At 46.4% G+C, this 121896-nt stretch overlaps 1 protein-coding gene and 1 pseudogene across 5 annotated transcripts; both read left to right on the forward strand.

Moving 5' to 3' along the window:
- Nucleotides 1-33552: 33552 nt before the first annotated feature.
- On the forward strand, nucleotides 33553-109789 carry NEIL1 (nei like DNA glycosylase 1). Of its 5 annotated transcripts, none has more exons than XM_063926299.1 (11): nucleotides 33553-33656; nucleotides 34765-34895; nucleotides 36103-36526; nucleotides 37108-37227; nucleotides 71321-71384; nucleotides 78116-78215; nucleotides 78377-78501; nucleotides 78600-78627; nucleotides 79585-79640; nucleotides 108815-109220; nucleotides 109588-109789. In XM_063926299.1, exons 3-11 carry the CDS (start codon nucleotides 36105-36107, stop codon nucleotides 109614-109616), a joined length of 1350 nt encoding a protein of 449 aa, XP_063782369.1. In that variant the 5' UTR covers nucleotides 33553-33656; nucleotides 34765-34895; nucleotides 36103-36104; the 3' UTR covers nucleotides 109617-109789. The 5 variants fall into 5 exon arrangements, with proteins under 5 accessions (XP_063782369.1, XP_063782373.1, XP_063782371.1 ...); XM_063926303.1 differs by having other exon boundaries at nucleotides 34765-34841; XM_063926301.1 differs by lacking the exon at nucleotides 33553-33656 and adding an exon at nucleotides 33681-33703.
- Nucleotides 62689-62809, forward strand: LOC134936968 (5S ribosomal RNA; annotated as a pseudogene).
- Nucleotides 109790-121896: the final 12107 nt, after the last annotated feature.

Consider the following 121896-nt stretch of genomic DNA (forward strand, 5'->3'; position numbering starts at 1 on the left):
TGCGATTCATGAAGGTGCGGAAAGCTCTGCTTTCCGCTTCTCCATGGAGTTCAGGTTCGCCATCTCAGGACAGCGTAACCTGAACTGTAGTGCGGAGACATCAGGGAAGCTCAATGCTTCCCTGATCGCTGCTCGGCACCTCGCACTGGCTCCGCCCCCCGACCTCCCAGCAACCACTGCGGCCTGCCGGGAGGTCAACACCCTGCGCATGCGCAAAGGGACCCGCCGCTGTACCCCGCGCATCGCTGGGAAGGACCGCTGGAGAAGACCTCACCGCAGGAGCCCTAGACACCGCAGCGCATCGTCGGAAGGGTAAGTATACATAAATTGCTACTTATCATAGCTATACATCGCATCGAAGCAATGCGATGTATAGTGATAAGTAGCAATTCTGTTTTCGTTTTCTGTATGAATAGACCCCTATGTATGATTTTTTAGAGATTATTAGTGTAAGCCACTAGTGGGCCTACCACTAAAGGAGGCTTAGTGTGTGGCGCACTCTTTTTGAAATGATTGTTCTATATTAAAATATTTTAGACTTTTATTTCCATATTTAAAAATAGGCACCATGAACAGGCATCGTATCTAATCTGATAGCCTGAAAGTGCAGAGAAGAATTTGTAAGATATATGTGTAAAATTGTTACTGAATATATTTTGCCTGTGGAGTTAGGCCATCAAAGTGATGCCAATTTCCAATAAATGTATTGTCTAGGCAAAAAAAGGGGGGTTTGTGCAATTTAGTAAATGAAATATTATTGGGATTAATCAGTGCTTTATTAGCTACTGTTGAGCTCTCTTGAGAGACTGTGCTATAAAAGTGATCCCTGTAATATTACTAACTTAAGCACCCTCCAATAGAGGGAAATATATCCCCACACAGATAACCCGTAATTATTTCCCAAGGATAGTACTACTTGTATTTATATCATGGAGTAAAAAAGGAAAACAAAAAGGAAGGAGAAGGAGAGAGCATTGAAAATATTATAAAGGTTTTGTAACATATATGCACCCTTTACACCAGTCTACTGTTCAAGACTGCAGTAACAGTGTTAATGTAATTTGATACAGATTTGCATCCACCATTCCGCAACAGTGTATGGCTAACAAGACAGCCCGTACTGGAGACCAGATAATGAATACACTGTCTCGAGTATTTGTGTCAGGAAAAAAGCCTATTATTGACTGATATAAAGTGAACAGCCAAAGGCTCCTCTTTCTGCAGTTCGGGTGCCAGTGATTTCAGAGCATGAGTAAAAATAAGAATTTACTTACCGATAATTCTATTTCTCATAGTCCGTAGTGGATGCTGGGGACTCCGAAAGGACCATGGGGGATAGCGGCTCCGCAGGAGACTGGGCACAAAAGTAAAAGCTTTAGGACTACCTGGTGTGCACTGGCCCCTCCCCCTATGACCCTCCTCCAAGCCTCAGTTAGGATACTGTGCCCGGACGAGCGTACACAATAAGGAAGGATTTTGAATCCCGGGTAAGACTCATACCAGCCACACCAATCACACCGTACAACTTGTGATTTGAACCCAGTTAACAGCATGATAACAGAGGAGCCTCTGAAAAGATGGCTCACAACAATAATAACCCGATTTTTGTAACAATAACTATGTACAAGTATTGCAGACAATCCGCACTTGGGATGGGCGCCCAGCATCCACTACGGACTATGAGAAATAGAATTATCGGTAAGTAAATTCTTATTTTCTCTAACGTCCTAGTGGATGCTGGGGACTCCGAAAGGACCATGGGGATTATACCAAAGCTCCCAAACGGGCGGGAGAGTGCGGATGACTCTGCAGCACCGAATGAGAGAACTCCAGGTCCTCCTCAGCCAGGGTATCAAATTTGTAGAATTTTGCAAACGTATTTGCCTCCACCAAGTAGCTGCTCGGCAAAGTTGTAAAGCCGAGACCCCTCGGGCAGCCGCCCAAGATGAGCCCACTTTCCGTGTGGAATGGGCTTTTACAGATTTTGGCTGTGGCAGGCCTGCCACAGAATGTGCAAGCTGAATTGTACTACAAATCCAACGAGCAATCGTCTGCTTAGAAGCAGGAGCACCCAGCTTGTTGGGTGCATACAGGATAAACAGCGAGTCAGATTTTCTGACTTCAGCCGTCCTGGAAACATATATTTTCAGGGCCCTGACTACGTCCAGCAACTTGGAATCCTCCAAGTCCCTAGTAGCCGCAGGCACCACAATAGGCTGGTTTAAGTGAAATGCTGAAACCACCTTCGGGAGAAATTGAGGACGAGTCCTCAATTCTGCCCTGTCCGTATGAAAAATTAGGTAAGGGCTTTTATAGGATAAAGCCGCCAATTCTGATACACGCCTGGCTGAAGCCAGGGCTAACAGCATTACCACTTTCCATGTGAGATATTTTAAGTCCACAGTGGTGAGTGGTTCAAACCAATGTGATTTTAGGAATCCCAAAACTACATTGAGATCCCAAGGTGCCACTGGAGGCACAAAAGGAGGCTGTATATGCAGTACCCCCTTGACAAACGTCTGAACTTCAGGAACTGAAGCTAGTTCTTTTTGGAAGAATATTGACAGGGCCGAAATTTGAACCTTAATGGACCCTAATTTGAGGCCCATAGACAGTCCTGTTTGCAGGAAATGCAGGAATCGACCCAGTTGAAATTCCTCTGTAGGGGCCTTCCTGGCCTCACACCACGCAACATATTTACGCCAAATACGGTGATAATGTTGCACAGTTACATCCTTCCTGGCTTTGATCAGGGTAGGGATGACTTCATCTGGAATGCCTTTTTCCTTCAGAATCCGGCGTTCAACCGCCATGCCGTCAAACGCAGCCGCGGTAAGTCTTGGAACAGACAAGGTCCCTGCTGAAGCAGGTCCTTTCTTAGAGGTAGAGGCCACGGGTCCTCCGTGAGCATCTCTTGAAGTTCCGGGTACCAAGTCCTTCTTGGCCAATCCGGAGCCACGAGTATAGTCCTTACTCCTCTCCTTCTTATGATTCTCAGTACTTTGGGTATGAGAGGCAGAGGAGGGAACCCATACACTGACTGGTACACCCACGGTGTTACCAGAGCGTCCACAGCTATTGCCTGAGGGTCCCTTGACCTGGCGCAATATCTGTCTAGTTTTTTGTTGAGGCGGGACGCCATCATGTCCACCTTTGGTTTTTCCCAACGGTTCACAATCATGTGGAAGACTTCTGGGTGAAGTCCCCACTCCCCCGGGTGAAGATCGTGTCTGCTGAGGAAGTCTGCTTCCCAGTTGTCCACTCCCGGAATGAACACTGCTGACAGTGCTATCACATGATTTTCCGCCCAGCGAAGAATCCTTGCAACTTCCGTCATTGCCCTCCTGCTTCTTGTGCCGCCCTGTCTGTTTACGTGGGCGACTGCCGTGATGTTGTCCGACTGGATCAACACCGGCTGACCCTGAAGCAGAGGCCTTGCCTGACTTAGGGCATTGTAAATGGCCCTTAGTTCCAGGATATTTATGTGAAGTGACGTTTCCATGCTTGACCACAAGCCCTGGAAATTTTTTCCCTGTGTGACTGCTCCCCAGCCTCTCAGGCTGGCATCCGTGGTCACCAGGACCCAATCCTGAATGCCGAATCTGCGGCCCTCTAGGAGATGAGCACTCTGTAACCACCACAGGAGAGACACCCTTGTCCTTGGAGACAGGGTTATCCGCTGATGCATTTGAAGATGCGATCCGGACCATTTGTCCAGCGGATCCCACTGAAAAGTTCTTGCGTGGAATCTGCCGAATGGAATCGCTTCGTAAGAAGCCACCATCTTTCCCAGGACCCTTGTGCATTGATGCACTGACACTTGTCCTGGTTTTAGGAGGTTCCTGACTAGGTCGGATAACTCCCTGGCTTTCTCCTCCGGGAGAAACACCTTTTTCTGTACTGTGTCCAGAATCATCCCTAGGAACAGCAGACGTGTCGTCGGAATCAGCTGCGATTTTGGAATATTTAGAATCCATCCGTGCTGTCGTAGTACTACTTGAGATAGTGCTACTCCGACCTCTAACTGTTCTCTGGACCTTGCCCTTATCAGGAGATCGTCCAAGTAAGGGATAATTAAGACGCCTTTTCTTCGAAGAAGAATCATCATTTCGGCCATTACCTTGGTAAAGACCCGGGGTGCCGTGGACAATCCAAACGGCAGCGTCTGAAACTGATAGTGACAGTTCTGTACCACAAACCTGAGGTACCCTTGGTGAGAAGGGCAAATTGGGACATGGAGGTAAGCATCCTTGATGTCCAGAGACACCATATAGTCCCCTTCTTCCAGGTTAGCTATCACTGCTCTGAGTGACTCCATCTTGAACTTGAACCTTTTTATGTAAGTGTTCAAGGATTTCAGATTTAAAATGGGTCTCACCGAGCCGTCCGGCTTCGGTACCACAAACAGCGTGGAATAATACCCCTTTCCCTGTTGTAGGAGGGGTACCTTGATTATCACCTGCTGGGAATACAGCTTGTGAATGGCTTCCAATACCGCCTCCCTGTCGGGGGGAGACGTTGGTAAAGCAGACTTCAGGAACCGGTGAGGGGGAGACGTCTCGAATTCCAATTTGTACCCCTGAGATACTACCTGCAGGATCCAGGGGTCCACTTGCGAGTGAGCCCACTGTGCGCTGAAATTCTTGAGACGGGCCCCCACCGTGCCTGAGTCCGCTTGTAAGGCCCCAGCGTCATGCTGAGGACTTGGCAGAAGCGGGGGAGCGCTTCTGTTCGTGGGAAGAGGCTGTCTGCTGCAGTCTTTTTCCCCTTCCTCTGCCCCGGGGCAGATATGAGTGGCCTTTTGCCCGCTTGCCCTTGTGGGGACGAAAGGACTGAGCCTGAAAAGACGGTATCTTTTTCTGCTGAAAGGTGACCTGGGGTAAAAAGGTGGATTTCCCAGCCGTTGCCGTGGCCACCAGGTCCGATAGACCGACCCCAAATAACTCCTCCCCTTTATACGGCAATACTTCCATATGCCGTTTGGAATCCGCATCACCTGACCACTGTCGCGTCCATAACCCTCTTCTGGCAGAAATGGACATCGCACTTACTCTTGATGCCAGAGTGCAAATATCCCTCTGTGCATCACGCATATATAGAAATGCATCCTTTAAATGCTCTATAGTCAATAATATATTGTCCCTGTCCAGGGTATCAATATTTTCAGTCAGGGAATCCGACCAAGCCACCCCAGCACTGCACATCCAGGCTGAGGCGATTGCTGGTCGCAGTATAATACCAGTATGTGTGTATATACTTTTTAGGATATTTTCCAGCTTCCTATCAGCTGGTTCCTTGAGGGCGGCCGTATCAGGAGACGGTAACGCCACTTGTTTTGATAAGCGTGTGAGCGCCTTATCTACCCTAGGGGGTGTTTCCCAACGCGCCCTAACCTCTGGCGGGAAAGGGTATAATGCCAATAATTTTTTAGAAATTAGCAGTTTTTTATCGGGGGAAACCCACGCTTCATCACACACCTCATTTAATTCATCTGATTCAGGAAAAACTACGGGTAGTTTTTTCACACCCCACATAATACCCTTTTTTGTGGTACTTGTAGTATCAGAAATGTTCAAAACCTCCTTCATTGCCGTGATCATGTAACGTGTGGCCCTACTGGAAAATACGTTTGTTTCCTCACCATCGACACTGGAGTCAGTGTCCGTGTCAGTGTCTGTATCGACCTGAGGTAACGGGCGTTTTATAGCCCCTGACGGTGTTTGAGACGCCTGTACAGGTATTAACTGATTTGCCGGCTGTCTCATGTCGTCAACAGTCTTTTGTAAAGTGCTGACACTATCACGTAATTCTTTCCATAAGACCATCCAGTCAGGTGTCGACTCCCTAGGGGGTGACATCACTAACACAGGCAATTGCTCCGCCTCCACACCATTTTCCTCCTCATACATGTCGACACAACGTACCGACACACAGCACACACACAGGGAATGCTCTGATAGAGGACAGGACCCCACTAGCCCTTTGGGGAGACAGAGGGAGAGTTTGCCAGCACACACCAGAGCACTATATATATATATAGGGATAACCTTATATAAGTGTTTTTCCCTGATATAGCTGCTGTATATATTTATCTGCCAAATTAGTGCCCCCCCCTCTCTTGTTTTACCCTGTTTCTGTAGTGCAGGACTGCAGGGGAGAGTCAGGGAGCCTTCCTCCAACAGAGCTGTGAGGAAAAAATGGCGCCAGTGTGCTGAGGAGATAGGCTCCGCCCCCTTCTCGGCGGCCTTTCTCCCGCTTTTTTATGGAAAAATTGGCAGGGGTTAAATGCATCCATATAGCCCAGGAGCTATATGTGATGTATTTTTTGCCAAAAAAGGTATTTTTATTGCGTCTCAGGGCGCCCCCCCCCAGCGCCCTGCACCCTCAGTGACCGGAGTGTGAAGTGTGCTGAGAGCAATGGCGCACAGCTGCGGTGCTGTGCGCTACCTTATTGAAGACAGGACGTCTTCTGCCGCCGATTTTCCGGACCTCTTCAGACTTCTGGCTCTGTAAGGGGGCCGGCGGCGCGGCTCTGGGACCCATCCATGGCTGGGCCTGTGATCGTCCCTCTGGAGCTAATGTCCAGTAGCCTAAGAAGCCCAATCCACTCTGCACGCAGGTGAGTTCGCTTCTTCTCCCCTTAGTCCCTCGGTGCAGTGAGCCTGTTGCCAGCAGGTCTCACTGAAAATAAAAAACCTAAAACTAAAACTTTTTTCCAAGCAGCTCAGGAGAGCCACCTAGACTGCACCCTTCTCGTTCGGGCACAAAAATCTAACTGAGGCTTGGAGGAGGGTCATAGGGGGAGGGGCCAGTGCACACCAGGAAGTCCTAAAGCTTTTACTTTTGTGCCCAGTCTCCTGCGGAGCCGCTATCCCCCATGGTCCTTTCGGAGTCCCCAGCATCCACTAGGACGTTCGAGAAATGTAGATATTCATATTGAATCCTGGCAAAGGAAGGGTTAACATAGCAAATACAACCTATCAATTTGCTCTAGTGATATCGTAACAGTCCTTCTGTAGAAAAATATCTCCCTGGTATGAGAGATTTTTAACAAATATTATAAAGTTGAAATCACTCTCTGGTTCATAATTAAGGCTAACTGTCGGCACATTAAGTTAATTCATTTCTGTTCTGAGTGATGACATGACCCATTTTGTGCAGGCACTATCAATTAGAAGAGATGGGCTTATGATAATTATGCTCTATAAAGATAAATTATTTGCAAGGTAGCTGTAAATTGGTATCATTTGATTGGTATTCCCACGCAGATCTATATACGCTTGTTAAGATAAATGCATCTATAACATTTTATTACCAAGATACAGACACTAAGGATGAAAAAGAGTCCCAGGTGTGTGCAAACAGATTCCCTTTCTGCTTTTGTCCCATGTGCCCTTTTGGGCAGTGAATGGGAACAATGAGAGCAGGGAAGAGCCGTCCACCTGGGGCTGAAAGGAAAGAGCAGTGCGGGCTGCTTCTACTGTCCACGCTTAGCATCCCCCTCCCCTGTTACCTAGGAGCATTGCAGGGGGGTCCACAGATATTAAGCAGTGGATGAGAGGGCAGCCCTGAGTACCTGATCAATGCCACGTGGTGTGCCCGTTGGAAGGCGTGAGATCTTCCAATGGATTGGGCAGAAGGGAGGGTCGGGTGGGATTCCCGCACCTCCGTGTGCTATCTCTGCCCTTGTTCAATGCAGGGTAAGTTGTCAGTGTCCCAGTGCCGCTGTGGACAAAGTCTCCGTGTCCATGAGCTGCTGCGGGAGCCGGACGCCGGGTCGAGTGCTTCCCGTACCCAGTGTTTGATGCGCGCCCGCGTCACGCTTACTGCAGGGTAAAGTCTCAGTATCCTAGTGCCGCTGCGGGTAGAGTCTCTGTGTCCTAGAGCCGCTGCGGGAGATGGGCGCCGGGTCGGGTGATTCCCGTACCTCCGTATTGAGTGCGCGTCCACGTCCCGCTATTCAGTGGATGACGTACGTTTCACAATAAGCTTGTTCACATCCGTAGCGTCAAGGGGGCTGGTGTCTCGTTTAAAGCTGGAGCTATAAGTGTTATAATTGACTGATTGAGTAATCAAATTAGGATGATAGCTACTAGTCTGGAAGAGAATTGCTCATTCTCTGTCAATCAAGCATTAAGAGGAAAAAAAGAGATTTTAGAAGGTATTAGACTGAAAGTCTATCAGGAGCTGGGTCATTTATATAGGCTATCTCGACCCTTAAGTCAATGACATAGTATGCAATTAATATGCAGCTGATTGATGAGTAATATATATAAATAAAAATATAAATAACTGAAAGAGCAGTAAAACATGCACACATTTATATGTAGGCAGTACAAAGTAGTAATGCCTATGCTATGAAGATATATACTTCCAATAGAGCAATAATATTTTGATCTTTATAAAAATAATAAGAATTTACTCACCAGTAATTCTATTTCTCGTAGTCTGTAGTGGATGCTGGGAACTCCGTAAGGACCATGGGGAATAGACGGGCTCCGCAGGAGACTGGGCACTCTAAAAGAAAGATTAGGTACTATCTGGTGTGCACTGGCTCCTCCCTCTATGCCCCTCCTCCAGACCTCAGTTAGGGAAACTGTGCCCGGAAGAGCTGACACAACAAGGAAAGGATTTGAAATCCAGGGTAAGACTCATACCAGCCACACCAATCACCCTGTACAACTTGTGATAACCATACCCAGTTAACAGTATGAACAACAACTGAGCCTCCTTGTACGGATGGCTCATAACAATAACCCTTTAGTGAAGCAATAACTATATACATGTATTGCAGAGAGTCCGCACTTGGGACGGGCGCCCAGCATCCACTACGGACTACGAGAAATAGAATTACCGGTGAGTAAATTCTTATTTTCTCTGACGTCCTAGTGGATGCTGGGAACTCCGTAAGGACCATGGGGATTATACCAAAGCTCCCAAACGGGCGGGAGAGTGCGGATGACTCTGCAGCACCGAATGAGCAAACTCAAGGTCCTCCTCAGCCAGGGTATCAAACTTGTAGAATTTTGCAAATGTGTTTGAACCCGACCAAGTAGCAGCTCGGCGAAGCTGCAATGCCGAGACCCCTCGGGCAGCCGCCCAAGAAGAGCCCACCTTCCTTGTGGAATAGGCTTTTACTAATTTTGGATGCGGCAATCCAGCCGCAGAATGAGCCTGCTGAATCGTGTTACAGATCCAGCGAGCAATAGTTTGCTTTGAAGCAGGAGCACCCTGCTTGTTGGGTGCATGCAGGATAAATAGCGAGTCAGTTTTCCTGACTCCAGCCGTCCTGGAAACATAAATTTTCAAAGCCCGGACTACGTCCAGCAACTTGGAATCCTCCAAGTCCCGAGTAGCCGCAGGCACCACAATAGGTTGGTTCAAATGAAACGCTGATACCACCTTTGGGAGAAATTGGGGACGAGTCCTCAATTCTGCCCTGTCCATATGGAAGATCAGATACGGGCTTTTACATGACAAAGCCGCCAATTCTGACACACGCCTAGCTGAAGCTAAGGCCAACAGCATGACCACCTTCCACGTGAGATACTTTAGCTCCACGGTCCTAAGTGGCTCAAACCAGTGTGATTTCAGGAAATCTAACACAACGGTAAGATCCCAAGGTGCCACTGGAGGCACAAAAGGGGGCTGAATATGCAGCACTCCCTTAACAAACGTCTGAACTTCAGGCAGTGAAGCCAGTTCTTTTTGAAAGAAAATAGATAGGGCCGAAATCTGGACCTTTATGGACCCCAATTTTAGGCCCATAGTCACCCCTGACTGTAGGAAGTGCAGAAATCAACCCAGCTGGAATTCCTCTGTTGGGGCCTTCCTGGCCTCACACCAAGCGACATATTTCCGCCATATGCGGTGATAATGCTTTGCTGTCACATCCTTCCTAGCTTTTATCAGCGTAGGAATCACTTCATCTGGAATGCCCTTTTCCGTTAGGATCTGGCGTTCAACCGCCATGCTGTCAAATGCAGCCGCGGTAAGTCTTGGAACAGACAGGGCCCCTGCTGTAACAGGTCCTGTCTGAGAGGCAGAGGCCATGGGTCCTCTGAGATCATTTCTTGTAGTTCTGGGTACCAAGTTCTTCTTGGCCAATCCGGAACGATGAGTATAGTTCTTACTCGTCTCTTTCTTACTATCCTCAGTACCTTGGGTATGAGAGGAAGAGAAGGGAACACATAAACCGACTGGTACACCCACGGTGTCACTAGTGCGTCCACAGCTATCGCCTGAGGGTCCCTTGACCTGGCGCAATATTTTTTTAGCTTTTTGTTGAGGCGGGACGCCATCATGTCCACCCGTGGCAGTTCCTAGCGATTTACAATCTGTGTGAAGACTTCTTGATGAAGTCCCCAATCTCCCGGGTGGAGGTCGTGCCTGCTGAGGAAGTCTGCTTCCCAGTTGTCCACTCCCGGAATGAACACTGCTGACAGTGCTAGCACGTGATTCTCCGCCCATCGAAGAATCCTTGTGGCTTCTGCCATTGCCATCCTGCTTCTCGTGGCGCCCTGGTGGTTTACATGGGCGACCGCCGTGATGTTGTCTGATTGAATCAGTATTGGGTGGTTTTGAAGCAGGGGCTCTGCTTGACTCAGGGCGTTGTAAATGGCCCTTAGTTCCAGTATATTTATGTGTAGGGAAGTCTCCAGACTTGACCACTGTCCTTGGAAGTTTCTTCCCTGAGTGACTGCCCCCCCATCCTCGGAGGCTTGCATCCGTGGTCACCAGGACCCAGTCCTGTATGCCGAACCTGCGGCCCTCGAGAAGATGAGCACTCTGCAGCCACCACAGCAGAGACACCCTGGCCCTTGGGGACAGCGTGATCAACTGATGCATCTGGAGATGCGTTTCGGACCATTTGTCCAACAGATCCCACTGAAAGATCCTTGCATGGAACCTGCCGAAGGGAATTGCTTCGTAAGAAGCCACCATCTTTCCCAGGACTCACGTGCAGAGATGCACCGACACCTGTTTTGGTTTCAGGAGGTCCCTGACCAGAGATGACAATTCCTGGGCCTTCTCCACCGGGAGAAACACCTTCTTCTGTTCTGTGTCCAGAATCATGCCCAGGAAAAGCAGACGCGTCGCAGGAATCAGCTGCGACTTTGGGATATTCAGAATCCAGCCATGCTGTTGCAACACTTCCTGAGAGAGTGCTACGCTGACCAACAACTGATCCCTGGACCTCGCCTTTATGAGGAGATAGTCCAAGTACGGGATAATTATAACTCCCTTCTTCCGAAGGAGTATCATCATTTCGGCCATTACCTTGGTAAATATTCTCGGTGCCGTGGAGAGACCAAACGGCAACGTCTGGAATTGGTAATGACAGTCCTGTACCACAAACCTGAGGTATTCCTGGTGAGGTGGGTAAATGGGGACATGCAAGTAAGCATCCTTGATGTCCAGCGACACCATAAAATCCCCCTCTTCCAGGCTTGCAATAACCGCCCTGAGCGATTCCATTTTGAACTTGAACTTCTTTATATAAGTGTTCAAGGATTTTAAATTCAGAATGGGTCTCACCGAACCGTCCGGTTTCGGTACCACAAACATTGTGGAATAGTAACCCCTGCCCTGTTGAAGGAGGGGACCTTAATTATCACATGCTAGAGGTACAGCTTGTGAATTGCCGCCAGTACTACCTCCCTTTCCCTGGGAGCAGCTGGCAAGGCTGATTTGAGGTAACGGCGAGGGGGAGTCGCCTCGAACTCCAGCTTGTATCCCTGAGATACAATTTGTACAGCCCAGAGATCCACTTGTGAGCGAACCCACTGGTTGCTGAAGTTTCGGAGACGCGCCACCACCGCACCTGGCTCCGCCTGTGGAGCCCCAACGTCATGCGGTGGACTTAGTGGAAGCAGGGGAGGATTTTTGTTCCTGGGAACTGGCTGCCTGGTGCAGCTTCTTTCCTCTACCCTTGCCTCTGGCCAGAAAGGATGCTCCTCTGACCCGCTTGCCTTTCTGAGGCCGAAAGGACTGCACTTGATAATACGGTGCTTTCTTAGGCTGTGAGGGAACCTGAGGTAAAAAAGTCGACTTCCCAGCAGTTGCTGTGGATACGAGGTCCGAGACACCGTCCCCAAACAATTCCTCACCCTTATAAGGCAAAACCTCCATGTGTTTTTTAGAATCAGCATCACCTGTCCACTGCCGAGTCCATAATACTCTCCTGGCAGAAATGGACATTGCATTAATTCTAGATGCCAGCAGGCAAATGTCCCTCTGGGCATCCCGCATATATAAGACGACGTCTTTTATATGTTCGATGGTTAGCAAAACAGTATCCCTGTCGAGGGAATCAATGTTGTCTGACAGGGTATCAGTCCATGCTGCTGCAGCGCTACACATCCAGGCTGAAGCAATAGCAGGTCTCAGTAGAGTACCAGAGTGTGTATACACAGACTTCAGGATAGCTTCCTGCTTTCTATCCGCAGGCTCCTTTAGGGCGGCCGTATCCTGAGACGGCAGTGCCACCCTTCTAGATAAGCGTGTCAGCGCCTTGTCCACCCTAGGGGATGTTTCCCAACGTAACCTATCCGTTGGCGGGAAAGGGTACGCCATCAGTAACCTCTTAGAAATCACTAGTTTCTTATCAGGGGAACTCCACGCTTCTTCACACAAATCATTTAATTCATCAGATGGGGGAAAAGTCACTGGCTGCTTTTTCTCCCCAAACATAATACCCCTCTTGGTGGTAACCGGGTTAATATCAGAAATGTGCAATACATCTTTCATTGCAGTAATCATGCATCGGATGGCTTTTGTAGACTGTACATTTGTCTCATCCTCATCTACACTGGAGTCAGACTCCGTGTCGACATCTGTGTCTACCATCTGAGCTAGCGGGCGTTTATGAGCCCCTTACAGCTTCTGAGTCGCCTGGGCAGGCGCGAGCTGAGACCCCGGCTGTCCCAAGGCTGCTGCGTCATCGAACCTTTTATGTAAGGAGTTGACACTGTCGGTTAAGACCTTCCACATATCCATCCAATCAGGTGTCGGCCCCGTCGGGGGCGACACCACACTTATCTGCCCCTGCTCCGCCTCCACGTAAACCTACTCATCAAACATGTCGACACAGCCGTACCGACACACCGCACACACACAGGGAATGCTCAGACTGAGGACCGGACCCCTCAAAGTCCTTTGGGGAGACAGAGAGAGAGTATGCCACCACACACCACAGCGCTATATAACACAGGGATTTACCCTATAAAAAGTGATTTACCCAATAGCTGCTTAAATATCTTATTTGCGCCTAAATTTATGTGCCCCCCTCTCTTTTTTACACTTCTTGTATCAGGATACTGCAGGGGAGAGCCTGGGGAGCTGCTTCCAGCGGAGCTGTGAAGGGAAAATGGCGCTGGTGTGCTGAGGAAGAAGGCCCCCGCCCCCTCAGCGGCGGGCTTCTGTCCCGCGTTTTATGTAACTTAATGGCGGGGGTTTTTACACATATACAGTTTCCAGACTGTATTATGTGTATTTTATGCCAAAAGGTATTATAATTGCTGCCCAGGGCGCCCCCCAGCGCCCTGCACCCTACAGTGACCGGAGTGTGTGGTGTGCTGTGGGAGCAATGGCGCACAGGTGCGGTGCTGTGCGCTACCTTAATGAAGACAGGAGTCTTCTGCCGCCGATTTCATAGCTTCTCTTCTGTCTTCTGGCTCTGCAAGGGGGACGGCGGCGCGGCTCCGGGAACGGACGATCGTGGTCAGGCCCTGTGTTCGAACCCTCTGGAGCTAATGGTGTCCAGTAGCCTAAGAAGCACAAGCTAGCTGCAAGCAGGTAGGTTTGCTTCTCTCCCCTCAGTCCCACGTAGCAGTGAGTCTGTTGCCAGCAGATCTCACTGAAAATAAAAAACCTAACAGTAAGATTTTACTCACCGGTAAATCTATTTCTCGTAGTCCGTAGTGGATGCTGGGGACTCCGTAAGGACCATGGGGAATAGCGGCTCCGCAGGAGACTGGGCACAGCTAAGAAAGATTTAGGACTACCTGGTGTGCACTGGCTACTCCCACTATGACCCTCCTCCAGACTTCAGTAAGGATACTGTGCCCGGAAGAGCTGACACAATAAGGAAGGATTTTGAATCCCGGGTAAGACTCAGACCAGCCACACCAATCACACCGTATAACTTGTGATAATATACCCAGTTAACAGTATGAACACAACAGAGCCTCTCAAAAGATGGCTCAACAATAACCCTTGTAGTTAACAATAACTATATACAAGTATTGCAGACAGTCCGCACTTGGGACGGGCGCCCAGCATCCACTACGGACTACGAGAAATAGATTTACCGGTGAGTAAAATCTTATTTTCTCTGACGTCCTAGTGGATGCTGGGGACTCCGTAAGGACCATGGGGATTATACCAAAGCTCCCAAACGGGCGGGAGAGTGCAGATGACTCTGCAGCACCGAATGAGAGAACTCAAGGTCCTCCTCAGCCAGGGTATCAAATTTGTAGAATTTTGCAAACGTGTTTGCCCCTGACCAAGTAGCAGCTCGGCAAAGTTGTAAAGCCGAGACCCTTCGGGCAGCCGCCCAAGAAGCGCCCACTTTCCTCGTGGAATGGGCTTTTACAGATTTAGGCTGCGGCAGGCCAGCCACAGAATGTGCAAGCTGAATTGTGCTACAAATCCAGCGAGCAATAGTCTGCTTTGAAGCAGGAGCACCCATCTTGTTTGGTGCATACAGGATAAATAGCGAGTCAGTCTTCCTGACTCCAGCCGTCCTGGAAACATAAATTTTCATGGCCCTGGCTACGTCCAGTAACTTGGAGTCCTCCAAGTCCCTAGTAGCCGCAGGCACCACGATAGGTTGGTTCAAGTGAAAAGCTGATACCACCTTAGGAAGAAACTAGGGACGAGTCCTCAATTCTGCCCTATCCATATGGAAAATCAAATAGGGGCTTTTACATGACAAAGCCGCCAATTCTGACACACGCCTTGCCGAAGCCAAGGCCAAAAGCATGACCACTTTCCACGTGAGATATTTTAAATCCACGGTTTTGAGTGGCTCAAACCAATGTGACTTTAGGAAACCCAACACCACGTTGAGGTCCCACGGTGCCACTGGAGGCACAAAAGGAGGCTGAATATGCAGCACTCCCTTGACAAATGTCTGAACTTCAGGTAGTGAAGCCAGTTCTTTTTGGAAGAAAATCGACAGAGCCGAAATCTGGACCTTAATGGAACCCAGTTTTAGGCCTATAGTCACCCCTGACTGTAGGAAGTGCAGAAATCGACCTAGCTGGAATTCCTCCGTTGGGGCCTTCCTGGCCTCACACCACGCAACATATTTTCGCCATATGCGGTGATAATGTTGTACGGTTACATCTTTTCTAGCTTTAATAAGCGTAGGAATGACTTCCTCCGGAATACCCTTTTCTTTTAGGATCCGGTGTTCAACCGCCATGCCGTCAAACGCAGCCGCGGTAAGTCTTGGAACAGACAGGGCCCCTGCAGCAGCAGGTCCTGTCTGAGCGGCAGAGGCCATGGGTCCTCTGAGATCATTTATTGAAGTTCCGGGTACCAAGCTCTTCTTGGCCAATCCGGAACAATGAGTATAGTTCTTACTCCTCTTCTCCTTATTATCCTCAGTACCTTGGGTATGAGAGGAAGAGGAGGGAACACATAAACCGACCGGTACACCCACGGTGTCACTAGAGCGTCCACAGCTATCGCCTGAGGGTCTCTTGACCTGGCGCAATATTTTTCTAGCTTTTTGTTTAAGCGGGACGCCATCATGTCCACCTGTGGCTTTTCCCAACGGTTTACAATCAGTTGGAAGACTTCTGGATGAAGTCCCCACTCTCCCGGGTGGAGGTCGTGCCTGCTGAGGAAGTCTGCTTCCCAGTTGTCCACTCCCGGAATGAACACTGCTGACAGTGCTAACACGTGATTTTCCGCCCATCGGAGAATCCTTGTGGCTTCTGCCATCGCCGTCCTGCTTCTTGTGCCGCCCTGTCGATTTACATGGGCGACAGCCGTGATGTTGTCTGACTGGATCAGAACCGGCTGGTTTTGAAGCAGGGGCTTTGCTTGACTTAGGGCATTGTAAATGGCCCTCAGTTCCAGAACATTTATGTGTAGGGAAGTCTCCTGACTTGACCAAAGTCCTTGGAAGTTTCTTCCCCATGTGACTGCCCCCCAGCCCCGAAGGCTGGCATCCGTGGTCACCAGGACCCAGTCCTGTATGCCGAATCTGCGGCCCTCTCTGAGATGAGCACTCTGCAGCCACCACAGCAGAGACACCCTGGTCCTTGGAGACAGGGTTATCAACCGATGCATTTGAAGATGCGATCCGGACCATTGGTCCAACAGGTCCCACTGAAAGGTTCTGGCATGGAACCTGCCGAATGGAATCGCTTCGTAGGAAGCTACCATCTTTCCCAGGACTCGCGTGCAATGATGCACCGACACCTGTTTTTGTTTCAGGAGGCCTCTCACTAGAGACGACAGCTCCTTGGCTTTCTCCTCTGGGAGAAACACTTTTTTCTGGACTGTGTCCAGAATCATCCCCAGGAACAGTAGATGTGTTGCCTGAACCAGCTGAGACTTTGGAATATTCAGAATCCAACCGTGCTGGTGTAGCATCTCCTGAGATAATGCTACGCCGACCAACAACTGCTCTCTGGACCTTGCCCTTATCAGGAGATCGTCCAAGTATGGGACAATTAAAACTCCCTTTTTCCGAAGGAGTATCATCATTTCGGCCATTACCTTGGTAAATACCCTTGGTGCCGTGGACAGGCCGAACGGCAACGTCTGGAATTGGTAATGACAATCCTGTACCACAAATCTGAGGTACTCCTGGTGAGGATGGTAAATGGGGACATGCAGGTAAGCATCCTTGATGTCCAGAGATACCATGTAATCTCCCTCTTCCAGGCTTGCAATAACCGCCCTGAGCGATTCCATCTTGAACTTGAATTTTCTTAAATATGTGTTCAAGGATTTCAAATTTAAAATGGGTCTCACCGAACCGTCCGGTTTCGGTACCACAAACATTGTGGAATAGTAACCCCGTCCTTGTTGAAGTAGGGGCACCTTGACTATCACCTGCTGGGAATACAGCTTGTGAATTGCCTCTAACACAGCCTCCCTTTCTGAAGGGGTCGTTGGTAAGGCAGATTTGAGGAAACGGCGGGGGGGGGGGATGTCTCGAATTCCAGCCTGTACCCCTGAGATACCACTTGAAGGATCCAGGGATCTACCTGTGAGCGAGCCCACTGATTGCTGAAGTTTTTGAGACGGCCCCCCACCGTACCTGGCTCCGCCTGCTGAGCCCCAGCGTCATGCGGCGGACTTAGCAGAAGAAGCGGGGGAGGACTTTTGTTCCTGGGAAGTGGCTGTATGCTGCAGCTTTTTTCCCCTACCTCTGCCTCTGGGCAGAAAGGACGCGCCTCTACCCCGTCTGCTCTTTTGGGGGCGAAAGGACTGTACCTCATAATACGGCGCTCTCTTTGGTTGTGAGGGGACATGTGGCAAAAACGCTGACTTCCCAGCTGTTGCTGTGGACACTAAGGGGGATATTCAATTTGGTCCGAAGAGACATCGGGAGTAAAAACCCCCGATGTTTCTTCAGGTGCTGCGGTCGGGCTATTTAATTTGCTCGGCCAGTAACAAGTCCTCTTACACCCGAAAACACACAGGTTCAGTGAAACCTGTGTGTTTTCGGGTGAAACAGCCCCGTTTTCGGTTGAAAACGGGGCTGTTATCGGGCATTTTGCTTCGCCTGCCGGAGGCAGGTGAAGCAAAACCCCCGATAAGCCGCGGCACGCGCCGTCTTATCGGGGCCAATTAAATAGCCCCCACCGGCCGATACTTATCACCCGGCACCCCGGGCCAAATTGAATATCCCCCTAAGTCTGAAAGACCATCCCCGAACAACTCCTCACCCTTATAAGGCAAAACTTCCATGTGCCTTTTGGAATCTGCATCACCTGTCCACTGCCGGGTCCATAACCCTCTCCTGGCACAAATGGACAGTGCACTTATTTTTGATGCCAGCCGGCAAATATCCCTCTGTGCATCTCTTATGTAAAAGACAGCGTCTTTAATATGCTCTACGTTTAGCAATATAGTGTCCCTGTCTAGGGTGTCAATGTTTTCTGACAGGGAGTCTGACCATGCAGCTGCAGCACTGCACATCCATGCTGAGGCAATAGCTGGTCTCAGTATAATACCAGTGTGTGTATATATAGCTTTTTGGAGAGCCTCCTGCTTTCTGTCAGCAGGTTCCTTTAGGGCGGCCGTATCCTGGGACGGCAGTGCCACCTTTTTTGATAAGCGCGTAAGTGCTTTATCCACCCTAGGGGGTGTTTCCCAACGTGACCTATCCTCTGGCGGGAAAGGGTACGCCATTAGTAATTTTTTTGAAATTACGATTTTTTTATCGGGGGAAGCCCACGCTAGTTCACACACTTCATTCAATTCTTCAGAAGGGGTAAAAACTACTGGTAGTTTTTTCTCCCCAAACATAATACCCTTTTTTGTGGTACCTGGGGTCACCTCAGAAATGTGTAAAACATTTTTCATTGCCTCAATCATATAATGAGTGGCCCTATTGGACATTACATTAGTCTCTTCGTCGTCGACACTGGTATCAGTATCCGTGTCGACATCTGAGGTAGCGGGCGTTTTAGAGCCCCTGATGACTTTTGAGACGTCTGGGCAGGCACGGGCTGAGAAGCCGGCTGCCCCGCATTTGGCATGTCGTCAAATTTTTTATGTAAGGAGTCGACACTTTCGCGTAATTCCTTCCACAAGTCCATCCACTCCGGTGTCTGCCCCGCAGGGGGTGACAACACATTTATAGGCACCTGCTCCTCCTCCACATAAGTCTCCTCATCAAACATATCGACACAGCCGTACCGACACACCGCGCACACACACAGGGAATGCTCTGACAGAAGACAGGACCCCACAAAGCCCTTTGGGGAGACAGAGAGAGAGTATGCCAGCACACACCAGAGCGCTATATAAATCAGGGATTAACTAAATTATATCCCTTTATAGCTGCTATATGTATATTGCGCCTAAATTTAGTGCCCCCCCCCCCCCTCTCTTTTTTACCCTTTTCTGTAGTGTAGACTGCAGGGGAGAGCCAGGGAGCTTCCTTCCAGCGGAGCTGTGAGGGAGAAATGGTGCCAGTGTGCTGAGGGAGATAGCTCCGCCCCTTTTTTGGCGGACTTTTCTCTCGCTTTTTTATGGATTCTGGCAGGGGTATTTATCACATATATAGCCTCTGGGGCTATATATTGTGATATATTTGCCAGCCAAGGTGTATTTATTGCTTCTCAGGGCGCCCCCCCCCAGCGCCCTGCACCCTCAGTGACCGGAGTGTGAAGTGTGTATGAGGAGCAATGGCGCACAGCTGCAGTGCTGTGCGCTACCTTGGTGAAGACTGATGTCTTCTGCCGCCGATTTTCCGGTTTCTTCTTGCTTCTGGCTCTGTAAGGGGGACGGCGGCGCGGCTCCGGGACCGAACACCAATGGCCGGTTCCATCCGGTCGATCCCTCTGGAGCTAATGGTGTCCAGTAGCCTAAGAAGCCCAAGCTACCACCAGTTAGGTAGGTTCGCTTCTTCTCCCCTTAGTCCCTCGCTGCAGTGAGTCTGTTGCCAGCAGATCTCACTGTAAAATAAAAAACCTAAAATATACTTTCTCTCTAGGAGCTCAGGAGAGCCCCTAGTGTGCATCCAGCTCAGCCGGGCACAGGATTCTAACTGAAGTCTGGAGGAGGGTCATAGTGGGAGGAGCCAGTGCACACCAGGTAGTCCTAAATCTTTCTTAGCTGTGCCCAGTCTCCTGCGGAGCCGCTTTTCCCCATGGTCCTTACGGAGTGCCCAGCATCCACTAGGACGTCAGAGAAAAATACTTTCTTTTCTAGCAAGCTCAGGAGAGCCCACTAGGAGCACCCAGCTCTGGCCGGGCACAGATTCTAACTGAGGTCTGGAGGAGGGGCATAGAGGGAGGAGCCAGTGCACACCAGATAGTACCTAATCTTTCTTTTAGAGTGCCCAGTCTCCTGCGGAGCCCGTCTATTCCCCATGGTCCTTACGGAGTTCCCAGCATCCACTAGGACGTCAGAGAAATAGGAATAACAGTAGAGAAAAAAATATATAAATAAAAATACCAATATAAAATTCATGTATGTGTGTCTATTGGATGAGAGAGAGGCGCACAGAAAGGCTGAAGATTTGATTATAATGGAAATCCACCCATTTAGGATAATCATTCAGAATAGTGGGGCAGGCTGGTAAATTCGTTAATCCAATCGCCCTGTGATTAGACCTGTAAATAAAGCCTATAAGCCCTATGTACATTAATTTAGGTAAGCGCGCCATGTGTGTAATACAGTATGATAGGATGATTACAGATTTTATTTATATATAATATAATGTGGTGTGTACAAGCTCCTGTGATGTATCTATGATGTAGTGATTACGTATTGTGGTTGTGTGGGTGTCGGTGGGGGTACAGTCAGTGTTTCTATTCGCAAGGAAATTACGGTAACTGATTGTATTAAAATCAGATTGATTAATGAGAAATAAAACTGGTGAAAGAAGAAAAATATAGAGACAGAACATCCCTGATATAACACTGTGAATATTTATTGTTAATAGAAATAGGTGTAAATAGTGATATTAATAATAATGATTATAATGAATATAATGATAACATTGATAGTAAAATGTAGTGATATGACTAGGGAAAAAAAATATATATATGAGGAGAATAATAAAGTGAATTAATTATTGGTGACTGGGAGTCCAAAAGGAAGGGAGTATATAGGTAAGAAATATATTAGTGAGTAAGATATGAGAAAGTGTCTGGTAATATTAAACCAATGATAACAAACCATATGAGTTATATAATAAAATGTTAAATAGTGATCAAGGATCATTAGAATAACTATACACAATAACATGTAAAGAAAGAGGAAATAATAAGGAGTTCTTAAGTATTAAAGTATATCCTTAGATGCGGAATTATGTTGTAATCTTGTTATATTGGTATTCGTCCTTCAAATTAAAATTGTCTCATCAAAATTAGTATTCTCTCATCACTAGGAGATATAACATTTATACACGGCAAATATAATGTAGAGCATATTCATTCAAACTAATAGTCTGGACAGATATAATGTGAATGTATAAATAACATGATATTTAGATGATAATTAATTCTAACTATAAAGTACGTTAGTGTGCGTGGAACATTTATCGCATGTATTGCACAGTTGTTGCATAAATAGCAGGTATATCCATAGAGTCATTGATAAGGGTCCAATCAGCATATTGATAGAAAAGAGAAGGAAAACGGGTAACAAAGATCCTATGGGCAAGGAGGGCACAAAAACCAGGTAATGTGTTGAGTAGATGAATGAATTTCTGAGCCATAATGTGTAAAGCCATAAAAAACTGAGAAATTACTGAGGAATGGATAGAATGGAGTTCAGGTAGGGAGAAAGACCCCAAAATTGATGTTTTCATTTAGGCCTCTTGGTGCCATTGTGTTCAGTTTAAAAATCCACTTGCTTTCCAATTTTTGCAGTTCTCTAGAAGTGTCTCCTCCTCTTATACCCATCCGTAGTCTCTCAAGACAAAAGAACCTCAATCCTTGAGAAGACTTTGAATGTCTTCGTTGGAAGTGCCTTGCAACAGATGTAATTCTCCTAAATCGCATGGAGTCTGCTTCAACGTTCCTAATATTGCCCAAATGCTCCATTATGCGTATTTTGACCATTCTGGTGGTCATACCAACGTATAGCATTTTACATGGGCATTGGATACAGTAAATTACATTATTCGTTTGGCAATTAGAGAACTCCTTCATTTGTAGCCCCTCTCCATCCCTATCCTTGATGTCAGGTCTTGTTTCAACATATGCACAGGCAGCACATGATCCACACGGATAAGTGCCTTTGATCCTATCTTCTCGTTTCGGTAACCGGCAAAAATGGCTTCTAACCAATTTGTCTCCAATATTGGGTGATTTCTTCCAACTCATCGATACAGTTGGGCCGAGATTATCGGCCAGATCAGAGTCATTGAGTAATAAGGGCCAATGTTTGTTAATAATCCCCCTGATTTCTTTCCACTCTTGGCAAAAATCACCCACAAACCAAATTGCTGGTTTCGCTGAGGAGTCTTTCAATTGTTTTGATCTTCTGCTCTCTTGGAAGATGATGGACTGCCTGTTAGTGTTGAGAAGACTTCAGTCCATCATCATCAATTGAAAGACTCCTCAGCGAAACCAGCAATTTGGTTTGTGGGTGATTTTTGCCGAGAGTGGAAAGAAATCAGGGGGATTATTAACAAACATTGGCCCTTATTACTCAATGACTCTGATCTGGCCGATAATCTCGGCCCAACTGTATCGATGAGTTGGAAGAAATCACCCAATATTGGAGACAAATTGGTTAGAAGCCATTTTTGCCGGTTACCGAAACGAAAAGATAGGATCAAGGCACTTATCCGTGTGGATCATGTGCTGCCTGTGCATATGTTGAAACAAGACCTGACATCAAGGATAGGGATGGAGAGGGGCTACAAATGAAGGAGTTCTCTAATTGCCAAACGAAAAATGTCATTTACTGTATCCAATGCCCATGTAAAATGCTATACGTGGGTATGACCACCAGAATGGTCAAAATACGCATAATGGAGCATTTGGGCAATATTAGGAACGTTGAAGCAGACTCCATGCGATTTAGGAGAATTACCTCTGTTGCAAGGCACTTCCAACGAAGACATTCAAAGTCTTCTCAAGGATTGAGGTTCTTTTGTCTTGAGAGACTACGGATGGGTATAAGAGGAGGAGACACTTCTAGAGAACTGCAAAAATTGGAAAGCAAGTGGATTTTTAAACTGAACACAATGGCACCAAGAGGCCTAAACGAAAACATCAATTTTGGGGTCTTTCTCCCTACCTGAACTCCATTCTATCCTTTCCTCAGTAATTTATCAGTTTTTCATGGCTTTACACATTATGGCTCAGAAATTCATTCATCTACTCAACACATTACCTGGTTTTTGTGCCCTCCTTGCCCATAGGATCTTTGATACCCGTTTTCCTTCTCTTTTCTATCAATATGCTGATTGGACCCTTATCAATGACTCTATGGATATACCTGCTATTTATGCAACAACTGTGCAATACATGCGATAAATGTTCCACGCACACTAACGTACTTTATAGTTAGAATTAATTATCATCTAAATATCATGTTATTTATACATTCACATTATATCTGTCCAGACTATTAGTTTGAATGAATATGCTCTACATTATATTTGCCGTGTATAAATGTTATATCTCCTAGTGATGAGAGAATACTAATTTTGATGAGACAATTTTAATTTGAAGGACGAATACCAATATAACAAGATTACAACATAATTCCGCATCTAAGGATATACTTTAATACTTAAGAACTCCTTATTATTTCCTCTTTTTTTACATGTTATTGTGTATAGTTATTCTAATGATCCTTGATCACTATTTAACATTTTATCATATAACTCATATGGTTTGTTATCATTGGTTTAATATTACCAGACACTTTCTCATATCTTACTCACTAATATATTTCTTACCTATATACTCCCTTCCTTTTGGACTCCCAGTCACCAATAATTAATTCACTTTATTATTCTCCTCATATATATATTTTTTTTCCCTAGTCATATCACTACATTTTACTATCAATGTTATCATTATTTCTCTGACGTCCTAAGTGGATGCTGGGGACTCCGTCAGGACCATGGGGATTAGCGGCTCCGCAGGAGACAGGGCACAAAACTAAAGCTTTAGGATCAGGTGGTGTGTACTGGCTCCTCCCCCTATGACCCTCCTCCAAGCCTCAGTTAGGTTTTTGTGCCCGTCCGAGCAGGGTGCAATCTAGGTGGCTCTCTTAAGGAGCTGCTTAGAAAAAGTTTTTAGGTTTCTTATTTTCAGTGAGTCCTGCTGGCAACAGGCTCACTGCATCGAGGGACTTAGGGGAGAGAAGTTCAACTCACCTGCGTGCAGGATGGATTGGCTTCTTAGGCTACTGGACACCATTAGCTCCAGAGGGAGTCGGAACACAGGTCTCACCCTGGGGTTCGTCCCGGAGCCGCGCCGCCGACCCCCCTTGCAGATGCTGAAGATTGAAGGTCCAGAAACCGGCGGCAGAAGGCTTTTCAGTCTTCATGAAGGTAGCGCACAGCACTGCAGCTGTGCGCCATTGTTGTCACACACTTCACACCAACGGTCACGGAGGGTGCAGGGCGTTGCTGGGGGCGCCCTGGGCAGCAATGTATAATACCTTATTCTGGCTAAAAATACATCACATATAGCCCCTGGAGGCTATATGGATGTATTTAACCCCTGCCAGGTCTCAGAAAAACGGGAGAAGAAGCCCGCCGAAAAGGGGGCGGGGCCTATTCTCCTCAGCACACAGCGCCATTTTCCCTCACAGAAAGGCTGGTGGGAAGGCTCCCAGGCTCTCCCCTGCACTGCACTACAGAAACAGGGTTAAAACAGAGAGGGGGGGCACTTATTTGGCGATATGTATATATATATTAAAATGCTATAAGGGAAAAACACTTATATAAAGGTTGGCCCTGTATAATATAGCGTTTTTGGTGTGTGCTGGCAAACTCTCCCTCTGTCTCCCCAAAGGGCTAGTGGGGTCCTGTCCTCTATCAGAGCATTCCCTGTGTGTGTGCTGTGTGTCGGTACTTGTGTGTCGACATGTATGAGGACGATGTTGGTGAGGAGGCGGAGCAATTGCCGGTAATGGTGATGTCACTCTCTAGGGAGTCGACACCGGAATGGATGGCTTATTTAAGGAATTACGTGATAATGTCAACACGCTGCAAGGTCGGTTGACGACATGAGACGGCCGGCAAACCAATTAGTACCTGTCCAGGCGTCTAAAACACCGTCAGGGGCGTTAAAACGTCCTTTTACCTCAGTCGGTCGACACAGACACGGACACTGACTCCAGTGTCGACGGTGAAGAAACAAACGTATTTTCCTTTAGGGCCACACGTTACTTGTTAAGGGCAATGAAGGAGATGTTACATATTTCTGATACTACAAGTACCACAAAAAAGGGTATTATGTGGAGTGTGAAAAAAACTACATGTGGTTTTTCCTGAATCAGATAAATTAAATGAAGTGTGTGATGATGCGTGGGTTTCCCCCGATAGAAAATTATTGGCGGTATACCCTTTCCCGCCAGAAGTTATGGCGCGTTGGGAAACACACCTTAGGGTGGATAAGGCGCTCACACACTTATAAAAACAAGTGGCGTTACCGTCTCCAGATACGGACGCCCTCAAGGAGCCAACTGATAGGAGGTTGGAAAATATCCTAAAAAGTATATACACACATACGGGTGTTATACTGCGACCAGCGATCGCCTCAGCCTGGATGGGCAGCGCTGGGGTGGCTTGGTCGGATTCCCTGACTGGAAATATTGATACCCTTGACAGGGACAGTATTTTATTGACTATAGAGCATTTAAAAGATGCATTTCTATATATGCGAAACTCTGGCATCAAGAGTAAGTGCGATGTCCATATCTGCCAGACGATGTTTATGGACACGACAGTGGTCAGGTGATGCAGATTCCAAACGGCACATGGAAGTATTGCCGTATAAAGGGGAGGAGTTATTTGGGGTCGGTCCATCGGACCTGGTGGCCACGGCAACAGCTAGAAAATCCACCTTTTTTACCCCAAGTCACATCTCAGCAGAAAAAGACATAGTCTTTTCAGCCTCAGTCCTTTCGTCCCCATAATATCTGCCCAGGGATAGAGGTAAGGGAAGAAGACTGCAGCAGGCAGCCCATTCCCAGGAACAGAAGCCTTCCACCGCTTCTGCCAAGTCCTCAGCATGACGCTGGGGCCGTACAAACAGGTGCGGTGGGGGGTCGTCTCAAGAGTTTTCAGCACGCAGTGGGCTCACTCGCAAGTGGACCCCTGGATCCTACAAGTAGTATCCCAGGGGTACAGATTGGAAATTCGAGACGTCTCCCCCTCGCAGGTTCCTGAAGTTTGCTTTACCAACGTCTACCTCCGACAGGGAGGCAGTATTGGAAACAATTCACAAGCTGTATTCCCAGCAGGTGATAATCAAAGTACCCCTCCTACAACAAGTAAAGGGGTATTATTCCACACTATATTGTGGTACTGAAGCCAGACGGCTCGGTGAGACCTATTCTAAATGGAGTCACTCAGAGCAGTGATAGCGAACCAGGAAGAAGGGGACTATATGGTGTCCCTGGACATCAAGGATGCTTACCTCCATGTCCAAATTTGCCCTTCTCACAAAGGGTACCTCAGGTTCGTGGTACAAAACTGTCACTATCAGTTTCAGACGCTGCCGTTTGGATTGTCCACGGCACCCCGGGTCTTTACCAAGGTAATGGCCGAAATGATGATTCTTCTTCAAAGAAAAGGCGTCTTAATTATCCCTTACTTGGACGATCTCCTGATAAGGGCAAGGTCCAGAGAACAGTTGGAGGTCTGAGTAGCACTATCTCAAGTAGTTCTACGACAGCACGGGTGGATTCTAAATATTCCAAAATCGCAGCTGTCTCCGACGACACGTCTGCTGTCCCTAGGGATGATTCTGGACACAGTCCAGAAAAAGGTGTTTCTCCCGGAGGAGAAAGCCAGGGAGTTATCCGAGCTAGTCAGGAACCTCCAAAAACCAGGAAAAGTGTCAGTGCATCATTGCACAAGGGTCCTGGGAAAAATGGTGGCTTCTTACGAAGCGATTCCATTCGGCAGATTTCACGCAAGAACTTTTCAGTGGGATCTGCTGGACAAATGGTCCGGATCGCATCTTCAGATGCCTCAGCGGATAACCATGTCTCCAAGGACAAGGGTGTCTCTTCTGTGGTGGTGGCTGCAGAGTGCTCATCTACTAAAGTGCCACAGTTATGCATTCAGGACTGGGTCCTGGTGACCACGGATTCCAGCTTGAAAGGCTGGGGAGCAGTCACACAAGGAAAAAATTTCCAGGGAGTGTGATCAAGTCTGGGGACTTCTCTCCGCATAAATATACTGGAGCTAAGAGCAATTTACAATGCTCTAAGCTTAGCAAGACCTCTGCTTCAAGGTCAGCCGGTATTGATCCAGTGGGACAACATCACGGCAGTTGCCCACGTAAACAGACAGGGCGGCACAAGAAGCAGGAGGACAATGGCAGAAACTGCAAGGATTCTTCGCTGGGAGGAAAATCATGTGATAGCACTGTCAGCAGTTTTCATTCCGGGAGTGGACAACTGGGAAGCAGACTTCCTCAGCACGACCTCCACCCGGGAGAGTGGGGACTTCATCGAGAAGTTGTTTCCACATGATTGTGCACCGTTGGGAAAGACCAAAGGTGGACATGATGGCGTCCCGCCTGAACAAAAAACTGGACAGGTATTGCGCCAGGTCAAGAGACCCTCAGGAAATAGCTGTGGACGTTCTGGTAACACCATGGGTGTACCAGTCGGTGTATGTGTTCCCTCCTCTGCTTCTCATACCAAAGGTACTGAGAATTATAAGACGTAGAGGAGTAAGAACTATACTCGTGGCTCCGGATGGACCAAGAAGGACTTGGTACCCGGAACTTCATGAGATGCTCACAGAGGACTCAGGGCCTCTGCCGATAAGAAGGGACTTGCTTCAGCAAGTACCATGTCTGTTCCAAGACTTACCGCGGGTGCGTTTGACGGCATGGCGGTTGAACGCCGGATCCTAAGGGAAAAAAAGGCATTCCGGAAGAGGTCATTCCTACCCTGGTCAAAGCCAGGAAGGAGGTGACCGCACAACATTATCACCACATGTGGCGAAAATATGTTGCGTGGTGTGAGGCCAGGAAGGCCCTACGAAGAAATTTCAACTCGGTCGATTCCTGCATTTCCTGCAAACAGGAGTGTCTATGGGCCTCAAATTGGGGTCCATTAAGGTTCAAATTTCGGCCCTGTCGATTTTCTTCCAGAAAGAATTGGCTTCAGTTCCTGAAGTCCAGAAATTTGACAAGGGAGTACTGCATATACAACCCCCTTTTGTGCCTCCAGTGGCACTGTGGGATCTCAACGTAGTCCTGGGATTCCTCAAATCACGTTGGTTTAAACCGCTCAAATCTGTGGATTTGAAATATCTCACATGGAAAGTGACCATGATGTTGGCCCTGGCCTCGGCCAGGCGAGTGTCAGAATTGGCGGCTTTGTCTCACAAAAGCCCATATCTGATTGTCCATTCGGACAGGGCAGAGCTGCGGACTCGTCCCCAGTTTCTCCCTAAGGTGGTGTCAGCGTTTCATCTGAACCAGCTTATTGTGGTACCTGCGGCTACTAGAGACTTGGAGGACTCCAAGTTGCTAGATGTTGTCAGGGCCCTGAAAATATAGATTTCCAGGACGGCTGGAGTCAGGAAAACTGACTTGCTGTTATCCTGTATGCACCCAAAAAACTGGGTGCTCTTGCTTCTAAGCAGACGATTGCTAGTTGAATGTGTAGTACAATTCAGCTTGCACATTCTGTGGCAGGACTGCCACAGCCAAAATATATAAATGCCCATTCCACAAGGAAGGTGGGCTCATCTTGGGCGACTGCCCGAGGGGTCTCGGCTTTACAACTTTGCCGAGCTGCTACTTGGTCAGGGGCACACCCTGGCTGAGGAGGACCTGGAGTTCTCTCACTCGGTGCTGCAGAGTCATCCGCACTCTCCCGCCCGTTTGGGAGCTTTGGTATAATCCCCATGGTCCTGACGGAGTCCCCAGCATCCACTTAGGACGTCAGAGAAAATAAGATTTTACTTACCGATAAATCTATTTCTCGTAGTCCGTAGTGGATGCTGGGCGCCCATCCCAAGTGCGGATTGTCTGCAATACTTGTACATAGTTATTGTTACAAAAAAATCGGGTTGTTATTGTTGTGAGCCGTCTGTTCAGAGGCTCCTACGTTTGTCATACTGTTAACTGGGTTTAGATCACAAGTTATACGGTGTGATTGGTGTGGCTGGTATGAGTCTTACCCGGGATTCAATATCCTTCCTTATTGTGTACGCTCGTCCGGGCACAGTATCCTAACTGAGGCTTGGAGGAGGGTCATAGGGGGAGGAGCCAGTACACACCACCTGATCCTAAAGCTTTAGTTTTGTGCCCTGTCTCCTGCGGAGCCGCTAATCCCCATGGTCCTGACGGAGTCCCCAGCATCCACTATGGACTACGAGAAATAGATTCATCGGTAAGTAAAATCTTATTATTCATTATAATCATTATTATTAATATCACTATTTACACCTATTTCTATTAACAATAAATATTCACAGTGTTATATCAGGGATGTTCTGTCTCTATATTTTTCTTCTTTCACCAGTTTTATTTCTCATTAATCAATCTGATTTTAATACAATCAGTTACCGTAATTTCCTTGCGAATAGAAACACTGACTGTACCCCCACCGACACCCACACAACCATAATACGTAATCACTACATCATAGATACATCACAGGAGCTTGTACACACCACATTATATTATATATAAATAAAATCTGTAATCATCCTATCATACTGTATTACACACATGGCGCGCTTACCTAAATTAATGTACATAGGGCTTATAGGCTTTATTTACAGGTCTAATCACAGGGCGATTGGATTAACGAATTTACCAGCCTGCCCCACTATTCTGAATGATTATCCTAAATGGATGGATTTCCATTATAATCAAATCTTCAGCCTTTCTGTGCGCCTCTCTCTCATCCAATAGACACATATACAGGTTGAGTATCCCTTATCCAAAATGCTTGGGACCAGAGGTATTTTGGATATCGGATTTTTCCGTATTTTGGAATAATTGCATTCCATAAAGAGATTTCATGGCGATGGGACCTAAGTCTAAGCACAGAATGCATTTATGTCACATATATACCTTATACACACAGCCTGAAGGTCATTTTAGCCAATATTTGTTATAACTTTGTGCATTAAACAAAGTGTGTGTACATTCACACAATTCATTTATATTTCATATACACCTTATACACACAGCCTGAAGGTCATTTAATACAATATTTTTAATAACTTTGTGTATTAAACATAGTTTATGTACATTGAGCCATCAAAAAACAAAGGTTTCACTATCTCAGTCTCACTCAAAAAAGTCCGTATTTCGGAATATTCCGTATTTCGGAATATTTGGATATGGGATACTCAACCTGTACATGAATTTTATATCGGTATTTTTATTTATATATTTTTTTTCTCTACTGTTATTCCTATATTTTTATAAAGATCAAAATATTATTGCTCTATTGGAAGTATATATCTTCATAGCATAGGCATTACTACTTTGTACTGCCTACATATAAATGTGTGCATGTTTTACTGCTCTTTCAGTAATTTATATTTTTATTTATATATATCACTCATCAATCAGCTGCATATTAATTGCATACTATGTCATTGACTTAAGGGTCGAGATAGCCTATATAAATGACCCAGCTCCTGATAGACTTTCAGTCTAATACCTTCTAAAATCTCTTTTTTCCTCTTAATGCTTGATTGACAGAGAATGAGCAATTCTCTTCCAGACTAGTAGCTATCATCCTAATTTGATTACTCAATCAGTCAATTATAACACTTATAGCTCCAGCTTTAAACGAGACACCAGCCCCCTTGACGCTACGGATGTGAACAAGCTTATTGTGAAACGTACGTCATCCACTGAATAGCGGGACGTGGACGCGCACTCAATACGGAGGTACGGGAATCACCCGACCCGGCGCCCATCTCCCGCAGCGGCTCTAGGACACAGAGACTCTACCCGCAGCGGCACTAGGATACTGAGACTTTACCCTGCAGTAAGCGTGACGCGGGCGCGCATCAAACACTGGGCACGGGAAGCACTCGACCCGGCGTCCGGCTCCCGCAGCAGCTCATGGACACGGAGACTTTGTCCGCAGCGGCACTGGGACACTGACAACTTACCCTGCATTGAACAAGGGCAGAGATAGCACACGGAGGTGCGGGAATCCCACCCACCCTCCCTTCTGCCCAATCCATTGGAAGATCTCACGCCTTCCAACGGGCACACCACGTGGCATTGATCAGGTACTCAGGGCTGCCCTCTCATCCACTGCTTAATATCTGTGGACCCCCCTGCAATGCTCCTAGGTAACAGGGGAGGGGGATGCTAAGCGTGGACAGTAGAAGCAACCCGCACTGCTCTTTCCTTTCAGCCCCAGGTGGACGGCTCTTGCCTGCTCTCATTGTTCCCATTCACTGCCCAAAAGGGCACATGGGACAAAAGCAGAAAGGGAATCTGTTTCCACACACCTGGGACTCTTTTTCATCCTTAGTGTCTGTATCTTGGTAATAAAATGTTATAGATGCATTTATCTTAACAAGCGTATATAGATCTGCGTGGGAATACCAATCAAATGATACCAATTTACAGCTACCTTGCAAATAATTTATCTTTATATAGCATAATTATCATAAGCCCATCTCTTCTAATTGATAGTGCCTGCACAAAATGGGTCATGTCATCACTCAGAACAGAAATTAATTAACTTAATGTGCCGACAGTTAGCCTTAATTATAAACCAGAGAGTGATTTCAACTTTATAATACTTGTTAAAAATCTCTTATACCTAGGAGATATTTTTCTACAGAAGGACTGTTACGATATCACTAGAGCAAATTGATAGGTTGTATTTGCTATGTTAACCCTTCCTTTGCCAGGATTTAATATGAATATCTACATTTTACTCATGCTCTGAAATCACTGGCACACGAACGGCAGAAAGAGGAGCCTTTGGGCTAAAACACACTACACGGTTGTTGCCGGCCGGGAAAAAGCCGGACGGCTTTTTCCCGTGCCGGCATTGTAGTTAACAGTGTGAGGGGTAGGGTCCCTTCACACTGCACGGCCCCGGCCCGGCTGCCGGGTTGCAGCCGGGTCTCACCACTGGAGGGTCCGGCGGCCGTGCGGCCGCCGGGCCGTCTTTGGAGCCAGTGAACCGTGTGTGTGTGAAGGGGAGCTTTCACACACAACGGTTTCTTCTGCAGCCGTGTCTGATGCTGCGCATGCGCACAGCATCACACACGGCTAAAAGCCGTCCTGTGTGACAGACACTGCCGGTTTCTCCCGGATGGCAAAAAGCCGGACAAAGTTTGTCCGGCTTTTTGCCATCCGGGAAAAACCGGAGTGTGTGTTACAGCCCTTTGGCTGTTCACTTTATATCAGTCAATAATAGGCTTTTTTCCTGACACAAATACTCGAGACAGTGTATTCATTATCTGGTCTCCAGTACGGGCTGTCTTGTTAGCCATACACTGTTGCGGAATGGTGGATGCAAATCTGTATCAAATTACATTAACACTGTTACTGCAGTCTTGAACAGTAGACTGGTGTAAAGGGTGCATATATGTTACAAAACCTTTATAATATTTTCAATGCTCTCTCCTTCTCCTTCCTTTTTGTTTTCCTTTTTTACTCCCTGGTATAAATACAAGTAGTACTATCCTTGGGAAATAATTACGGGTTATCTGTGTGGGGATATATTTCCCTCTTTTGGAGGGTGCTTAAGTTAGTGATATTACAGGGATCACTTTTATAGCACAGTCTCTCAAGAGAGCTCAACAGTAGCTAATAAAGCACTGATTAATCCCAATAATATTTCATTTACTAAATTGCACAAACCCCCCTTTTTTTGCCTAGACAATAAATTTATTGGAAATTGGCATCACTTTGATGGCCTAACTCCACAGGCAAAATATATTCAGTAACAATTTTACACATATATCTTACAAATTCTTCTCTGCACTTTCAGGCTATCAGATTAGATACGATGCCTGTTCATGGTGCCTATTTTTAAATATGGAAATAAAAGTCTAAAATATTTTAATATAGAACAATCATTTCAAAAAGAGTGCGCCACACACTAAGCCTCCTTTAGTGGTAGGCCCACTAGTGGCTTACACTAATAATCTCTAAAAAAAAATACTGTAATTTAGCTTAGTGGCGCACCTCCAACCTTCATTGATTTTCATAAGGGCCCCTTTTTGGCCCTGACTCTAATTCTTTTTTTAAATGGTTGGTTTTCCCATTGATACCCTTTAATTAACTCTTATTTACCTGTGCACTGTCTTTTGGACCTTGTGTCCCCTCTTTAGAAAACCCTATGTATGATTGCCATCACCTGTGGTGAAACACCGTTCTTATCAATTACCTAGCTCACCACAGGTGATGGCAATCATACATTACCAGGAAAATCCAGGAACAGAGCATTTTCTCCCTCATGGAGAGGGTCAGGTAGGCAAGTATGATGTAGTATGAAATTTTATTGTGCAGTCAAAATAAAGACATAACCGAGAAAGATGTGTAAAACTTACCTTGCTCACAGAAATAAAAGGCAGGTGACAACTACAGTAGCATATGTTACTCTTTTGCACTATGTGTAAAATCAAATTACTTCGTACAAATAACTACATATTCCAGCATGCACAGCGGCAGTACTGTGGCACACCCGCATCATAATAAACCAATGGGAGAATTAACGTGTAAAACGGAAGGATTACTAAAAGAAAACAGCGGCGAGCGAGTTATCTGCGAGATAGAGCCTGCACGGGACAGCTGGTAACGGCACTCATCTATAGAGTGGGCAATACGCGTGCTGTACCTGTGTGAGGGCGTTGTGTGTGCGGGACGGGGTTGGGTCTGTGTGCGGGACAGGGGAGGGGGAGAGCTGCTTACATAAACAGCATAACCCAATACAGCCTGCTGTGAATAACATCCGTGCAGCATACACGCGGAGGTCTAATATTAATATATACGTGTTTTCTCATTATACTATTAGGAGGATCTTCATATAAATGATAGTAGCATAAAAATGCTGTCAGGTCACGTGTGTTCCCAAACTGGTGAGGTGCAGGCTGGGGTTGTCACATGTTTCTAAAATGTAATTTTTGCAATAAACGTGATTATACAGTGTGGGGCTACAGACTATGATTATACAGTGTGGGGCTACAGACTATGATTATACAGTGTGGGGCTACTAACTTTATATGTGATTAGACAGTGTGGGCCTATTAACTCTCGTCATTTTCAGTTATGCTATAGCTATAATGTGCACCATTCATACACCTCACAGGATCTTCCTCCGTGAGATGTCTGGGCATGCTAAAGGATTGCAATTATTGTAACTAGTAGTACAGTAATACTTGCCTGACTTTTGCCCCCTTTAAAACATAACGTCCTTCTACTGCCAAGTTCACACCCACTAGCACTCTCTCTCTCTCTCTCTCTCTCTCGTGTTCAGGATGAAGTTTATAAAAGGTTATACAACTCAAACTGCTTGTTTTAGATTACACATGCCAATGATTTTGCAGTGGTTACTTACACTACTAAATGTAGACCTATTTTATTTTATTATTTTAAACAACATCTCATCAATATAATGATCTTTTACATGCAGTTACCCAATCAGTGCTGCCATATTCAGCTGGAAGAGAGCTGTGAGAGAATCCTAAACTGTACAGCTCCACATTCTGCCACAGTACAATTAGCTGATTATAATTCATTTGTTTAATATGCCACCTTTTTTTGTCAATGTGATATAATGTTGGAGAAAGTTCATGCTGTGCTATTACCCAATTAAAAAAAATAAAGATTTTAAATAGTTGTAAGATTTCTGTACTAGTGCATGCCCTTTTTATACTGATATATTTTTGTATCTAATTTGCAGGACAGGTGATACTGTATGCGAAGCGCTCACTCTATTACAGGTCTATTATAGTGACAAGTGTACCGCCTAGGCTACAGGTGAATCTGCCATTTTCTCCCTCTTCTGCTGGCATTACTACAGTACTGCTTTGGGTAGGTAGAAGGGTTAGCTGTAAAACCTAGCCATTTATCTGATGATTTAAAATCTGTAATTGCTACATCTTATTCCACATGTTCTGAAACTCGGTCCTCAGGACCCCACACAGTGCATGTTTTCTAGGTCTCCTCACAGAATCGCAAGTGAAATAACTAGCTCTACCTGTGGACCTTTTAAAATGTATCAGTAAGTAATGAATACATTGGGATAAATTTAATAAGATGGGAGTTTTATTTGGTTGTTATGGGCAACATCCCATCTCAATCAGATTCCAGGTATTATATTCTAGATAGAAGGTGCTAGATAAATGAGAAGTAGAATATGATTGGTTGCTATGGGCAACATCCCATCTTAAATAGAACTCCCATTTTAGTAATTTACCCCATTGGGCACTTGTTAGGAGACCTAGAAAATATGAACTGTGTGGGGTCCTGAGGACTGAGAATGGTATGGTGACGCATGTTTTAGATCCTGACCAATATGTTATGAACTCCATCATGGAGGATACGGAGAGGACTGGAGTTTTTCTTGGGGCGTGTGTACTTTGACAAACAATAAAATAACAACCAGTCAGACTCTAACTCCTTTTTTTGCAGAATGTGATGATATCAGTGGGATGTATCATCTGGCACCTGCAGGGACAGCGGTTCTGAAAGGAGCCCATCCCTGCTATGTGCAGAGTGTGGTGCTTGAGCTGCAGCGCCTGTGCAGTCCCCGCTATCCACACATGCACTGCCTCCATTTCTGGTGAGGGTTTCCGGGGGAACCCTATGCCAGCTGCATATGTGACGTTCAACCCATGGGTAGCTGTGGGGCCAACCTGCGGAATGCTTTGCATCCCTCATAGAAACCTATGGGGGATGTGACTGCAGGCAGGATTGGAGGGATCGCAGCAGGTATTGGATATATCGGGGGGTACTTAATATTTGCAGATAACCCACCGAAAATGGATATTGTCGGGGAAATAGCCGCAAATGTCGTTTGATAAATGGGCACTTTAAGTACATATGCCCCCTATTTCTTAACTTGCCTATTCATATGTTAGTGCTTGATCTTAATCTACTCTGTGAAATATGGATTGTTTAAGCAATTTTCTCTGTGTATAGCTACTGAACAAACCTAAAACACATGATTGTTTGAGCAAGAATCATCGCATTATACCTTATAGGTCCAGAGTACATTTTTGTTCCCACCTCTTTTCAGAAATGCCAGAGGGACCAGAACTCCATCTTTCCAGTCTCTTTGTTAACAGAGTATGTGCTGGGCAAATCTTTGGGGGCAAGGTGGAGAAATCAGCGGTTAGCAAAAATGCAGAGGTACCATTCAGCTGCCCAGAGTACACCATCAGCGCAGTGTCTCGAGGAAAAGAGGTGAAACTGATCCTCACCCCGCTGTCAGATACGGCACAAGTCGCCCATGTTGTCGTCAGATTTGGCATGTCCGGAAGCTTCAGGTTCACCACAGAGGGCGAAATGCATAAACATGCTCACCTGCGCTTCTACACCAAACATTTTCCTCGGCAAGTTCTCTGCTTTGTGGACCCACGTCGCTTTGGAACCTGGGCATATAATGCCCCGTGGCAGCCAGATCGTGGGCCATGTGTGATGATGGAATATGAAAAGTTCAGGTGCATAATATTTAGTATTATTGGGACACTAACCTGTGTTGTTATTAAATTGATATAAAATAAATTGGAATTTATGTTGCCATAAAAAAAAAGCAATAACTATTTTCCTTCATTGCCAGCCATGCTTTTACAGGTATATTTTTCTACAGACACACATCACTGTAAAAGCGATAGGACCTGTAATGAGCACAATAGCATTTTATGCACCTACAAACTTAGTCCAATAATAATATTTGGGAATAAAATGATGGATATTGAAAAACAAATCTCACAATGGAAAAATATAGTCTGCTGCATTTAAGCAAAGTGGTCTCCCGGAGAAATTCAGAGCTAGAAAAGATAGACAGTATTCTCATATTTACATTGCTGTACACAATCTAGCAAAAAACAAATTAGAGGAGCAACCACAGTCCAGGTTTTAAGGAGCACAGGTGACTTATCCGAGAGATCCGTAAAACCTGGACTGTAATGGTGGAGTTAGGGAAACTCTGGATTGTCTATTTAAATTGTTTACTCCATTTGCATGACCGACTGACTGATTTCTGATTACTTTTGTCTGATCTTTTTAACTTTAACTCCAGAGAGAGAGTTTTGAGTAACTTGTCGGACAAGGCATTTGACAAACCAATCTGTGAAGCTTTGCTGAACCAGAAGTACTTCAATGGCATTGGCAACTACCTGCGAGCCGAGATCCTATTTCGGTGAGAAAATGTTAAATATATATGTTTGTACCCACCACAAAGAGCATTGTTTGTCCTTGGTGTCCTTTTTTTAAGTAGGAAAAAATCTATATTGCCATCATAGCCTATTCCAACTTTAAAATTGATAAATGTGAGAACTGTACCTCCTTATGAGTGTCATGTACTGCATTATTTATTAACAGTTTCTTATATAGCGCAGCAAATTATCCGATTATATCCCCACTGTACAGTCCGCACATATCCTCCATATATTTTCTCTTTCTTCACTTTCCCTTCTTTCTGACCAGGGTTCATCATTGCTGTGATGTGATATCATGCAACCCACCTAGAACCTTTGCAATCCGGTGGACAAATATGCAATAGATAATGCCTTTCCTTGTGCATCAATGCCTATTTCCCTATAGATTGTAAGCTTGCGAGCAGGGCCTTCCTACCTCTGACTGTTTATTACCCAGTTTTGTTATATCATTGTGTCCAATTGTAAAGCGCAACGGAATTTGCTGCGCTATATAAGAAACTGTTAATAAATAAATAATAAATTCCGTTGCGCTTTACAATTGGAAATAGCAATGATATAACAAAACAATGATATAACAAAACTGGGTAATAACAAACAGTCATAAATGACCACTTGGGTCATCTATCGTCTCCAATATGGGTGTAATTTGAATTATGTAGGTAGGGCTACAAGGAAATACACATTCTGAGGAAGCCGCCGATCGGACTGGAAGGCGGGGAAACGCGTCAATTTTCTATATGTTACTAGCCGGCTTCTAATCTATTCCCCCACGTTGAACAGCAGATTGGGGCGGCTGGCACCCTTTACCCGCTATAATATTGGAAGCAGTAGTGGTGCTCTGTAACACAGTCTGTGTACAGCGTGCAGCCGAACACCGAAAGCAGGGAAGTGCTTATTGCCACACACGGAAAGCAGGAGAGCGGCCAGTGCTGTGACGACACCACAAGCAGGAGCAATATTGTTTCTGCACAGACCACCAGCGACTGTGGGGAGGAGAACACCCCCATCCTTTGCATCTACCTTGATATACTGAATAGTGGCAGAAACATTGGTGAGTCACTATAACTATAAATTTGACTATCTAATAAGGCACTTTTATCTTTCCTCTGGATATGTCCGCATTAAAGGAATAGCAACCACCGGCCGGGAGGACTTTTCATAATTGTACAAGACTGTGCTTGGGTATTAAGGATAACATCCAAACAAATACCGATTTCCTGCTCTTTGGAAACTTGAAGGTTCTAAAAATTACTACCTCAGTATTATTGGGAATTTCCCTAAATGTGCTTCTACAAGTGGGGTTAATTTTAATTTTAATTAATCGATTTATTTTAATTTATTTACCGGACGGTAATTCACTTACTGTAAAATATTGAGTGTTTTATTTTCTCTAACGTCCTAAGTGGATGCTGGGGACTCCGTAAGGACCATGGGGATTAGCGGCTCCGCAGGAGACTGGGCACAACTAAAGAAAGCTAAAGGACTACCTGGTGTGCACTGGCTCCTCCCACTAAGACCCTCCTCCAGACCTCAGTTAGATTCTTGTGCCCGGCTGAGCTGGATGCACACTAGGGGCTCTCCTGAGCTCCTAGAAAGAAAGTATATTTAGGTTTTTTATTTTACAGCGAGATCTGCTGGCAACAGACTCACTGCAGCGAGGGACTAAGGGGAGAAGAAGCGAACCTACCTAACAGGTGGTAGTTTGGGCTTCTTAGGCTACTGGACACCATTAGCTCCAGAGGGATCGACCGCAGGACCCGACCTTGGTGTTCGTTCCCGGAGCCGCGCCGCCGTCCCCCTTACAGAGCCAGAAGCGTGAAGAGTCCGGAAAATCGGTGGCAGAAGACTTCGGTCTTCACCAAGGTAGCGCACAGCACTGCAGCTGTGCGCCATTGCTCCTCATGTACACCTCACACTCCGGTCACTGATGGGTGCAGGGCGCTGGGGGGGGCACCCTGAGGGCAATATATGACACCTTGGCTGGCAAATCTACATCATATATAGTCCTAGAGGCTATATAGATGTAAAATTAGTAAATTACCCCTGCCAGTATTCCAGAAAAAGCGGGAGAAAGTCAGTTGAAAAAGGGGCGGGGCTTCTCCCTCAGCACACTGGCGCCATTTTCTCTTCACAGTGCAGCTGGAAGACAGCTCCCCAGGCTCTCCCCTGTAGTTTTCAGGCTCAAAGGGTTAAAAAGAGAGGGGGGGCACTAAATTTAGGCGCAATATATGTATACAAGCAGCTATTTGGGGAAAAATCACTCAGTTATAGTGTTAATCCCTGCATTATATAGCGCTCTGGTGTGTGCTGGCATACTCTCTCTCGGTCTCCCCAAAGGACTTTGTGGGGTCCTGTCCTCAGTCAGAGCATTCCCTGTGTGTGTGCGGTGTGTCGGTACGGCTGTGTCGACATGTTGGATGAGGAAGGTTACGTAAGGCGGAGCAGAGGCCGATAAATGGGATGTCGCCCCCTGTGGGGCCGACACCAGAGTGGATGGATAGGTGGAAGGTATTAACCGACAGTGTCAACTCCTTACATAAAAGGCTGGATGACGTAACAGCTGTGGGACAGCCGGCTTCTCAGCCCGCGCCTGCCCAGGCGTCTCAAAGGCCATCAGGGGCTCAAAAAACGCCCGTTACCTCAGATGGCAGACACAGATGTCGACACGGAGTCTGACTCCAGTGTCGACGAGGTTGAGACATATACACAATCCACTAGGAACATCCGTTACATGATCTCGGCAATGAAAAATGTGTTACGCATTTTCTGACATGAACCCAAGTACCACATAAAAGGGGTTTTATTTTTGGGGAGAAAAAGCAGCCAGTGTTTTGTTCCCCCATCAGATGAATGAATGAAGTGTGTAAAGAAGCGTGGTTTCCTCCGATAAGAAACTGGTAATTTCTAAAAAGTTACTGATGGCGTACCCTTTCCCACCAGAGGATAGGTCACGTTGGGAGATATCCCTTAGGGTGGATAAGGCGCTCACACGTTTGTCAAAAGGTGGCACTGCCGTCTTGGGATACGGCCACCTTGAAGGAACCTGCTGATAAAAAGCAGGAGGCGATCCTGAAGTCTGTATTTACACACTCAGGTTATATACTGAAACCTGCAATTGCCTCAGCATAAATAGTGCTGCTGCAGCGTGGTCTGATAACCTGTCAGATAATATTAATACGCTAAGACAGGGATAATATTTTGCTAACATTGAGCATATTTAAGACGTTGTCTTATATATAAAGGATGCACAGAGGGATATTTGCCGGCTGGCATCCAGAATTAATGCAATGTCCATTCTGCCAGGAGGGTATTAGAAACCCGGCAGTGGACAGGTGATGCTGCCTGTAAAAGGCACATGGAGTTTCTGCCTTATAAGGGTGAGGAATTGTTTGGGGATGGTCTCTGGGACCTCGTATCCACAGCAACAGCTGGGAATAAAACAATTTTACCTCAGGTTTCCTCACAGCCTAAGAAAGCACCGTATTTTTAGGTACAGTCCTTTCGGCTTCAGAAAAGCAAGCGGGTCAAGGGCGCTTCCTTTCTGCACAGAGACAAGGGAAGAAGGATAAAAGCTGCACCAGCAGCCAGTTCCCAGGATCAAAAATCTTCCCCCGCTTCCTCTGAGTCCACCGCATGACGCTGGGGCTCGACAGGTGCGGTAGGGGCGCGTCTCGGGAACTTCAGGGACCAGTGGGCTTGCCCACAGGTGGATCTCTAGGTTCTGCAAATAGTATCACAGAGATACAGGCTGGAGTTCGAGGCGACTCCCCCTCGCCGTTACCTCACATCAGCCTTGCCTGCTGCCCTCGGAGAAAGGTAGTACTGGCGGCAATTCACAAGCTGTACTTCCAGCAGGTGAAATCAAGGTACCCCTCCTTCAACAAGGCCGGGGTTACTATTCCAAAATGTTGTGGTACCGAAACCAGACGGTTCGGTGAGACCCATTCTAAAATGGAAAGCCTTGAACACTTATATACGAAGGTTCAAGTTCAAAATGGAATCGCTCAGGGCGATTATTGCAAGCCTGGAGAATTTCATGGTATCACTGGACATCAAGGATGATTACCTGCATGTCCCTATTTACCCTCTTCACCAGGAGTACCTCAATATTGTGGTACAGGATTGTCATTACCAATTCCAGACGTTGCCGTTGGTCTGTCCCCGGCACCGAGGTATTTACAAAGGTAATGGCCGAAATAATTATCCCGTACTTGGACGATCTCCTTATAAAGGCGAGGTCCAGGGAGCAGTTGTTCGTCGGAGTAGCACTATCTCGGGAAGTGCTACAACAGCACGGCTGGTTTCTGAATATTCCAAAGTCGCAGCTGGTTCCTACGACGCGTCTACTGTTCCTGGGTATGGTTCTGGACACAGAACAGGATAAAAAGGTTTTCTCCCGGAGGAGAAGTCCAAGGAGTTGTTGTCTCTAGACAGAGACCTCCTAATACGTATACAGGTGTCGGTGCATCAATGCACGCGAGCCCTGGGAAAGATGGTAGCTTCTTACGAAGAAATTCCATTCGCCAAGTCCCATGCAAGGATTTTCCAGTGGGATCTGTTGGACAAGTGGTCCGGGTCGCATCTTCAGATGCATCGGCGGATAACCCTGTCTCCAAGGGTCAGGGTGTCGCTGATGTGGTGGCTGCAGAGTGCTCATCTTCTAGGGGGCCGCAGATTCGGCATACAGGACTGGGTCCTGGTGACAACGGATGCCAGCCTTCGAGGCTGGGGGGCAGTCACACAGGGAAGGAACTTCCAAGGCTATGGAAAAGTCAGGAGACTTCCCTACACATAAATACTCTGTAACTGAGGGCCATTTACAATGCCTTAAGTCAGGCTAGACCCCTGCTTCAACACCGGCCGGTGCTGATCCAGTCAGACAACATCACGGCGGTCGCTCATGTAAACCGACAGGGCGGCACAAGAAGCAGGATGGCGAAGGCAGAAGCCACAAGGATTCTCCGATGGGCGGAAAATCATGTGTTAGCACTGTCAGCAGTGTTCATTCCCGGAGTGGACAACTGAGAAGCAGACTTTCTCAGAAGACACGACCTCCACCCGGGAGAGTGGGGACTTCATCCAGAAGTCTTCCAAATGATTGTACACCGTTGGGAAAGGCCACAGGTGGACATGATGGCGTCCCGCCTCAACTAAAAGTTACAAAGATATTGCGCCAGGTCAAGGACCCTCAGGCGATAGCTGTGGACGCTCTGGTAACACCGTGGGTGTACCAGTCGGTGTATGTGTTCCCTTCTCTGCCTCTCTTACCCAGGGTAATGAGAATAATAAGAAGGAGAGGAGTAAGAAATATACTCATTGTTCCGGGTTGGCCAAGAAGAGCTTGGTAACCAGAACTCCAAGAAATGATCTCAGAGGACCTATGGCCTCTGCCGCTCAGACAGGACCTGCTGCAGCAGGGGGCCTGTCTGTTCCAAGACGTACCGCGGCTGCGTTGACGGCATGACGGTTGAACGCCGGATCCTGAAGGAAAAGGGAATTCCGGAGGAAGTTATCCCTACGCTATTTAAAGCTAGGAAAGAAGTGAACGCAAACCATTATCACCGCATATGGCGAAAATATGTTGCGTACTGTGAGGCCAGGAAGGCCCCAAAGGAGAAATTTAAGCTAGGTCGATTTCTGCACTTCCTACAGTCAGAGGTGACTATGGGCCTAAAATTGGGTTCCATTAAGGTCCAGATTTCGGCTCTATCGATTTTCTTCCAAAATTGAACTGGCTTCACTGCCTGAAGTTCAGACTTTTGTTAAGGGAGTGCTGCATAGTCAGCCCCCGTTTGTGCCTCCAGTGGCACCATGGGATCTCAACGTGGTGTTGGATTTCCTGAAGTCGCATTGGGTTGAGCCACTTAAATCCGTGGAGCTATAATACCTGACGTGGAAAGTGGTCATTCTGTGGGCCTTGGCATCGGCCAGGCGTGTATCAGAATTGGCGGCTTTGTCATACAAAAGCCTTTATCTGTTTTTTATATGGATAAGGCGGAATTGAGGACTCGTTCCCAATTCCTTCCTAAGGTGGTATCAGTTTTTCATGTAAACCAACCTATTGTGGTGCCTGCGGCTACTTGGGACTTGGAGGATTCCAAGTTACTGGATGTAGTCAGGGCCCTGAAAAGTATGTTTCCAGGACAGCTGGAGTCAGGAAAACTGACTCGCTATTTCTCCTGTATGCACCCAACAAGCTGGGTGCTCCTGCTTCTAAGCAGACGGTTGCTCGCTGGATCTGTAGCACGATTCAACTTGCACATTCTGCGGCTGGACTGCCGCACCCTGAATCTGTAAAAGCCCATTCCACGAGGAAGGGGCTCTTCTTGGGCGGCTGCCCGAGGGGTCTCGGCTTTACAATTTTGCCGAGCTGTTACTTGGTCGGGTTCAAACACTTTTGCAAGAGTCTACAAGTTTGATACCCTGGCTGAGGAGGACCTAGAGTTTGCTCATTCGGTGCTGCAGAGTCATCCGCACTCTCCCGCCCGTTTGGGAGCTTTGGTATAATCCCCATGGTCCTTACGGAGTCCCCAGCATCCACTTAGGACGTTAGAGAAAATAAGATTTTACTCACCGGTAAATCTATTTCTCGTAGTCCGTAGTGGATGCTGGGCGCCCATCCCAAGTGCGGATTGTCTGCAAAACTTGTATATAGTTATTGCCTAACTAAAGGGTTATTGTTGAGCCATCTGTTGAGAGGCTCAGTTGTTATCATACTGTTAACTGGGTATAGTATCACGAGTTATATGGTGTGATTGGTGTGGCTGTCTTACCCGGGATTCAAAATCCTTCCTTATTGTGTCAGCTCTTCCGGGCACAGTATCCTAACTGAGGTCTGGAGGAGGGTCTTAGTGAGAGGAGCCAGTGCACACCAGGTAGTCCTAAAGCTTTCTTTAGTTGTGCCCAGTCTCCTGCGGAGCCGCTAATCCCCATGGTCCTTACGGAGTCCCCAGCATCCACTACGGACTACGAGAAATAGATTTACCGGTGAGTAAAATCTTATTTATGTATGATACAATAGAATTACTAAATAAATAACATTTTAAATACCAGCGCTTCTTTTTTTCTCCACTAAAGGAGAATTTTTGATTCAGGACTACAAGGAGCTTGAAACTTAGATTCATGGAACACCGTAGAAACATTGTTAATGGTAATGCTAAGCATAGTGTCTCCAGACACTTTACGAAAATTCACAATAAAAATCGGAGTCTCTGACCATCCTAGGTTTAGAACATATTAAGAAAACTCAGAGGGGGCGAGAGGTTTATGAAATTGTGTAAGCAAGAAATCTTCTGGACTTTCCAATTGGATTCATTATATCCCAGTGGCCTTAGTGAGGCATTGGAACTGAATGCTATTTTGTGATCTACATATCTCTAGAGTTCGGAATGAAGGTATAAGATCTTGCTCTTGTAGTTGGGGTATAAATATATTTATTTTTTCTTTTATTAAAACAACAAAGGGTCATGTGTGTGTGTGTGTGTGTGTGTTATTATATATAAACACACACACACACACACTTGGACAGAGGCTCGACACTCCCGGAGACATTTAGAGCTTGGTCCGGTGCCCTCAAACCTGCATAGCAGCAGTGTATAGAAGTCCTCCAAAGCTGCACTCAGGACATAATCACACTAACAACAAAGTGGATATCAACGTTTCAAACCTTTAATGGTTTGTCATCAGGATACATAATGAAATAACAACAAGTGACTTACCTAAATACCCGCCACCAACACGTGTGGAGCCCGCTCATTGGCGCCGCATGCAGCTTCCGGAGTTTGGCGCCCGGCTATGACGTCATCACACGTCCGTGTGATCGTTGCCATGGTGATGTAAACACCCAAGTGACAGCACACACTGCACATCCTGTTTTTAGTGTGTGCTGACACTTGGGTGTTTACATCGCCATGGCAACAATCACACGGACGTGTGATGACGTCATAGGCGGGCGCCGAGCGCTCTCTCTCTCTCTCTCTATATATATATATATATATATAATATAATGTGTTGTAGGCTCACCATTCTTGTGCATTTGTAATTTGGGCTACACTTAAGCTATTGGTTAATAATCAGTGTATATAGAACTACTTAATACCTCATGACATAATAATGCTGTGACTCTCTGTTAATTAGTTCTGGTCTAAAATAAGATCTTCTGTAATGTACTCTTATGTTTTATCCCTTTCTTTATCTCTGTAGAATCAGTCATTTCTCTGGCTGGGTCCACAGGTTATCCACAGGATAACATTGGGATATGCCGGAGCGACAGCGGAAATGGCACCAAGCGGTCACGAGCTTTCTGGCCTCCCAGGATGCATCAGGGCTTCACCATATAATCCCGCCAACTGACTCAGTCAAATCAGTTTTTTGTTTGGTGCGGCAGGAGCCGGACCATGGTCAAAGGGCTGCTGTTAATAAAGCAGCCTGAAGCTTTTATTATGTTATTTTTATAGTCTTACTATGTTTTTTGAGTGACTTTTCTTAACAGCGTCTTAAACGCATATTAGAAAGAGTCGCTCCAACAACTCCCCACCGGGTCACAACAACGCTTATCTTCGCGGTAAAGTGCTGTCTCGACGGGCGTCTGTGTCGGATGTTCTAGCAGGTCCAGCAGTTATAACCAGGCTGTGGCCGGAGCATGGGGGGAAGGCAAGTCTATGGATTTCCTCTTACTAGGGGGGTCCGGACACGGGTGGTATTCATGTGACCGCCGGTCAGCTGACCGACAGTCACATGACCTCCTCCACCAGCCCGACGGGTCACTGTCCCGATGGTCGGCATGCCGACCAACAGGGACTATTTCCACTCGTGGGTGTCCACGACGCCCATAGAGTGGGAATAGAACTTGTAGCGACCGCAGGTCGCCACCGAGCCCGCAGCGTGGCGAGCGCAGCGAGCCCGCAAGGGGCTTGCTGCACTCGCCCCTCCCCGCCGGGATCCCGGCGTCGGTATGCTGCCGGGATCCCGACGTCGGGAAGCTGACCAGCGGTCAGGAGACCGCCGGTCAGCCGTACTACACCCCCGGACACAGCTACACTGCTTTTGGTTTAGACTACAAACAGTGTGTTGATGCGCCAAACACTCTCTGGTGCGACAGCACTACGCTCTAGGGATCATAGGCGCCAGGACTAGGTTGAGGCCGCGATCCTTAAAGTTTAAGTCAACGGGGGGAATCAGACGCTCTCCTGGCCGCCCCTCCCCCAAGTTCATGACCAGTTTCCGCGCGTCTCCCGTCCATGAACTGAATGACCTCACTTCCGTCTCAGACGCTACTACAAGGGTACTCGGTCGCAGCTTAGACGCTGCGGTTGTGTACACTAGAGATTGCTGGACCGAGTCGCAGGCCTTAGCGTCTGCATACACGTGGCATTTCACTGAGCATCCGTGTCCGTTAGTGAGCGTCCGTGTCTTGCATCAGTTATCAGAACGGCAGTGTACACCAGTAGCGTCTGAATCCACTCAGCGTCTTGCGAGCGTATTTGTTGGATATGGAAGTGTGGTGAGTCTCCCTGTATCCCGCTCTATGGAGGAAGGGTATACAGTACTAAAAATTCTCTCTACTTGTTAGTATGAATTGTTAATTTCTCTAACGTCCTAGTGGATGCTGGGGACTCCGTAAGGACCATGGGGGAATAGCGGCTCCGCAGGAGACTGGGCACAACTATAAAGAAAGCTTTAGACTACTGGTGTGCACTGGCTCCTCCCACTATGACCCCTTTCCAGACCTCAGTTAGTATCTTGTGCCCGGCTGAGCTGGATGCACACTAGGGGCTCTCCTGAGCTCCTAGAAAGAAAGTATATTTAGGTTTTTTATTTTACAGTGAGATCTGCTGGCAACAGACTCACTGCAGCGAGGGACTAAGGGGAGAAGAAGCGAACCTACCTAACAGGTGGTAGTTTGGGCTTCTTAGGCTACTGGACACCATTAGCTCCAGAGGGATCGACCGCAGGACCCGACCTTGGTGTTCGTTCCCGGAGCCGCGCCGCCGTCCCCCTTACAGAGCCAGAAGCGTGAAGAGGTCCGGAAAATCGGCGGCAGAAGACTTCGGTCTTCACCAAGGTAGCGCACAGCACTGCAGCTGTGCGCCATTGCTCCTCATGTACACCTCACACTCCGGTCACTGATGGGTGCAGGGCGCTGGGGGGGGCACCCTGAGGGCAATATATGACACCTTGGCTGGCAAATCTACATCATATATAGTCCTAGAGGCTATATAGATGTAAAAATACCCCTGCCAGTATTCCAGAAAAAGCGGGAGAAGTCCGTCGGAAAAGGGGCGGGGCCATCTCCCTCAGCACACTGGCGCCATTTTTCCCTCACAGCTCCGCTGGAAGGAAGCTCCCTGGCTCTCCCCTGCAGTCTGCAAGCTACAGAAGGGTAAAAAAGAGAGGGGGGGCACTAAATTTAGGCGCAGGATATATATATATATATATATATAAAAAGCAGCTATAAGGGAAAACACTCATTTATAGTGGGATCCCTGTGTTATATAGCGCTCTGGTGTGTGCTGGCATACTCTTTCTCTGTCTCCCCAAAGGGCTTTGTGGGGTCCTGTCCTCGGTCAGAGCATTCCCTGTGTGTTTGCGGTGTGTCGGTACGGCTGTGTCGACATGTTTGAGGAGGCTTATGTGGAGGCGGAGCAGATGCCTGTAAATGTGATGTCACCCCCTGCGGGGTCGACACCTGAGTGGATGGTGCTGTGGAAGGAATTACACGACAGTGTCGACTCCTTGCATAAAAGGTTTGACGACATACCAAATGTGGGACAGCCGGCTTCTCAGCCTGTGCCTGCCCAGGCGTCTCAAAAGCCATCAGGGGCTCTAAAACGCCCGCTACCTCAGATGGCAGACACAGATGTCGACACGGATACTGACTCCAGTGTCGACGACGATGAGACTAATGTAACTTCCAGTAGGGCCACACGTTACATGATTGAGGCAATGAAAAATGTGTTGCACATTTCTGATGTTACCCCCGGTACCACAAAAAAGGGTATTATGTTTGGAGAGAAAAAACTACCAGTAGCTTTTCCTCCATCTGAGGAGTTAAATGAAGTGTGTGAAGAAGCGTGGGCTTCCCCTGAGAAGAAGCTGGTAATTTCTAAGAGGTTACTAATGGCGTACCCTTTCCCGCCAGAGGATAGGTCACGTTGGGAAACATCCCCTAGAGTGGATAAAGCGCTCACACGCTTGTCAAAGAAGGTGGCACTACCGTCTCCGGATACGGCCGCCCTGAAGGAATCTGCTGATAGGAAGCAGGAGGCTATCCTGAAATCTATATATACACACAGGTGTTATACTGAGACCAGCTATTGCTTCAGCATGGATGTGCAGTGCTGCAGCTGCATGGTCAGATTCCCTGTCAGAAAATATTGATACCCTAGACAGGGACACTATATTGCTAACCATAGAACATATAAAAGACGCACTTTTATACATGAGGGATGCACAGAGGAATATTTGCCGGCTGGCATCCAAAATTAGTGCAATGTCCATTTCTGCCAGGAGAGGGTTATGGACTCGGCAGTGGACAGGTGATGCAGATTCCAAAAGGCACATGGAAGTTCTGCCTTATAAGGGTGAGGAGTTGTTCGGGGATGGTCTCTCGGACCTCGTTTCCACAGCAACAGCTGGGAAGTCTACATTTTTACCCCATGTTCCCTCACAGCCAAAGAAAGCCCTGTATTATCAGGTACAGTCCTTTAGGCCCAATAGGGGCTAGCGGGTTAAAGGCGCGTCCTTTCTGCCCAGAGGCAGAGGTAGGGGGAAAAAGCTGCAGCATACAGCCAGTTCCCAGTAGCAAAAGTCCTCCCCCGCTTCCTCTAAGTCCACAGCATGACGCTGGGGCTCCACAGGCGGAGCCAGGTACGGTGGTGGCCCATCTCAAATATTTCAGCAATCAGTGGGCTCGCTCACGGGTGGATCCCTGGATTTTTCAGATAGTATCTCAGGGGTACAAGCTGGAATTCGAGACGTCTCCCCCCCGCCGTTTCCTCAAATCTGCCTTGCCAACCACTCCCTCAGGCAGGGAGGCAGTGTTACAGGCAATTCACAAGCTGTATTCACAACAGGTGATAGTAAAGGTACCCCTACTTCAACAAGGACGGGGTTACTATTCCACAATGTTTGTGGTACCGAAACCGGATGGTTCGGTGAGACCCATTTTAAATTTGAAATCCTTGAACACATATATAAAAAAATTCAAGTTCAAGATGGAATCGCTCAGGGCGGTTATTGCAAGCCTGGACGAGGGGGATTACATGGTATCACTGGACATCAAGGATGCTTACCTGCATGTCCCCATTTACCATCCTCACCAGGAGTACCTCAGATTTGTGGTACAGGATTGTCATTACCAATTCCAGACGTTGCTGTTCGGTCTATCCACGGCTCCGAGGGTCTTTACCAAGGTAATGGCCGAAATGATGATACTCCTTCGAAAGAAGGGAGTTTTAATTATCCCGTACTTGGACGATCTCCTGATAAAGGCGAGGTCCAGAGAGCAGTTGTTGGTCGGGGTAGCACTATCTCGGGAGGTGCTACAACAGCACGGCTGGATTCTAAACATTCCAAAGTCACAGCTGGTCCCTACGACACGTCTACTGTTCCTGGGGATGGTTCTGGACACAGAACAGAAAAAAGTGTTTCTCCCGGAGGAGAAGGCCAAGGAGCTGTCATCTCTAGTCAGAGGCCTCCTAAAACCGAAACAGGTGTCGGTGCATCACTGCACGCGGATCCTGGGAAAGATGGTAGCTTCCTACGAAGCGATTCCATTCGGCAGGTTTCATGCAAGAACCTTTCAGTGGGACCTGTTGGACAAGTGGTCCGGATCGCATCTTCAGATGCATCGGCTGATAACCCTGTCTCCAAGGACAAGGGTGTCTCTGCTGTGGTGGCTGCAGAGTGCTCATCTTCAAGAGGGCCGCAGATTTGGCATACAGGACTGGGTCCTGGTGACCACGGATGCCAGCCTTCGAGGCTGGGGGGCAGTCACACAGGGAAAAAACTTCCAAGGACTATGGTCAAGTCAGGAGACTTCCCTGCACATAAATATTCTGGAACTGAAGGCCATTTACAATGCCCTAAGTCAGGCAAAACCCCTGCTTCAAAACCAGCCGGTACTGATCCAGTCAGACAACATCACGGCGGTCGCCCATGTAAATCGACAGGGCGGCACGAGAAGCAGGACGGCAATGGCAGAAGCCACAAGGATTCTCCGATGGGCGGAAAATCACGTGTTAGCACTGTCAGCAGTGTTCATTCCGGGAGTGGACAACTGGGAAGCAGACTTCCTCAGCAGGCACGACCTCCACCCGGGAGAGTGGGGACTTCATCCAGAAGTCTTTCAAATGATTGTAAACCGTTGGAAAAGGCCACAGGTGGACATGATGGCGTCCCGCCTAAACAAAAAGCTAGAAAAGTATTGCGCCAGGTCGAGAGACCCGCAGGCGATAGCTGTGGACGCTCTAGTGACACCGTGGGTGTGCCGGTCGGTTTATGTGTTCCCTCCTCTTCCTCTCATACCAAAGGTACTGAGGATAATAAGGAGAAGAGGAGTAAGAACTATACTCATTGTTCCGGATTGGCCAAGAAGAGCTTGGTACCTGGAACTTCAAGAAAAGATGTCAGAGGACCCATGGCCTCTACCGCTCAGACAAGACCTGCTGCAGCAGGGGCCCTGTCTGTTCCAAGACTTACCGCGGCTGCGTTTGACGGCATGGCGGTTGAACACTGGATCCTGAAGGAAAAGGGCATTCCGGAGGAAGTCATTCCTACGCTGATTAAAGCTAGGAAAGAAGTAACCGCAAACCATTATCACCGCATATGGCGAAAATATGTTGCGTGGTGTGAGGCCAGGAAGGCCCCAATGGAGGAATTTCAGCTGGGCCGTTTCCTGCACTTCCTACAGTCAGGGGTAACTATGGGCCTTAAATTGGGTTCCATTAAGGTCCAGATTTCGGCTCTATCTATTTTCTTCCAGAGAGAACTGGCTTCACTACCTGAAGTTCAGACTTTTGTTAAGGGAGTGCTGCATATTCAGCCCCCTTTTGTGCCTCCAGTGGCACCTTGGGATCTCAACGTCGTGTTGGATTTCCTAAAGTCACATTGGTTTGAGCCACTGAAAACCGTGGATTTGAAATATCTCACGTGGAAAGTGGTCATGTTGTTGGCCTTGGCTTCGGCCAGGCGTGTATCAGAATTGGCGGCTTTGTCATGTAAAAGCCCTTATCTGATTTTCCATATGGATAGGGCAGAATTGAGGACTCGTCCCCAGTTTCTCCCCAAAGTGGTATCCGCTTTTCATCTGAACCAACCTATCGTGGTGCCTGCGGCTACAAATGACTTGGAGGCTTCCAAGTTGTTGGACATAGTCAGGGCCCTGAAAATCTATGTTTCCAGGACAGCTGGAGTCAGAAAGACTGACTCGCTCTTTATCCTGTATGCGCCCAACAAGTTGGGTGCACCTGCTTCAAAGCAGACTATTGCTCGCTGGATCTGTAGTACGATTCAGCTTGCACATTCTGCGACTGGACTGCCGCATCCTAAATCGGTGAAAGCCCATTCCACGAGGAAGGTGGGCTCTTCTTGGGCGGCTGCCCGAGGGGTCTCGGCTCTTCAACTTTGCCGAGCAGCTACTTGGTCGGGGTCAAACACGTTTGCTAAATTCTACAAGTTTGACACCCTGGCTGAGGAGGACCTAGAGTTTGCCCATTCGGTGCTGCAGAGTCATCCGCACTCTCCCGCCCGTTTGGGAGCTTTGGTATAATCCCCATGGTCCTTACGGAGTCCCCAGCATCCACTAGGTCGTTAGAGAAAATAAGAATTTACTCACCGGTAATTCTATTTCTCGTAGTCCGTAGTGGATGCTGGGCGCCCATCCCAAGTGCGGATTGTCAGCAATACTTGTATATAGTTATTGCTTAACTAAAGGGTTATTGTTGAGCCATCTGTTGAGAGGCTCAGTTGTTATCATACTGTTAACTGGGTATTGTATCACGAGTTATACGGTGTGATTGGTGTGGCTGGTATGAGTCTTACCCGGGATTCAAAATCCTTCCTTATTGTGTCAGCTCTTCATAGTGGGAGGAGCCAGTGCACATCAGTAGTCTAAAGCTTTCTTTATAGTTGTGCCCAGTCTCCTGCGGAGCCGCTATTCCCCATGGTCCTTACGGAGTCCCCAGCATCCACTACGGACTACGAGAAATAGAATTACTGGTGAGTAAATTCTTATTTTTAGTACATATTGCATATGAGACCTGTATATTACTGTTGTTTCTGCATGTTATGTTTGAAAAAAAAACAGTTAAAAACAGAAGTACAATTTTCCTACTTACTTGTAAGTTGTTATGGTGGTTGTATTCTCATATGACAATGTTTAATGCCTTAACGTGACTGACTGCTAGTATGTGTGCTGACCTTTTTTATGTCCACAGTCCTGTTCTGAACCTCAATTCAGGTGCACGGTTGTGGTCAGATTGATCTCGCTTCTATATATAGGTGATTTTCAGTCACAAATTGTGTAGTCATAAACAGAATATTACCATGTCTGTGAGCGGCAAAAGTGACGCGAATTTATCAGGCACTCCTACATCCCTAACATGTTTATCTTGTAAAACAGGGTTAATTGGTATAGGCCAGTTGGTCACTTATGAGGGTTTGTGTGCGAACTGTTTTGCTTTTCAGAAAAGTAAAAAACAGGAATTGGTTCAACAACCAGCAGAGCCACCATGGAGTATGTTCGCACAGACTTTATCTTCAATAGCGGACAGGTTAACTCCGGCAGTACCACCCCAGGGGTTAGGTTACACTATTAACCCATACATGCAGCTCCCTTCCTACGGCTTGGTTCCAGTAGCCTCTACAAGTAACCAAGGGACAGGTAAGACTAAGACAGATACGTCTATGTGGCAGACTACACAAGATGATACAACAGATGATGATACAGTATATTCAAATACTCCGTATGATGATCAGTCGCAAAGTTTTAGTTCAGAGGATGTAGCTGAACTTAACGATGCTGTGAAGGCTGTTCTCTCTTTGAAAGAATCAGCCAAAACAGTGTAAAAATCTAAATCACCTGTGTTTAAACGAACAAAGATAGTTAAAACTGAATTCACAGCGTCAGATGAGCTGACGGAAATGATGGAAGAATCTTGGGCGGCGCCCAGTAAAAAGTATGAGATTCCGAAAAAATGGGATTCTTATTATCCATTTCCAGCTGCGGATTGTTTGAAAAATAAGATTTTACTCACCGGTAAATCTATTTCTCGTAGTCCGTAGTGGATGCTGGGAACTCCGTAAGGACCATGGGGAATAGCGGCTCCGCAGGAGACTGGGCACAACTAAAGAAAGCTTTAGGACTACCTGGTGTGCACTGGCTCCTCCCACTATGACCCTCCTCCAGACCTCAGTTAGGATACTGTGCCCGGAAGAGCTGACACAATAAGGAAAGGATTTGGAATCCCGGGTAAGACTCATACCAGCCACACCAATCACACCGTATAACTCGTGATATTATACCCAGTTAACAGTGTGAAATATAACTGAGCCTCAGTAACAGATGGCTCATAACAATAACCCTTTAGTTAGGCAATAACTATATACAAGTATTGCAGACAATCCGCACTTGGGACGGGCGCCCAGCATCCAGTACGGACTACGAGAAATAGATTTACCGGTGAGTAAATCTTATTTTCTCTGACGTCCTAGTGGATACTGGGAACTCCGTAAGGACCATGGGGATTATACCAGAGCTCCCAAACGGGCGGGAGAGTGCGGATGACTCTGCAGCACCGAATGAGCAAACTCAAGGTCCTCCTCAGCCAGGGTATCAAACTTGTAGACTTTTGCAAAAATGTTTGAACCCGACCAAGTAACCGCTCGGCAAAGTTGTAAAGCCGAGACCCCTCGGGCAGCCGCCCAAGAAGAACCCACTTTCCTCGTGGAATGGGCTTTTACAGATTTAGGGTGCGGCAATCCAGCCGCAGAATGTGCAAGTTGAATCGTGCTACAGATCCAGCGAGCAATAGTCTGCTTAGAAGCAGGAGCACCCAGCTTGTTGGGTGCATACAGGATAAATAGCGAGTCAGTTTTCCTGACTCCAGCCGTCCTGGAAACATATATTTTCAGGGCCCTGACTACGTCCAGTAACTTGGAGTCCTCCAAGTCCCACGTAGCCGCAGGCACCACAATAGGTTGGTTCATATGAAAAGCTGATACCACCTTAGGAAGGAATTGGGAACGAGTCCTCAATTCTGCCCTATCCATATGAAAATCAGATAAGGGCTTTTGCATGACAAAACCGCCAACTCTGATACACGCCTGGCCGACGCCAAGGCCAACAGCATGACCACTTTCCACGTGAGGTATTTTAGCTCTACGGATTTAAGTGGCTCAACCCAATGCGACTTCAGGAAATCCAACACCACGTTGAGATCCCACGGTGCCACTAGAGGCACAAACGGGGGCTGAATATGCAGCACTCCCTTAACAAAAGTCTGAACTTCAGGCAGTGAAGCCAGTTCTTTTTGTACAGAGCCGAAATCTGGACCTTAATGGAACCCAATTTTAGGCCCGTAGTCACTCCTGACTGTAGGAAGTGCAGAAATCGACCCAGTTGAAATTCCTCCGTTGGGGCCTTCCTGGCCTCACACCAAGCAACATATTTTTGCCATATGCGGTGTTTTTCGATCACATCTTTCCTAGCCTCAATCAGCGTAGGAATGACTTTCTCCTTTAGGATCCGGTGTTCAACCGCCATGCCGTCAAACACAGCCATGGTAAGTCTTGGAACAGGCAGGGCCCCTGCTGCAGCAGGTCCTGTCTGAACGGCAGAGGCCATGGGTCCTCTGAGATCATTTCTTGAAGTTCTGGGTACCAAGCTCTTCTTGGCCAATCCGGAACCACGAGTATAGTTCTTACTCCTCTCCGTCTTAGTATTCTCAGTACCTTGGGTATGAGAGGCAAAGGAAGGAACACATACACCGACTGGTACACCCACGGTGTTACCAGAGCGTCCACAGCTATCGCCTGAGGGTCCCTTGACCTGGCGCAATATTTTTTTAGCTTTTTGTTGAGGCGGGACGCTATCACGTCCACCTGTGGCCTTTCCCAATGGTGTACACTCATTTTGAAGACTTCTGGATGAAGTCCCCACTCTCCCGGGTGGAGGTCGTGCCTGCTGAGAAAGTCTGCTTCCCAGTTGTCCACTCCGGGAATGAACACTGCTGACAGTGCTAACCCATGATTTTCCGCCCATCGGAAAATCCTTGTGGCTTCTGCCATCACCATCCTGCTTCTTGTGCCGCCCTGCTGGTTTACATGGGCGACCGCCGTGATGTTGTCTGACTGGATCAGCACCGGCTGGTGTTGAAGCAGGGGTCTAGCCTGACTTAGGGCATTGTGAATGGCCCTTAGTCCCAGAATATTTATGTGTAGGGAAGTCTCCTGACTTGACCATAGTCCTTGGAAGTTTCTTCCCTGTGTGACTGCCCCCCCAGCCTCGAAGGCTGGCATCCGTGGTCACCAGGACCCAGTCCTGTATGCCGAATCTGCGGCCCTCTAGAAGATGAGCACTCTGCAGCCACCACAACAGCGACACCCTGGCCTTTGGAGACAGGGTTATCAGCCGATGCATCTGAAGATGCGACCCGGACCACTTGTCCAACAGATCCCACTGGAAGAACCTTGCATGGAACCTGCCGAATGGAATTTCTTCGTAAGAAGCTACCATCTTTCCCAGGACTCGCGTGCATTGATGCACCGACACCTGTATTTGTATTAGGAGGTCTCTGACTAGAGATGACAACTCCTTGGCCTTCTCCTCCGGGAGAAACCCTCTTTCCTGTTCTGTGTCCAGAACCATACCCAGGAACAGTAGACACGTCGTAGGAACCAGCTGCGACTTTGGATTATTCAGAATCCAGCCGCGCTGTTGTAGCACTTCCCGAGATAGTGCTACTCCGACGAACAACTGCTCCCTGGACCTCGCCTTTATAAGGAGATCGTCCAAGTACGGGATAATTAGAACTCCCTTTTTTTGAAGGAGTATCATCATTTCGGCCATTACCTTGGTAAATACCCTCGGTGCCGGGGACAGACCGACGGCAACGTCTGGAATTGGTAATGACAGTCCTGTACCACAATTTTGAGGTACTCCTGGTGAGGAGGGTAAATGGGGACATGCAGGTAAGCATCCTTGATGTCCAGTGATACCATGTAATCCCCTTCGTACAGGCTTGCAATAACCGCCCTGAGCGATTCCATTTTGAACTTGAACCTTCGTATATAAGTGTTCAAGGATTTCAATTTTAGAATGGGTCTCACCGAACCGTCTGGTTTCGGTACCACCAAGATTGTGGAATAGTAACCCCGGCTTTGTTGAAGGAGGGGTACCTTGATTATCACCTGCTGGAAGTACAGCTTGTGAATTGCCGCCAGTACTACCTCTCCTCGAGGGCAGCAGGCAAGGCTGATTTGAGGTAACGGCGAGGGGGAGTCGCCTTGAACTCCAGCTTGTATCCCTGTGATACTACTTGCAGAACCCAGGTATCCACCTGTGAGCGAGCCCACTGGTCGCTGAAGTTCCCGAGACGCGCCCCCACCGCACCTGGCTCCACCTGTGGAGCCCCAGCGTCATGCGGTGGACTCAGAGGAAGCGGGGGAAGATTTTTGATCCTGGGAACTGGCTGTCTGGTGCAGCTTTTTCCCTCTTCCCTTGTCTCTGTGCAGAAAGGAAGCGCCTTTGACCCGCTTGCTTTTCTGAAGCCGATAGGACTGTACCTTATAATACGGTGCTTTCTTAGGCTGTGAGGAAACTTGAGGTAAATTTTTTCCTTCCCAGCTGTTGCTGTGGATATGAGGTCCCAGAGACCTTCTCAAACAATTCCTCACCCTTATAAGGCAGAATCTTCATGTGCCTTCTAAAGTTAGCATCGCCTGTCCACTGCCGGGTCCCTAATACCCTCCTGGCAGAATGGACATTGCATTAATTCTGGATGCCAGCCGGCAAATATCCCTCTGTGCATCCCTCATATATAAGACGACGTCTTTAATATGCTCTATGGTTAGCAAATAGTATCCCTGTCCTAACAGGGTAATAGACCACGCTGCAGCAGCACTATCCATGCTGAGGCAATTGCAGGTCTCAGTATAGTACCTGAGTGTGTATATACAGACTTCAGGATAGCCTCCTGCTTTTTATCCGCAGGCTCCTTCAAAGTGGCCGTATTCTAAGACGGCAGTGCCACCTTTTTTGACAAACGTGTGAGCGCCTTATCCACCCTAGGGGATATCTCCCAACGTGACCTATCCTCTGGCGGGAAAGGGTACGCCATCAGTAACTTTTTAGAAATTACCAGTTTCTTATCGGGGGAACCCACGCTTCTTCACACACTTCATTCACTCATCTGATGGGGGAACAAAACACTGTCTGCTTTTTCTCCCCAAACATAAAACCCCTTTTTTTTTTTTTTTTTTTTTTTTGGTACCTGGGTTAATGTCAGAAATGTGTAACACATTTTTCATTGCCGAGATCATGCAACGGATGTTCCTAGTGGATTGTGTATATGTCTCAACCTCGTCGACACTGGAGTCAGACTCCGTGTCGACATCTGTGTCAGCCATCTGAGGTAGCGGGCGTTTTTGAGCCCCTGATGGCCTTTGAGACGCCTGGGCAGGCGCGGGTTGAGAAGCCGGCTGTCCCACAGCTGTTACGTCATCCAGCCTTTTATGTAAGGAGTTGACACTGTCGGTTAATACCTTCCACCTATCCATCCACTCTGGTGTCGGCCCCACAGTGGGCGACATCACATTTATCGGCATCTGCTCCGCCTCCACATAAGCCTCCTCATCAACCATGTCGACACAGCCGTACCGACACACCGCACACACACAGGGAATGCTCTGACTGAGGACAGGACCCCACAAAGTCCTTTGGGGAGACAGAGAGAGAGTATGCCAGCACACACCAGAGCGCTATATAATGCAGGGATTCACACTACCCACAGTGATTTTCCCTTATAGTTGCTATATACACAGATTTGCGCCTAAATTTAGTGCCCCCCCTCTCTTTTTAACCCTTTGAGCCTGAAAACTACAGGGGAGAGCCTGGGGAGCTGTCTTCCAGCTGCACTGTGAAGAGAAAATGGCGCCAGTGTGCTGAGGGAGATAGCCCCGCCCCTTTTTCGGCTGACTTTTCTCCCGCTTTTTTATGGATTCTGGCAGGGGTATTTTACACATATATAGCCTCTAGGACTATATATTGTGCTTATTTTGCCAGACAAGGTGTTAATATTGCTGCTCAGGGCGCACCCCCCCCCCCCCAGCGCCCTGCACCCATCAGTGACCGGAGTGTGAGGTGTGCATGAGGAGCAATGGCGCAGAGCTGCAGTGCTGTGCGCTACCTTGTTGAAGACCGAAGTCTTCTGCCGCCGATTTTCAGGACCATCTTCATGCTTCTGGCTGTGTAAGGGGGACGGCGGCGCGGCTCTGGGACCGGACGATCGAGGTCGGGTCCTGTGTTCGATCCCTCTGGAGCTAATGGTGTCCAGTAGCCTAAGAAGCCCAAACTAGCTGCAAGCAGGTAGGTTCGCTTCTTCTCCCCTTAGTCCCTCGTAGCAGTGAGTCTGTTGCCAGCAGATCTCACTGAAAATAAAAAACCTAAAATATACTTTCTTTTCTAGGAGCTCAGGTGTGCATCCAGCTCAGCCGGGCACAAGATTCTAACTGAGGTCTGGAGGAGGGTCATAGTGGGAGGAGCCAGTGCACACCAGGTAGTCCTAAAGCTTTCTTTAGTTGTGCCCAGTCTCGCTATTCCCCATGGTCCTTACGAAGTTCCCAGCATCCACTAGGACGTCAGAGAAAGAGAAGTTCCTCCGAAAGTAGATGCACATGTACTGCGACTTGTGCATAAATCTGCTTTACCACTGTCATGGTGGGAGAGAGAATTCGTCTTTAAAGATACCAATGATGATTTCACATCTAACATCATCATGTGGATGAGATATATAGACGATATCTTTATGATATGGGAAGGGGACCTACAACTATTACATCAGTTCATAGAGCGTCTCAACGACAACAATCTTAATCTTCGTCTAACTCATAACATCAGCCAGACGGAGTTACCATTTTTGGACCTAATGATATACAAGGACTCAGAGGGAATGATCGCCACAAGTCTGTACCGCAAAACTACTGCGACTAATACCCTGCTACATCAGACAAGTTCACATTTTCATCCCACCATAGAAAATATACCAAAAGGGGAATTCCTGCGTCTTCGCAGGAATTGCTCAGATGATCACAACTTTAAAAAACAGAGTACAGAGCTGGCCCAACGACTACGTGAAAGAGGGTACAGTAATACCGCTATAAAAAAAGCCTCACGGAATGCACAAATTGTCCCTAGGGATGACATTATCTTCAAGAAGAAAGAGACAGCACAGAACACAAATACTATTAGATTTGTGGGCAACTATTGCCATGAATGGAGGGAGATAAGTGAAGCGATACAAAAACATTGGCATGTATTACATGCTGACTCAGACTTATCAGAAAAACTTGGTCCACGTGTTTCCATGAGTTGGCGGAGGTCCAGAAATTTAAAAGACCAACTGGTACAAAGTCATTTCCAAAGAATACCCACAAAGAAAATCATCACAACAGGAACATATCCCTGTGGGAAATGCAAAGCCTGCAGACACATTGAAATAGTGAAGGAAGTAAAAGATAAATACGGGACAGAATTCAAGATCAATGATTATATGAATTGTCTAACTGAAGGTGTCATCTACTGCATCAAATGTAGCTGTGACAAGAAATATGTGGGTATGACCACTCGCCCACTGAAACAACGTGTTCTAGAACACATTGGGACTATACGTAATGCCACCTCTGATAAAAGAAAGATGAAACCACTCACTACGGTAGCACGCCATTTCTACCAACACCATGATAATAGATGGGAGGATCTGAGGGTCTTCGGACTTGAAAAAATCAAACTCGGAATACGTGGTGGAAGTCTGACAGATATCCTATTGAAGACAGAATGTGAGTGGATCTTCAAACTAGGCACTATCCACCCTTTTGGCATGAATGAAAACATCAACTATGGAGTTTTCTTAAATTAAAACAGTAATTCCTCTGTCCTGAATTTTTTCTGCCCCCTCCCCCCTAATCTTAATCAATTTTTCATTTACCACTTATCATGAAATGTTAAGTTTATTGCACAATATTGATAGTAAATATGATATATTCTGTATTTCCTATGAATCAGATTTTAAAATACAACACTAGCATTAATAATATATTTTTATGACATTATAGAGTATCTCAATAAGATAATAATCCTCATCATTTCATTATTTGAATTTACTATATAACACTGCTATTAATTAAATAATCTTTAACGGTCTATCTATTTATATATATATATATATTATAAATACATTTTTCTATATTAATTTATTTTTCAACCATTATTAATTTTAATCATCTTATACACTCTATCGTTACCTTCACTGTATCACACCTAATGATAAAAAAACTTCTAAGTCTGTATCACTAAATACACATCCAATCTACCACAATTTTTTGTTTCTTCCTATATTTACATATATATATTTCAGCACTATGGGCTCATAATCAACTGTTTCACCATTTTTTCATATACATACATATGCATATTAATGTATGTGCATATACATGTTCTTTTTGTGTACAAAATATCAATCTCCATCACAATGCCCTCGTAATGATTCTTGCACATTAATATTATATTCCAAATAATTGTTACAACCCATACATCACACATCACTACATAGACCCTTCAATTTATTATTATTTTTATATTAGTCACTGTCATACATTCACTAATAATTTGTTTTTTAATAATTTTCAATAATAACCTTCCAGCAATACCTTAATCTAATATTATTTCCCTTAATAATGTATATATTTGCCTTTTTAGGTACAGGCACACTATGTGTTATACATAGATTTATTTATATATATAATAATCTGCAATTTTTATTATATTACTTTTTTCTTTATATTTATTTTTATTATTATTTTTATACCCATATTTATATAGACAAAGGTATTTATTTACATTCCATTTTAATTGTTTTATAATTTATATCATCTCTATATCCCTATTTTTTGTAAATATTACCCTGAATTAATCTCACCAGCTCTTTTTTAAATAATTATATGATTGTCCACTATGAAATGCTGAATGGTCCTTTTAACTGTCAATCATGACATATTATCCAATGGGAACCAGCAGGTCTGATATCGACTATGACAGGTCCGAATATCTATCAATCTCTTACTAAGAACCAATCAGTTAACAGTACCACCAATATAAGAACAAACAAGGGTTTGAACCCACTGACGCCCTGTGACCAAGCTATTTGCGAAACGTACGTCAGGAAGGAGACTACATCCTCACGGTCACGTGGTGCGCACACGTGACCGCAACGAGCCGTTCTCGGCAAAGTCCGTCGCCAAGGGAACCAGCCAAACAGGAAGTATAGTGCGGCCGGAGCTCGGCAGCAGGCAGAACGCGGGCAGACGCGGCCGGCACCTTCCTTATACCAGGATCTCCCTCAGTATACAAGTAGGACCAAAACTATATGAATGTACACCAGGTTTGGTATATACATGTGTTTTTGTGCACCAGTGCATTTTCATTGCACGGACCGGTATTCATAATATCTTACCCACATGGTACATAGACTATTATACTATTGACAGTCAATTATCACCAGCAAGGGAATAAGTGCAACCCTTTTGGGGTCTATATTTCTATCTAAAAAGCGGATGTGGATACATCTGCTATTTCTGGACCCTATCTAGCACACAAAACGCCTTCTCTCTCTCTCTCTCTCTCTCTCTCTCTCTCTCTCTCTCTCTCTTTTTTTACACTGCAGAAATCCATATTTATCTCAGTATTTACTTATGACATATATATATTATATAGAACACACTCTGTGTCAATTTATTATTTTCCTATTACTTGAGAATAATTTCTGATTGGTCATGAGAGCTGAAGGTTTCATTGCCTATGTTTTCTTGTTGTTTTGATTTTCACAATTCAGAGTGTAATCTCATACGTTCATTATTGTTTTGGAGACCAAATTTGGAGGTTTCCCTTTTTTGCACAGTTAAAATAATATTATGATTTAATGTTTTATTTTCATACATGTGATAACTGTGCATCTAAGAGGTTTATTCCTACTTGTACTGCGACTACCTAAGCCGTGAAAACCTAGATGGGTATTTAATCTTTTGTTATACCTTATCATTTATGATAAAAAAAATTTTTGATTTCCACATCAAATCAGCTGTATCGATACCTGTGGCTCACATAATAACGCAAATTGGCTCCTGTCTGTGCCCAATTTTGGACACAGTGTGACAAGGGTGAGCATAAGGTCTGCGGTCATACCCCGCTGGAGATGCCCAATCTCATCTGATCTTGGAAGCCAAGCAGTGGAGGGCCGGGTTAAGTACTTGGATAGGAGACTACCAAGGAACACCCTGGTACTGCAAATATTTGCCACCCATCTGTCACCAATATAGAGCATTGTCTTACATCTCGGTTATGACCTATGATTCAACTATCTGCTAGGATTAAAATTCCCACTTGGGATACATAGCAGTTTATAAATGATGGTCATATTTACAATAAATGAGCAACTTTTTATCACAGGTTGTCCTACAGTTGGAGTGTGATTACTAACAAAATTATAGATATACCCACTTCGGCCTGAATTAGGTATTTGTACCTTGCAATTTATATATTACTCTTTATATTTTCGCAATGTCACTATTTAACAAACATCGGCGCTCATTGAACTCCTCAATAATCAATTTTAATGAGAATTAATAAAATATTGTATTTTAGTTAGCTATTGTGACAATTTAGTCGTACAACATTATCTGTATATGAGTGCTTCCCAACAAGAGTCTTCTTTTTTCTTTTTTTCATGTTTACACTATGAATAACTGACTCGGGGGAGCACCCTGATGGGTAGCTTTTTTTGATACATAAAAATAAGGAATGTGTTACCTTAAGTATCTTCTCCCCAAAATAAGGATTTGAACCTTAAATTTATTTATCAGTTTATACAGATAACCATCATTATACACATACACCAATTATACCAGTGCGGTTTCCAATTTTTTGTTTCTCAATTTACCACTGTCATCTACCTCATTAAATGATGTCACAGACAGAAGGGTAGAGAGCTTCTTGAAAAATATATTTTCTCTCTCAGGAGCAGTGGTAAGACCTGCTTTGGCTTCGGCCTGGATAGCAAAGGCAATGGGCGAATGGATAGAGGAATTAGAGAATGGCCTCTCTCCTCCTAATAGGGAGTAAGATTATCATTTGAGCCGTTTAAGACAAGCCGCCCGATATTTGGAAGAAGCAGCAATTGATATGGGTACAATTGCTTCTAAAGCATCAGCCTTGACAGTAGCCGCTTGTAGAGCAGTTTGGCTACGTACCTGGAAAGCAAATGCTGAATCCAAGAAAGAATTGGAAGCAGTGCCTTTTATTGGTAATATATTGTTTGGAAAACAATTGTCTGATATTCTAGAATCGGAAGCTGAATCGAAGGAGGTCAGATTTCCGGCTAGTTATAACCCTAAGACTAAGGGTTCAAAGTTTCGGCCATTTCAATGGCAAGGCAAAGCGAAAGCTAAAGCGGAGTCTAAGCAACCCCAGTCCAATAGATCGACCAGGGGTAGGAAGCGATGGGCTAGTAGAAAGCCAGCTTCCAAGCCTGAACAGAAACCATCCGCCTGAAGAGACGGGCCTCCGCCTGGAGGACTCCAGGGTTGGGGGCCGACTCCTTCATTTTGCACACATATGGCAACGGTCGACTACAGATGCTTGGGTGCAGAAGGTGGTATCTCAGGGGTATGGGTTCCCATTCAAGAGGCAGCCTCCTCAAAGATTTTTTTGCACCAGCCCTTCTCGTATAGAGTCGAAGGCCAATGCCCTGCAAGAAGCAGTCCAAAAATTACTGCAGTCAGGTGTGATTGTCCCAGTACCTCACAAAAGGGACAGGGGTTTTACTCCAACATATTTTTGATTCAGAAGCCAAATGGGTCATTTCGACCAATTCCCAATCTCAAAATGTTAAACAAATACATTTGGATTCCAAGGTTCCACATGGAGACATTACGCTCCATAATGTTGGCTATGGAACCGGGAGATTACATGGTATCTCTGGATATACAGGATGCTTACCTACATGTGCCTATAGCACGGTCGCATCAGTCTTACCTCAGGTTTGCCATCCTCCAGGAACATTTTCAGTTCCAAGCTTTGCCCTTCGGGTTAGCAACAGCACCCAGGGTGTTTACCAAAATTATGGTGGTGATGGCAGCTTATCTCCGCAAGCAGGGGATAAGAATATTTCCATACCTCGACAACCTGTTAATCCTAGCACATTCGCAGGAGTTACTTTTGAGCCATCTTCAACAGACAGTAGTTTGTTTACAGAAACACGGGTGGCTCGTAAACTGGGAAAGTCGTCTCTGAATCCGTCACAGCGGATGGTTCATTTGGGGGCCATATTGGATTCAGGTCTACAGAAAGTTTTCTTACCAGAGAAAAAGAGAGTCAAGGTCATGACTCAGGAAGCGTTGCGCACTCAGACAATGTCAGTCCATGCAGCAGTGCGACTGTTGGGTCTGATGGTTTCAACCTTCGACATGGTGGAATATGCGCAATTCCACTCCAGACCATTGCAGCACCTTATTCTGACCAAATGGAACGGAAATCATCAGACGATAAAAAAGCAGATGATAAAGTTTCCAGTAAACGTAAAAAGGTCTCTAGCGTGGTGACTACAGACAGACTATTTAAACAAGGGGAGACCCTTTTGGATAAAAGAATGGCAAGTCCTGACAACAGATGCCAGTCTTCAAGGCTGGGGTGCGGTACTCGGAAGCCTTTGGTTCCAGGGAAAATGGACCGTAAGGGAAAGTCGCATGCCAATAAATCTGTTGGAAATAAGGGCCATTTATATGGCGCTAGTTCAGGCAAAGGACAGTCTGCAAGGAAGACTGGTCCAGATTCGCTCAGACAATGCAACAGCAGTAGCGTACCTCAATCATCAGGGAGGAACTCACAGCAAGAGACTGATGGAGGAAGTAGCTCCCATACTAAGATGGGCAGAACTCCATCTTCCAGCATTGTCAGCAGTGTTTGTCCCAGGTGTATTGAACTGGGAAGCGGATTTTCTCAGTCGACACACCATTCAGGAAACTGAGTGGGCATTACACCCAGAAGTGTTTCAGATGATAGTGAACAGATGGGGTCTACCAGGGATAGATCTCATGGCATCTCGTCTAAACAACAAAGTTTCGAGGTACGGATCGAGAACAAAGGATCCCGGAGCGGTCCTTGTAGACGCATTGTCAGTGAATTGGAAATTTCATCTGGCGTATCTGTTCCCTCCAATATCTCTGTTACCCAGAGTAGTGAGAAAAATAAAGCAAGCAAAGAGAGCAATAATTCTAATAGCTCCAGCTTGGCCAAGAAGGCATTGGTACACAGCTCTACTGAGAATGTCCGTGGAAGCACCGATACTGCTCCCTCAACGTCCAGATCTGCTAATGCAGGGTCCTTGTTGTCACAGCCATCTGGATCGTCTGTCTTTGACGGCGTGGCTGTTGAAACCTCTATCTTAGTAGCTAGAGGATTTTCAAAACAAGTAATCCAAACTATGCTTAGAGCAAGAAAGCCTTCTTCAGCTCGTGTTTATCATCGAATATGGCAAGCCTATATTCATTGGTGTAGTGAAAAAAGTTTGAATCCAAGATCTTTTAAAGTATCCAGGATTTTGGATTTCCTTCAAGCAGGATTGGATAAAGGTTTGAAAGTAGCTTCCTTGAGAGGTCAAGTATCAGCGTTAACTGTATGGTTTCAGCGAAAGATTTCTGATATACAGGATGTGCGTACTTTCTTTCAGGGAGTTGTACACATTCAACCTCCATTTGTTCCTCCTGCAGCTCCCTGGGATTTGAATCTAGTTCTTAAATTCCTTCAGGGACCTCCGTTTGAACCACTTAAGAGAGCAGATCTTAAATGGTTAACTGCTAAAGTACTCTTTCTACTGGCAATGGCCTCAGCTAGAAGAGTTTCAGAGTTAGGAGCGCTGTCGTGTAAGTCTCCTTTCCTAAGTTTTTTTCCAGATAACCAGATCTGGTTCTGAGAACTGCTTTATCTTCAGAAGGTGGTTTCAAAGTTTCACCTAAATGAAGAGATTATAGTCCCAGCTTTTCAGGTATCGGGACTTTCTGCGGGAGAAGCGTCGCTGGACGTAGTCCGAGCGTTAAGAATCTACATAGATCGTACTAGTGCCATCAGAAAAACAGATTCTCTCTTCATCCTCTATGGATTTCATAGAAGAGGATGGCCTGCTAGTAAACAGACGCTCGCAAGATGGCTCCGAATGGTAATATCAGAAGCTTATTCTCATGCAGATCTCCCTACTCCGGCTAATGTCTCTGCTCACTCTACACGTAAGGTAGGTCCTTCATGGGCAGCACAACAGGGTGCTTCAGCAGAACAGATTTGTAAGGCAGCCACATGGTCTTCCATAAACACATTCATCAGACATTATGCCTTGGATACTTTTGCCTCTCATGACGCAGACTTCGGGCGAAAGGTCCTCCTGTGTAATCAGGAGCGTCCCCACCACTAAAACTGGCTTTGGGAATCCCAATGTTATCCTGTGGATAACCTGTGGACCCAGCCAGAGAAATAGACATTATGATAAGAACTCACGGTTGATAACGTGATTTCTCTTATGTCCTCAGGTATCCACAGGGGTCCCACCCTGACGCACCTGATTTGAGGATCTTGACAATCACTAAACCTCTTCCCTCTTGTTTGGAAGGGTGTGCATGTGTGTTCTTATCGCCTAAATATGTTTCTACCTGATGCTCCTGCCTAATCGCTGTGGAAAGAACTGATTTGATTGAGTCAGTGGGCGGGATTATATGGTGCCATTTCCGCTGTCGCTCCGGCATATCCCAATGTTATCCTGTGGATACCTGTGGACATACGAGAAATCACGTTATCAACGGTAAGTTCTTACCATAACGTCTATTTTTTTCAGTCAATCGGTTGCCAGGCAACTAATCACGCATGAACGGTCACATGACCGCAAGCACGAATATATTATCTGGAGGTCTGGCTACCTGCTGTGCGGCGGGTATCCTGGCAACCGAAACAACTATCTTGGTCATGTGGCCGCGAGTACGGTCATGTGACCAACAGAAAGGTTTACGTCAGAGTGGGTGGCGGCCTATAGATTAGCGCTGTCATCCAGCCGAATAGCCTATCAGGAATAGTGAGGTGGCCACAAGAGTAAACAAGTAGCATGGGGAGCCTGAAGCCGAGCTCGATATCGGGTTGCAAGGCAACCGATAAACAGGAAGTTTCATCATTTCCGGCCACTTGCGATCACATGACCACATATTCATAAAAGTTATCAAAGATATAATGAATTCTAAACTTTGTTTTAATAAAAGGGTTAGAGGGACTGTCTTTCTGGTGCTTCACTTCACTAACAAGCTAGGTGAAACATTGTTTTTAATATGCATTATAGTAATTGTTTATCTTACAGCTGAGGGACATTTATGATTAACATTGCTATATAAGGACTCTGGGTACACTGCTTATACACCTTGACAAAGCTGCTGAAGCAGCGAAACGCGTTGGTGCTAAGACTGGGACTACAATAGAGAATGCCTAGAAGTCCGTTATTGGGAGGTGTGGATGCTGCCTGAGACACTCTGCAAATCCATGTGGAAAGACCCAGCCGGGCCTACACCATCGGACCACACGATACCAGCTGGAATCAAGCCTAAAAGGGACCTCCATTATTTCCAAGGAGTGCTAACCTATCAGGTGGACTAATCCCCATACGGCGAACTGGTAACACATGCACTATAAGCATCTCCCTAGGACTGTGGCTTCCATACAGAGTACTTTCCAAGCATAATACGTTGTACATCAAAATAGCAGTGCTGATCATGTCCTTTTTCAAATCTGTTGCAACAGTGTATACTTTTTCATTTGTAATTTTTTATATCTTGTAATATCTATAATAAATTTGTATTTACAATTCACCTAGCTTACAGCGCTGAATATCTGTCTTCACTATTCACTTTATTAGGGTCTAACTAACCCTATTTTTCAGCTGCTGGAAGTTCGACAGCACACGTCAGCGCCAATTCCTACCTTGGTAGTACAATCCAAGCAAGCAAAGGACATCCTTCAGGGGAAACCAGTTCAAATTTGCTTGGGCAATGCAACAGCAGTAGCATACCTCAATCATCAGGGAGGAACTCGCAGCCAAAAAGCAATGAAGGAGGTAAGCAGCACGTTAAGGTGGGCAGAACTTCATCATCTAGCCTTGTCCGCAGTGTTCATTCCGGGAGTCCTAACCTGGGAAGCGGATTTTCTCAGTTGACACACCATTCATGCAAATGAATGGGCTTTACACCCCGAGGTCTTCCAGACTCTGGTAGAGAAGTGGGGGTTACCGGAGATAGAGCTCATGGCATCCCGTCAGTACAACAAAGTTCCCACATACGGCTCAAGAACAAAAGATCCCAGAGCAACCTTTGTGGATGCTCTGTCAGTAAGATGGGACTTTCATCTAGCCTATATGTTTCCACCGATCGCCCTGTTGCCCAGGGTGATGCGAAAGGTAAAACAAGGAAAGGGCGCCGTGATACTAATAGCTCCGGCTTGGCCCAAAAGACATTGGTACACAGATCTGCAGAGGCTGTCGATATATTTTTATTTCTGCTCCCTCAACGTCCAGATTTACTATCTCCGCGTCCTTGCTATTACAAGCACCTGGATCGACTGTCTTTTGTGACTTTTTAGACTTCATCCTGAAACTAAGAGGAATCTCACAACAGGTAATTCAAACAATGCTTTGAGCAAGAAAACCATCCTCAGCTCACATTTATCGCCGAATATGGCAAGCCTATATTCAATGATGCAGTAATCGGAAATTTGACCCTAGGTCTTGCAGGGTTTCCAGAGTCCTAGCATTCCTTCAGGCAGGAATGGACAAAGGTTGATGGGTGGCTTCCTTAAGAGTGCAGGTGTCCGCATTGACTATATGGTTCCAAAAGAAAATTGCTAACCTACAGGATGTTTGCACTTTTTTTCCAGGGAATGCTTCACATCCAACCTCCTTTTGTTCCTCCTGCAGTGCCTTGGGATTTAAGTTTAGTCTTAAAGGCGCTTCAAGTTTCCCCATTTGAACCACTAAAGCAAGTGGATCTTAAATGGCTTACAGCTAAAGTTCTCTTTCTGCTGGCTATTCAGCTGGAAGAGTATCAGATTTAGGGGCATTGTTATGCCGTTCTCCTTTTCTGATTATTCATCCAGATAGAGCGGTTCTCTTCCTAAGGTGGTCTCTAAATTTCACCTTAACAAAGAAACTGTAGTCCCGACCTTCCAAGGGCCATACCTTTCTGCGTGAGATGCATCATTGGACACAGGAGGCATTCCGGCCCAGCTCAGCAGCGTTTTACCTGGAGACAGCAGCTTGGTTTGTGGGGAAATCCCGGGATCCCCTTCACAGACTCATATGCTGTTAAGAACTGTGTGACCGCAGTTCCAACACCCTTGGTAATTACCCTCTGTACAGAGTGACTTGGGAGCCTCTATATAAAGGGATACTGCTTTGTTACTGTGTACAAAAAGATACATCTATTGTGATTGTTTGGATTTTATACTGTCTGACTTTTGATGTTTTCAATTAAACTGTACTGAAGGAGCGCTGGTTAAGTTATCTCTCCAATATTTTTTATTTTTTTCCATCATTGGACGTAGTCCGTGACTTAAGGCTTTACGTGGATTGTACCAGTGCCATTAGAAAGACACACTCTCTTCTACGATTTTCACAAGAGAGGATGGCCTCCTGACCAGCAGACACTGGCGAGGTGACTTCGAATGACTATCTCAGAAGCATATTCTCAAGCTGATCTCCCCATTCCGGCTAATGTCTCTGCTCACTCTACTTATAAAGTAGGTCTGTTATGGGCACCACAACGTGGTGCTTCAGCTGAACAAATATGTAAGGCAGCCACATGGTCTTCCATTAACACATGCATTAGACATTATTCCTTTGATACCTTTGCCTCTCAGGACACTGAATTCGTACGAAGGATTCTCCTGTCCAGTCAGGAGCGTCACCACCACTAAATTTGCTTTGGGACTTCCAAATGTTTATCCTGTGGATCCTGCAGGAGAAATATATAGTTATGGTAGACTTACCGTCGATAACTCTGTTTCTCCTAAGTCCACAGTATCCACGGGGATCCCACCGTGATGCACCTGATTTGAGGATCCTTTCACCTACTAACCTCTTCCTTCTTGTACGAAAGGGTGTGCATGTGTGTTCTTCTCGCCTGATTAGGGCTCTCTATGATGCTCCTGCCTTGAGCTTTGGAAAGCAACTGAATTGCCTGAGCCAGGAGGCGGGGATCCGCAAATCCACTGACGCTACCTCTTATCCCAATGTTTGTCCTGTGGATACTGTGAACTTAGGAGAATTAGAGTTATCAACGGTAAGTCTACTATACCTATATATTTGTCTTTCTCCATGCATGCATTCAGTAAGTTTTACTGGCAGATGGGATGCCGGCTATCATTATACTGACATCCCATCTGTCGGAATCCTGACAACAAGTCCCCTTGCGGGCTTGCTGCACTTGCCACGATTTGAGCCCGGTGACTTGCTTACTCACCACAGGTTATATTCTCACTTGGTTGGTGGCTTGGACCCTGCGGTGGTCAGGATTATGGCCGGCGGTTGGTCTCCTTAACGACGGGATCTCGGCAGCCAGTATTTTAACTGCATCCTTTCTGCATACATGTTTCTCATCCTTTTGTCTTTCTCTCTCTCTTTTTTTTGTTTTGTTTTTTGTTTTTTTGTTTCTATTCTTCTGTGATTTCTTTCAAAAATTGCGTTGTGCCCGTTCATTTTCTTCTTCAGCAGTTACTTCTCTTCCCAGATTGCAGATTCCTCCATTTATGCAAGCTCGAGCTGCCCTTGAAACTGTGAAGCACCACGATCAGGTTAGAGAAAATAAGAATTTACTTACCGATAATTCTATTTCTCATAGTCCGTAGTGGATGCTGGGGACTCCGTAAGGACCATGGGGAATAGCGGCTCCGCAGGAGACTGGGCACATCTAAAGAAAGCTTTAGGACTATCTGGTGTGCACTGGCTCCTCCCCCTATGACCCTCCTCCAAGCCTCAGGATACTGTGCCCGGACGAGCGTACACAATAAGGAAGGATTTTGAATCCCGGGTAAGACTCATACCAGCCACACCAATCACACCGTATAACCTGTGATCTGAACCCAGTTAACAGCATGATAACAGAGGAGCCTCTGAAAGATGGCTCACAACAATAATAACCCGATTTTTGTAACAATAACTATGTACAAGTATTGCAGACAATCCGCACTTGGGATGGGCGCCCAGCATCCACTACGGACTATGAGAAATAGAATTATCGGTAAGTAAATTCTTATTTTCTCTAACGTCCTAAGTGGATGCTGGGAACTCCGTAAGGACCATGGGGATTATACCAAAGCTCCCAAACGGGCGGGAGAGTGCGGATGACTCTGCAGCACCAAATGAGAGAACTCCAGGTCCTCCTCAGCCAGGATATCAATTTTGTAGAATTTTACAAACGTATTTGCTCCTGACCAAGTAGCTGCTCGGCAAAGTTGTAAAGCCGAGACCCCTCGGGCAGCCGCCCAAGATGAGCCCACCTTCCTTGTGGAGTGGGCATTTACAGATTTTTGGCTGTGGCAGGCCTGCCACAGAATGTGCAAGCTGAATTGTACTACAAATCCAACGAGCAATAGTCTGCTTAGAAGCAGGAGCACCCAGCTTGTTGGGTGCACACAGGATAAACAGCGAGTCAGATTTCCTGACTCCAGCCGTCCTGGAAACATATATTTTCAGGGCACTGACAACGTCTAGCAACTTGGAGGCCTCCAAGTCCCTAGTAGCCGCAGGCACCACCAATAGGTTGGTTCAGGTGAGACGCTGAAACCACCTTGGGGAGAAACTGAGGACGAGTCCTCAATTCCGCCCTGTCCGAATGGAAAATCAGATAAGGGCTTTTTCAGGATAAAGCCGCCAATTCTGACACGCGCCTGGCCCAGGCCAGGGCCAACAGCATGACCACTTTCCATGTGAGATATTTTAACTCCACAGATTTAAGTGGTTCAAACCAATGTGACTTTTGGAACCCAAAACTACATTGAGATCCCAAAGTGCCACTGGAGGCACAAAAGGAGGCTGTATATGCAGTACCCCTTTTACAAACGTCTGAACTTCAGGGACTGAAGCTAGTTCTTTTTGGAAGAAAATTGACAGGGCCGAAATTTGAACCTTAATGGACCCCAATTTCAGGCCCATAGACACTCCTGTTTGCAGGAAATGTAGGAATCGACCCAGTTGAATTTCCTCCGTCGGGCCTTACTGGCCTCGCACCACGCAACATATTTTCGCCAATTGCGGTGATAATGTTTTTGCGGTTACATCCTTCCTGGCTTTGATCAGGATAGGGATGACTTCATCCGGAATGCCTTTTTTCCTTCAGGATCCGGCGTTCAACCGCCATGCCGTCAAACGCAGCCGCGGTAAGTCTTGGAACAGTCTTGGAGCAGGTCCCTTCTTAGAGGTAGAGGCCACGGATCCTCCGTGAGCATCTCTTGAAGTTCCGGTTACCAAGTCCTTCTTGGCCAATCCGGAACCACGAATATAGTGCTTACTCCTCTCCATCTTATCAATCTCAGTACCTTGGGTATGAGAGGCAGAGGAGGGAACACATACCCTGATTGGTACACCCACGGTGTTACCAGAGCGTCTACAGCTTATTGCCTGAGGGTCCCTGGACCTGGCGCAATACCTGTCGAGTTTTTAATCATGTGGAAGACTTCTGGGTGAAGTCCCCACTCTCCCGGGTGGAGGTCGTGCTGAGGAAGTCTGCTTCCCAGTTGTCCACTCCCGGAATGAATACTGCTGACAGTGCTATCACATGATTTTCCGCCCAGCGAAGAATCCTTGCAGCTTCTGCCATTGCCCTCCTGCTTCTTGTGCCACCCTGTCTGTTTACGTGGGTGACTGCCGTGATGTTGTCCGACTGGATTAACACCGGCTGACCTTGAAGCAGAGGTCTTGCTAAGCTTAGAGCATTGTAAATGTCCCTTAGCTTCAGGATATTTATGTGAAGTGATGTCTCCAGGCTTGACCATAAGCCCTGGATATTCCTTCCCTGTGTGACTGCTCCCCAGCCTCGCAGGCTGGCATCCGTGGTCACCAGGACCCAGTCCTGAATGCCTAATCTGCGGCCCTCTAGAAGATGAGCACTCTGCAACCACCACAGGAGGGACACCCTTGTCCTTGGTGACAGGGTTATCCGCTGATGCATCTGAAGATGCGATCCGGACCATTTGTCCAGCAGGTCCCACTGGAAAGTTCTTGCGTGGAATCTGCCGAATGGGATTGCTTCGTAGGAAGCCACCATTTTACCCAGAACCCTTGTGCATTGATGCACTGAGACTTGGCTCGGTTTTAGGAGGTTCCTGACTAGCTCGGATAACTCCCTGGCTTTCTCCTCCGGGAGAAACACCTTTTTCTGGACTGTGTCCAGGATCATCCCTAGGAACAGAAGACACGTCATCGGAACCAGGTGCGATTTTGGAATATTGAGAATCCAATCGTGCTGCCGCAACACTACCTGAGATAGTGCTACACCGACCTCCAACTGTTCCCTGGATCTTACCCTTATCAGGGAATTGTCCAAGGAAGGGATAACTAAAATTCACTTCCTTCGAAGGAATATCATCATTTCGGCCATTACCTTGGTAAAGACCCGGGGTGCCGTGTACCATCCATACGGCAGCGTCTGAACTGATAGTGACAGTTCTGTACCATAAACCTGAGGTACCCTTGGTGAGAAGGGTAAATTTTGACATGAAGGTAAGCATCCTTGATGTCCCGAGACATCATGTAGTCCCCTTCTTCCAGGTTCGCAATCACTGCTCTGAGTGACTCAATCTTGAATTTGAACCTCTGTACGTAAGTGTTCAAAGAGTTTAGATTTAGAATCGGTCTCACCGAGCCGTCCGGCTTCGGTACCACAACAGTGTGGAATAATACCCCGTTCCCTGTTGCAGGAGGGGTATCTTGATTATCACCTGCTGGGAATACAGCTTGTGAATGGCTTCCAAAACTGTCTCCCTGTCAGAAGGAGACATCGGTAAAGCCGACTTTAGGAAACGGCGAGGGGGAGACGTCTCGAATTCTAATTTGTACCCCTGAGATATCACCTGAAGGATCCAGGGGTCTACTTGCGAGTGAGCCCACTGCGCGCTGAAATTCATTGAGACGGGCCCCCCACCGTGCCTGATTCTGCTTGTAAAGCCCCAGCGTATACTGAGGGCTTGGCAGAGGCGGGAGAGGGTTTCTGTTCCTGGGAACTGGCTGATTTCTGCAGCCTTTTTCCTCTCCCTCTGTCACGGGGCAGAAATGAGGAACCTTTTGCCCGCTTGTCCACGAAAAGACTGCGCCTGATAATACGGCGTCTTCTCATGTTGAGGCGACCTGGGGTACAAACGTGGAATTCCCAGCTGTTGCCGTGGCCACCAGGTCTGAAAGACCGACCCCAAATAACTCCTCCCTTAATAAAGCAATACTTCCAAATGCCGTTTGGAATACGCATCACCTGACCACTGACGTGTCCATAACCCTCTACTGGTAGAAATGGACAACGCGCTTAGACTTGATGCCAGTCGGCAAATATTCCGCTGTGCATCACGCATATATAAAAATGCATCTTTTTAAATGCTCTATAGGCAAAAATATACTGTCCCTATCTAGGGTATCAATATTTTCAGTCAGGGAATCCGACCACGCCAACCCAGCACTGCACATCCAGGCTGAGGCGATTGCTGGTCGCAGTATAACACCAGTATGTGTATATACCTTTTAGGATACCCTCCTGCTTTCTATCAGCAGGATCCTTAAGGGCGGCCATCTCAGGCGAAGGTAGAGCCCTTACAAGCGTGTGAGCGCTTTATCCCCCCTAGGGGGTGTTTCCCAACGCACCCTAACCTCTGGCGGGAAAGGATATAATGCCAATAACATTTTAGAAATTATCCGTTGTTATCGGGGGAAACCCACGCATCATCACACACCTCATTTAGTTTCTCAGATTCAGGAAAACTACAGGTAGTTTTTCCTCACCGAACATAATACCCCTTTTTTTGGTGGTACTCGTATTATCAGAAATGTGTAAAACATTTTTCATTGCCTCAATCATGTAACGTGTGGCCCTACTGGAAGTCACATTCGTCTCTTCACCGTCGACACTGGAGTCAGTATCCGTGTCGGCGTCTATATCTGCCATCTGAGGTAACAGGCGCTTTAGAGCCCCTGACGGCCTATGAGACGTCTGGACAGGCACAAGCTGAGTAGCCGGCTGTCTCATGTCAACCACTGTCTTTTATACAGAGCTGACACTGTCACGTAATTCCTTCCAACAGTTCATCCACTCAGGTGTCGACCCCCTAGGGGGTGACATCACTATTACAGGCAATCTGCTCCGTCTCCACATCATTTTTCTCCTCATACATGTCGACACAAAAGTACCGACATACAGCACACACACAGGGAATGCTCTGATAGAGGACAGGACCCCACTAGCCCTTTGGGGAGACAGAGGGAGAGTTTGCCAGCACACACCAGAGCGCTATATATATACAGGGATAACCTTATATAAGTGTTTTTCCCCTTATAGCTGCTGTATAGTTAATACTGCGCCCAATTAGTGCCCCCCTCTCTTTTTTTTTAACCCTTTCTGTAGTGTAGTGACTGCAGGGGAGAGACAGGGAGCTTCCCTCCAACAGAGCTGTGAGGGAAAATGGCACCAGTGTGCTGAGGAGATAGGCTCCGCCCCTTTTTTCGCAGACTTTTCTCCTGCTTTTTTATGGATTCTGGCAGGGGTTAAATGCATCCATATAGCCCAGGAGCTATATGTGATGCATTTTTTTTGCCATCCAAGGTGTTTTTATTGCGTCTCAGGGCGCCCCCCCCCCAGCGCCCTGCACCCTCAGTGACCGAAGTGTGAAGTGTGCTGAGAGCAATGGCGCACAGCTGCAGTGCTGTGCGCTACCTTGTTGAAGACAGGACGTCTTCTGCCGCCGATTTTCCGGACCTCTTCTGCCTTCTGGCTCTGTAAGGGGGCCGGCGGCGCGGCTTTGGGACCCATCCAAGCTGGGCCTGTGATCGTCCCTCTGGAGCTAATGTCCAGTAGCCTAAGAAGCCCAATCCACTCTGCACGCAGGTGAGTTCGCTTCTTCTCCCCTTAGTCCCTCGATGCAGTGAGCCTGTTGCCAGCAGGTCTCACTGAAAATAAAAAACCTAATCTAAAACTTTCACTAAGAAGCTCAGGAGAGCCCCTAGTGTGCACCCTTCTCGTTCGGGCACAGAGATCTAACTGAGGCTTGGAGGAGGGTCATAGGGGGAGGAGCCAGTGCACACCAGATAGTCCTAAAGCTTTCTTTAGATGTGCCCAGTCTCCTGCGGAGCCGCTATTCCCCATGGTCCTTACGGAGTCCCCAGCATCCACTTAGGACGTTAGAGAAAAGTGTATTCTTATGCTGTATATGATCTAGCAGCAAACTGACATTGGGTTCATTAAATGTGTAATAGAATTTGTGGGTTAATCCAACCTACCTGAGTCTAGGGTAGCTAATAATGATCTTCAGTAACTTTGAAACAGAAACCATGTCAACATAGTTTAGTTTGTAAGCAACATGTGCATCAGATATGCAGGGTATACTATAAAAGAGAATATATATAATTTTTTTTTTATTTGTACTCCAGGGGGGACTTGTACTAAGCAGTGATAAAAGTTCTGTAATGTAATTCCACTATACTCTCTGCCGCTCCCAGCTTCTATTATGAGAATGAGTAAAATATGAAATTGGCTTAGTTAGTGTCGGCAAGAAATGGTTTGGTTGAGTTAAAGTCTTACGAAATGGGGGATAAAGACTATGGGCCTAACTCAGCTTGGACCGCAAAATCAAAATCTTTCTCTAATGGGCAAAACCATGTGCATTGCAGGTGGGGAAGGGGCGGGGGGAAAATATAACATGCGCAGAGAGAGTTAGATTTGGGTGGGGTGTGTTCAAACTGAAATCTAAATGACAGTGTAAAGCCCCGTACACACGGGGAGTGATGTGTTGCTGGGTGATCTAGCACAGACTGCTCAGCACACATCTCTCCCCCGCTCCGCACACAGCGTGCCGGGGTGTGCCGCTGCTTTCACTTAGCGATCCCTAAATTTTGCATGCTATCGCTGTGGGGCATACACACGGAGAGGTCCGTGCTTAAGTTCAGATTGCTTTTAGCACAGATCTTTCTGTGTGTACCCCCCTTAAAAGTAAAACAGCCAATATTTACCCTGCACAGAAACCAAATAACCCACCCACATCTAACTCTCTCTGCATTACATTTGCCCCACCTGCACTGCACATGTTTTTGCCCACTGATGAAAGATTTTGCTTTTGTAATCCATGCTAAAATAGGCCCTAATGTTTTTTCTTCAATGTAGCTGTGAGGGAAGAGCCCAAATATATCTATAAAGTTGTCACATTCAGTGTATTCAGTGGTTTTTATGTTGATTCAATATGTGAGCAAGTTTAATTTGTAAATCTGTATTGGGTTATTTTTGTATGGGGTTATATGCTGTATCTTGAGTATCTCCATCCTGTTTTTGCAGAATGGTGACCTCACTCTCAGTAAGAAGATCAAAATCAAGAAGGAAAATCCTGATCTTCTGCAGCTCTGCCATTTGGTTCCCTTGGAGGTTGTAAAGTTAGGTATGCGGAGAAACAAGTGTGAATATATTATATATAATATATCCTAAAGAGAGGTAGATGCATGTAATGTGTAATTTATTTCTTAACCTAGCATAATAAACACACTTACTATATTGACTCATAATTGAGGAAATGTACAATGCTCTTTTATTTGCTTTTAGGAGGTAAAGGTTATGAGCCTGGACAATCAAATGATTATTCTGCCTTCCTAAAGTGGGTTCAATGTTACTTTGTTCCTGGAATGAAAACATTGAGAGACAGCAATGGGAGAACGATCTGGTTTCAGGTGGGATGTGTGAGAGCTGTAAGTAGTGGACAGAATGCTGCATTTGGTAGCAGAGATCAGTTGTGTGACCTTTTGGATTTCCTATTATCTCATTGCAGGGAGATCCAGGTCCTCTTGCTCCAAAAGGTAAGTTAGTGCCCTGTCTGTCCTGGCATTTACTGCACTGCTTTTTACGTTTAATTTCTGTTGGTTCTTGTCAACGGGGGGCAGTCAGTTGACCGCCTGTCGGGATCCCGGTGGTCAGGATACCGACGCTAGAATCCCGACACCAGCTGAAATACCGGCGGTCGGACTCCTGACCGCCGGCTGGTTACTCCTCTTAGGTGGTGGTCCATGCCACCACCCGGAGGGGAATAGAAACATGTGGCGACCGAAGGTCGCCACCGGGCACAAAGCATGGCGAGCGCAGCAAGCCCGCGAGGAGACACGCTGTGCTCACCGCCAGGATCCCGGCTGTCGTGCTCCTGGCGTCAGTCTCCTGACCGCCGAGATCTCGTAATGATCCCTTGTCAACATTAATATAAATTAACCTACTCCTCAGCCATATTAGCATTGGTGAACCAGATTCTTTCCTTATTAGCCACAGTCAGACCCATTCCGTTTGTGTAGGAAATGATGGGTGCCCTCCCCTAAATTCCCATCTGTATCTGATACTTGTTGCAGTGTTTTCAAGCCTAGATAAATCATAGCTTTTAAAGCCGGAGAAATGGCCAATGTCTTTCACAACTATTATGGCTAGGAACGTAGATAATTGTGGCACATATCCAACCAGGAGGCTCATTCACTTCCACAGTTTGTAGTTTTCATCCTTTGTTATTGCTGATTACACATATAGGTGTTTGCCACATAACTGTGGAGGACCTTTATCAAATCACTACACATGATGACAGCAGCTAAAATGAGGTGGGAGTGGGATTCTTAAAATGTACAGCCTGTATGTATTTGTTCCATGGAATGCACTTTTTATAACACCTCTCTCTCAATCTTCATTATTCCACACTACATTTTTTATGATATCTAGTGTATGTAAGTAATGTCTTCAGTGTGTACTCTACTGAAATACCACTCAACGCTATCTTCTAGGGAAAAAAGCACGCAAGCAACGCAAATCTGTGGATACCGACTCAAAGCCAATCAAGGTATGTTTTGTAAAGTCTGAAAAATATGCCTATGTGCATTGTCTGGCTAATAATAATAATAATATGTTTCTCTGACGTCCTAGTGGATGCTGGGACTTCCGTAAGGACCATGGGGAATAGCGGCTCCGCAGGAGACTGGGCACGAAAAAGTAAAAGCTTTAGACTAGCTGGTGTGCACTGGCTCCTCCCCCTATGACCCTCCTCCAAGCCTCAGTTAGATTTTTGTGCCCGAACGAGAAGGGTGCATGCTAGGTGGCTCTCCTGAGCTGCTTAGAAGTAAAAGTTTAAATAGGTTTTTTATTTTCAGTGAGTCCTGCTGGCAACAGGCTCACTGCATCGTGGGACTAAGGGGAGAAGAAGCGAACTCACCTGCGTGCAGAGTGGATTGGGCTTCTTGGCTACTGGACATTAGCTCCAGAGGGACGATCACAGGTTCAGGTTGGATGGGTCCCGGAGCCGCGCCGCCGGCCCCCTTACAGAGCCAGAAGAGCGAAGAGGTCCGGAGAAATCGGCGGCAGAAGACGTTCCTGTCTTCAGATAAGGTAGCGCACAGCACTGCAGCTGTGCGCCATTGCTCTCAGCACACTTCACACTCCGGTCACTGAGGGTGCAGGGCGCTGGGGGGGAGCGCCCTGAGACGCAATAAAACATGTTTAAAACCTTATATGGCTAAAGAAATACATCACATATAGCTCCTGGGCTATATGGATGCATTTCACCCCTGCCAGTTTTCCTAAAAAAAGCGGGAGAAAAGGCTGCCGTGAAGGGGGCGGAGCCTATCTCCTCAGCACACAAGCGCCATTTTCCCTCACAGTTCCGCTGGAAGGAAGGCTCCCAGACTCTCCCCTGCAGTCCTGCTACAGAATCAGGGTAAAACAAGAGAGGGGGGGCACTATTGGCAGCTAATATAAAACAGCAGCTATAAAGGGAGTAACACTTACATAAGGTTATCCCTGTATATATATAGCGCTCTGGTGTGTGCTGGCAAACTCTCCTTCTGTCTCCCCAAAGGGCTCGTGGGGTCCTGTCCTCTTTCAGAGCATTCCCTGTGTGTGTGCTGGGTGTCGGTACGATTGTGTCGACATGTATGAGAAGGAAAATGATGTGGAAGCAGAGCAATTGCCTGTGTTAGTGATGTCACCCCCTAGGGAGTCGACACCTGACTGGATGGTCGTATTTAAAGAATTACGTGACAGTGTCAGCACTTTGCAAAAAACTGTTGACGACATGAGACAGCCGGCAAATCAATTAGTGCCTGTTCAGGCGTCTCAGACACCGTCGGGGGCGCTAAAACGCCCGTTACCTCAGATGGTCGACACTGACCCAGACACGGATACTGAATCCAGTGTCGACGGTGAGGAGACAAACGTAATGTCCAGTAGGGCCACACGTTACATGATCACGGCAATGAAGGAGGCATTGAATATTTCTGACACTACAAGTACCACAAAAAAGGGTATTATGTGGGGTGTGAAAAAACTACCAGTAGTTTTTCCTGAATCAGATGAATTAAATGAGGTGTGAGATAAAGCGTGGTTTTCCCCCGATAAAAAACTGCTGATTTCTAATAAATTATTGGCACTATACCCTTTCCCGCCAGAGGTTAGGGCGCGTTGGGAAACACCCCCTAGGGTAGATAAGGCGCTCACACGCTTATCAAAACAAGTGGCGTTACCGTCTCCCGATACGGCCGCCCTTAAGGAACCAGCTGATAGAAGGCTGGAAAATATCCTAAAAGGTATATACACACATACTGGTGTTATACTGCGACCAGCAATCGCCTCAGCCTGGATGTGCAGTGCTGGAGTGGCTTGGTCGGATTCCCTGACTGAAAATATTGATAACCTGGATAGGGACAGTATATTATTAACTATAGAGCATTTAAAGGATGCATTACTATATATGCGAGATGCACAGAGGGATATTTGCACCCTGGCATCTAGAGTGAGTGCGATGTCCATTTCTGCCAGAAGAGCGTTATGGACGCGACAGTGGTCAGGTGATGCGGATTCCAAACGACATATGGAAGTATTGCCGTATAAAGGGGAGGAGTTATTTGGGGTCGGTCTATCGGACCTGGTGGCCACAGCAACGGCTGGAAAATCCACCTTTTTACCCCAGGTCACCTCTCAGCAGAAAAAGACACCGTCTTTTCAAACTCAGTCCTTTCGTTCCCATAAGGGCAAGCGGGCAAAAGGCCACTCATTTCTGCCCCAGGGCAGAGGAAGGGGAAAAAGACTGCACCAGGCAGCCTCTTCCCAGGAGCAGAAGCCCTCCCCCGCTTCTGCCAAGTCTTCAGCATGACGCTGGGGCCTTACAAGCGGACTCAGGCACGGTGGGGGGCCGTCTCAAGAATTTCAGCGCGCAGTGGGCTCACTCGCAAGTGGACCCCTGGATCCTGCAGGTAGTATCACAGGGGTACAAATTGGAATTCGAGACGTCTCCTCCTCGCCGGTTCCTGAAGTCTGCTCTACCAACGTCTCCCTCCGACAGGGAGGCGGTAGTGGAAGCTATTCACAAGCTGTATTCCCAGCAGGTGATAATCAAGGTACCCCTCCTACAACAGGGAAAGGGGTATTATTCCACGCTGTTTGTGGTACCGAAGCCGGACGGCTCGGTGAGACCAATTTTAAATCTAAAATCCTTGAACACTTACATAAAAAGGTTCAAATTCAAGATGGAGTCACTCAGAGCAGTGATAGCGAACCTGGAAGAAGGGGACTATATGGTGTCTCTGGACATCAAAGATGCTTATCTCCATGTCCCAATCTACCCTTCTCACCAAGGGTACCTCAGGCTTGTGGTACAAAACTGTCATTATCAGTTTCAGACGCTGCCGTTTGGATTGTCCACGGCACCACGGGTCTTTACCAAGGTAATGGCCGAAATAATGATTCTTCTTCGAAGAAAAGGCGTCTTAATTATCCCTTACTTGGACGATCTCCTGATAAGGGCAAGGTCCAGGGAACAGTTAGAGGTCGGAGTAGCACTATCTCAGGTAGTGCTACGTCAGCACGGGTGGATCCTAAATATCCCAAAATCACAGCTGATTCCAACAACACGTCTACTGTTCCTGGGGATGATTCTGGACACTGTCCAGAAAAAGGTGTTTCTCCCGGAGGAGAAGGCCAGGGAGTTATCCGAGCTAGTCAGGAAACTCCTAAAACCAGGCCAAGTGTCAGTGCATCAATGCACGAGAGTCCTGGGAAAAATGGTGGCTTCTTACGAAGCGATTCCATTCGGAAGATTCCATGCAAGAACTTTTAAGTGGGATCTGCTGGACAAATGGTCCGGATCGCATCTTCAGATGCATCAGCGGATAACCCTATCTCCAAGGACAAGGGTGTCTCTCCTGTGGTGGTTACAGAGTGCTCATCTTCTAGAGGGCCGCAGATTCGGCATTCAGGATTGGATGCTGGTGACCACCGATGCCAGCCTGAGAGGCTGGGGAGCAGTCACACAGGGAAAAAATTTCCAGGGCTTGTGGTCAAGCATGGAAACGTCTCTTCACATAAATATCCTGGAACTAAGGGCCATTTACAATGCCCTAAGTCAAGCAAGGCCTCTGCTTCAGGGTCAGTCGGTATTGATCCAATCGGACAACATCACGGCAGTCGCCCACGTCAACAGACAGGGCGGCACAAGAAGCAGGAGGGCAATGGCAGAAGCTGCAAGGATTCTTCGCTGGGCGGAAAATCATGTGGTGGCACTGTCAGCAGTGTTCATTCCGGGAGTGGACAACTGGGAAGCAGACTTCCTCAGCAGACACGACCTCCACCCGGGGGAGTGGGGACTTCACCCAGAAGTCTTTCAAGTGATTGTAAACCGTTGGGAAAAACCAAAGGTGGACATGATGGCGTCCCGTCTCAACAAAAAACTGGACAGATATTGCGCCAGTTCAAGGGACCCTCAGGCAATAGCGGTGGACGCTCTGGTAACACCGTGGGTGTACCAGTCGGTGTATGTGTTCCCTCCTCTGCCTCTCATTCCAAAAGTACTGAGAATCATAAGAAGGAGAGGAGTGAAGACTATACTCGTGGCTCCGGATTGGCCAAGAAGAACTTGGTACCCGGAACTGCAAGAGATGCTCACGGAGGACCCGTGGCCTCTACCTCTAAGAAAGGACCTGCTCCAGCAGGGACCTTGTCTGTTCCAAGACTTACCGCGGCTGCGTTTGACGGCATGGCGGTTGAACGCCGGATCCTGATGGAAAAAGGCATTCCAGATGAAGTCATCCCTACCCTGATCAAAGCCAGGAAGGATGTAACTGCGAAACATTATCACCGCATTTGGTGAAAATATGTTTCCTGGTGTGAGGCTAAGAAGGCCCCCACAGAGGAATTTCAACTGGGTCGTTTCCTGCATTTCCTGCAAGCAGGACTGTCTATGGGCCTAAAATTAGGATCCATTAAGGTTCAAATTTCGGCCCTGTCGATCTTCTTCCAGAAAGAACTGGCTTCATTGCCTGAAGTTCAGACGTTTGTCAAGGGGGTACTGCATATACAACCTCCTTTTGTGCCACCAGTGGCACCTTGGGATCTCAATGTAGTTTTAGGGTTCCTAAAATCACATTGGTTTGAACCACTCACCACTGTGGAATTAAAATATCTCACATGGAAGGTGGTCATGCTGTTAGCTCTGGCGTCAGCCAGGCGTGTCTCAGAAATGGCGGCTTTGTCATATAAAAGCCCTTACCTAATTTTTCATTCAGACAGGGCAGAATTGAGGACTCGTCCTCAATTTCTCCCTAAGGTGGTTTCAGCGTTTCACATGAACCAACCTATTGTGGTGCCTGCGGCTACTAGGGACTTGGAGGACTCCAAGTTGTTGGACGTTGCTGTTTCCAGGACGGCTGGAGTCAGAAAATCTGACTCGCTGTTTATCCTGTATGCACCCAACAAGCTGGGTGCTCCTGCTTCTAAGCAGACGATTGCTCGTTGGATTTGTAGTACAATTCAGCTTGCACATTCTGTGGCAGGACTGCCACAGCCAAAATCTGTTAAAGCCCATTCCACAAGAAAAGTGGGCTCATCTTGGGCGGCTGCCCGAGGGGTCTCGGCTTTACAACTTTGCCGAGCAGCTACTTGGTCAGGGGCAAACACGTTTGCAAAATTTTACAAATTCGATACCCTGGCTGAGGAGGACCTGGAGTTCTCTCATTCGGTGCTGCAGAGTCATCCGCACTCTCCCGCCCGTTTGGGAGCTTTGGTATAATCCCCATGGTCCTTACGGAAGTCCCAGCATCCACTAGGACGTCAGAGAAAATAAGAATTTACTTACCGATAATTCTATTTCTCATAGTCCGTAGTGGATGCTGGGCGCCCATCCCAAGTGCGGATTGTCTGCAATACTTGTATATAGTTATTGTTACAAAAAATCGGGTTGTTTATTGTTGTGAGCCATCTTTTCAGAGGCTCCTACGTTTATCATACTGTTAACTGGGTTCAGATCACAGGTTGTACAGTGTGATTGGTGTGGCTGGTATGAGTCTTACCCGGGATTCAAAATCCTTCCTTATTATGTACGCTCGTCCGGGCACAGTATCCTAACTGAGGCTTGGAGGAGGGTCATAGGGGGAGGAGCCAGTGCACACCAGCTAGTCTAAAGCTTTTACTTTTTTGTGCCCAGTCTCCTGCGGAGCCGCTATTCCCCATGGTCCTTACGGAAGTCCCAGCATCCACTACGGACTATGAGAAATAGAATTATCGGTAAGTAAATTCTTATTTTTTGATAGTTTAACTACAGCCAGGTATATTATTGTAATACAATAATTGAATAAACCTCTTTTAAGGATTGCGATGTAATTGTAAAGTATTAATGGCCATCCATTAACCATTTGCCTGGCATGGTTGCATCAGATAAACAGTGTGTGCAGCTGCAGGGAAGAGAAACACCCTCCGCTGCTTCTCTTAGAGGGACCGGAAAGGTTCCTCTGCTTCCCGCATCCTGCCCCCAGTGTTTTCCTTGCTGCCGATCATTGCTGGTCAGTCAGCATGGCAGGACCCCCTACCCTGCGACTGCAGACAATAGCAACCACTGAGGAGGTGTAAATCAAGCCCCCCACCCACCTCACTGTGTACCTGGTGGCTGCACCTGCTGTTAAAAGGAAATTTGTGATGTTCCAATGGGGTGGATCGATGTTCCAATATTTTTTGGGGGGGCATTTTTAAATTCACAAAATCATTTTTAATAAAGTTACATTCATGTTCTTCACCTAAATCACATATAGAAAATAGACGATTTCTGAGTGGTTTTTTTGGGGGGGAAAAATCGTCCGTTAAGTGGTTAAGGAGATCAACAAGTTGGTGAGCACGTTATATTGAAATCTGTCAAAGGTTAGTTTTAATCAGCTCTCCTATATTTACTTTTTTTATTTTTTGGTGTAAATAGTTTTATTAAGCATTCCCTTAGTCATAGAATACAAGAAAAGTGTACATGATCTCGATACAAATTAAGTCAGGGTTGCAGGAAAATTCTATAATATCCAATAGGGCTATTACAATATCACCCTGTCAAATATAACAAAAGCATTGTTACATGTGACGTATACCAAAATACAGTAAACAGCTTGAAATATACTAGAAAGAAAGGCGAGAAAGAAAGCCTCACAGCCCTCCACTCGTTAAACACCCACCGAAAGAGGCAACATTAAAAACGCACTCTGAATTCTTATTGATTCCTTTTGTAAGGATTTGTAATAATCAGATTCTGTAAAGGTCAACCACGGATACAAAGTGGCTGTGAATGCTTGATGTTTAACGGCCAGGGAAAAGAGAAGATTATCCATAGCCATGTAATGGTCTAAATGTGTACACCACTCAGACATACTGTAGTAGGTATGACATTAGACTTCCAGTGTACTGGAATTATCACCTTTGAGGCGCTCCAAATATGCCGTAGGAGAGTCTTTCTGTATTGAGATTTGGGCCTATGTAATAAATTGAGAAGCCAAAAGCTGGGGCTAAAAGACCATCTCTCCTGGAGTATGATACTCACCGTCTCTACTACCTTATGCCAAAAAGGCTTAAGAAGGGTCAATCCCACCATATATGTAAGTGGGTTCCAATCACTGCCATACATCTCCAGCAAGTGTTTGGGACTCCTGGGTATAGTTTAGCCAGCAGGTTAGGACACTTGTACCAGCGTGTGAGCACCTTGTAATGAGTCTCCATCACCAGAACGTTAGCAGATGAGGAAAATGTGTTGCTAAATATTTCTGACCAGTCATCTTCTCCTATCAAACCGTTCAGATCGGACTCCCAATCACCAATAAATTTAGGGTCTGCGAGAAAAATCAGTTATCAATTTGTAAATGGTTGACCGAGAATAACGTGGATAGACTAAGGAGAGGCATACATTTTCAAACGGAGTGGTCGCTCTTCTACAGTCGACTGGTGTGCGCAAACCCATCAGAAAGTGCTTAATCTGGAGGTATTTCCAAACTTCCCTGTCAGGAATCTCTCATTTGGCCTGGATTGCAGGAATCCTTAAAATACCCGAAGTGTCCAGCAACTGGTCAACTCTGAATACCTCTAAGACGTCGACGTCATAGTTGGAATGCGTACTGGGGAGAAAGCAGGATTTCCAAATAGTGGCATGAGTGGCGAGGGGGATGGCGAAAGCAGGGATTGGGCATACAAACGATGCCAACAGGTGAAAATAGGTCTTATCATGGGATGTGAGATAGGGGGAAATGCTGAGAGCCAAGGGAGATCTTGGTGGAGAGAAGGGATAGAAGCTATTTCAATGTCTGCCCGTTGTTTCATATCTGACCTACGACCCCATTCTATGATCCTAGTGAGGAGTACCGCATGATAATATGAGAGAAAATTAGGTAATTGTAGGCCCCCTTGATGTTTCCTTCTAAATTATATTTCTGCAGCGGAGTACACGGTGTTCCACAGGGATAACATCGGGTGTAGAGTAGGATCTTGATCCGAGGCACCAACAGGCTAAAGCGTTGACTATTCCCAAGATGCTCAGCGCTGCCTCCTCTATAACCCCGCCTCCATGCACAGGAGCTCAGTTTCTATAACCCCACCTCCATGCACAGGAGCTCAGTCTGTAAGTTGGGGCCTGCAGTGCAGGCAGCTAACAGGGAGCAGCCCTGAAAAGAGCTTTTAAAAGTGAAGATTGAAGATTTCAAGGGCTGCAGCAGAGGCACTGTCCGTGCTATATGTCATTCTGACCACTCCTGCTGCAGCTCCCTCACCTCCCCCAGCGGCTGTCGCAACTGAGGGCCTGAGCTGACGGGAGGCAGCCTCAGTTGTAGGGGCTGAGATGTAACGGAACCTGGGAGGTTGTATCAGACCCCTAGACATGTAAGTAACATGTAGAATAACTGCCCGAAGGCGTGACCACGACAACCAGGATAAAAGTCAATGATGTTTATTATGACAAACTCCGTAACACAGCAGCAGTAAAGGAAACATAAAAGTCAACAGAGGATGAATACAATTCCTGGGTACTACAGGGTGGCAAGGGCCACAGGCACTGGTAGAGTGAGACAGTTCTTATAATCTTCTAGTTGGAAAGTTCTTACCAGACCTGACTGTAGCAATGGAGAGAACCCAGGATCGTACCAGCTGGTGTTCCAGGAAAGGCTGGGTTGCTGAAGATAAAACGGCTGCTGTGGATACTGGCTGGAACCAGACTGTTGTTGGTACGGAGTGGATACTGGCTGGAACCAGTTAAATAATAAACGAACTTGAGAGCGATGAAATGATAATGAAGTTTGGAGTTTAAGAGCGGTGAAATAATAATACCGGTGGAGAGTGGTAAACTGCAGAAAGGACACCGGCCCTTTAAGAGAAGCTGTACACTTCTGGAAGCTGGGCTGGAAGCAGGTGATTGATGAAGTTTGGAGTTTGAGAGCGGTGAAATAATAATACCGGTGGAGAGTGGTAAACTGCAGAAAGGACACCGGCCCTTTAAGAGAAGCTGTACACTGCTGGAAGCTGGGCTGGAAGCAGGTGATTGATGAACTGGAAACAGGCGAGTCCAGAATGGATCGGAGAGTCAGGCTACACCGCAGATGGAATGCTGGTGCGGGTCTCTATAGCAGAAGTCTGGAGACAGGAGCTGGAACCTGGAAGACAACCACAGGAGAGAGACAAACTGGAACTAGGTTAGACAACCAAAGCACTGACGCCTTCCTTGCTCAGGCACAGCATACTTATACCTGCAGCAAGGAAGGGGTTGGCTAGGCAATTATGCAAATCAACAATACAGACAGCAGATTGGTGGAAATAATCAGATGACAAAATCCAAGATGGCTGCGCCCATGCAGACACTTGGAGGGAAGTTTGGTTTGTAATCCATGTGAGAATTGAAACAGTAATGGCGACGCCGGCCACAGGAGACAGGAGACGCCAGACTGACAAGCGCACATTTAACCACGCGGGCACAGCGGAGGCCGCTGCTGATGAAATCACCACTCTGACATTCTGCATGTGGAAACTCAGGAACAGCGGGATCCGGTCCTGGAACGCTGAGCCAGCCTTAGGAGGCATCTGAAGGGTAAGTAATGGCGTCCAGATACCCGGATCGTGACAGCGGCGCTGTACACGCCAGTGTCCCTGGTTGCTGGGTACTTACAGCGGAGGCTCCGGTTCTCTACTTCAGGCACACACACCAGCCGCAGCTCTCCGGGATCGCGTGGCCGCATTCAGGGAGGAGGTAAAAGAGTCCCCCAGGTGAGACCCACTGGAAATCGCGATACGGCGTGGCCATTAGGAGGTGGGCCGCGTGCGCTGGCTTGGACACTGTGTCAGTACAGGAACCCCACTAGACCACCAGGGCAGGGGCACAGGTCAGTTTTACTAAAATCCATTTTCATGTGGCCCACAGTACCCGGTGGTGAAGTCCAGCAAGGGGATAAGGCTCTGGCCTGTAGCCCCACCCCCAGCCCTAGGGGTTGGGGCGCGGAGTTGGAGCAACACTCCTTTCAGGGTCGGTAGACCAAGGAGGAGTCTCTACTCCCGATAAACATTCTGGAATTGCGGGCGGTGTTCAATGCTCTGAACCTGGCCCAGCATCTGATACACAACAGGCCTGTTCAAGTACAATCGGACAACGCCACCACGGTGGCGTACATAAATCATCAAGGCGGCACTCGAAGCCGCATGACAATGAGGGAAGTGCCAAAGATTCTTCAGTCGGTGGAACGCCATCTGCCAGCCATATCGGCAGTGTTCATTCTGGGGGTCCTAAACTGGGAAGCGGACTTTCTCAGTCGTCAGAACGTACACGCCAGAGAGTGGAGCCTCCATCCAGAAGTATTTCAACTCCTAGTGGACAAGTGGGGCCTCCCAGACGTAGACCTGATGGCATCTCAACACAATCACAAGGTTCCGGTCTTCGGAGCAAGGACAAGGGATCCTCAAGCAGTGTTCGTTGACGCACTGGCAATTCCATGGAACTTTCGGCTGCTGTACGTGTTCCCTCCAGTGTCACTTCTGCCCAGGCTGTTAAGGAAATTCAAACAAGAAGGAGGAATCATGCTTCTGGTCGCCCCAGCGTGGCCCAGACGGTATTGGTTCTCCAACCTACAGGGTCTCTCGATAGAGCGTCCCCTTCTACTTCCGCAATGCCCAGACCTCCTCGTTCAGGGCCCTTGTGTATACCAGGATCTGGCCTGGCTGGCTTTGACGGCGTGGCTCTTAAAGCCTTCATTCTGAGGGCCAAAGGATTTTCTGAGGCAGTCATTCAAACCATGTTGAAGGTCTGGAAACCGGATTCTGCTCAGATTTATCATAGGGTCTGGAATTCTTACTTTGCTTGGTGCGCAGCTAACAATCATGACACTTACAAGTTTAGTATGGCCAAACTTTTGGCCTTCCTGCAACAGGGCCTGGACTTGGGCCTTCGTCTGGCCTCCCTCAAGGTTCATATTTCTGCCTTGTCGGTTTGGTTTCAGAGAAAAATTGCGACCTCTGCCTGATGTTCATACATTCACTCAGGGTGTGTTGCGGATTCAACCTCCCTATGTTCCGCCTGTGGCTCCTTGGGATTTGTTGGTGGTTCTGGAGGCCTTGCAAGAGTCTCCGTTTGAACCTCTTGAGTCTGCAGACCTTAAGTGGCTTACTCTTAAGGCGTTATTCCTGCTGGCTATTGCCTCTGCTAGACGGGTTTCAGATTTGGGTGCCTTATCCTGTTGGTCTCCCTTTCTGATTTTTCACCGTGACCGGGCGGTTCTTCGGACACGCCCTGGTTATCTACCTAAGGTGGTATCTTCTTTCCACCTTAACCAAGAGATTGTGGCTCCGGCCTATATCTCTCTTGAATTATCATCCAAAGAGCGGTCTTTGGACGTGGTACGGGCTATCCGTATCTATGTGAAGAGGACAGCCTCCGTTCGGAAGTCTGATTCTCTCTTTGTCATTTTTGGTTTTCACAAACGTGGCTGGCCTTGTGAATAAGCAGACCCTGGCCAGATGGATTAGAATGGTGATTGCACATGCTTATGTTCAAGCTGGCCTTCCAGCTCCTGCTACCATCAAAGCCCATTCTACTCGGTCTGTTGGACCTTCTTGGGCGGCCTGCCGTGGTGCGACTTTTGAACAATTGTGCAATGCGGCCACGTGGTCCTCAGTGAACACGTTAATAGGGTTCTATGCCTTCGATACTTCCGCCTCCCAGGATGATTACTTTCGATGCCGAGTTCTTATGCCTGCTACATTGCGTCCCCTTCCATGAGGAACTGCTTTAGGACATCGCTGATGTTATCCCTGTGGAACCCAGTGTACCCCGCTGCAGAAAAGGAGATTTATGGTAAGAACTTGCCGTTGTTAAATCTTTCTGCGAGGTACACTGGGTTCCACAGGGCGCCCACCCTGACGCACTAAGTTTCTTTGAGTTTGTATGGTATCAGCCGCTGATACATTCTCCTGTCGTGAGAATGTGGTGTATGTGGCTACTAATGGTTGTCGTCTCTTTTGCCTGCTACTGCATTGGACTGGTTACCGAAACTGACCTCCTGTGCACGGAGGCGGGGTTATAGAGGAGACGGCACTGAGCATCTTGGGAACAGTCAAAGCTTTAGCCTGTTGGTGCCTCGGATCAAGATCCTACTCTACACCCGATGTTATCACTTTGGAACCCAGTGCACCTCGCAGAAAGAGATTTAACAACGGTAAGTTCTTACCATAAATCTCCTTTTCATGCTTAAATCTAGGGCTACGACCCGCCCAAACGTTATCTCTAATCGTACGCAGGAGAGTAGTAAACCAAGCACGACGAATGGAGATAGGAAGGGCCTGAAGGAGATATAGTACCCTAGGTAAAATATTCATTTTGATTACTCCTATCCTTCTCAGCCATGAGATTCTCTTAGCACCCCACATATAAAGATCCGAATGGATCTTAGACAGTAGAGGGGAAATATATTTACTTTTTTAAATGTAAATTGCAAATCTAAAATTACCTTATACAGTTAATCACTAATCTATTAAAGGTATCTTGCATTTAAATCTTTCCATTTAAAAAAAAAAGAAGTTTGATTTGCAAAATTGGCATACAAATCTCCAAAAATAAGTTCACTTGCTTTAGACTTTTGAGATTGCCTGATAAGTGAGATTTCCAGTCCATTTCAATGGACATTTCCCCGCTAAAAACAAAATGCTTATGTGGAATGTAAGCCAGGTTATGTTTGTTTTACAGTATTTATAAAGCAAAAACTCAGGTACAGTAGTTCAATATCTGTTGTATGGAACATTGACCAGACATATTGGCACAGGATGTAATCACCATACAGCTACAATTGTTGAAAATGAGGCAGAGAAGATAATATTTAAATCAAATGTGAAAATTACCAAGCTACTTGGACATCTGTAATATATTTAATAACCACACAAATTATACATTGTTTCTTTCAGCAGATTTTTGCTTTTCTGAATATACAGTACCGTTAGTATTTTTATACCTTCTGACAAAATCTACTCAAAATGTCTGACAAATACTTTTTATTTAATTTACAGAAAAATAATCTAAAAGCAAGTGTGTGTGTGTGTGTGTGTGTGTGTGTGTGTGTGTGTATGTGTGTGTATGTATATATATATATATATATATATATATAATATAGTGTACCAATGGTGCCCGGCACTCCTGGTCCTGCAGTTGTAAGTTGCCTGGGTGCCCTCCGTACTGGCTAAGACATGTATTCAGAAAAAAGACGGCGTCACTCCAGGTCTTTAAAATAGTAGTGGTGTATTTCAAATAAACATCACAAAAGCCTTTTGTGATGTTTATTTGAAATACAGCACTACTATTTTAAAGACCTGGAGTGACGCCGTCTTTTTTTCTGAATATATATATATATATATATATATATATATATATATATATATATATATATATATATATATATATATATATATATATTTATACACTACTCAAAAAAATAAAGGGAACACTAAAATAACACATCATAGATCTGAATGAATGAAATATTCTTATTAAATACTTTGTTCTTTACATAGTTGAATGTGCTGACAACAAAATCACACAAAAATTATCAATGGAAATCAAATTTATTAACCCATGGAGGTCTGGATTTGGAGTCACCCTCAAAATTAAAGTGAAAAAACACACTACAGGCTGATCCAACTTTGATGTAATGTCCTTAAAACAAGTCAAAATGAGGCTCAGTAGTGTGTGTGGCCTCCGGGTGTGGTTCGTTTTATCGACAGTATCTAGGTCGACAATGTTTAGGTCGACCACTATAGGTCGACAGTCACTAGGTCGACAGGATTTCTAGGTCGACATGTGCTAGGTCGACAGGTCTAAAGGTCGACATGAGTATTTTTTTTTTTTTTGGTGTAGTTTTCTTTGTAGAGTGACCGGGATCCCAAATTAGTGCACCGCGTCCCCTCGCATGGCTCGCTTCGCTCGCCATGCTTCGGGCATGGTGCCTTCGCTCCGCTGCCGCTTCGCTCGGCACACTTTACCGTTCCAATCGTAGTCCACGTGGATCGTTAAGTATGAAAAAATAATAAAAAAAAATAATAAGATTTTACTTACCGATAAATCTATTTCTCGTAGTCCGTAGTGGATGCTGGGGACTCCGTCAGGACCATGGGGATTAGCGGCTCCGCAGGAGACAGGGCACAAAAATAAAGCTTTAGGATCAGGTGGTGTGCACTGGCTCCTCCCCCTATGACCCTCCTCCAAGCCTCAGTTAGGATACTGTGCCCGGACGAGCGTACACAATAAGGAAGGATTTTGAATCCCGGGTAAGACTCATACCAGCCACACCAATCACACCGTACAACTTGTGATCTGAACCCAGTTAACAGTATGACAAACGTAGGAGCCTCTGAACAGACGGCTCACAACAATAACAACCCGATTTTTTTGTAACAATAACTATGTACAAGTATTGCAGACAATCCGCACTTGGGATGGGCGCCCAGCATCCACTACGGACTACGAGAAATAGATTTATCGGTAAGTAAAATCTTATTTTCTCTGACGTCCTAGTGGATGCTGGGACTCCGTCAGGATCATGGGGATTATACCAAAGCTCCCAAACGGGCGGGAGAGTGCGGATGACTCTGCAGCACCGAATGAGAGAACTCCAGGTCCTCTTTAGCCAGGGTATCAAATTTGTAGAATTTTACAAACGTGTTCTCCCCCGACCACGTAGCTGCTCGGCAGAGTTGTAATGCCGAGACCCCTCGGGCAGCCGCCCAGGATGAGCCCACCTTCCTTGTGGAATGGGCCTTGACAGATTTAGGCTGTGGCAGGCCTGCCACAGAATGTGCAAGTTGAATTGTGCTACAAATCCAACGAGCAATCGTCTGCTTAGAAGCAGGAGCACCCAGCTTGTTGGGTGCATACAGTATAAACAGCGAGTCAGATTTTCTGACTCCAGCCGTCCTTGAAATATATATTTTCAATGCCCTGACAACGTCCAGCAACTTGGAATCCTCCAAATCGCTAGTAGCCGCAGGCACCACAATAGGCTGGTTCAGGTGAAACGCTGACACCACCTTAGGCAGAAACTGAGGACGCTTCCGCAGTTCTGCCCTGTCCGAATGGAAAATCAGATATGGGCTTTTATACGATAAAGCCGCCAATTCTGACACTCTCCTGGCTGAAGCCAGGGCCAGTAGCATGGTTACTTTCCATGTAAGATATTTCAAATCCACCGATTTGAGTGGCTCAAACCAATGGGATTTGAGAAAATCCAAAACTACATTAAGGTCCCACGGAGCCACTGGGGGCCCAACCGGGGCTGTATATGTAGTACTCCTTTTACAAAAGTCTGGACTTCAGGAACTGAAGCCAATTCTTTCTGGAAGAAAATCGACAGGGCCGAAATTTGAACCTTAATGGACCCCAATTTGAGGCCCATAGACAATCCTGTTTGCAGGGAATGTAGGAATCGACCCAATTGAAATTCCTCCGTGGGGGCCTTCCTGGCCTCACACCACGCAACATATTTTCTCCAAATGCGGTGATAATGTTGTGCAGTCACCTCCTTCCTGGCTTTTACCAGTGTAGGAATGACCTCTTCCGGAATGCCTTTTTCCCTTAGAATTCGGCGTTCAACCGCCATGCCGTCAAACGCAGCCGCGGTAAGTCTTGGAATAGACACGGTCCCTGCTGAAGCAGGTCCCGTCTTAGAGGTAGAGGCCACGGATCTTCCGTGAGCATCTCCTGAAGTTCCGGGTACCAAGTTCTTCTTGGCCAATCCGGAGCCACGAGTATCGTTCTTACTCCCCTTTGCCGTATAATTCTCAGTACTTTTGGTATGAGAGGCAGAGGAGGAAACACATACACTGACTGGAACACCCACGGTGTTACCAGAGCGTCCACAGCTATTGCCTGAGGGTCTCTTGACCTGGCGCAATACCTGTCCAGTTTTTTGTTGAGGCGAGACGCCATCATATCCACCTTTGGTTTTTCCCAACGGTTCACAATCATGTGGAAGACTTCTGGATGAAGTCCCCACTCTCCCGGGTGTAGATCGTGTCTGCTGAGGAAGTCTGCTTCCCAGTTGTCCACTCCCGGAATGAACACTGCTGACAGTGCTATCACATGATCTTCCGCCCAGCGAAGAATCCTTGCAGCTTCTGCCATTGCTCTCCTGCTTCTTGTGCCGCCCTGTCTGTTTACGTGGGCGACTGCCGTGATGTTGTCCGACTGGATCAACACCGGCTGACCCTGAAGCAGGGGTTTTGCCAGGCTTAGAGCATTGTAAATCGCTCTTAGCTCCAGTATATTTATGTGAAGAGACATCTCCAGGCTTGACCATACTCCCTGGAAGTTTCTTCCCTGTGTGACCGCTCCCCAGCCTCTCAGACTGGCATCCGTGGTCACCAGGACCCAGTCCTGTATGCCGAATCTGCGGCCCTCTAACAGATGAGCACTCTGCAACCACCACAGAAGAGACACCCTTGTCCGTGGCGATAAGGTTATCCGCTGATGCATCTGCAGATGCGATCCGGACCATTTGTCCAGCAGATCCCACTGAAAAGTTCTTGCGTGAAATCTGCCGAATGGAATCGCTTCGTAAGAAGCCACCATTTTTCCCAGGACCCTTGTGCAATGATGCACTGACACTTTTCCTGGTTTTAGGAGGTTCCTGACTAGCTCGGATAACTCCCTGGCTTTCTTCTCCGGGAGAAACACCTTTTTCTGGACTGTGTCCAGAATCATCCCTAGGAACAGCAGACGTGTCGTCGGAAACAGCTGCGGTTTTGGAATATTTAGAATCCACCCGTGCTGTCGTAGAACTACTTGAGATAGTGCTACTCCGACCTCCAACTGTTCTCTGGACCTTGCCCTTATCAGGAGATCGTCCATTTTCTTTGAAGAATCATAATTTCGGCCATTACCTTGGTAAGGACCCGGGGTGCCGTGGACAATCCAACCGGCAGCGTCTGAAACTGATAGTGACAGTTCTGTACCACGAACCTGAGGTACCCTTGGTGAGAAGGGCAAATTGGGACATGGAGGTAAGCATCTGTCCCGGGACACCATATAGTCCCCTTTTTCCTGGTTCGCTATCACTGCTCTGAGTGACTCCATCTTGATTTGAACCTTTTTATGTAAGTGTTCAAATATTTCAGATTTAGAATAGGTCTCACCGAGCCGTCTGGCTTCAGTACCACAATATAGTGTGGAATAATACCCCTTTCCTTGTTGTAGGAGGGGTACTTTGATTATCACCTGTTGGGAATACAGCTTGTGAATTGTTTCCACTACTGCCTCCCTGTCGGAGGGAGACGTTGGTAAAGCAGACTTCAGGAACCTGCGAGGGGGAGACGTCTCGAACCTCCAATCTGTACCCCTGGGATACTACTTGTAGGATCCAGGGGTCCACTTGCGAGTGAGCCCACTGCGTGCTGAAACTCTTGAGACGACCCCCCACCGCACCTGAGTCCGCTTGTACGGCCCCAGCGTCATGCTGAGGACTTGGCAGAAGCGGTGGAGGGCTTCTGTTCCTGGGAATGGGCTGCCTGCTGCAGTCTTCTTCCCTTTCCTCTATCCCATGGCAGATATGACTGGCCTTTTGACCGCTTGCCCTTATGGGGACGAAAGGACTGAGGCTGAAAAGACGTTGTCTTTTTCTCCTTTATACGGCAATACTTCCATGTGCCGTTTGGAATCTGCATCACCTGACCACTGTCGTGTCCATAAACAACTTCTGGCAGATATGGACATCGCACTTACTCTTGATGCCAGAGTGCAAATATCCCTCTGTGCATCTCGCATATATAGAAATGCATCCTTTAAATGCTCTATAGTCAGTAAAATACTGTCCCTGTCAAGGGTATCAATATTTTCAGTCAGGGAATCCGACCAAGCCACCCCAGCGCTGCACATCCAGGCTGAGGCGATCGCTGGTCGCAGTATAACACCAGTATGTGTGTATATACTTTTTAGGATATTTTCCAGCCTCCTATCAGCTGGCTCCTTGAGGGCGGCCCTATCTGGAGACGGTACCGCCACTTGTTTTGATAAGCGTGTGAGCGCCTTATCCACCCTAAGGGGTGTTTCCCAACGCGCCCTAACTTCTGGCGGGAAAGGGTATACCGCCAATAATTTTCTATCGGGGGAAACCCACGCATCATCACACACTTCATTTAATTTATCTGATTCAGGAAAAACTACAGGTAGTTTTTTCACACTCCACAAAATACCCTTATTTGTGGTACTTGTAGTATCAGAAATATGTAACACCTCCTTCATTGCCCTTAACAAGTAACGTGTGGCCCTAAAAGAAAAATACGTTTGTTTCTTCACCGTCGACACTGGAGTCAGTGTCCGTGTCTGTGTCGACCGACTGAGGTAAAAAGACGTTTTTAACGCCCCTGACGGTGTTTGAGACGCCTGGACAGGTACTAATTGGTTTGCCGGCCGTCTCATGTCGTCAACCGACCTTGCAGCGTGTTGACATTATCACGTAATTCCTTAAATAAGCCATCCATTCCGGTGTCGACTCCCTAGAGAGTGACATCACCATTACAGGCAATTGCTCCGCCTCCTCACCAACATCGTCCTCATACATGTCGACACACACGTACCGACACACAGCACACACACAGGGAATGCTCTGATAGAGGACAGGACCCCACTAGCCCTTTGGAGAGACAGAGGGAGAGTTTGCCAGCACACACCAAAACGCTATAATTATACAGGGACAACCTTTATATAAGTGTTTTTCCCTTATAGCATCTTAATATATATAATCATATCGCCAAATAAGTGTCCCCCCTCTCTGTTTTAACCCTGTTTCTGTAGTGCAGTGCAGGGGAGAGCCTGGGAGCCTTCCCACCAGCATTTCTGTGAGGGAAAATGGCGCTGTGTGCTGAGGAGAATAGGCCCCGCCCCCTTTTCGGCGGGCTTCTTCTCCCGTTTTTCTGAGACCTGGCAGGGGTTAAATACATCCATATAGCCCCAGGGGCTATATGTGATGTATCTTTTAGCCAGTATAGGTATTTCATTGCTGCCCAGGGCGCCCCCCACAGCGCCCTGCACCCTCAGTGACCGCTGGTGTGAAGTGTGTGACAACAATGGCGCACAGCTGCAGTGCTGTGCGCTACCTCATGAAGACTGAAAAGTCTTCTGCCGCCGGTTTCTGGACCTCTTCACTTTTCGGCATCTGCAAGGGGGTCGGCGGCGCGGCTCCGGGACCGGACTCCATGGCTGGGCCTGTGTTCGATCCCTCTGGAGCTAATGGTGTCCAGTAGCCTAAGAAGCCAATCCATCCTGCACGCAGGTGAGTTCACTTCTTCTCCCCTAAGTCCCTCGTTGCAGTGAGCCTGTTGCCAGCAGGACTCACTGTAAAATAAAAAACCTAAAAACTTTTTCTAAGCAGCTCTTTAGGAGAGCCACCTAGATTGCACCCTGCTCGGACGGGCACAAAAACCTAACTGAGGCTTGGAGGAGGGTCATAGGGGGAGGAGCCAGTGCACACCACCTGATCCTAAAGCTTTATTTTTGTGCCCTGTCTCCTGCGGAGCCGCTAATCCCCATGGTCCTGACAGAGTCCCCAGCATCCACTAGGACGTCAGAGAAAAATGTGAAAAACTCATGTCGACCTTTAGACCTGTCGACCTAGCACATGTCGACCTAGAAACCATGTCGACCTTCCATCCATGTCGACCTAGTGACTGTCAACCTATAGTGGTCGACCTAGACACTGTCGATCTTCAGACCGGATCCCGTGGCCTCCATGTGCCTGAATTACCTCCCTACAATGCCTGGGCATGCTTCTGATGAGGTGGCAGATGGTCTCCTGAGGTATCTCCTCCCAGACCTGGACTAAAGCATCCGCCAACTCCTGGACAGTCTGTGGTGCAACGTAGCGTTGATGGATGGAGCGAGACATGATGTCCCAGATGTGCTCAGTTGGATTCAGGTCTGGGAAACGGGTGGGCCAGTCCATAGCATCAATGCCTTCGTCTTGCAGGAACTGCTGACACACTCCAGCCACATGAGGTCTAGCATTGTCTTGCATTAGGAGGAACCCAGGGCCAACCGCACCAGCATATGGTCTCACAAGGGGTCTGAGGATCTCATCTCTGTACCTAATGGCAGTCAGGCTACCTCTGGCGAGCACATGGAGGGCTGTGCGGCCCCCAAAGAAATGCCACCCCACACTATTACTGACCCACTGCCAAACCGGTCACGCTGGAGGATGTTGCAGGCAGCAGAACGTTCTCCTTGGCGTCTCCAGACTCTGTCACGTCTGTCACATGTGCTCAGTGAGAACCTGCTTTCATCTGTGAAGAGCACAGGGCGCCAGTGGCGAATTTGCCAATCTTGGTGTTCTCTGGCAAATGCCAAACGTCCTGCACGGTGTTGGGCTGCAAGCACAACCCCCACCTGTGGACGTCGGGCCCTCATACCACCCTCATGGAGTCTGTTTCTGATCGTTTGAGTAGACACATGCACATTTGTGGCTTGCTGGAGGTCATTTTGCAGGGCTCTGGCAGTGCTCCTCCTGTTCCTCCTTGCACAAAGGCGGAGGTAGCGGTCCTGCTGCTGGGTTGTTGCCCTCCTATGGCCGCCTCCACGTCTCCTGATGTACTGGCCTGTCTCCTGGTAGTGCCTCCATGCTCTGGACACTACGCTGACAGACACAGCAAACCTTCTTGCCACAGCTCGCATTGATGCGCCATCCTGGATGAGCTGCACTACCTGAGCCACTTGTGTGGGTTGTAGGGAGGTCATACAGGCACGTGGAGGCCACACACACTACTGAGCCTCATTTTGACTTGTTAAGGACATTACATCAAAGTTGGATCAGCCTGTAGTGTGTTTTTCCACTTTAATTTTGAGGGTGACTCCAAATCCAGACCTCCATGGGTTAATAAATTTGATTTCCATTGATAATTTTTGTGTCATTTTGTTGTCAGCACATTCAACTATGTAAAGAACAAAGTATTTAATAAGAATATTTCATTCATTCAGATCTAGGATGTGTTATTTTAGTGTTCCCTTAATTTTTTTGAGCAGTGTATGTGTATATAGGGTGACCATAATATCCCTTTAATCTGGGACACCTATGATTTACACAGGTTCTGTTGCTGGCTAAACTCTAGCCTGAATTTCACCTGGTTTTAGCCAGCACAGAACCTGTGTAAATCATAGGTATCCCAGATAAAAGGGATATTATGGTCACCCTAGTGATATATAATATATATGTCCGCCTTTTTTATCCAGCACCACCTTAAAACCATTTTACTTAGCTGGTTGCCCGCTTGCTAAATAGTCCTCCACAGTGGCCGCACTCCAAGCCTTTGGTAAATCACTCCAATCGCAGCCAGTGTATAATATAAATAATACATTTAAGAAAAAATAATATATATATATATATATATATATATATATATATATATATATATATATATGTAGGTAGGTAGGGGCTCTGGCGACCAACTGGTGTTTATAATAAAATAATATTTAGCGGACTTAAATGCAATTTACGAAGGACATGATAAAAAGACCTTTTTTTTGTAAAAGAATAAAAACATTTATTTTGCAAAACGTAAAAAACACTAATTTTTTAAAAACTGTTTTTTTACACAGAACTGCATATATGAAAAAAATATATAGTAAAACAGAATGTATACTAAAAAACGGATGTATAAAAATCTTAAGACGTAAAAAGAATAAAGAAATGTGTAATTATTAAAAAAAAAACTGCTTAACTTAAGATGGAGGGTCATACAGGATATCCCAACGCATTTCGTCTATCTGACTTCATCAAGGGGTCAGATAGACGAAACGCGTTGGGATATCCTGTATGACCCTCCATCTTAAGTTAAGCAGTTTTTTTTTTAATAATTACAAATTTCTTTATTCTTTTTATGTCTTAAGATTTTTATACATCCGTTTTTTAGTATACATTCTGTTTTACTATATATTTTTTATCATATATGCAGTTCTGTGTAAAAAAACAGTTTTTTAAAAATTAGTGTTTTTTACGTTTTGCAAAATAAATGTTTTTATTCTTTTACAAAAAAAAGGTCTTTTTATCATGTCCTTCGTAAATTGCATTTTAGTCCGCTAAATATTTTTTTATTATAAACACCAGTTGGTCGCCAGAGCCCCTACCTACCCATATTCACCTTAATATTACACAGCATCTTACCAATGCTGAAATTTTAGGGGACGGCTGACACCCTATTACTCATAAGGGAGTGTTTTTTTACATATAAATATATTCTTTCATTTTTAGGTGTTTTTTTCCCTCACACGTGGCGCTATACTCCTATTTTATATATATATATATATATATATATATATATATATATATCTCTATCTATCTATATATCTATATCTATATATATCTATATATATATATCTGTACTTTCCTGCTTTGAGGTTATTCCACATTTACAAAATATCAAGAAGCAGAGGATTTTATGGGCATATTTTCATTTTAAAATCTGTGCTTTTTAAAAATATAATATTTCTATTTATGGTCTTAAGCCGGGTACACACTAGACATTATCATGGACGATGTGCTTGATCTGATCCCGACACGTCATTCACAATATCGTCTATTGGGGGTAATTCCAAGTTGATCGCAGCAGGATTTTTGATAGCAATTGGGCAAAACCATGTGCACTGCAGGGGAGGCAGATATAACATGTGTAGAGAGAGTAAGATTTGGGTGGGTTATTTTGTTTCTGTGCAGGGTAAATACTGGCTGCTTTATTTTTACACTGCAATTCAGATTGCAGATTGAACACACCACACCCAAATCTAACTCTCTCTGCACTTGTTATATCTGCCTCCCCTGCAGTGCACATGGTTTTGCCCAACTGCTAAAAACTGTCCTGCTGCGATCAACTTGGAATTACCCCCATAGTGTGTGCACTATGTCGCTGACTATGCGCGCTCCCACACGTCGTCAGCCACATCCTCTATTGGACTTGCATGTAGGTCTAATGGGCGACATCGCCAGCAAGGGACATGCTGCCGAATGCAGTATGCCCCCCCCCTTTCCCCACAAAATCGCTAGTCACTGCCGGCATCAGCAAGTGTATGAGCTTGCCAATGCTGGTCCCGTCACTAATGAGATTGCTGAGGTCACATCATTTGATGTATATCCAGCCTTAAACGGAATGCAAGCTTGGGGGTGTTGCAGAGTTGAACAAAAATACACAGTGCACAGAAGTTAAGGCTTAATTTAATGAATTGACAAGCTGCAGCCATATGGGGGCAGAGAAGGGGTAGGCAATGGGCAGCATTTCAGAAAATGGGGGCGTCAGCCTTGTTTTCTGTGCATGCTGTAACCAGTGGCTGCATCCTTGCCTGCAACTTCATTGGCTTCAGCAGCATTAATTTCCCAGTCATCCTGTGTAACCTGATTACTCCGATGACTGAGAAAATTTGATCAACAAGAAGTTACTGACCTGAAGGCGTTTTTTAGCATAAGCTGTCACAAGTGATTATAAATTTGTTTCTTATTTTTGTTTCTGACTATTGAAAAGTGATAAGATTTAAACACTATATATTGTTCACCCCTGGATCTATCGTAAACCGATATGATTTGCTGATGAGCAAAAAAATAGTTTTTCTGTGTGACGCTTATGCTAAAAATTATGCCTTCAGGACATTAACTGCTTGGGAGTTTACCATACTCAGACACCCACAGCATAGGACGGTATGCGGTTAAAATACCGCCCGTTGGGATCCAAGCTGTCTCAATATCACCGCAGGTATCCCAACAGGGGTACTATACCGCTGCCGGAATACCAGCGAAGTAGGTGATTCCCTCTCTCTGTGTGTCCGCAACACCCATAGCCCCCCTGCCAGCATTCTGGCGCACAGAATGCCAATGTCAGTATGCTGACATTCGGTCCTATGGGGATCGGTATGCTGGCATCCCATACCGATCCCCATAGGACAGTCAGTCACCATGACAACAGGTGACTGTGGTCTACACAGAACTCTGCACAAGAGCTTTCTAACTACTGCAGAGTACATAGCAGACCGCTGATTATACAACCTGCTGCCATAACAACCAGATTTTCTGTGATGTAATTGCCTCTTACAGATCTTCTTGTGAAGGCACTATGGGGTATATGCAATTGCCGGCGTATCGCGGCAATTTTTCGCCCATTTTTTAATTCGACACAATTCGACCGTCGAATTCCGGCAAGTGGGTGCCGAAATTCAACATATTCAATAAAAACGGATTCGACAGTCCCGCTGTCGAAAAACGGCCGATTTGACGGATTTTGATCCGATTTTTAAAAAACGGGGAAAAAAAACGAAAAAAAATTGCGTGGGGTCCCCCCTCCAAAGCATAACCAGCCTCGGGCTCTTCGAGCCGGTCCTGGTTCTAAAAATCCAGGGGAAAAACTGACAGGTGATCCCCCGTATTTTTAAAACCAGCACCGGGCTCTGCGCCTGGTGCTGGTGCAAAAAATACGGGGGACAAAAAGAGTAGGGGTCCCCCGTATTTTTTACACCAGCATCGGGCTCTACTAGCTGGACAGATAATGCCACAGCCGGGGATCACTTTTATACAGCGCCCTGCGGCCGTGGCATTAAATATCCAACTAGTCACCCCTGGCCGGGGTACCCTGGGGGAGTGGGGGGACCCCTTCAATCAAGGGGTCCCCCCCCCCCCAGCCACCCAAGGGCCAGGGGTGAAGCCCGAGGCTGTCCTCCCCCATCCAAGGGCTGCAGATGGGGGGCTGATAGCCTTGAGAAAAATGAAAGAATATTGTTTTTTCCAGTAGTACTACAAGTCCCAGCAAGCCTCCCCCGCAAGCTTGTACTTGGAGAACCACAAGTACCAGCATGCGGGAGAAAAACGGGCCCGCTGGTACCTGTAGTTCTACTGGCAAAAAAATACCCAAATAAAAACAGGAGAGACACACCGTGAAAGTAAAACTTTATTTCACACCTGCCGACACACACATACTTACCTATGTTGACCCGCCGACTGCCACGCCCCCCTCGTCACTGAAGAATCCGGGGTACCTGTGAATAAAATTATACTCACCTGATCCAGTGTCCAGATTATAATCCACGTACTTGGCAAAAAAAAAAAAAAACGAACACCCGGACCAGGCGGACTGAAAGGGGTCCCATGTTTACACATGGGACCCCTTTCCCCGAATACAGAGACCCCCCCGTGACTCCTGTCACAGAAAGGTCTATTCAGCCAATCAGGAAGCGCCACGTCGTGGCACTCTCCTGATTGGCTGTATGCGCGTCTGAGCTCAGACAGCGCATCGCACAGCTCCCTCCATTAGTTTCAATGGTGGGAACTTTGCGGTCAGCAGTGGGGTTACCCGCGGTCAGCGGCTGACCGCGGGTGATCTCACCGCTGACCGCAAAGTTGCCACCATTGAAAGTAATGGAGGGAGCTGTGCAATGCGCGTCTGAGCTTAGACGCGTAGAGCTAATCAGGGTGGTCATTCCGAGTTGTTCGCTCGGTAATTTTCTTTGCATCGCAGCGATTTTCCGCTTATTGCGCATGCGCAATGTTCGCACTGCGACTGCGCCAAGTAAATTTGCTATGAAAATTTGTATTTTACTCACGGCATTACGAGGTTTTTTCTTCGTTCTGGTGATCGTAATGTGATTGACAGGAAGTGGGTGTTTCTGGGCGGAAACTGGCCGTTTTATGGGAGTGTGTGAAAAAACGCTGCAGTTTCTGGGAAAAACGCGGGAGTGGCTGGAGAAACGGAGGAGTGTCTGGGCGAACGCTGGGTGTGTTTGTGACGTCAAACCAGGAACGACAAGCACTGAAATGATCGCACTGGAAGAGTAAGTCTCGAGCTACTCAGAAACTGCAAAGAAATTTCTATTCGCAATTTTGAGAACCTTTCGTTCGCAATTTTGATAAGCTAAGATTCACTCCCAGTAGGCGGCGGCTTAGCGTGTGCAATGCTGCTAAAAGCAGCTTGCGAGCGAACAACTCGGAATCACCCCCCAGGTGAGTGCCACAAAGTGGTGCTTCCTGATTGGCTGAAGGGACCTTTCTGTGACAGGAGTCACGGGGGGGTCTCTGTATTCGGGGAAAGGGGTCCCATGTGTAAACATGGGACCCCTTTCAGTCCGCCTGGTCCGGGTGTTAGTTTTTTTTTTTTTTTGCCAAGTACGTGGATTATAATCTGGACACTGGATCAGGTGAGTATAATTTTATTTACAGGTACCCCGGATTCTCCAGTGACGAGGGGGGCGTGGCAGTCGGCGGGTCAACATAGGTAAGTATGTATGTGTCGGCATGTATAAAATAAAGTTTTACTTTCACGGTGTGTGTCTCCTGTTTTTATTTGGGTATTTTTTTGCCAGTAGAACTACAGGTACCAGCGGGCCCGTTTTACCACCTGCATGCTGGTACTTGTGGTTCTGCAAGTACCAGCTTGCGGGGGAGGCTTGCTGGGACTTGTAGTACTACTGGATAAAACAATATTCTTTCATTTTTCTAAAGGTTATCAGCCCCCCATCCGCAGCCCTTGGATGGGGGGGACAGCCTCGGGCTTCACCCCTGGCCCTTGGGTGGCTTGGGGGGGACCCCTTGATTGAAGGGGTCCCCACCACTCCCCCAGGGTACCCCGGCCAGGGGTGACTAGTTGGATATTTAATGCCACGGCCGCAGGGCGCTGTATAAAAGTGACTCCCGGCTGTGGCATTATCTGTCCAGCTAGTGGAGCCCGATGGTGGTGTAAAAAATACGGGGGACCCCTACTCTTTTTGTCCCCCGTATTTTTTGCACCAGCACCAGGCGCAGAGCCCGGTGCTGGTTTTAAAAATACGGGGGATCCCCTGTCAGTTTTTTCCCCGGATTTTTAGAACCAGGACCGGCTCGAAGAGCCCGAGGCTGGTTATGCTTTGGAGGGGGGACCCCACGCAATTTTTTTTCTGATTTTTACCATTCCATTTAAAAAAAAAAAAAAACTAATAATAATAATATTTTTAAAAATATATAAATAATACTTGTGCCTCCAAAATAGACAAACCAAGTACCTAATCCCTTCTAATATAAATAGATATGCTATTACCAATAAAAAAAAACACCAAAAAAAAACATGTTTTTAAAAATTTTTATTAGATTCCGCCACCAAAGTGTGGCGGATTGAAAATGACGAATTTACTGTCTAAAAGCACTGTTGTCGAATTTACAAACTTCAATTGAATATACTTTTGTCGAATTGCCGCATTTGTACCATTGCAGAAATGTCGAATTTGACAAATGTCGAATTTCAAAAAGTCAAATTTGGAAAGTCCCTTTTTTTGGCGAAAAGTACTGAATTGCATTGTCTAATTTTTTTTTTAGGCGAAAATGTCCCGTTTTTCGACATTTTCGGGAATTCGACCGCAATTGCATATACCCCTATACCTCTAGACACCCTAGTACATCCTGTGCATACAGCAGGAATTTGATATCTCTGTTAAAACTCTAATTACATAACCTGCTGTTTCAATAACTGTATTGCCTATAAAATAACTATCTCTCTCAGACCCTTGGGCAAAATGACTATACCTTGAGACATTCCAGCTATATTCTGCTAACACAGCAAGATTTTGATTTATTTGTAAGACTAAGCATAGTATTCATACACCAATTGCATCTTAAACAGCATAGAAAGTGGGAAATTGTGGGAAATTTGTGACTGAAGACTAATGCCCACTTATGTGGTTGATTTGTCTTTTGTTTCGTCCTTGATCTCTAAATAATTTTAACAATTACTAATAAACTAAGTTTTAATTGCTATAAAACTCCAAAACAGGGTAGGTGAGTGCCCAGCTAGAAGAGTACTTTTTTTCTTCCTCTTGCTTCAGTGATTACACCTCCTACGGCATCAGGATATTTTAGTACAGCCGCTGCATCTGCTACTGTAGCTGGTCCACCTATCTTTGAATCAGGCCCTTAATACATTTATTTGTTCATACTGTATATAGAGAGTGCACGTTTCTGGGGCTTGACTGACCCTAGCTGTATGCTTGGATTGATACATCATCATCAATGTGCACTTGCACTAGCCCTGTCTGAAAACATGCATATTTATATTTCTGCACATATCTGCATAGTCGGCAGTTCTCTTTACATGCCCTTTGTGGACATTGTCATCTTGAGAACACCCAGTTACACACCGAGCTGCAAGTGGTGATCTGAATGAAATATGTGAAACGTTGCATTGCCTGTACTTGTGTATTCATGATTTCAGAGCACACGCAGTGCAAAAACACACACGATATGCTCCACAAACTAGCTTGTGTTCAGCCCAGCCAGCATGTGTCACTGTGATATAGTAGCACAATAAGACATACTGTAACATTTGACAAACTGACAAATGTTTTCTGTAGTGTCTTGTAATTGGTGATCATGTGGGAAGGGGAATGCGAGGGGAGTGGTGGTTGATAGATCTACATGGTCTATCTAGACAGCCAGTATTTTGATACCATATGGTCGATATGCATTAGGTCAACACGGTCAAAAAGTTGGCAGGTAAATGGTTGACTGTGTCTAAGGTCAACAGGTACAAAAGGTCAACATGACAATGGTCAACATACACAAGTGTTTTTTTGGGTGATTTCTTTCAACTTTTCTTCATTTACCATCTACATGGATTTCAGTTGGGTATAGTAACCTGCCCGAAGTGTTGTGAATGGACACGTTACACTAATTGTGGTCAAACACTGTGAAATTATAAATTTATGGGGGAAACTTGTGTCGACCTTTTGTACCTGTTGACCATAGACAGTTGATCGTTTGACCCTATCAACCTACTGTCTGTCGACCATTTAATGTCGACCTATTGACTATCTAGTTACTATAGATCTAATGGTCCATACCCGGGGAGAGATGTTTTGGGTTTTATTTTCCTCATGTTTACACTACTGGAGTGTGCATGATATATATGCAGGGGGCAATGCCCACTTGTCATCCGTATTCAAAGGGTTAAAGCAGTACTGTAACTGCATGAATCGTGGATTTGTATTTTTTTTTTTAGTATCGTGAAAAGCAATAAATGTAAGCTGTTGATGGTTCTATCGAACTTCTGGTTTTAAGATGTAGCTAAATGCCATGCTGTGAATACACTAGTTGGTCATCCAGCCATCACAGTTTTCCTTGTTATTACAAACCTGCACTTTTTTTCTAAAATATTTCGTACAGGTTTAATGTAAATTTTAATAAAATGTGGTGGAAGAGTAGCAGCATAATTTATGATATTTTGAATAATTAGGACGAGAAGACAGCATCCAAAAGAAAAGCGAGCAGGGAGAAGACAACACCTGTGAAAAAAGAGCGTAAGGTAAAAGTAAAGGTTGAACCAAAAGAAGAAGCAACAGCAGGAAAGAAGGTGGGAAAGAAAACCCAAAATGTGGTGGAAGAAGAGAAAACCATTAAAAAACAAAAGCGAGCAAAGAGAGTACAGAGAGGCAAAAGAGCAGGTGAAGACATTGAAGAGAAGATTAATAGGAGACCATCCCATCGAAGTCCAGCACTGAATACTCCATTAAGAAGAGGCAAAGCTGTGCTACTACAGCCAGAGGATACCCTTACTCCTAAACCCCGAAGACTTAGATCCAACACAAGCCTCCTGCCACAGGGCTCTCCAAAGATAAAATTGAGAACAAAGAGAAAATCTGGTGAGTGGTGAATTACAGACTTTATTTTTTTTATTTTCTATAATATTTCATAACGTGCCTGGAATTTTATTTCTTTTTGTGATATGTTCAAAAAGTGTGGTCTAACAAGGTCCTCTTTTTAAAGTGTATAGATATTTGGCTACATTTACTATGTGCTAGCTTGTGCAAATTCTCAGTGGTTTTGTTAACAACATTTTAAAACTAATAATACTGAATGCAAAACCAGCCATGCTTTGCATTCAGTATTATTGCTAGTAAATCTAGCTTGTTGTGTTTTCAGAAATCCACAGTGGATTATTTTGAAACAAATGTAAACTAGCAAATACTATAATGCCACAATTATAACCGTATATATTTATATCCTTAGCTGTACGTGTGACGGAACAGAAGTCCTAAAGGAGCCACCCCCGCAAACTTGTTGCTGAGAGTCCACTGAGGCTCCGCTGTATGTTATACCATTTATCACGGCAATTAACTGTACATTTTGAAAGTGTTAGTCTTTTAAAATAAAATATCTGATTTTTGTATATGCAATTTTATAGCTATAATAAAACTTTTTAAAATGAAAATACGGTTTGTTTATTTTAGTATTCAAATATATAAGAAATATTTTAAAATATGTACATCTGATGGGGTTTAATAAAATAGATTTTGGTTTGACATCTGTGTCCACAATTCAATATCACTTGACTGTTTTAGTGCTACATTCTAAGTACAGAGAGTCAGGGCCGCCATCACCGGTACTCTAGGCCCGGGCAGAGAGATGGGCGCACCCCTGGCTAGATGGATGGAGTTATCTATGTGGTATGGAGTGACTGAGGGCCAGGCAGTCGTTGACGCTTTCCGACGGCTGCCTGGTACAGTACAATTAATAAAGGGAGTTATATGGTAAAGCAGCTCTAAGTGCCCTTACACTAAACGTTGGCAGTGATGAAAAGCTGCATTAACTAACAGTGTGATGTCATGATAACGACTGACAAATCCTCAAACTCAGACCACACTGCCTGAAATGTGCAGCTCAAAGCTGCCAGTATGTATGTAAAGCAGATATACACAGGCATGGTCTAGCTATAAATGATATGAACTGAAACAACCATCTTTACCTGTGAGTTTAAAAGCAATAAGAAAATCAATAAGTGAGAAAGATAAACATTACTTGTAACATTGATGAATCTGATGCTAACAAATCATCTTCCGCACAACTGCCTGATCCAAAGAAGTGTTCACCTCAGAAATATTTGGAAAACTACAAATTTCCCATGTTATTAACGGCTGAAATGCTGGTTAAGAAAGAGAAATGCTTTTTGGGGTGAGAAGAGACCAGGCAGAGGCTGCGCACAGGAGACTGATCACTCCCTGCAATGACAGGAGTCCGATTCAGCTACACAGCCCACTGGATATTGGGAATGAGTAGCACTGGAGCTCATTTCCCGGTTCCACCAAATGCTACTTGCGGAACAGCCACTTCTAATTCCATGTGTGCTGCATAATGAGGAGGACAGCCGCAGCAAGAAGACACAGGAAAAGGTGTTTGTGGCCTGTGAGGGCTGGATGCGGGGGAAGGCTGGAGATACAAAGGTTGGGCTGGATGCAAACACAGAAACCGTGTGTGTGGGGGAAGGGGGGGCAAGCTGGAGAAACAGAAGGTTGAGGGCTGGCTGAAGAGACAGAAGGGGCCCTACCTATTTTATCAGTTCCGGGCCCCACAATTCCTGATGGCAGCCCTTCAGATGGTGGACAAAGAAATGGAAACCCCAATATAGAATAACTCTGTAGTGTTGCCTATAAATGGTGTGTCACTTTGTCTACCAATGTTGGGAATTGTGCAGGAGGGAGACAACAGCATAACACAAAAAAGGCAGTCATCTACCACCGGGATGCGGTCAAGATCCCGCCGGACGGAATCTCGACACCGGGATCCCGACCGGCACAATCCCCACATATTCTCCCTCCTGTGGGTGTCCACGACACCCATAGAGGGAGAATAAATTAGTGTGCCCGCAGTGTGGCGAGCGCAACGAGCCCACAAGTGGCTGCGTTGCGTTCACCACCCTGTCGGGATTGTGCCGGTTGGGATCCCGGTGTCGGTATTCCGACCGCCGGGATCTCGTCTGGCGGGATCTCGTACTGATCCCCTACCACCTAGCTGATTCACTAGCGTTTGCAAATGTGAGATTGCATGCAGTGAGTGATTATCGGCAGACTGCGTATGCACTATAAATACATTGTACATTCGCAAAGGGCAAAATGCGATCGCCTTGCATATGCAGCCTAACTGTAAAGACAACACATTTTGCTTGACAGGACGTGACCATTCGCGGGTGGTAACATGGCATTTGAGGGGAGTGGTTGAGAAAATGCAGGCATATCATGGCCGTTTTCATGGCTTGTATCCGACGTCATCTGCAAATGCAGGGCACCTGCTTCCTACCTTACTTTATCTGGAGGCGGGTCCTTCTTACCCGGCCAGCGCCATCTTCCCAGTGATATATGGAAAGATGACGCTGGTCACTAGAGAGCTAAGACTCTGGCACAGTGGCAAAGTCTTTGTTTTCTATGTGTGGTGCAGTGTAGAGACCGGTTCCAAATCACTCAGGCACGGTGGTAGATGAAAAACAAACAGTAGTTTATTGAGCAGAATGGGTCATAAACAGTTCAGCACACTTCTGTAATCCAATTCCACATGACGGTTCCCACCACAAACTCCTGACAGAACATTACTACTTATGGGGGTATTCAAATGGTGCTGGATCCTCTCCTATGGAGAGGATCCGACACCTCGGCATTCAATGCTGGCCGGAAACGGCCAGCAGATTCGACTTGATAACAAGGCGAATCTGCATCAGCCTCAACCTGTCAAACAGCCGCGTTTTCGACAGAAACAAGTGGCCTATCCATGTGTTTTTTGACAAGTGCCAGTTTTTGCCGACTGTCGGTAAAAACGGCACTGTCATTGAATAGGTTGAATAGTTACGTTTTTTCAGACTGTCGGAAAAACCAACACAAATTGAATAGACCCCTTAGTTTGGGAGCAGAGAAGTTCCCCCCAGCTTTCTGGGTGGCTCTATTTATACCCCCAGAACCTTCATATTACAGGGGTGTGTTTGACTTCTTTGTTTTAGGATCTTAAAGCATTGGAATACAATACATATGCTAATCAAGGGGATTCTATCAGCCAGAGAGCCCCCCTGTCTGGTCAGCTCATTGTTGGACAATAGGGAGTAAAACAAAAGGGACAATGGTACTTTTTAATGAGTCAACCTTTAAAAGTCCACTGTGCTGTAAGTAAACAAAAGGAAGCTCTAATGGTAACAGGAATAACCCACATACAGTGTAACAGATAACATAACCCAAGGCATACATTACAATATTAAGGATGATTTAAACACAGTATGGGGGAGCTGGGACATGCTGTGGGGATAAAAAGTACATATTTGACGTGGGAAATGAGGCATAACTACATTAATTGTCACAGACTTCTTTTCCTCACATTCCTCTCCCACTTTTTAGACCCAGTGTCCTGGTAAGTTGTAGGTACAGTCCTTAGCCGCCAGTTTTGGTCAGTCATTCTTTCCTCTGTGGAACGTTTCCATCACCTACCCCCGTAACTATCCCTCATTCGCCTATACCAGCTAGGTGCTGTCATTCTATCACTAGATGTGTTGATGCCGTCTGCCTCTTCTGCCACCATTTTCCTGCCATCCCTCCCCTACTAGCGGAGTCAACCTCCCCAGCCTGCTCCCTTCTCTGGAACTGCCATCTGCGGGGATACTGCAGTCTATTCTCACTAGCTGGGATCACTGACAGGACTGGCAAGCAGTCATTTACTTTCCTATCATCTGCTGTCTACCAACCTCCTGTGACTTTCCAGCTTCTACATAGCCATGTCCTTCTGCTGACAGGCTACACACCCAGCTCTGTAGAGTTTTGCATCCCTGTCAGCTAGGTCAGGTTTAATAGTACTCATTGCCAAAAGTTCAGGGGCTGTGGTGGCAGACTCATCCAGGACACCCAGTGCTTGGTGTGATGTGTCAGAAGTGTTGGAGGTTCCGGTAGCTGTAGCACAGGCCTGGCTGTGATTGACATCTCCCACAAAGTAACCAGCCAACCCTTGGCCTAAATTGTTACCTAAAATCAGAGAGGTTGGTAATCTCTCCAGCAAGCCCACATTCACCTCCCCCGAAACCTGACCCCAATCCAAATGAACTCGAGCCATGGGTATAACCATCATCTGGCCTTCTGCCATTGAAAGTTTGATTTTGCGGTTCTTTAGCCATTGATCTGGGGGAACTAAAATGGACTGAACCAGGGTAATAGAGGCCCCTGATTTCCGGAGACCCTGCAGGTTCTGGCCCTTAACTTTGACAGGCTGTAGGCGACCCTCCATATTTGCTTGTGTAGCCTTACCGAGGACCGCCACTACCTCTACCTGATAAACTACTTCCTCTGCCTCTGGCGCATCAGGATAGTAGTAACCCTCCCCACCTGTATCCTGACTCCCTGCCACTTGGGGCACGGCTGGTCTTGCTCCCAACAATGGCCCTCTTCCTTGTGGGTACTCTCGCTGTATGTGCCCTGGTTGTTGGCAAGTGTACCACCTTCTGGAGTCAGATTGTCTTGGCCTGTGAGGTCTGGGTGCACTAGGGTACAGGGCTACATGGGGCATGATGTAGCAGAGGGTGTATCTCGATCAGGTGGAAGCCTTTGAACAGGTACCCATTCTCCTCTATCTGGTACGGTTAGCCAGAAATTAATCCATCAATGATGCTGCTGCTTCTGGGTCTATGGGGTTCCTGTTCAACACCCACTCTCGCACTTCTGTCCTTTGCAGTTGTGGCTTGCCTCCCTTCTACCCACCGATCACAGTTCCTTCGCAATAAACTACTAAATTCCGTGTATGACGAATCTCCACTTTTTGCCATAGATCGGAACATAGGGGGTAATTCAGATCTTATCGTAGATGTGCTAAATTTAGCACATCCACGATCAGTTTCTCTGACATGCAGGGGGATGCCCAGCACAGGGCTAGTCCGCCCTGCATTTCATGCCCCCGCACTGCACTGGTGCAAAAGCATCGCATGGCTACCCGCTGCGTCCAGGGTCACAGCGGCTGTGTGTGAAGTCATGCAGCCACCGCAGCCCACCCCCGCAATGGTCCGGACGTGCCTGTGTTGTCCGGACCGCTCCCCACCTGTCAATCAGGCAGAGGCGATGGCAGCCTTGAGATGCTTTTAGCATCTCACTGGGATCCCAGGGTGCACACGCTGCATGGGTGCACTCCACAAAGGGCTTCAAACTGCAATCGCTGCAGCGATCCAGTCTGAATTAGGCCAGTTGTGCGGTAGGTTTTGGGGGTAACTGCATACCGAGCCAACAACACTCTCCGAATCTCCTGGTAGTCTCTTTCTTGCTCTGGGCTCAGGGCATGGTATGCTTCCTGAGATCGACCCATCAAACTAGGGACTAAATATTTTCACAACTCCCTCTCAGGTGTAGCATGCATATTCATCACGGACTCAAATACCTGAAGGCGCGTGTCAATATCAGTGGCCGATTCCACAAAGTGCGGTACATCGTTGTAGCCCAGTCGTGCAATCTGTCTTTCTTCCAACACTGCTGCTGATGACATCAAATGTACCATTATAGATCTCCCTAGCGCCTCTCCCAATACTGCTGCCCTCTCATGTGCGGCAGCTCCTGGTCCCAGGATGTCAAGCCAGATCTTCAGCTGTTCCATGTTGTCGATGGTTATTTCAGCTGTAGAGGTGGTCATTTCCCTGGTTCCATTACTAGTCCCCTCTACCGGGTCCTGGATCCTATCATCAGCTTCCTCTTCTCCAGCAGGGTGTTCTAAGTCCCATTGCACCAATTTTTCGATTAGGGACCCCTTGGTATCCACTGCATTAATTACAATTTTTCTTGCATGACACAGTTCTTGCAGGACTCCCTTGTTGCTTTTGTTGGTTTGTGCTGATGCCTCCATTCTGCTGTGATGTCTAGCTTCCATGCTTGTAACCTGAGTGATCCCTCTGCTTGCCATCAAATGTGAAGATACCAGGTTCCAAATCACTCAAGCACGGGGGTATATGAAAAACCAACTGTGGTTTATTAAAAAGAATCGGTCATAAACAGGTCAGCACACTTCTGTAATACAATTCCACATGACAGTCCCCACTACAAACTTCTGATAGAACATTACTTCTTAGTCTGGTAGCAGAGAATCTTCCCCCAGCTCACTGGTTAGCTCTGCTTATACAGGGACATGCTATGGGGATAAAAAGCACATATTTGACGTGGGAAATGAGGCATAACTACATTAATTGTCACAGACCTCTCATTTCCTCACAGGCACCATCCTCCTGAAGATATCACCGGGAAGATGGTACCGCCGTCTGCCAGCCACAGCACAGGTATATTCGGGGGGAGGGGGGCTATAGGTGGTGAGGTGTTGGATGACATGGGCCCCCCCCGGGCACCTCCAGCAGCCTGGACTGGGTAATTTGTACCCACCCGCCCTCTCAATGCCACTGCAAGTATGCAACAGGGCACACACACCTGGAGGGGTGAAACAAATGATTGAGGATCTAGGTAGACTAGTGGATTAGGCAAAAGAACATGGCAGCTGCAGCTTAATGCCAAAAAATGCTAAATCATGCACTGTCTAAAAAACTCGCTATATAGGTAATTAGTATGGCCTCATCTACAATACTGTGTTCAGTGCTAGAGGCCATATCTTCAGAAGGATAGAAATAATAATAAATTTTTCTCTAACGTCCTAGAGGATGCTGGAGACTCCGTAAGGACCATGGGGATAGATGGGCTCCGCAGGAGACATGGGTACTTTAAGAAAGACTTTGGATCTGGGTGTGCACTGGCTCCTCCCTCTATGCCCCTCCTCCAGACCTTAGTTTGATACTGTGCCCAGTGGAGACTGGGTGCTTTCAGGGAGCTCTCCTGAGTTTCCTGTTAAGAAAGTATTTTAGTTAGGTTTTTTATTTTCAGGGAGCCTGCTGGCAACAGACTCCCTGCATCGAGGGACTGAGGAGAGAGAAACAGACCTACTCATCTGAGTTTCAAGGCTCTGTTTCTTAGGCTATTGGACACCATTAGCTCCAGAGGGATTGGTACGCAGGTCTCATCCTCGCCGTCCGTCCTAGAGCCGCGCCGCCGTCCTCCTTGCAGAGCCGGAAGATAGAAGCCGGGTGAGTATGAGAAGAAAAGAAGACTTCAGAGGTGGCAGAAGACATCTTGATCTTCATAGAGGTAACGCACAGTGGTGAAGCTGTGCGCCATTGCTCCCATTCACCTCACACACTTTGGTCACTGTAAGAGTGCAGGGCGCAGAAGGGGCGCCCGGGGCAGCAATAAAAACCGCTCTAATGGCAAAAGTACATATATACATGTACAGCTGGGCACTGTACATGTATATAAAGAGCATCCGCCATGTTTTTGGGAATTTTGAGCGGGACAGAAGCCCGCCGCCGAGGGGGCGGGGCTTCTCCCTGAGCACTCACCAGCGCCATTTTCTCCACAGCACAGCGCTGAGAGGAATTGAATTGAATTTATTATTATCATTAAATATTCACGTATGAACAAAGCTCCCCGGACTCTCCCCTCCTTACCTTGTACGGACTTAGCGTACAAACGCCGCGCTGGGGGTACAAAGTACACACAGCGCGCGCACACACTCTTGATAAACTTTAAACCTTATTAGTAATGAAATGCAATGATGTTATTACACTCTAAACCGTATGCAGCAAAGCACTGCAATGATGTTACACCTTAAACCTTATGCAGCGCTGACGATATAAAGTACCCGCAGTGCGTACACACCTTATCAATACACTCTTAAACCTTATACAGTTAAATACGCTTTTAAACCCTAGCAGGGAAAAGAGGACACAACACCGATTTGTAGTTAAACACTGGGATCCGAAACCTCAGCGTATATATCTGGAAGGGGATAACAATACAATTTATACACTACAAAATACAACAGAGTAAAATGGCTACAGTCAGTTGTACATACGTGAGAATATTCACTTGCGCAACCTGGACCAGTCCTCCGCTCATCAGGTAGATAGCGTTCAGAGTCTTCTGACCGGCCAGGCAGCAACAGGCTTTTTATACACTACTTCCATAAACAATACAATGGTTACTGTAATCCCTTTGTTCATTGGACACAGAGATGCATCTTTACATTACAGGAGAGGTCATAGGTTGATTTGAAAAGGTGGGCGATGTCTTTCCCAACTGCTCTTGTGGGTGGTCTCCTCTGGATTTCCGCCGCATACATAATATACAGTAAATACAGTTTATATCTATATTCTACTTCTGCACATAACTATACGCAGGAACATGTGATCTTCCTCTAACCAACACTGGAATGTTACCCTTAAAATACCTTACAGCTGGATACTAGACATCACCTTATAACCTTAGTCTGTCCCTTCCTATCATGCAAAGGCGAATCCCTTAGTCCTGGAATCATTTAAACTGTTGATACTTGCTGATGTGGTGCAGGGGGGCTATGTGTACAATGTGCACTATTTGGGTTAAATATGTAATGTTCTGATAACCCTCTATGCGCTCACAAACTCCGCCGTAAATACCCATACCACGCGCAGGATCGTGGGAGCGATCATACGCAAATTGCGGATATGTGCACGCACGGCGGAACAAGTGCACGTGCAGCGGGCATGTGTGTGTGGTTAGTACGTGCTGTGTGTATTACAATATTTTTCGACTTTGACAGTCCACCCTTTGGCAGTCAACAATAACTGCCACTATCTAAACATTAAACAGAAAAATATACAATACAATATCTACAGATGATTGGATTGTAGGAGGAGTGTAGGTGGGAAATGTCTGACCTAGTGGGATAGTAAAAGCATGTATGTATGAATCCATGTCTGAGGGGCATGTATCATCGTGCCGTATATGTTCTAGATAAGCTTCGAGGTATTGCGAAGTATACATTAAATCCTTCTCATCCCGTATTAAGGGTCTGTAAGTGGGCCAAAAAACACTACTGAGCTCTTTTCGGCTTCTTGTTCCAACAAATGGTGTGCACATTTAGTTGATGATACATGGAGGGGGAATATATGTGAGTGCTCATATATATGGATATCACCTGTCGACTATGTGTGTCACTAACTGAAGGTTGTAGAGATGAAGATAAGACACATATCTAAAATACATTCACATAACATTTTTGTAATCATTCTTGGGTTTAGTTGATGTCTTTTCCGGATCGATGTATCTGGGCAAAGGGGGAGACAAAGGAAAAATGGGTGAAAGAAATGGGCCGTGGAATTCATTTGCAATCAAGTCTTATCATAACATTGTCTCTATGGATGGGGCGTAAATTAAATCTGCTGCTGTAACAATGCCCCCGCTCCTTAAACTCATCAATTGTGTGCCGTGCTTGCGCCGCGTTACAATTCGAACACACCTAAATATCAAGCCAATAATTATGACGACTCCCAGGATACAAAGGAGAAACTTTCCTACACTCATAATAACATTTTGAGCCCATTCTCCTAAACCTGAGAACCAATTGCGTGGGTTCAACCATGAGACCCAGCCGGTCAGTCCATTACTCACAGCAGTCAGGGTAAGGTTGTGTCTCCTTCGGAACTCCCACTTCAACTGCAAGATATCGTCCATCTTTTGATCGATGATCTCCGTGGGGTCGTCAGTGCTGTTTGTAATATACGTGCAGCACTTCACACCATATTGAGTTGCCAAAGTGACACAGTACCCACCCGTCACGGCTGTGATATAATTGAGGACCATCCTGTGCTGGATCAGTTCCGTTTTGTAAGCTTGCAACTCCCTACCCATATACCTGAAGGTGTCGTCATACATCTCCGTGATATTATCTATCAGGTTCGCTAGCGCATGGATATACCTATAATTTATAATTCCTCTGGTAGTACGGGTGATGTCTAATGCGAGAAGGAATTGAATCCCGGTGGATTCGTGGATCAAATCAGAGGCTACGTGCTCTGTCCTCTCTATGAGGTGTCTCTTGATGATGTGTTCATAGTGAGTATGAGTATAAGGAGCCTGAGCACTGCGGTGAACATCTTTCATCTTATCATGGGTTATGGTCATGACCTCTGGTAACACTCTTCCAATGTAACACAATCCCTCTGAGTTTGGGGCAAGCCACTTATACGCCTTCCTCCCACATATGAAATAGGCATCATCAGGGAGAACATATGGGACAGAATATGACATTACCATATTACAAACTTTCCAAGTGAAAAACCCAATCCCTAGTTCTCTCATCTGTTCAGTACAAGTATCAGGGTGTATGATATGAGCACAGTACCCTGGTGATACTTCTCCAACCCGCATGGTCTTGCAACCTTGAGTATACCTATACCGAAAATACCTTCCACTGTTGGCTATTTGGCGTATAAGTTCAGAGTCTACGGGTATCCTATCAGCTCTGTGCGAGAATGCCATGGTTTGATTATTCCATGTCACCTCCCAATTTCCTGGTTTTCGGGAATTGGAAATGTTGAAACACACTGAGGATCTATCTACATGATACTGGTGGAGCTTCAAACTAGGGGGCCTAGAAATATTACATTTCTTGTCCACCGGTCTCCCACTCCGTAATTCGAGTACCTCATTTATTGCTAAAGGGTACGGTACTAATCCTGACTTGCTCTGACCTTGAGGTACTTGTGAGCACACCCAGCATTCTGTCTGGTTTAAGACCTTACCCACTAGTGAGTGGTAATCACTCAATGGATGATGGTCCATGTTGATATTAAGGCTGGACTGACATCTCTGGATGCACCCATCCTCAACTATGTTCTCACAATTTTTACAAATGCAGTTTTCCTCAGCCGATAACCCTTCACAGTGCCTCCTAGTTCCCTGACTACCAGATACTCGCCTTTGCTCGAGTGATGTGTTGCTCTTGGAATTTTACAAATCCGTCCTCGCCATCGGAACCCATTCCAGATCCTTTCTCGACCTCTCTGGTACTCTCACCGAAACAGACTGTTCTGGTTAACAATAGGGTTAACAGGAAAACCTGGAACGCAGTCTCTTGGGGTAAGTCCATTTTGTTAAGGGAAGAGAAAGGAAACAAGAAGGGGGAGGAAAGGAGGGTAGTGGGAGATGGAGAAAATAATAAAAAGGAAAAGAGAAAACTGGTGCGACAACCACCTCTGGTCTTGTTTTTCTCCGCGCTCAGGTGCCGTCTCAACAGTACTGCCTCTCAGCCTTCCCGGAATAGACACTCCAGTGATACGATGTTCTCTACACTCTGCTCTTTGTCACGGGTTCTCTCTGAGTCAGCGACCTTCTTACAGTGGGACGAGTGGACCCAAGTCTCTCTTTCGGCAACCTTTAATGCTGTCGTGCTGGTTAGTAAGACTTGGTACGGTCCTTCCCACCTGTCAATGAGGCAACCTGAGCGTAGAAAATTTTGAATCATTACATAATCCCCAGGTTCAATGTCATGACAATTACTGTTCGGTAGGTCAGGAATCACCAGCTTTAGATTTCTGTTTTGATTCCTCAGCTGCTGGCTCATCTTAACCAAATATTTTACAGTCACTTCGTTATTGCATTTCAAATCATCCTGGGGCTCTATCATTACATGGGGTTGTCGACCAAAAAGAATCTCAAAGGGTGATAGGTTAAGTGGGGACCTGGGAGTGGTTCTGATGCTATACAATACAAGTGGCAAAGCTTCTGGCCACAACAATCCAGTTTCAGCCATCACTTTGCTCAGCTTGTTCTTAATAGTGCTGTTTACTCTCTCCACCTTCGCACTCGCCTGTGGGCGGTACGGAGTATGCAGCTTGCTATTAATTCCCATCAGTTTACACATAACCTGAAAGACTTCACCTGTAAAATGGGTACCCCTATCGCTTTCAATTATTCTAGGGATACCATATCTGCACACAAATTCCTGCATAATTTTCTTTGCAGTGAACGTAGCAGTATTTGTGGCAGCAGGGAACGCTTCTACCCAATTGGAAAACACATCAATACAGAATAACACATATTTTAAATTCCTGCAGGGTGGTAACTGTATGAAATCAATCTGTATTACCTGAAAAGGGCCGTCTGTCGGCGGGATATGGGATGGTTCTGTTGGTATTGACTTTCCAATATTCTTCCTCAAGCAAATAAGACATGTCATTGCTCTCTTACCCGCATGAGAAGAGAATCCTGGCGCACACCAGTAGGCTCTCACCAGCTTACACATACCCTCTTTACCCAGATGAGTCAGACCGTGTGCCGCCTCAGCTAAGCTTGGAAGATATGCTCTGGGGGCCACTGGCTTACCCTGTCCATCTGTCCAGAGTCCTGAGGACTCCTGTCCATACCCCTTTGACCTCCAGACTGCCTTTTCCTGTGGAGAACACAAATTTTGCATTTCACTTAATTTTTGTGTGTTGAGGGTGTTGAATATCATCAGTGATGTGATATCTGTTTGTATGGGGGTGCTGGCTGCTGATTTAGCAGCTTCATCTGCCCGGCTGTTACCAAGTGGCACTGGGTCTTGACTGTAAGTGTGGGCTTTGCACTTGATAACAGCCACTCTGTCTGGTTCTTGTATCGCTGTTAGAAGCCTTTTTATGTGGGATGCATGCACTACAGGTGTGCCAGCTGCCGTCATGAAATTTCTGAGGCGCCATAG

This window comes from Pseudophryne corroboree, chromosome 6, assembly GCF_028390025.1.
Source record: "Pseudophryne corroboree isolate aPseCor3 chromosome 6, aPseCor3.hap2, whole genome shotgun sequence".
Taxonomy (NCBI): domain Eukaryota; kingdom Metazoa; phylum Chordata; class Amphibia; order Anura; family Myobatrachidae; genus Pseudophryne; species Pseudophryne corroboree.

Coding starts and splice junctions, on each gene's coding strand:
- NEIL1 (XM_063926299.1), top strand. CDS start 36,105: ATGCCAGAGGGACCAGAACTCCATCTTTCCAGTCTCTTTGTTAACAGA. Junction 78,216..78,376: donor CTTGGAGGTTGTAAAGTTAG/GTATGCGGAGAA, acceptor ATTTGCTTTTAG/GAGGTAAAGGTTATGAGCCT. Junction 78,628..79,584: donor AGGTCCTCTTGCTCCAAAAG/GTAAGTTAGTGC, acceptor GCTATCTTCTAG/GGAAAAAAGCACGCAAGCAA.